We start from the raw sequence: 135,846 nt of genomic DNA on the forward strand, positions 1-135,846 counted from the left end.
TCGGACCCCACCCACCGAAATCTGAAATTCGGTATTAATTAAAAAATAGTAGTTAATAAATTTTGAAATTCCGGCCGAAATTTTGTAACAGGTTTTTTTTTTTTTTTTTTTAGTTACATTAAACCGAAATTACCGAAATTCTGAAATTTGGTAAAGGGCGAAATCCGAAATTTCGCAAAATTTCGGTTTCGGTCTCCACCGAAATCCAAAATTTCGGATTTTGGCCGAAATTTAAAACCATGCTCCCAGGAACAGATCCAGTGGAGATGGGATGGGGCCGGTAACTCAGAGAATTAGAGCACGTGGCTAAGAACCACAATGTAGGGGTTCGAATCCCTCATCACCCACAACTGGCTTAAAAGTGTTTCTAGACTAATATTTCTTTGGTAGCAACGTAAGCTGTATTGAATTTGAAGCACCGGCCTCAAGGGTGAGCCACAAAAGCCTCAAACCATTGAGCTACATTGCTACAGGTCCAACCCCTTCTAGACTTATATTTGGTATCAAGGCTCTGTTACTTTCGACATAAAATAGGGTTCCACTTCTGGCCAACACCACCATTTACCCTTGAAGTTCACATGCAACTTCCCAGATTCCCACACTGTTCATCTTGGCATTCATCACCTGAGCCACAACTGAACCTCCCAGATTTCATAAAAGGGGATTTTGTTTTAATCTTGGTGAGCAATCGGAGTATAGAATTGCTAGCAAGACTACCTACAAGACTCACAATCACAGCAGGGCCTGTTTGGCTGTATGTGACCGTACCTGAGTGGGGCCCACCAATTCGCACCATATTTTGAATCTTTTGATAGGGTGGGTACCACCAAGTCACCAACTCCACCCAAAATCATAATTGTGTGGGCCCCATCATTTTACTCATGTTTCGATGGAGTGGGGCACACCATTTTACTCCCACAGAAATAGAGAGATATTTAAACCCGCTTTTCTCCTTTCTCTGCCTCTTCTAGAATTCGAAGATCTTTTTAGGGCAAGAGTTCGAAATTAGGGCAAAAAAAATGGGAATCGAGGTTTTGGCTCTCTCCCTTCCCTCTCCAGCCTCGCAATGTGAGTCTCTCTTTTCTCCTTCCTCTTCCATCTCCAATCCATGCCCTAATTATTTTTTTCTCGATGTAATTGGATTTAATTTAGATATTTTTTTTCTAAATTTGATTTGCAAAATTACAGAATTTTAGACTTATGAGTTTTAGTAGTGTCAGATCAATCTATGTTGATTCACCGCCTCGATTATACTTTTGCTAGCAAATTCCACTACTTTTTTTTTGTTTCGGATCTTCCAAATCACTCCCCAATAATCTAAACTGTTTTCACACAGTGAGATTTCGCTGCAGGAGAAACACCAAGCGGAAATTTCTGGAACTGTAGATTGTTTTTCCCTTTTTTTTCTCGATGGAATGAACATTTAACTAATAAAGAGAAAAAAGATTAGTGTATCAAGATTGATAAGTGCTGGGAAGTAAGCCATAATTTCAAGGGCTGTAGAGTTAGAGATGTTTATGTCTTCAAGAAATATGAAGTGGGTTTTAGTTAGTTTGTTTTCTCTACAAGGCTAGTGAAATGAGCTGAAGAGTTGTGTAAGTGGACATTCCAAAGTGCTTGGACAGGATGTGGAATTATAAATGGGGTCAGTCTAGTCTTTTCCGGATCGGATTAATGGTTCAGCTGACCAAACTGCGACATCATGCTGGTGCTATAAACACAAATTTGAAATAGAAAAAAAATGAACTAATTAGAAAAAAATAATGCAAAATAGACAACCAACCAATACAATTGAAATTCACCCTTCCACTTGGGAGGACATCAGATAACCAAAATCATAAATGACTAAATTGGGTTGATAATGTAATTACGGGGAAGGGATGTTTTGATCCTTACCAACAAAAGAAGTTATAATGAACCCACTTAAGAAAATTATAATTGTGATAACTTTTGGTTGCAGTTATAAAGCATACAGTCAATCTGTCAAACATAATAAATAAAGGTACTTTATCGAAATGCAAATGATTGTGCTGAATAAAAATAAAATTGAATTGTCAGGTTAGTTGTTGAAGTGTAGCAAAAACTTCAATTGTTAGTACATGAGCTTTCATGGTTGCTCCGTAAAAATGATATGTCTAGCTGTGTTGTCAACTTTATCATCCATCATGCTCTCTCAAGATAGTTATCTTTCTCGTCATTATTATTTGAATTGGTGAAATAAGATTTTATTAGAAAGACAAAAGAAGAGTACCAAAGTCCCCAAATTGGTGAAATAAGATTTTATTAGAAACGCAAACGAAGAGTACAAAATTCCCCCAAAGCCGACAAAGAAGCAATAAAACAAGTTAAGTATGTTCTTGGGCTTTTGGATCTGTCCTTGTTCACTGTTTCTTAATGAAATATTTCCCATATATCAACTGGATAAATAAGTATTTCTGCTCATTGCTTGATTTTTGCAATCTATCTGTTATTAGCTTTCTCAAAAAAAAAAAAAAAAAAAAAAAAAACAATTTAAGCGTGTTATGCCCAACTTGTAACATGATACCTTGATGTTTGCCATGTGGCAAATGCCCTTTAGAATAGAAAAAAGGTAAACTGTTCTTATTTTTAAAAAGGGTAGACATCTTCTTTTATCTCGAGGAAAGGCACTGTAAGCACTTTTTTTTTTGAATGATAAGGCACTACAAACACTTCTGTAGTTAGTCTATGAACTTTCATGGTTTCTCCTTAAAAATGATATGTCTAGCCATGTTGGCAACTTTATCATCCTTCATCCTGTCTCAAGATAGTTATCCTTCTCCTCATTATTATTATTTGAATTGGTGAAAAAAATCTCATTAGAAAGACAAAAGAAGAGTATAAAAGTCCCCCAAAGCCGACAAGGATGCAATAAAACAAGTATGTTCGTAGACTTTTGGATCTGTCCTTGTTCATAGTTTCTTAATGAAATATTTCCCATATATCAACTAGATAAATAAGTATTTCTGCTCATTGCCTGATTTTTGTGATCTCTCTGTTATTAGCTTTCTCAAAAAGATAAAACAAGTTAAGCGTATTATGCCAGAACATCAACTTTTAGCATGATAACTTGATGCTTGCCATATACAAGCCTGGGAGGCTCGTCAACGTACGGAAAGCATTATAAATTAAAATATAATTATAAAAAACATTATAATTAAAATATATCTATTAAAACGTAGATTGGTAGACAAAATATACCAAAATTCATTTAAAAAGTAAACAGGAATCAATGTGAAAACTGGAAACAATATGTTTGGTCTATTTCTCCATGTGAAAAAAGAGGAAAAAAAAAATCAGGTATTTCGGCCGATATGTATCGACTTGTCCACTGGTGACAAGCCAACTGGTCCAATATTTTGAACCTTGTCGTTCTATGTGAATGAAGCTCTTTATTAACGCATCTTAATGGATGCAAGCAGCCAACTTATCATGTAGTCAGAAAACGATGTGGTCAGCTGGCTTTGTTATATAGCGTTGATACCATTGTTTTGTTTACAATCGGGCTTAAGTAATGTATTTTCTTGATCGCTATTTCTGATTTTTGTTAATGGCAGGGGAGCGGGTATCGTCGTCTAACCAAGCTAGTACAAGGGGTGTAACTGAGACAGGGAGCATAGAACTCAGAGCTTCAAACATTGCCTACCAAGCTTCATCATTCAGGTATTTGTTGCTCCTAGGAAATGCAGTGCCGATTGATACGTGAAGAAACCGTTTAAAAAAATGATATGTGAACAACAAGTGTGCAGAAAATGCAAATTAGAACTGCCATTAACACAAACAGAAATTCGTAATGTTGTAAAAACTCTATTTATTTGGGATCATTTCAAGGAGTTGATTTGCTTCTTTACAAGTTTGCTGGAAATGCATATTGGAAGTTGGAACTGTCATTAACACTACCAGAAATTTGTAATGTTGTAAAATTACAATTTATCTGGGATCCTCTCATGGAGTTGACTAGGCTTCTTTACAAGTCTTTAACTTCATGACATGTAGTTAATCTGATTGAACTACAAATATGCATTCGAAAATGATAGAAGTTTGAGCACTTGTTGGGAAATTTGGCAAAACTCTTCCTTGAAATAATAAACTATATTGTAAATGTTTATTATTCTACAAATCATTTGAATTGGCGTTTCTCATATAATTGAAAGTTGTTTTTTATTTATTTGCCCTGATGCTTTAAGTTGTTATGGATACACATCTGTTTGTTGACAAAAGATAATTGCCAAAAGGGAGATGAAGCCAATTACAAAAACACTAGGACATTGATAGAAATTGAGAATAAATGGAAGAAAATAGATATATCAATAAGCCATTCAAGAAAAAAAAAAGATAGATCAAGAAAGAAGCTGAATAGAATCACTCTAATCTACATTTGTGCTTCAACACTCCAAAACCATGAAAATTCCAGTAAAAGACTAACTGAATCCAGCAATAATCGCCGTAACTCTAAAACCCTAATTAAATTTCAGCATGTGTTGAAGATCAATCTGACTTAGAAACACATATTATAAAACCCCGAACACAAGTAAAACCTAATTTTCACACCCCAAAGTTATTGAAATTCTTGTATAAGATGACCTTAGTCGGCTTAATAACATAACTAGAATACTGATAAAACTAAAAAAAATCATATATACGTTCACTAAAAATTAAATTGGACCCACCAAAACTCGCTTAAAACATGACTTATGACTCCTAAACCCTCCAATGATAGCAGTAAACAAATATGATTACAGCTAGCCATTTCAAAAAAAAAAAAAAAAAAGAGAAAAAGAAAAGAAAAGAAAAAAAGATTACAACCAAAACCATGGTTCCAGCCTTTCAGGTTTAGGAAGGCATTTTATGCGGAATTCCTGGAGCACATTGTTCGGGTCTGGAATTTTTTGGAATCCCAATTGGAATGTTTTTATGGAGATTTTTGTTCCAGATTCCATTTTGTAAAGGGAGTTTATGGGAATTTGGTGTGGAATTTGACTCCTGAGCTCTATTCCTTTGGTATTAAATTCTTTTGTCAAGTTTATTAACAAACAGAGCGTTATTACCTCAATTAATTTCTATCCAACTTATGATGATGTGTTCTATACTTCTATGACATGTTTATGTTGATATTTTTTTACTCTTCATCAAATTCATCCACCTTGTTTTTTTAGAAAATACTTTACGGAATCCAACTTTTCTTGTCAAAGCATAATTGCTTGCAAATTCAAATTTTACCTGTGCCATATCCATCCATATTGCGTCATCAGACTATAGGCTATAGGTTGAATATGCTGATCAGGGGAAGTTAAATTCACTCCCTCTATTGCCATCGGCAAGGTGAAAGAAAAGATCCCTTATCTCTAAGCCTCACTGTGGGTATAATGAGTCGTGCAATGATGACTCAGTCTCATCAGCATCATCTTGAGGCAGGTTCAACCTTAATGCTCATTTGTTGCGATGAAGTCTTCATGCTTAAGTCCAGTCTTCCTATCTTGATAATGCACCAAGAGAGCTGTTCCCATCTCAATAGCTGGGTAGAGAACCCTCTTGTAGTGGGGGAATGCTATGCAAGGTGGAGAGACCCATCACTGGGAAGGCAGGCGAGTTCTGCTCCTGCATATCTGTGAGCATAGGGTATTTGAAATCCATCGCAGTCATTCTCAGTTGAAGAATTGAAAATCCTATGATGATTCTTGACCTCGAAGGCATGGATAAACCTCCCTTCCTCAAAATGGTAAGGGGGAAATAATGAAGTCATTCCGTAATTGTTTCCATGCTCCAGATGCTGTGTCTCTGTTGGCATTTCCCAAATATGACAGCTGCCATGGATTCCGAGCAGCATCATAGGAATTTTTCAATGAGGCCAGATAATTTCATTAGCAATCTGTTTTGCTGATTCATCTTTTCTGAAAAACTTTGAGGTAATATGCATAAATTGTTCTTAACATTGCCCATGGATTAGTGTTTTAAGATATATATTTTACTCATTAATTTTTTTTCGTAATAGTTTCCTGTAGGTCTTAGCATTTTTCACGATTCACCTGTTGATTTGCTATGATTTTCTTTATGATACCATGTTCATTGCCCCCCAGCTAATCTTGTGCAAATGCTCAGGAAGTAACTAGTGTCATGAGTAGTAAGCTTAGTGTTTAGCTATAGCAGTTGTATTTAATGGAATTGAAAGTGGCATAGAATAAATGAATGCTTTTCCAATGTGTGCATTGCTTTTTATTGGTCGCTTTATTTATAGGAATTCCTCATTTTGATTAATCTCTTAAAATTTACCATATTTGTTTGATAATGGGTCTGTTTTTATAGGTTTGCCAACCATGTGTCCATCATAACTTTGTGGCATCTTGTAATAATTTTCATGCCCTAAATGGCTATAGTTAATGTTGCTCCTTGGTTTCATGTTCATAGCTTTCTTTTCCCTTTTCTAGGGGAATAAGTGCCCTAGCTTTGTTTTTCATGTGTGACCTAATCTAGTTTCATCTTTAGTTTGTTATATGTGGAATTCCTCTACGTTACAGTTTTTCCTCATCGCTTTTCTTTGATCTTACTTTATCTTATAAGCAAATCCAATGTGTTTGCTTTTGCTTTGGCACTTGTTATTGCACATAGCTATAATGTTGTTACACTCATAGCATATGTAATAGATATGAAAGTCAATGCATGCTATTTGGATCTATATCTTATGGCAGTATTTTCACTCCATTAGGTTACTGGCACGGTCAACATGTACAACTCAAATGTTCCAACATTATTCTAGGATCCAAATGGAAGCTTCGGTTAGATCATGTCTCCCAAAGAGTAATATAGTTAACTCAGGATGGCTTGGTCCACCTTCATTAGACGGGAAGCGACCACTTGAAACACTTTCTTTCTCTTTGGGGGCATTGCCATTAATGACTTCTAAAACTCAAGAAGCATCTAGTAAACTTATTGTTGGCGATGAAAAGGTGGGTGTTTTGTTGCTTAACCTTGGAGGCCCAGAGACTCTTGAAGACGTGCAGCCTTTCTTATTTAATCTTTTTGCCGACCCGGTAAATATATCTTGCCTTTTGTGTTGATTATTGTTTAATTTAATGGATCTTTACATTTCCTGCATCCTATGAGATTTAGATCAACTTACTGGCATATTTTCCTTGCAGAAGATGATATTTGTTTGTCTTAATGCCTGTAAGGGTACTTCTTTCTATCACAAAATTACTTATCAAATCTAAGCACAAAAATTTGGTATATTGATTATTCTACTCTGGCGAATTTTACTAACTAGTATCTACGAAGCATTTTGAGATCTAATACTCAATATTAATTTTGTTTCTGGATGACCATAGGAAAGTTTAAATAAAGAAAAACTCATAGAATACATTCACAACATTATCTTTCATCCTAGAAGGCTTTTTCTTAATTTCTTTTCCTTCAATTATATATGCCGAGCTATTACACAAGGCAATAAATAAGTCTGTTCCTATATCTTTCAATGTAAATGAAATTATTTTTTCCATTTAAGTACATTTTGTTGTAATGCAGCATATTGAATCTAAGCGCTAAAATCTTGTATCTTGATGATCAAAGTCTTTATGAATTTACTACTGTCATGATAGATGTACTAATATTAATATTGATGATCATTTAGGTGGTTTTATTACTTATGGTGCCGCTTGCTAACATATAGAACTCTTTCCTGATTGCTTCTATATTTTTCATTAGAAATGGAACGATTTTGCCTGGTTACCATGGTGTTTTAATTATTGGAAAATAATATTACGAGCAGAACTATTGTGGAGGTTAATATGGATTAAGTTTTATGTAGAATATTTTTATATTTCCAACTTGTTATTCCTTTTCTATTATGTAGGTTATTAGTGTCTTGAAATAGTTGTTGACATATGTCTCAATTTTTTATCCAGTTCCCAAAGTTGATGAAAAAAAAGGAACAAGTTCTGACTTTGAAGCAAGGGAATGCTGGGAAAGTTAGAGAGATTCCCCATGACCTGTGAGCTGTGGCCATGTTGTTCTGTGTTGTGTAATGTCTCTAGGTAGTCCAAACCATTTACTGCTAATGGTCATGGCCCTCACCAGCCTTTGTGGCTTTGTCACATTGGAAGCTCCTTTTCCCTAAGCTTTGGATTGAGGGACACTCACAGTGGGAATTTGCTTTTTTTCTTTTGTCCTTTTACTTTTTTTTTTATAAGTTCATTGAAGAAGTTCTATCTGCTCAATGAGTGACCCCCCCCTTCCCTTTTTTTGTCCACTACTGCTTATGAATCTAGAGAAAGGGGTAAATTGATGGTTTAACGAACAGGATCAAGAATCATTATTATTTCCACACAAGAAAGGGGTAAATTGACTGTTTAACTCTCAGTGTATTTATGCTAGTAATGCTTGTTATGCCACATTATAGGTTTGTGTTATTGTGTACATATATATGTAGGCTAGTTAAGACTTAAGAATGTGTCCCTGAGGGTGAGTTCGGTCTGTGGATAGACACTGATCTTTCTTTTAACTCTTTTGGGTGTACTTTATTTGGTGTTTATTCATATTTTCTGGCTCGTCATTTGAACTTTTAACTCTTTTGGGCATTGATAAAATTTATTTGGTGACTATTCATTAGTTTTACATTGTCATTTACACTGGTAAATAAACTTTATTTGGTTTTTCATAATGGTTAAACAGTGACAGGGGAATAAACTTTATTTGGTGACTATTGATTAGTTTTACATCGTCATTTACACCGGTAATCGTCAGTGAAGCCCTGATTGTACAAAAATGACAGGATATTATCCGGTTGCCAAGATTGCTCTGCTTTCTTCAAAAGCCCTTGGCACAATTCATATCGGTTCTCAGAGCACCCAAGAGCAAAGCAGGTTATGCTTCCATTGGCGGTGGTTCACCTCTTCGACGAATAACTGACGCACAGGCATGATTTATATAAACTCGCATTTCCTTTTGGTAATTTAATTTATTGTGGATTTTTGTCCTTTGTTCAAGAACTGTATTTGTTGTTTGTTTTGAAGCATATCTTTTGCACTACTCAAATATTTCTTGATCTACTTAATATTTCCATATTTGCCACACCCAAATCCCAATCTATCATTAAAACCAAAGTTTATGTTGCCCTTTATTATTTCTGAGATTTGCAGTATAGTTTTTAGACAGAAATAATTGCAAAAATCTCTCACAGCAATAATGAATAAGCCAGTTGCATATCTGTCTTTTTTTGGCATTTCCATAAAGAATCGAAATTAGGTTGCAGCATTAGAGGATTTCATATGAGAATGTCTTCATTTGGCCTTTCCATAAACAGTTGACACTACTTTGCACCTTAAAAAGATTTCATATGAGGAGTAATCTATACAATTGGTCAACATAAGCCTGGCTATTGTGGTTGTCTGTTGAGTAGTCTATCTTAAAAATAAGTATCGAGTTTTTTGCAATCGTAAACTAGGGTTGAGAAATCTTGCTAACATGTTCTATATTTCCTATTCACACCCCCTCCTCTGATCGATAACATAAACCATATTTAAAAAAATCAAAAAACAATTAAAAGATTAATAGAGCTTGCCCAATGGCCAAGGCGAGGCTAGGAACTCCCTCTCTAGCAAGGGAATATCAAACATCTCACTGGGTTCTCTCACGATATGCGAGAAGGTTACATCAGACTCTACTTAAATCAAGGACATCATTAACAACAAGAGTGAACCGATTATCGAAAGAGCCTAAGATGTCATTTGTAGCCATAGTGACAGCATTTGAAGCATTCCTTTCCACCTTGGGTTGCCCCCTTAGGTCGCTATTAAAGATTCGAAGACTAGTTAAGAATGTGGTTTTAAATTTTCAAGAAGCGACCAAACTATTTCCATTATCATCCCCAATGAAACACATACTGAGACCAAAACCGTAAATGTATTAGCGGTATAATACTATATTGGTATGTGTTACATAATTGTATTCATATGTATTGCATGTGAAATGTGGTGCATACACTATGTATAAATATCTATATGAATTATAAATGAAATGTGGTATATGAATTATATATGAAATGTAGTATTCCCTGAATTATCAGACATGCTCTATAGCGTGTGTCACTAGTTTTAGATGTTGTTAAACCATTATGGATGGTTGTATTGCGTATGTGATGGTTTCTAAGTGTATATTTGTGCTTATTTAATTTTTTTTTTTTCAAGTTTCATATTAAAATTCTATTATTTACATATGCTTACATACATTTCTATGATTTTATAGGATTTCCAGTAAATTTTCTAACCGAAACTGAAACATTTCTGTTCTTGTGGTGACCGAAATCAAAACCAAAAATGAAATTTAAAACCTTGGTTTAGGAGTGCATATTCTTTTTCGAAAGACTTTGAAACTATCAGACTATTCTATGGTTCTATCTTTCACTTGGGACGATATTTGAGTGTGTTATGGAGGCTCATTATGAAGTCTAAATTAAGATAAAGTATCGGCTTGGGTATAGGAATAATGTAAGGAAATTAACCAACTTCTTGTTTGCTAGGGTAAGTGAAGAGTGGAAGGAATGATTTGGAAAGGTAAGATAGATTCCAAAGGGTGGAAGATGGTAACTAGGAAGGGAAAGAATTGTAGAAGAAGATGATTGAAAGTGGTAAACCCCACTAAGGGGGAGCATGGAAATGCCAATGTTGTGTACATGTGAACTTCCAATCAAGATGAGAATTTGTGTCAAGAATGGAAGATAGTAGCCATTAGTAGGCTTCTTGTTTGTCACAACAAAGAAATGAGAGGAAGGGGAATGGAGAGAAGAAGAGACCAATACCTTGTTGAAGATGCAAGGCACTTTCTTCCATATGTGAGAGTTGACAGAGAGGGACATTTTAGAAGCTTACCTTTCAAAAATGTGGTTTCAAAGGAAATAATAAGAGGGAGGGGATGTTAGGGTGATTACTTGTTAGTTCCATTTGATTGTTTTTGAAGGAAATCGTTGGAATAGAGACAAATACTTAAGCATGCCTAGTAGGGAGGATTAAGGAGCCAATATGGTAGCCCGAAGACATAGTTTTAAATTTCCACCAAAACCGACACAAAATGACCAAAATGTTTTCATTTTCATCCCCACCGCAACACATCGAAACCGAAACACATAGGGAAACCGGAACCGTAAATGTATTAGTGGTATGTTACACCAGTATGTTTGTTTTCTTTTTAAATTTTTTTTGTTTCCTTGGGCTTCTAGATTTTTCATAGTTTTTTGCGTTGATTGTTGAGGGCAACCAAAGAGTTAGAGACCCTCAAAATTGATCATTTTTCTAGCTTTTTTTAGCCGAGGGTAACTCTAATGCTCAATAGGGAATCCTTTAGGAAGCCCCACTTGTAGCAGCATATAAGACTTCTGTTAGATGACGACTCTAATGAAAATCAAGATATGTGATGCCTTGAATATGGATGAGATTTTATTCGTGAATATACGTGTGATGTTAAGATGTGGAATTTGACAACCACATATCCATTCCAAACTGAAAAGGAAGATGTGGGGTGTGGTCCTTAAGATTTTGGGAATCTTGGCTCAAGAGCTCTATGGAAAATGAAAAGAGAAGTTAGGGAAGGAGACCAAAGAACAAATGACCTAAGTGGACTTGCTGTCCAACTTTGGTCGTAAAACTAACTTTTGATGTTTGTTTGTTGGGAAACGCAAGGTTGGTGGGAGTTGGTGGTGAAGGGAGATTGTGTTGGCCTTTATGAGTCCAACTAGCGTTACGGATTCGACTTAAGCCAAAGTGCGTGCTCTCCTCACCAGCACTCAATTGTTCCACTGCTTCCTCAACGAGCTGGAAAGGGAGTTTGTGGGTGGAAGATGACTCATCTAATGAAATCTCTTGGATTCTAATTTGTATAGAATCCTAGACATGTGTAGAGGAAAAAACATTCTTAATATAAGTAAAGGTTAAAAGAATAGAGGAAAAGAAAGAAGAAATCAGAAGACGAGATAGAGTTGGATAAATAGATGAAGAAGGAAGAAAGAGAAAGAGAAAGAGAAAGAGAAGTAATTTGTTTTATTGGGAAAACTCAACCCACACAAGAATATGCAAAGAGGACCCATATAGAATTTGCAAAATTAAGCGACTTAGTCACATGGAAAAAGACGAAAATACAGAAATATTCCTCTACTCTAAACCAAACCCAACCCCCCCGCCCCCGCGCAGCAAAAATTAATAAACCCCTTTCTACCTTGTAGCTATACAAATAATGGGCCCCATCCCATCCAACCTTTATTCTTCTACGCCCATCTCAAGTTGGAACACAGATATCACACATACCTAGCTTACCAATAATGTTATGAAGACGAGCCCAAACTGTAGCGCTGTTATATATAAGCCAATTGAGTGACAGATCGAACAAATGGAGTGGAGATAGTCTGAGAGTATACTTTCTTACCGATAATCATAATCCAATATTTAATAAGCTTTTTTCTATTTTTAGGGCAATTTCAATCATCTTCAAGTGACTATTTTGCATCTGCCCAACTACAATCCGCTTGAAGCACTAGTGCCTCTATGAGCCAGGCACTTTGTTGAATTTTCCAATTAAATCTTATCTAAACTACATTAACTGAATCTCGGTACCTTTTTTATGCTGTAATCAAGGTTTTAAATTTCGGTTTCGGGGGTAATTCCGTTTCTCACTGAAACTGAAATTTTACCCGAAATCCTGAAATACGGTAAAGGCGCTCGAAATGTCGTTTTTTTGGGCAGAAATTTCGGTTGAAATTCTCTAAAGGAATAAAAAATTAATATTTTATCAAAATTTTTGCCGAAATTTCGATCAAATTTCGGCAATTTCGGTTTCGGTCCTCACTAAAATCCGAAATTAAAACCTTGGTTTTAATTAGTGTTTCCAGGCCCAAGATAAAGAGAGGTCAGATACCAATCTCCTCACAGTGAAATTAGTGTTCATAAAAGCATCAAATGGCTATCTTCTTTTACGTTCATCGATGCTTGTTATTGATCCTATATTGGCTTCTTTTGTTGCCTGTTTTAGGCTGAAGAGTTGAGGAAGTTCCTTAGTGCAAAGGATGTACCTGCTAAGGTGTACGTTGGAATGCGTTACTGGCATCCTTTCACTGAAGAAGCTATCGAACAGGTAATAAATTTCAATAACGATTTGTTGTGTATTGAATCCCTACCCCCCCCCCCCCCCCCCCCCCCCCCCCAACACACACACACACACTACCACCACCACCACGCGCGCGCGCACACACACACACACAAAAACTATGGGTGAATGTGGCTAATCTGTTAACCTTTTGAGTTCTGAATTTTTTTTTCTGGCTGCTCTGTGGCTCCTGATACCACTGTCTTGTCAGTAGCACATATACTTCTCCGTAAAAAACTGTCATGTAATGCTGTTTTCTCAGCCTTCATAAGCTCTCTGTGACATGGTATTCACAAACTAGACGTCAACTATCTAACATGGAGATCAAGAAATCTTTTCATATCGCTTTCTATTGTACTCCTTTGGATGCTTCTTTCAGGCTGCATTTGTTGTTTGCCACCTTTGATAATGAATTGCTTTTTTTGTTACAAAAGTGAATGTAACTTTGTCTCTTAAAACAGCTCCAGTGTGCTCGAAACCAAGGGGCCGTTTGGATACACGAATTTTAGAATCCTGGATTTCCTCAAAATCCTGGATAGAAGATGAGAGAAGAAAGGAGACCGTCTGTCGTTTTCTGATCTCACACCCTTCTTTCCGTCTAGCTAGTGAGCAGGAGATCGTCCGTTTCCTGGTTTTAGAAATCTCAAGATGTGGGAGAGATTTCTAAAACCTGAATTTCTTACTTAAAATCCAAGAAACAGTGCCCTGACAGCATCCAACATCTTGATCATGAACCATCTTTTACACGGTTTTCAAACTAAAACCTGGATTCTAAAATCCGCGTATCCAAACGGCCCCTAACAGAATTTTCTTTGATATTCTTTAGTACGGAAGGTTGAGGTAGAATTCTGCTGTTTGGATGGTTTTTTTTTTCCACCTTTTCTGGTTTTTCCCATTTTAATCCATTTGTTCTACGATAGTTGATGGATTTGTAAGGAAACATTGTTTTCTTGAGAATAAAAACTCTTGGAGTTGAGGGAGTAATATTTTTTTACACTTGTCACAATCATCATTTGTGTTATCTTTGCAGATTAAAAGGGATGGAATCACTAAGCTTGTTGTGCTTCCTCTTTACCCACAGTTTTCAATTTCTACTAGTGGTTCAAGCCTTCGTCTATTGGAGAGTATATTCAAGTGATGCATTTCTAAGAACATATTGCTATCACAGTCTGATGCTTCAACATAAAAAAACCAACTCCAATTTTATCTCACATTGCCTTATATTGGATTTTTAGGGAGGATGAGTATCTGGTTAACATGCAGCATACGGTTATACCTTCATGGTACCAGCGTGAAGGATACATCAAAGCCATGGCAAATTTAATTGAACAGGAGTTACAAAAATTTGAATGCCCTGAAAAGGTATGAACCTTTTCATTTGATTATGATCAGCCGTTTTCTTTTGCTTCTACTTAATTTTCTCCTAGTAGCATAAGTGAGCTTTGTTTAGAGTATGTATGTTAGTAGTATGTGTACATGCCATAATCAAATAATGTTGACCTAGATTTAGCACTGTTGCTGCCTTATAAAGATAGCAGAAGTGTATGTTCACAACAATGCCTGCATGTCAATCTTACTTATGGCGAAACCAATGTTTCAAAACTTCTCCAACCGTCGACTCGGTCTGAGTTGACTCCACTTTATCTTGGCTGAGTTCTTGTCCGAGTCCGCATTTTGCCCTCCCAAGTCAATCATAACTTATTTGCTTCCTTCTAGTTATGATGGCGTCAACCGAGTCCTCGGCCGGACCGGGCCGGGCCGAGTCAATTAGGATTTGCTTTGACTGCGTTTGGGACCACGTCCACATTTTGAAACACTGGTTGAAAGCCATGACCAGCAGTGTTGTTCGAAACTTCAAAATCAGTTCAGTTATCTGCAAGTAGTCATACACTGTTGATTGTAGTTTTCTCTGATCAGTGTACACTGTTGGATTGGAGAAATATTTTGATGACGTGATACAAATAGGAGACCTTCATCATAAAAATGCGCATCATTGCTATTGTTCTCAGAACTTTGTAAGTGGTGGTTGTATGTTGTGGTCATTTGTTGTCGGTTTTTTGTTTAAATCTGTAATTTTAAGTGGAACAAATTCTGTATTGCCTCAATGATGAGTCAACACTTCCATTGCACATCATTATTACTGCTCTTGAAACCCTGCGTTATTGTATGTTTTGTATTCATTTGTTGTGTATTCAGGTTTTTTTTAGTAAAGATGTAATTAAGTGGAACAAGAAGCCGTGTGTTTTATTTCAAAAAAAAAAGAAAAGTCCCTGTGTTTGCTCACCGGCTAGTCGCCACTTTCATTGCATGCCCTAGTGGTGACTGGTAGTACTGCATCCTATTCTGAAGTTATTTATTCATAAGCTGACCTGGGAAAATGGATCGTAGGTGATGATATTTTTTAGTGCTCATGGAGTACCGCTTGCATACGTGGAAGAAGCTGGTGATCCATACAAAGCTGAGATGGAGGAGTGTGTGGATTTGATTATGGAAGAACTGGAAAATCGGAACATAACTAATGCATATACTCTAGCTTATCAGGTATTCCATCTTGTTTTCTATTCTATTTTCATAGGTGGATTTGCTAACTTCTTGGACTGCTTTTTGAATCTAGTAAATCCAGCAAAAGTTTTATTATCTCACGCGAACAGGGTCCATGTAAATTTTTTATCTAGTTTCCAGATTCTTGAGATCTTTAACTCCTATTGTGTTTTTAATGAAAATTTCAAACCAGTACATGAATGAAGCTTAATATTCTATCTTGATAATATTGTTTCTATCGACATGAAAAGAAGCCCAAAACCCATGAAAATAAAGGCACCCTCGCAAACAAAAAAGGGAAAACGGCTAATGTTTCTTCCTTATGGGTTTAGTAGCCGCTCTTGCATCAACAACCCCTAGGTCCTAGGATCAGAAACTATCTCTGCTACAGTGATAAATTAAAAGACAGGAGTTTTAGAGAAGATTGATGATAAATTTAAAGAGAAAAGAGTTTTGGAGAAGATCAACCAAGCTGTAGCATAGAGGAAAGGGGAAGAGAACGTAGGAAAGAAGAAGAAGATGTTGTAGGGTTTGGTAAGCACTTCCCATGAAATCCATAGCTTGTATGTGTGCATAGGGGTTGAAAAACAAGTATTACAATAACACCATCATTAATGAAAATGATCCCTATCATAACCCACATCATAAGCCATATAACTGATCCCTAAAACATTAAAGAAACCATTAAAATCATATTCTAATCTCAACTACAGCAAAGCATGGGGAACTAGCTATATTCACAAGTACTTTGTACATATCAATGTTCAAATTATCGGATGAGAAACGGGCGAAGGTATAAGGGAGTTGAATTGGGCTAGTCAATTGATGCAGTCAATTTTTTTTTAATGTGCGAGTCAAAGGAGTTTTGATTGTCTTGGTAAGGCAAAACACAAAATTGGATAAGAACTCATCCAAGGTAAAACCGAGTTGATGGACTTTTAAAACAGTGGTATATATAACCATTCTTTCCAAGCTTCACACTCACCTTTAAGAACATGGACTACATTAATTTCCAAACCTTTGTGTTCCTCATCCTTTCATGTCTTGTAAGTCTTTGTATTTCTCCCACTAGTCATGATTTTACCTTCATCTCTATGTTTTTTTGTTTTATCCTCATTATACTCCTGTTCTTTCATTTGTATGCTTTGTTTTATTATCGTTTTCAGTTAACAAGTTTTGACTGTATTTATAGAGCCGAGTTGGACCTGTGGAATGGTTGAAGCCTTACACTGATGAGACAATTGTTGAGCTTGGGCAAAAGGGTGTAAAAAGTCTTCTTGCCGTCCCTATTAGGTTTGTATTGTTGTCACTCCATTTTGCCCCTGATCCTCTCATGTGTCTGTAATTGGTGTGGTATTTGTTTATTTGACCATGAATTTTGGGTTATCATTTCTTTTGCACTTCTAATATGCAGCTTTGTCAGCGAGCACATTGAAACTCTTGAAGAAATTGATGTAGAGTACAGAGAGTTGGCATTAAAATCTGGCATAGAGAAATGGGGACGTGTTCCAGCCCTGGGGTGTGAGCCGACCTTCATTTCAGATTTGGCAGATGCTGTAATCGAAAGTCTCCCTTATGTTGGAGCAATGGCAGTCTCAAATCTCGAGGCACAACAGGTATCTGTCATGAATTCTGATCTCAATCACATAGCTGAAATGGAATGCGATTTATGAATCATAAAAACTATTCTTCCACAAATCAAATTCTTGAAGATAGTGTTTTGTGACTTTTCTTAATTGAGTTCTACCCCTATCAATTTTTCTATTCATTGAAACTAAAAGATAAAAAAATAGCTATATTAGCATCCCTACCATTGAGGGCGAGCCTTGGTCAATGGTAAGGTTGCTCCATTGTGACCTGGTGATCACGGGTTCGAGTCACGGAAACAGCCTCTCTGCAACGCAGGGGTAAGGCTGCGTACATCTAGCCCTCCCCAGACCCCGCAATGCCAGGAGCCTCATGCGCTGGGCCGCCCTTTTTATTAACATCCCTACCATTCAAAAAAAGAAGCTATATTAGCATCTTTAATATTCTAACTCAGGTTATGGTTCTGGTTCTGGTTATCAGCATCCTTCAGAAGGAATCACGACTGTAAAGCAGGTGCAGTGACAAATACATTCATATAAGTATAGGTTGGACCAATGTTCCAAAATGTAATACTCGGTTGGCACGGTCGAGTACTCGGTTGATGCGATATCAACTCGGGAGAGTCGAGAGAACCCAAAAAATCTCCCTATATCAAAACTCGATCATGACTTGGGTCAAATTAGGGTTAACCGTCTCGATCATTGACATGAAAATTTTGAAAATGGGCTAAGAGGTAACCTTTCTTATCTTGAAAAAGACCCAATCAAATATCCCAGGCTTGGGATTTCATTTAGTACCAATTTCTTAAACATAGGACTAAACATCTACCATGCCTTTCAATTTCTGCAAACGCTGCCTCTGCCTTGTAATATTCCATGATTAGAGATTCTGGTTTTGTGGATGCAGTCTCTTGTCCCCCTCGGTAGTGTCGAAGAGCTATTGGCAGCATATGATTCGCAACGTAGAGGGCTTCCACCACCTGTAACTATGTGGGAATGGGGTTGGACCAAAAGTGCGGAAACCTGGAATGGTAGAGCTGCCATGCTGGCAGTTCTGGTCCTACTGGTCTTGGAAGTGACAACTGGCCAAGGGTTCTTGCACCAGTGGGGCATCTTGCCATTGTCCCATTGAATGAAAAGTTGCAAGTGCCACAAGGGATGAAGCTTACAGTAAGACTTTCTCATTCATATCGTTTTATGATTCCAATGCTACGCATTTTGTTTTCTTTATTGCTGCCTACATGTGCGAGTAGAATTCTAATATGCAGATGTGTTAGTTATGTCAAAGCAATCACATAAACACAATTGTGTATTTTTGTATGGTTACAGGCTTACAGCCAAGTAAACATTTGGGTGCTACATGACATTTTTCATTTAGGCCATGTTTGGCAGCCATGGATTTTTTTTTCATGGAATATTTTTTTTTCCATGGAATATTATTAGCTTACCAAGTGTTGAGAGAGGGTTAGGGAAAGTGGGAGTGGGAGAGAATTGAGAGGGCATTCGTAATTTAAAGAGATGATGCGAAGTGGCAGAATGTGAGGAAAAATAAAACTCTTTTCTCATCCTTTCGTCACTCAAAGGAAAAATGTGACCATGCATCATATAAATCACTCGAGCCAAATATGAAATAAAAATAATCTCCAATGTCTGGTGTAAATGTCTTAGCAAACATAATAATATAGTTCTAATGGTCTGAATCAAGATCTGTTTGTTGATCTTGTAAAGCATGGTTAGGTGATCCACATGGTCTGAATCACATTGCAAACGAACAAGCCCTCTTGAAACAATTATGATTTGTATAGGTTCCCACTCAAATTGTAGAAGAGCAGATGCCTTCAAAATATAGGGTTTCTCTCTATCCTTGCATCCTCCAAGGGAGGGATAAACATTGATATACGACACCTATATCACCCCTTGCCTAAACATGCTCTAATAGGATGGATATTGGTAGCCAATAGCAGAAGAGGGGCAGTAATGACAGATAGGACAACCCCAATGGCAAAAGACGGGCAGTAATTATAGATAGTCCAGTGCCTCTTCATTAGAATCAATACTATCTTGTGGGTGTGATGGACTACAAAAATCAAATATTTAAATTTTCTTAGCAAAAACCCTGAACTAAGCTTTAATAGATCAAGGGCCTAGGATGATCTAATCAAGATCTTCTCAAAAGCATTTAATTTTAACCTGACTTATTGGTTGTCGTTCGATTCAATGAATCTGATCGTTGATTTAGGCTGAAGTTGGGTTCGATAAGTATCTTTGAGGGAAAAGTGTAAAAGCGACTTTCTTTTGAGGAATGCTAGACTCACAGGAGCCCTTGCAAAAAACTAGGGAAAGGGCGCCTCATTGGTCAAAACCTTTGGGTTTTGACCCAAAGGTTTTGGCCAATGAGGGTGGGTTTTGACCAATGAGGGCGCCCTTTCCCTGATTTTTTTGCAATCGTCCATTTGTTAGGCCACTGTAACCCTTAAATGTCTGCATTGGATGATCCTTACCATCATCTATAGGAGGTTTCTATAATTTCCAGTCCTTCTATAGATTGGATGTCTAGGATCATCCAATGTGGACGAGTTAAGGGTTACAACCTATTTATGCTGTGGCCCACAGTTTGGATCATCCTACGAACTGGGCTCACATTACTTTTAAAAAAATACTGGAATTCACGTGCACGGCATATAAAAATAAAATGTCCTTATACAGTGGACATGCACATGTGTTTTGCAGAGAAAAATATAAAAAAATAAGTGCCAATAGAGTACAAGTGGGGCAAGTTTTTCAATAATCCAAAGCATTTATCAATTCGGCCTTGCTATGAATAGGCCACGAATCAAACTCCACCCACATAGGATAATTCTAATCCTCTGATTTTTCATCGTGAATATCGACCGTTGATTCTTTATTTTCCAGTCGCCCATTTGAACATTCTCTTATCAGAGGGTTAGAATTGTTCGATGGGAGTGGATTGTGACTAAAGTCGCACCATTCAAATGATCCTAGCCGTCCAAACCGAGTACACCATGAGCTAGCCACAGAATGGACTCAACCCGAGGTCATCAAAAGTTGACCACAGCTGCCAAAACAAACCAAATCCACGCACGCAACTCTTTGTTTTTTCTTTTTCTTTTTCAGTTTCCTTCCTTTGTGTGTCTGCTCACAAACCCATCATTTTTCAGCCTACATAAATTCATATACTTTCTGTTCAGCCAATTCTCCAGTTTCACCATGATACAATTTTATCCATTATTCCCCTTTAATATCTTTACAATCTTCAATGCAACCTAACTCCAAAGTTCAAACCCATCTCTCATCTCAAAAGGTAAGCTTCTTTCTGTCTTTTCTTTGATCTCCTTTTCCTTCCTTTTCTTGAATTGATGGGTGATGTTGGGTTCTGAAACAAAACCCATGTACTCAAAACCCATGAATAGAAAACCAACATTATCAATACTTTAATAAGCTCCACCACATAGCCTATGTGAAAAAAGGGTCTTCTTCTTTTAATGGGTTTTACTCTTCTTCTCTTAATCAAGTTTCATCCCTTTGTTTAATGGATGTGTGATCTGGGTACCTGAAACAGAACCCATTTACAAAAATCAAAATGATAGATACTTATATAAGCTCCAGCATAGCTTATAGAAACAAAGGGTCTTCATCTTTCAGTGAATTTTGTTTGTTAAATGCAAGGCTACATAGTTCTTGTTCATCTTGGGGTGAATTTTCCATCCATGGGGTTACTATGAACCCTAGGCTTTTATATGCGTTGAGACAGTCCACTCTGATACACTGGTCAGCTTCTAAAAGGATGATCTTGTCTGCAAATGGGTATTGTCGGTTTTTGGGTGTCGGCGAACCTGATCGGGCTTGCCTTGTTTTATGCCCTCAGAAAGAGAGGAGGGTTGCTTGTCTGCGTTGGGAGAGATGCAAATCAGATTTGGGTCATGAAGGGAATGTTCATGAGATGCTCAGTTTGTTGACTGATATTGGTGGTGATTGTATCAGAGAAAGAAATGGTAAGCTGTCAGGGGAGAGTTTGATAAATACTGACATTTGTAAACAAGGTGTTCGTAAAATAGAGAAGAAAGGTAGACTCAATGACCATTCAAGAAAAGAAAAGTATGTTGAATTGGATTCTTTGGGAATTACTTCGAAACGGGAGGATTGTGTCAGAGTGAGAAATAGTAAATTGGGAGGGGAGAGTTTGCGAACAGCTGACATTTGCAGACAAGGTATTTGTAAAATAGAGAAGAAAGGAAGACTCAATGACCATTCAAGTAAAGAAGAGGAGTGCGCTGAATTGGATTCTTTTCGAAGCAGTTCGAAGAGTGGAGTCGGGATTAAGTCTGTGGAGAGATATAGGGGGACTAGAAGGGACGATTCTTTGAGGGAAGACATTCTTGTGGGAAGAAAAAATGGGTCTAGCTCATCATACTATTCAGTTTCATCAGGGGGAGATATTGAGACCTCTGTGGATCTGATCTCAAAGGCCGATAGAAGGTTTCCTGGTAAAAAAGATGCATGGCTTATGGTGAATTCAGAAGATGATCTTCACATTAATCACAGAAAAGTTATTGGGGAATCCTCCAATGATTATAAGAATTATTCAAGACAGGGTAGAGTTGATGCTTTTGAGGGTAAATTTGAACAGTTTCAGAGATATGAAGATGATAAGCACTGCGGAGAAAGTTTGAAAAAGATAAATGCTACAGTGGACAGGGTTAATGAAGAATCCATGGGACGGAATAATAGATTAAAATCAGATATAATGGTGAGTGATAGCGAATGGGCTTCAATGAAAGAACCCGAGAATCTAACTGAACCATTAGAGTTCTCTGACAGTGATACCCAAAGGGCATCCACTTCTCAAATGCTGTCCAAAATGAGAATGAAGGACAGAGAGGAAAATTCAACTTCATCTGTGAATTTGTTTCATGGAACAAGAGAAAACTTTACTCAGAGAGACCAAAAAGTTGTTGGACTAACAGAATCAAGGCACGAGTCCCAAAATCTTATGAATATATCTGTGATTTGTGAGGATAATACTGAAAGGGCATCTAGTAACCAAAAACTAGTCAACACTCAACTGAAATACAGGAAAGAGAATACAACTTCAGATGTGAATTTGGTTGCAGAAGGAAGCAGACAATTTAGCAAAAGTGATCAACCAGTTATCGGACAAACCGAATCAAGAAAACAATCCCAACAAGTGTCGAAGATCAGCAATAGTGACATTGAAAGGACCACCAGTTCCCGGAAGCATTTAAGAACGACGCTGGATGATAGGCAACAAGATTCAACTTCGAATACGAATTTGGTTCAGGAGGCAAGTGCGCAACGAACCCAAACCGATCAACAACTTTTTAGGCAAACTGAATCAAGAAATGAGTCTCAAAAGCTTACCACTATATCAGAGATTCACTTGCGTGGTGCTGAAAGGGCCAGCAGTTCCCAAAAACTTTTCGAAACGAGAATCAATGACCAAGAAGAGAATTACCGAGAAGAGAATTTAACTTCAGTTGTGAATAAAGTTCAGGAAGCAAGAGAACATCATAACATAAAAGAGGAACGATTTGTTGGACGACTTGGGTCGAGTAAAGAGTCTGAAAGGCTTACCAAACGATTGGAATCCTACCAGAGTGATACTGAAAGGGCCTTCAGTTCGCAGGGGGTATTAAATATAAAAATGAAAGACCGTGAGGCAAAATCAATGCCAGTGCCGCATTCAGAAGCAAGAAAGCTCCAAATCTGTTCTTCAAATGAGGAGGAGAGAACTTTACGTGTGATGGTGACACCTTCACAATCTCAAACGGCAGCCCGTGGTTCAACTATTGAACTAGAACCAACTGCATATGAAACAAAAGAGGGTGTCTCTAACACTTTATACACACACCTCCATGATGTAAATGATAGAACTGGAAGAGATGAGATATGTGAGCAGCATTCTGAGCTCGTAGTCAATGATGATGCTTTAGGTTCTGCCAATCGTTTAGATACGTCCTCCACTGAATTTGTTGGAGAGTTTGTGGACAAAGTACGACAGGACATATCAACTTCGGAAGATTTGACTATGGAATCTAGACATACTTCTGAAATTCAGAAGGCTAGGACATCTTCTGAAACAAATTCCACTTCACAGCAAAGTATACTGGATGCCACAGTGGCATCCAAAGATGAGAAATACATACAACATAATTTGAGTCAATATATATCTGAGGAATTCCAGGTCAAGGAACATGGTTCAAGTCAATCTTCTCCAGGAACTGGGACAAAGGGACCCTCAGATAAAATGTGGGATGTCGTGGGCCCGTCTTCTCAAGAACCTTCTGGGAGAGGAGCAGCGGAGAGGGGCTCGTCCAATGTCAAATTGGCGGAGCCAACTAGTCCTTCAAATGATGGTAATGCCCTTGTCAGGAGATCTGGCAGGTCCTTGTGGAGTTACATTGGGGATATGTTTAGGAAGGGTTGGGGTGCAAAGAGTTCATCACATGAATCTTTAACCAGTGAGGATTGGTTTTCTGATCATGTGCCAGATGATTACGGTGATGAGAATGTCAAGAAGGGAAGACGAGGCATCCCAAAAGAACCATTGCTGATCAAAAAATCTGTCGATCTAACCCATCCAAAGACGACCCCAGCTCAGAGCCAAGAGGCTTCTGAAGGGACAAGTCTCCGGGACAAAATAACACAGCTTGAGGTTAGTACTTCAACCTCAATGGGCACCTTAGAAAGCGGTTCAAAATTCAGAAGTCCTTTGTCACACGGAGAAGAAAACGTCGGTTGGATTGAAGATGAAAAGAGAAGACAAGTCATTCCTTCTAGTGTAGTAATAGTAGGTTCGTCATTGCCATCAGTTGGTAGTTCAACATCGTTTGCTAATCGCTTAACCACAGTTATTGACAAAGGAGAAATATCAGAAAGCGGGAAAGTTCAAGTACCTGGAAGTGGCTTCACAGAACTGCATGAGGAACCTATAGATAAAACGACTAAAACCAGTGGAACTGAGAAGAAGGATGGCGAATTGACGCAGAGGAAACTTAAACGGAGTAACCAAGTCGTGAAAGAAAGATTTGATGAGTGGGAAGAAGCATTTAAACTTGAAAATGAGCAGAGAAAGATTGATGAAATGTTTATGAGGGAAGCACTGTTAGAAGCGAAGAAAGCTGCTGATACTTGGGAGGTTCCAGTTGGTGCTGTTCTAGTACAAGGAGGAAAAATTATTGCACGAGGCTGCAATCTGTTAGTAAAATCATTACGAGCTTGATCTTCATCAATTGCAGTTTCCTTTTGCTCCACTCAGATTGAACATTTTTATTTACTAGGGGTTATTTATCTGTTGCAGGGTGGAAGAATTAAGAGATTCTACTGCACATGCCGAAATGATTTGTATACGGGATGCTTCGAACCTTCTTCGGACATGGCGCCTTGCGGTATTTCTTTTCATTTCTTTTTTGTCACTTTCTTTCTTTTTTCCCTCATTTTTGCACAATTGCAGTATTATTGAGTCAGAATTATATGCATTTCTTGTTTTGTGAGGCTCCATTTCTTTCTTAGTGATAATTTGATGCACTTCATGCCTACTATTGGTGGTTAAAATAAAATTATATTTAGTCTGTGTGCATATTTGCCTATGTGCATATGAGAAACATGGGAAATCATGAAAGAACCGGCATCTTTTCGAAAATATTGGAAAAGGAGCATAAAAACGGAGCGTGACCTTAACTTTATTTTAAAATAGTTTGCTTTCAATTAGATCTAGAAATCTCGATTATATTCCAAAGTGTTATTTATTCTGTGCCAGTGTGTCCTATGGTCACAACAATGGAGAGCTAAGAAACACCATCAGCATGCTTCTTAAAGTCAGTCTCTATTAAATGGTCAAAAGTGTCTTGCAAGAAACGCATGATGATAATGCAAACGATACTGTTTTTTTTTTTTTTGGTAGGTAAGCTGGGATCGAACCATCAACCTCAAGGTTGAGAAACAAAGCCTCAACCATTGAGCTACAGGCCCAACCCCTACGTAAAGATACTGTTGAAAATGTAGAGACACAGTTGAAGGTTTTCCCAATATAATGTATCTAGTTGTCTCCGAATGACGACGAAATATGTAAAAGATAGGCAATGAGACAGCCTTGAGGCAATTCTCTACAATTAATACTGTTTAATCTTTTGTTGCAAAATTACTTTTTGCTAGTTTAACTGAGGAATAGAGGGATTATGAGTTGTTGTTTTAGTATTACATGCACTGTTTATTTATGTGGATTGAAACTATTAACTTTTAAATTGAACTTTTACTTTTAGGTGTGCATAGGCACATTTTTTTTTTCTCTTCTTTTCTTTTTTGGAGGGGCGGGGGGATGGTGCGGTACCATTTTACATCCCAACTTTTCACCTGCTACTCTCTTGTTATTCGGGTTCTTCCGGCACTTGTTTTTAATTTATTGTTTGTTTGGGGACTGAAGTGGTATCAAACCCGCATCTTTTGTTCTGCATTTTTGCTGTGCTCCGTAGTGGTAACTTTCCCATAATTGTGACCTAGAAATTTTGATCTTGTTGGGGTTCCACGCAAAAGGAAATAGTCCCACATCGGTAAAGTGAATAGATGGGGATGGGTTATAAGGGAATGGGCACCCTCTCTCTAATAGCTAGCTTTTAGAGGTGAGTTCTACCCGGTTAAATTCCCTACAGATCTGTACAGCATGATCTATGCCTTCTTCTTTTTTTGCTGGAACTTTTTCTTTGGCGAACCAGAAATGATCAGCCCAATATTGTTGTATAGTTATTACTTATCTTTCAAAAAACAATGTTGTTGTACAGCTCCTTTGGATCATACCTGTTTAATAACTGTACCTGGCAAATGATCGAGCTGTAATCAGACATATCCCTTACTGAAACCTACATTTCTTAGCTTGGGAATCATGCTGAGCATAAAGTTACAATGATATGAATTGCTGCGGTCTATATCTCTAAGACATGGAGACTAAGGAGTTCCATGTGAAATGGTTTCTGTTTATATGATTCTCTATCTTTTTCCTTCGTAACTTTCTTCTGTTGATATTTTCCAGGGAACAACACTTTATGTGACTCTGGAACCATGTCCAATGTGCGCCGGGGCAATTCTACAAGCTAGAATAGACGCTGTGGTATGGGGAGCTCCCAATAAGCTTCTTGGAGCTGATGGCAGCTGGGTTAGGTACGCAACACACATAATGAGTGCTTATTTTCAGAATCATTCTTTTTTCTTTTCTATTTCTTCATCTTTGTATGTCTAAAGGCAACTGCAAGTCAGCTCCCCTCAATAACTGGATGAGAAATTGGTTTCTATGTAATCACATTGCCTTCTCCGTGTGGCGTATGATGCAAGTAAACTATAAGAATTCACCAGAAGTATAAAACCTGATAAAATAATTCAAATTTCTTCGTAAAAAATGCTAGAGTAAGATAAAACAACAATAGATTTGATTACAACTTCTAAAGCTGTATAATTTCTCAAATTAGACTATTTGCTTGCGAATGACACTTTCCTTCTATCATAAGTTATTAGTCCCAACCCAAATATACCACTTGGTCACTTGAAAGCCTTCAAATTAGAAAGACTCCATGTTCTAACCTAAAAATACTATCCACATTTGTCATTTTCTTTTCATTGGGTTTACCAAAGCCTACTTAAACTTTTTTTTAACGCCTACTTAAACTTTACCCAAAAATTAATAAAAATCACTAAAAATGTTCGAAATTCGTAATGACCTAGCTTGCCAATTTTTTTTAATGTTGAATGGAGCTCTGTAGTGCCCATTAATTATAATAGCATGATGCTTCTGTTGCCTCGAATCATATTTGCTAAATAATCTTGTTCATGAACTTTGCTAGAATGAGAGCATTCTTTTTCGTCATTATAATTAATAAGGGAGTGTTTTGTTTTAATGGCAAATTAGTCTCTGTTCCCTAGATTCATTTTCTATCAACTGATCACTCTTTATCAGTAATCATCATTTGCTATTAAAAAAAGTTCAGGTTGAAATTTATAGATTTTAGACAAAAAAGATTCACATGACTTCTTGTTGTTTTGCAGTCTCTTTCCTAGTGGGGAGGAAGGAAGGAATGGTTCAGATCTGTCGGATCGGACGGCAGGCCCAATCCACCCATTCCATCCCAAGATAACAATCCGACGCGGGATCCTGGCAACTGAGTGTTCAGATGCAATGCAACAGTTCTTCCAGCTGAGGAGAAGGAAGAACAAAAAACAGGACCACCCATCACCTTCATGCCTCCCGGTTTCAACCAACCCAACAAAATTCTTCACTAAGATGCGCCATATTTTCACCATTATGTTCTGCTTGTAGCTGTTGGAATATGGGTCATATAAGCTGTAAAATTCTCTCTTTTCAACCAAGGGATATTTGGTCCCTTGAAATTTGTACCAATATATGTCAGGATGATTTCTTTAGATCAAGGGCTTGCAAAAAGTTGAATTTCTAGGCATTTATTGTTAAGTGGTTCTCTTAAGGAGTTGTTAGATCAAGAAATAAGATAAACATTTTCCTAAAAACAACCTACAACCTAGACTCAAATTAATCTCAGTTCTTGATCGAACAACTCCTTAAAAGAACCGTTTCTGAAGTTTCAATTTAGAAACACTATCAATACCCCAAATCTTTTGCTGTTCAAACAGATATTTGCTTCTCATATGCTATTGCATGCAAAGCATGCCTTCTTCCCCCCCCCCTCCCCCCCCCCCCGCGGAATTACATATTGCTTTACTATGCAGTAGAAAATTTCTAGCTTGCAATATTACAAACTGCAAGGTAGGGTGCAAAACAGCTCTTGCCACTACCGTGAGAAGACCCAACAAGTTTGTTTGGGTGTTGTTACCATGAGAGAGAGAGAGAGAGAGAGAGAGAGAGAGAGAGAGGGACGAGAGATTATGTTCCCTGATAAATCATTTGAGTTGTCTCAAAGCAAAAGGGCATACAAACAATAGCTTTTGAAATACAAGGAAAATGCCATGAAGAAAGACTTTGGGTTAAGTGAAAATGGAAAAAAAATGTTAATAGAGCACTGATTTTATTCAAAGTTCGGCCTTTTTTGAACAAATCCACTTGCTCTCATCTAGCAGAACCTGAAGCTTTGAATCTGCCGGTTTTCAGCACAATGGCAGGAGACACAGGGGTGGCAGTGGTAGTGCCGGTTGTAGAAGGAGAGAGAGAGATGGTTGGGGTAGCAATGTAGAGAGAGAGAGAGAGAGATGGTTGGGGTAGCAATGTAGAGAGAGAGAGAGAGAGAGAGAGAGAGAGAGAGAGAGAGAGAGCTAGGAACATAACAGAGACCATGACCTTGGATAGGATAGAATGGAAGAAAATGATCCATGTAGAAGAACCCAACTAGAACCAGGATTAGAACTGGGTAGATTTCTTTCACCTTCTTGATGAAATTTTTCTAAAGGATTCATTTAGCCGACCCCAACTAGTTTGGGACAAAGGCTTTGTTGAGTTGAGTTGAGTTGAGTATTTTATTTTGTAAAATAGAAAAATGAGATTTTACAAAGGGTGAGTGATATTCCCGCCCTCTCCCCCCTCCCCCACCCCCCCCCCCTCTTTAACAAAAATCGTTAAGTTTTATGCTTTTGGAGTCAACGGTTGCTTCTCTACCCCTTCATAAAAGTTAACGAAAACTGTTAAAGGGTGGGGGGGGGGGGGGGGGGGGAATATCCATCGGAGGGGCGGAAAATATCACTGCCCTTTACAAAGGAACGGAAAATATCACTGCCCTTTACAAAGGAACACTACTTTTGTGCAGAAAGGTATTTCAAATCAAAAGACGTCTGTGTTATGGAAAGGTGCTATTTTAAATGAAGGGTGTTTTTCATTTGAAAGGATGCCTCCATGTCTTTTCATCTCCTATAAAAGAAGGCTTGGGATCTCATTTTTAAAGATAGAAGTTTTTTTTTTTTCTCTATTTTTTCTTTGTTTTTCCAAGGCATAGCGGTTGCTTTGAACTTGGGGTGCAGACCTTGTTCTTAGTGTAGGCATTGTATTCTCGGGACTTATTTCCATAGTAGCCACCTGCATAAGTGGGGAAATTAAAGTCTTTAAGAGAAAGCTTTGTCTCGCCCTACCTACTTTCCTTTCCCTTCTAATCGTCTTTCTAATTTTCTCTGATTCTTACTTTGATTATTTATATCTCCACCATTTGTTTCTCCACGATACCAATTTGTCCCAACAGATGTCAGTGAACAGACAGGTTGTACACATTAGTGCAAAACAAAAACCATAAAAATCTGCCGTTTTCCATTCTGCTATATAGGCTGATAGATATATGCAACTGATATTGGCACTTCCAGGTTTTGATATTTGCACTAACTCACCTTGTCATTTCCTATTTAACCTGAGGTTATCACAATTTCCAAAAAGAAGTACAAGATGTGTGGTGTTTGCATAAATGCATGTGATCATGGTGTCACCTTTTGATATTAGATCCAAAATAATATTACTTGGAACATTGTTCGTTCCGGATACGGATACGAGCTATAATGCTTAATTCGGTATGCGGTAGGATGGGGTATGCCATACATATTTATTTAAAAAAGAATGTTCTAATTTCAAACTAGAATCTATAAAATTTAAAGATCTTAAAATATCACTAAATAAAGTACCAATATATGAGAAAAGGGTTGCGCTCGAGCGTAACGGAAATAAACAAAATAAAAGAGAATTAGAGGGGGGAATGGTTGATTCGAGGCAACCGGACCTCCTAGCGGCTCGATTCGAGAGGAGCCATGACTCTCCAAAATAAAGTCTCCTTTGCTGTAAATTATCTTCTCTTTTTTTCTTTTTTTTTGCTGTCCATTTTTGCCCCACAAATGGACACCCTAAGGTGATCCAATGGAGCTGATTTTTGGTGGACACCCTAGCCATGAAAGGGCCCATCAAATGAATGCTTTGGATCCCACCCAAAATGTGGCCCCACCCTATTTCTGTGCTCGAGAGCGCAGCAAATGCATGCTCATATATATCTTATATTCAATTTTAAAAGAAAGCAAACAGAACTCAATTCTGATATAAAAATGTAAAAAAATAGACTATTGATATTAGACTTCCCTGTTTTAATAATTGCACAAACTCAGATTATCTTTTATTTTTATTTTTAATTAGCTTTTACCATGCTTTTTTGGAATGGTTCTTACTACTGTTTAAATAGCAAAAGACGAGAAGAGTTTGTGCAAATATGAACACTTACTAGTGCCAATATCTGTAGACTTTACTTACTGTGGCTTTAGGAGCATGCAGAAGGGTATTTCAGGAAGAATGGTGTAATTTCTCATTGTTAGAGATTGTGACAGCATACCAATGATCTGTTCATACCTTTTACAATTGAACGCATCTACATGGTTGTTGTTAGAAACCAAGAATTACTATTCATAACTTCCAACTTCCAACAACCCCATCGATTTGACTCCCCTCCTAATATCCTCATTTAAACAATGGGAAATGATGATACAGTCGTCCCACTTTTTACATGGGACAGCCCCATCTCGGGTAAAAAAGTAGTCATAAACACACTAGAGGGGCTGCCCTGAGTAAAAAAGGGGCCAATATAACACTTCAACAAACAATTTGGGTATCATCTCGGTATCATCCCATGAGCAATTACCTCATGAAAATTACAAGCCAAAATGACCATTTTACCCTTACCTATATAAACTAGAATTATAATCCAAGTAACCTCCACCTACATGAACACCACAGCTCTCCCTTCACAACTCAATTACCTCTCTACTGTTCCCTCACCTTCACATCATGGGCGCATCGTGGGTGCAATGGGCCTCCACTATAGCCTTCCTCACCATTCTGACCGATATTGCAAATGCCCAGGCACCGGCATCGCCACCTTCTATACCACCTGCCGGAATTGCACCACCGCCGGTAAGTGCCACCCCCGCCGCCACCCCCGTATTATCACCACCTCCCACATTGACTCCATCTTCAAGCCCACCTCCTCAAATTCCACCCACACCCACACAAACTCCCCCGCCGGCGCCTTCCTCGCCACCACCGGCATTGCCCCCACCCCCAACTTCGCCCCCAACTCCTCCACCGGCAATACCGCCATCACCGGTGGTAGCCCCACCCGTACCTACACCCTCGATTGAAACTCCAGTGCCAGCTCCGGCTATGGTGCCTCCGGTTTCCGCACCGGTGTCTTCGCCATCTCCGGTGGAGGCACCTACACCGGCGCCATCTCCAGTGGAGGCACCAGCACCGGCCCGTCCGAAGTGCAAGAGAAAGAGAAAGAATCATCATCATCATCATCATTGTCATCATCCTGCTCCTGCACCGGCACCGGTTGTGGCTAGCCCACCGGTGCCCCCTTCCCCTCCAACCATAGACGATTTAACGGCTCCAGGGCCACAAACAGATAAGGTACCATTAGTCATTATCGTATGGGATTTGCTAGGGACCATCGCATAAGGCATTTTGCAGATGGTCTGTCACATGTCAGACCAGCCACCTCGTGAATGATGACAAAATCTGCTGGTCTGGCCTGCGACAGACCACCTGTGAAATGCCTTCTCCGATGGTCCTTATCAGAGATTCTATATGGTGTACGCCCGCGGAGTCTAGTATTTTTTCACAAAGTACTGTACGGCCCCACACCTTAGAATAATCGAACAGTCCATTTCATGGACCACAACGTAAATATGTTGTGATCGTACCCCTTTGATCAATAGAAGAACTGCATATTATGGAAAGCACTATAGATAGGAGGGCTAGGATCATCTTAAGGAAATAATATTTTGACCACAACCTATTTGCATTGTGGCCTATCAATGGACGGTTTGGATCATCCTATGGTGTGGGCTGTACAGTACATTCTGAAAAAAAATACTAAACCATACGAGCTTACATCATATAAAATTCCGTATTATCATTCTCCCTAGTTTCTATTGTACGTATGAGGCCGACTGTGATTGATGTAAGCCATTCGTATGGTAGATCTCAACTTAGATAGTTCAGTGCCCAACAATTATTATGATTGAGTGATCCTAATTATCCGATCAAGGTCTATAAAACAAAAAAAATAGAAAAATAAATATGCAATGGCTCTGATTAAATGACCGAAAGAGCCACTGAAGATATAGAAAAAATGATTGATTTTTAGGCTAATGCCTAATGCCAATTCAAAGTGGATCCCACCACATTAACAGCTCATATCGGTCAATGTAGGCCCCATTGGCATGTTACAAGTAGGAAGCATGGTATGTAGTGTATAAAATTACAATAATGAAGTGGTCCAGATCACGAGATCAATTGATTATGTAGTGTATCTTGTGTGAATAAAATGATATTTCCACCCCCTTTCCTAGCATTTCCACCCATTTTATTTGATTTTTCACGAAAATAAAATCATTTCCAGAAAAAAAAGAAAAAAGAAAAGACAGATGAAAGGGTAGAAATGCTGAAAAGTGGGTGGAAATATCATTTCCATTTGAATAATCCTATTCTTGTTCTGTGACTCTTTTCTTTCTTTCTTTAACTGCAGAATGGAGGGACATCAATTTACAAGAATAGAAGGCTATTTGGAACATGGGTGACAACTGGGTTAGCTGGTTTTGTCCTATTGGGAGTCATGGGCTAGAGTTTCTTGCCTCGTAGTGCAAAAGGTTTTTTCTTTTCTTTTTTTCTTTATTTCTTTATTTATAAGTATTGGATGGAGGAGCTTGTTTCAGTTCAATTTCATGAACTCAGCCAATTTGAAAACTGAGAAAATAAATAGAAAAACTAAAAGCATTTGGGTTTAAACTGCTCATTTGTAATTTTTGGTCTCTAATGTTTTTCCTTCGGGTGTACTTACTACTTACTCAGTCGCCCTCTTATTAATGAAATCTGCCAGCGTCCAAAAAACAAATGCTCATCTGTAGCATAGAAGCATGCAACTATGTAGCATCTAACTAGATCGACTGAATTAATGACCAAGGGGAAATGGGATATATGGTGTGTGTGTGTGAAGTCCAGTACTTTTCAAAAGTACAGTGGGGCCCACTCCATAGGATGATCCAAAGTTCGAAACAGTTCCTTTGTTGGGCTACAGGATGATCCAAACAAGTGAACGGTTTGGATCCATTTGTTGGGCCCATTCATTTGTTGGGCCACAACGTAATGTGCATTCTCTCTATGTACAGCCTATCTACATTGTGACCCAACAAGTGAACGGTTTGGATCATACTCAGAAATAGGTCCCACTGTACTTTTTGAAAAGTACCACATAGCTACAGAAGTGTAAATCAATTGGACATTGAGAAGAATGCAATGTAACATAGTAGCAGACTAGCAGTGCATGATTTCAGGATTCCAAACCTCATTTTGCATTCAGTCTGCCTACTAGATCTCCCTTTTAGAGACAAAAGATAAATTGGGATAAATAAACTGGGATAATTAGCCTCCTTTTACTACCAGTGATAAATAAGTTGGGATGGACCTTGCTTGAGGCAGGAAGCCATTGTTCAACAGAGCTACTACAATCTTTGTTAATGAAGGGTTCAGATGTTTAAATAAGGCTGCAAATTGGAAATATTATGGGTGATGAATTGGCAATCTAAATGGGTGGGCTTCTTATGAGTATAATAGATATCATCATAACAATATGGTCAAAAGCATTTGGAAATCAATGGTATAAATGGATCTATTAAATTGCAATCAAATAAGCATGTGGTTTACATACCATTCAGGTCTGAATTCTTCTCCGCGATTGCAAGTTTTTCATCAAATTGCTCTGTAATTTACATACCAGTCTCATCTTAATTCTTCTGAGATGGCACCTAGATTGTGGAATAAACGACCCACAAATGTGTAACAGGCATGTGAAAAGACTGGGTTTAAATTGGCCAAAGGAAAGAAGAACAACTAATAAGATGAATTAGGTTTACAAAATCTTCCATTTCAGCTCCAATGCATTGCAGATCCGGCCTATACAACAGGCAGCACTCAGTGAGTAGCCTGAAACTGCAAATAACAAGCACGACTAACTTTAGCACCCTACTATTGTAATGTAAATGAAGTAAAAGAGAAAGGAAAGGAAAGAAAGGGAACATGTGATTTCTGCCACACTGTAATCTACAGAATTGTTATACCGATACTGCTTATTAATTTTCTGAAACATATTTCGTATCCTACAATATCCATGCAAGGGTAGTTTCTCATTGCAATCACAAAAGATGCTTCGACCAACCCTGTTGCATGACTTCATGGTTGCTTTCACATCATTTTTTTTTTCATAATGGTAACTTGAATAAAAGCGAAACAAAATGCAAGGATAAGGCCGTTACAACGCGAGAAACCTACCCAATTGGTAAGCGATTACTAATCATTATAACACTTCAATCAATGCATTCCCTTGCCAACGCATCATTTCCTTATTTGCAGATCTTGGACAATGCTGGATTTGAGGATTGATCACTGAGCAACGGTCAATAAGCAATAATCTCTAGTATGATCAAAAGTAGACACAGCCTTTTGCCTATAAGATGGCATTGCTAGAGTCGCTTTCAATCATTAACTTTCTGGAAAGAGATTTCATGACGATCCACAACCCCATTAGTTCCACTTCGTTTGAATCCATTTCCTGGTTTGGACCTAAGAAAGCATCTGAGAGCCTCACCAAGGTGGTTCCTAACCACCCCAACCTTACACACAGTTACATGTTGCACGGGGTGTGATTCGGGCTGTCCAATCTGGAGGGGCCCACATTATATGTCCATGTCCAACTGCAAATCAAGAACATCCTCACTGTCCAAATGGAATTGCAAGATGAAATTGGATCTCTTCCGGCTCATAGGATTGTTAGGATCAACAACTTAATGTATTTTCGACCTAGGTCCAGCAAAAGCAGGTGCCAAGCTTTTACAAATGAATTGTATTTATCTTAAAAAAAGAAGAAGTAGGTAACAACCTCTAGTATCCAGATGGACAGACTGGATCAACGTACGTAAGCGACCATGCTTATAAAATGCATTCAGTACCACATGTTAATGTTGCAACACATATCTTTTACTACTTGCCCTAATCATCCTACAGCATGCAGCTGAGTTGCTCATTTAATATGTTAAATCTTTATGGCAATGGGCATAGCACAGCAGTTTGTAGACGTGGGTGTTGGAGGCTGGCATTCCATAGGCCAACTGTGCTCTAGGTGGTAATAGAGAGGCTAACTAATTCTGGAGATAAAGCTTTTATCTTCTAAATTGAATATGAACACTAAAGGTGTTCACAAAATTTTCTAAAGCAAACCCAAAAGTTATTTCTAGCAGAAAACTATATGAAAACTCTCCGATTTAAAGGAAAACTTTACCTGATATAAAATCATCGGTATACTCCTTATCAATTTTCCCATGAGCCATTGCACCAACCTAAACATAAGATTAAGCATCATAGTATAGCATCATTTAGCTAAAATATGCATACAGTAACTCCCAACAGAAAAGAAGAAGACAATTATAAAAAATTGAAAATACCACAAAAACAAAGGTAGCGTCATCACTAGCAGCTCCGACGTAGTCCCATAATTGAACTAATTTCTCTGAACAATGTGAGAGGCCTGTAATGGAAACGGCGCATTTAGGGGGGAAAAAGAAAAAAAGAAGCATCCCATGTTGCAAGCCTTGCACAAGACAAAGGCTCACCTATTTTACGGGAATTGACAGGTAAATGCCGAGTTACTGGGTTCTCAATCATGTGCAAAAGTTTTTCACGCTTACTAGTAGCACTTATACTCAGTTTCTGCAGCAACTGTGCTGCAGTAATCATCAGGGAAAAAATGCATATGTAAGATCCTAGGCACCAAATGACAAAATCATACTTCACACACAAATAAATGGTGAATTGACTTACACATAACCCCACAAAACCGCTTAAATGTTCTGGGCATACGAACATATGGCTTAACTTCAAAAATCAACCCTTTCTCTGTTTTCACATACAGGGCTCGCAGCTTCCCAGCCTTGTTAAGAGGGCTATCCAATATTGCAAGTAGAGCCTGAAGAAATCATAAGTTGCATATACTCATGGATACAAATCAAACATCAAAGGAAAGAAAGACAAATCTCACTTCATAGTAACTCAGTTGGCATTTTTCCTTCTAGAAAAATGGCTTGTGGGGTTATTATTCAGGACTCTAGGGATTTACATTTTAGCATCAAGTGTTTAGGTTTGAGAGCCTGTGTCTGGGAATTTACGGTTCTTACTTTAAGGGTTTAGGATTTCAAGGTTTAAGAGCAAAAAAATGAAGAAATTTCCTAACCTGGTGAACAATGTCAGGCCTGCAATCAGCAGGATTGCGTTTGTGTTTTCTCAGGAAGTTGGCATGATCATCCGAGTTCAAAATCTGATGAGTCAGAAGATAGAGAAAATAGAAACCACAATTGTATATCAAGAAGAACCAACACTCTAACAAAAGAAATAAAGCCAATTCAAATTGCATTTACCTAATACCTCAAACATAAAGATATTAAATATCATGAGGAAAGAAACAACTAATCCTTAACCATAATTCAAACTAGCTCACAGCAAAGGAGAATCTCCAAAATTTGCACATTGAGAACATTATAAACGTAGAATCTGCCTAAGCACAGGAAACTACGACTTCCAAAAACACAAACAATTCCAACCAAATCACATAATAGATAAACACCTAAATCCTAAACTCCGAGAATCGAAGAGAAGTCCAAGCCTTGAAATTGCATAAGCAGAGGAAACCCAACCACAAAAACTACGAACAAATCAAACCTTGTCTCACCAAAACAATGGCGCCCTAATTGGTCACTTTGGGTTTTCAACCCAACTGCAATTTGGGTGTAATTTGCGTATGATATTACAATTTACACACAAATTTCACCAAAATGCAACACACAAATTTCACCAAAATGCAGAAGGATTGTACAGCCAAACTTTCCTAAATTCTTGAGATAGAAAAAAACATAACTCTTAAATTAATGAAACCAGAGAACCAACATTAAGTACATAAAAACAGATACCCAAAAATCTTAATCCACGACAATTTAAATTGAACAGACAAATTAAAAAACCACTAATTTTCATGAAAGCCTAAAAAATACGAAAAAATACCTAAATCAAAGAAAGCCCAAGCTTTGGAATCGCATAAACAGAGAAAACCTAACCGAGTTAAAAAATTAAAAAAATCAAACTACATTTCAACATAGAACCGAATTTCGTTAGAGGAAAACACTAAGCCCTAAATTGCACAAAAAACAGAGGACACCCAAAGTCAAATTGCATCTGATGCCATTAAAAAAAAATGCATCTAAAAACCCAAAGTCTAAGAGAAAGAAAACCCAAATCTTCAAATTACATAAAACAGAGACAAAACCCTGATCCTCAAAAACCTAAACTCCAAAACTCTAAAGAGAAGAAGGTATGGAGTTATTACTTTTCCAACTTTGGCGACTTCCAAAGAAGCCCTCTCGAGAATGAAGATGACCCCAGCTTTGGAATTTACATCGGAGGGCAGAATCGGAATTCCAGACAACTCGTGTACGGACTCATTTGCTTTCCTTTCGTTTTCTTCCTCTCCTCCTACATTCTCGTTTACATTTTTTTCTACATCTTCTTCTTCTTCCACTTGTCTCTTCTTTCTCTTCAGCCCTTTTACTGCGTATGGGCGAACTATGTTGTTAATGGTTATTCGGTTATAACCGAACCGAAATAACCGAAATTGGGTAACCGAAATCAAATTTCGTTAACCGAAACCGAACCGAAAATTTAAAAAACCGAACCAAATAACCGTATAATGGGAGAAAAAGAGGGAAAAAAGCAAAATCTTTGTTTTATCGGAGGGCTAGGATGATCCAATCGAAATGATTTTTTGAGCACAACCTAATTAAGTTGTGATCAATCAAATGGACGGTTTCGATCATCCTTTGGAGTGCCCATATCACATCTTTTTTTGAAAAAAATAATGGTTTTTATCATTAATTCGGTTATTTCGGCTAACCGAATTTTTTTTGGAGATAACCGAAACTGAATAACCGAATTACCAAAAAAAAAAACCAAAACTGAAATCGAACCGAACCGACCGAACCAATTCGGTTCGGTTCGGTTATTCGGTTTTAACCGAATAATGAACACCCCACTTTGTTATGTACATAATAATTATTAAAAACGAATAAAATCTCAATTGTTTGTGGAAAAAAATATAAAATAAAGGTTGGGTAAACCCAAAACCGAACCGATCTGTTTCGGTTCGGTTCCAAAGATATATGGGTTCGGTTATGGTTCCAAATTATGGGAGCCGATTGCATATGGTTCGGTTGTGGATATACTCCGGAACCGAACCGAACCATATATGCCCTTAGTTTAGATCATCATATGGTGTAAGCCGTACAATACTTATTGGAAAAATACTGGACTATGGCTTACACCAGTCAAACTTACGCAGTGGGATACACGAACCTTATGGTACGCATCATGTTAGAGTTTGATCAGCCAATGCGATGGTATTCTACTGCTTAGGTGATGGTCCAAAGTTTGATCCGAACTGTCCACCTAGGACCCCAGATCTTTGAATGGGCATTGAATTAGAGATCTCTTGATTGTGCACTTGAGCTCGTGAGCCAAAAGATGTGATATATTCTAACAACCCGTTCAACACCAATAGTCAGATCTTGCAAATCAACCTTTGGATCATCTCGATTGGAGGTTGAAGACGATGGATTCCCCAATTCCTTCCTTTGATTGCCTAAAGAGTTGAAACCCTCTGCCATCCTTCTGTTTTCTAATTGTAATCTGATTATTGTAATCCTCAACAGGTGTAGAAAATCAATTTGATTTGTTTTTATTTCTATGACTATGACAATCTAGAATAAAAAGGTAGATGATCTAATGCCCTTGTACTACCCAATGTGGAAAACTAGTCTTACTGGTAATGGATGGGTGGCCTGTTACATCAATCTTTCGAATGTTAATTATAAGATGAAATAGATATGGGTAGGCAAAAGTAGAAGCGGAGACCCCATAACAACCCATAATTTAATACACATCATTATATTTTCTCCTCGTGCATGCATGTGGGCCCCCTTGATCTTTGGGGGCCCACAATCACTATGGCCAAATGGCCCTATTCTCGAACTATCTCCCATCACGCATGCACGTGGCTAATGGCAACAAGAAAAAAAGAGAAAAATTAAAAAGAAAAAGAGGAACAAAGAAGCAAAAGCAACCGAGCATGTATAATCTTCCCTAACAAAGTAAAAGGCAAAAGGGAACCTCTGTTTGTGAACTCAGCTATAAAAAATCAACTGCTTAATTAAAGGCATACTTTTCATCAGCTTTGATCAAAGGTCTATAATCATCGGATTAGAACAGGCCCATTGCAATGGGCTGGATTTGTGATCAATAACTTCATAGGATGTTATTAACCCTCCTACCAGTCTCTTTTCACATCAGAGGGATAGGATCATCCTTACGAAGATGATTTACGGTGTACAATCTATTTATGGTTTGGCCCATCAAATGAACAGTTTGGATCATCCTACGAAATGGGCCCTACTTGACATTGCGAAAAATACTGAACCGCATGCTCTCGGACCAGTTCTCACTCTCTCCACAGAGGAAGGCGAGAAAACCTTCCCACTTACGTGTCGCCCACCCACTAACGCGTCGCCCACTGTGTGGGCCACATCTCGAACGCTTTCTACCAGTCACAATCAAATCACACAATCCTCTCTCTCTCTGACATTTTCACACACATCTTTGCCTCTCAAACCACCTCAAAACTCTCAAATAACAACTCCAGAACCAAACCATACCAAACCAAACGCCCTCTCTCTGCAATGAAACCTAATCTCCTTCCTGTATCCCTCTCAACGCCATCAATGGCTTCAGAGGCCATATTAAGAGAAGAAGATCAAGCCATTCTATCAAGCTCGTCATCCTCTTCTTACGAAGACAACATAGCCAAGCCGCTGATGGCTCGTGCTTCAAGCTACTCACAGAGGCGTCGCCGCATCCCCAGCGAGGCTTCGCTTTTGTCCTTGCCTTCTCGCCAACAATCTTTTAGCCGCGACGTGGGCCACGCCGCAGCTGAAACCTTCTTGCTCACTCGCCTCAGCTTCAAGCTCTTACGATATCTAGGGTACTCTCTCTCTCTCTATCCTCCTTCATATTCCCTTTCTTTTGTTTTCCGAATTATATTATCCCTCTGGACACCCTAGTTACTAGATTCTGCGAGTAATTGGAAGAGAATCTTGAAAAAATTCTGCCCCAATCTGCAATCAATATTTCTAAATTTGTCACTGAAAATTATAAAATAACCGAAAACATTTTATTATTTTGGAAAATAAAGTCCCTGAATTCTACACCTTACCTAATTTTTTTTTGTTTATGAGAAAAAGTAGCCTTCAAACTACTTTTAAAATCATACATCGTTGTTACCACCCCCCCCCCCCCCCCCCCCCCCCCCAAAATAAAAATAAAAAAATAGCCTTAGGGTTTTCTCATATTGAAACGTTTGCACTTTTATAAAAAAAATGTGGCAAATTTTATTTTTTTTCTTTGGGTCTCTTGAAGGGTATTTTGGTCAAACAGTGAAAATCTACTGTGTTTACATAAGTAGCATATAGGGATTTAATCGTGATTCATGATGACTAATCAGTATATATTTCACAGATTACGGATTTATAGGCAAGAATCATTTTAAACTTAAAAAATATGCAAATTATTAAAAAAAATTATCGAAGTAAGTGCGAATTTTTTGACTAATTTTTCAAATAATCAGTACATATTTTACAGATTACTGATTTAGCAATGTAAGCAGACCTCTTCAGTATGTGGAGGGGTGTGTAATTTGGGGAAACAATTAGTCCGCTTCATGGAGTATATGGACGCAGAGGAATGCTAAAATTCTTATGGAGAATGTGGGATGCAAGTCAAAGGTAGAGGATAGAATAAAATGTTTAGTTATTCATTGGGATTTGGCAAGGAATTTGGGGCTGTCAAGAAATGAGGCTAGAATCGTTGGTGGAAAGGAGGCTGATCAAGGCAGGATATAAGAAATAACTCTGATTGATTCTGTCAAGCTGAACAATTTTGGCGGTTGGTAAGCAATGAGGCTCTGACGAAAATAAGACATATGTTAGGGGACCATATAATACTTAGACCCTCTGGATTAAAAGGCTCAAACAGAAATGTGACTTGAGTACAATTGGAAGGGCTAGGAGTCTTTTATACCAAGATAGGAGAAAACTTTGTGGTGGAAGACGACAATGTCATAACATGGGCATCAAAGAGGAACCCATGCCCTTGGAGATTGGCTATTCATTGACGAGATTGTGGACGTGGCTATGTATCTAACGTGATTTCTAATCGTACTTTGCATGAGTCGTAGAGGACAACATGGTGAAAGAAGGGAAAGATAGGTTTTGGGCAAGAATTTCCCCTAGCTGTAATTTCTATCATAGTTTCAAAACACCCCTGCGTCATTGTGGACTCCCTTGAGGCAACTCCCTTTTACCTTGGCCGCGTTCTGGTTCCATTCCGTGTTTTGCCTTTTAAGTCAATCAAAACTCCTTTGACTCTCCTAAGTTATGACCGTGTCAACCTCGTACTCAACCGCATCAACTGAGTATTTGACCACATCGTGCCGAGTCAACCGGGATTTGTTTTAGCCGCGTTTTGATCCGCATCCGCGTTTTAAAACAGTGATTTTCTATACATTTTAATAAAGTTGTATTGTGTAGAAATAAAAAATCAGAAATCCTTCATTTTCTCTTTTTTATTTGGAAACTGTCTGGCGTAAATTCATATTAATTTAAAACAAGTGTGTAGAATTATGTAGAAATATTTAGGAACATTAATTGTTGGTACTTCTATTTTAATATATCAAAGTAATTTTTATGTAATCTGTGACCTGGTGGTCACAGATTCGAGTCACGGAAACAGCCTCTCTGCGAAGCAGGAGTAAGGCTGCGTACATCTAGCCCTCCTCAGACCCCGCAATGGTGGGAGCCACGTGCACTGGGCCGCCCTTAGAGTAATTTTTATGTAATTTATATTAATTTTGATGTTTTTCTCCTCAAGACTATTTTCAATGGAAATTACAATTTTGGGTTGGTTTAACTGCTACGTGCTTCCTAAGTTATAGCTGAGAAGGACGCTCATATGGCATGTGCATATCTTCCGTTGGCTTTCATCCTTATGAGTACAATGGCCATTTAGGATTTTTGAGTCACAAAGCTTCCTCAATTGTGATTTTTTGTTGTTGCTAATATATTTTTCTCATGAATATGGTATTTAAAATAATTGTGATTTATGTTTAACTGTACTTTCTAATCATTTAATTTCATTCAGGGTAGGCTATAGGTGGATCACAAAGTTTCTTGCCCTTGGTTGTTATGCGGCATTACTTATGCCAGGTTTTCTACAGGGTGCGTGTTTACATGGGTATATATTCAGTTGCTTGCTATCTTGCTAATCAGGGATTATGCGTATTTATTTATTCAGACTTTAAATATATTGCAGCCATAGTAGTTCTTCTATTCTATCAGTGCTGAGTAGTATCCAGTTTTGTTTTTTCCGGGATCAATCTCGTAAGTGAAAATATTCTTCCCCAAATATGACTAATCCATTTAGATCCTGCAGTTGGATATTACTACTACTTCTCAAGTCAGGTCCGCAGAAGTGTAGTTTATGGGGAACAACCAAGAAACAGGTATTGGTCTAAATTGATGCGTGGGTTATCTTCTTTTCTAAACTTTCGGACTATATTTTAATTGATTCTCCGACTTAGAGTGTTGGTAAAATTGTGATATTGCAGATTGGATTTATATCTACCCTTTGATATTGATGAGCCAAAACCAGTCGTGGCGTTTGTAACAGGTGGAGCATGGATAATTGGGTGAGGCTATAAGCTACACACACACACACATATATATCTTTTTGTGCGTGTGCGTGTGCGTGTGTGTGAAATAACCCTTGATCTCAATGCCATTCATTGGATATCATACCGCTAGGGCAACTGCTGTGCATCCCTTATAGTAGAATGATTTAAAATGTTCAGCAGTTAACTTGAGAAATCTGAAAAACATTTTCTGTGAATATATCTTTCCCTTCTTCTGTCACATGAAGCTCTTTAGTTTTATCCATCTCTTTCAACACTTTCATGGTGCAGGTACAAAGCATGGGGAGCTCTTTTGGGGCAAGAGTTAGCAGAAAGAGACGTCATTGTAGCATGCATTGATTACAGGTCTTTAATTCAGGTTCTACAGTGTTGACGTGTGATCCCATGTATGCATGTGTATGTACTTTTATATATTCGTGCATGCAGAACCTATACATACACAGCCTCCTCATTGTTGACATCTATGTACAGAAACTTTCCTCAGGGGACTATCAGTGATATGGTAAAGGACGCTTCTCAAGGAATCTCATTTGTATGCAATAACATTTCTGATTATGGAGGCGATCCTAACAGGTACGCATTCTGGTTTATGATTGATATTAATGGATATCACCTAGAAGTTAGGTCAACTGGTATGTGTTTGTACACTTGGAAGTGTTCTGTTTTTTTTTTTCTTTCTTTCTTTCTTTCTTTTTTGAATGGCTCTGGTTTGTTGTTATTCATGTAGGATCTATTTGGTTGGACAATCAGCTGGTGCACATATTGCTGCTTGTGCTCTCTTGGATCAAGCAGTTAAGGAGTGTGGGGAAGGAGAGAATACAGATTGGAGTGTTTCTCAGATAAAATCTTATTTTGGTATATCTGGCGGGTAATGTTATATCTGTCTCAATCTTGCAATCCCAGTGAATCTTTCTTCCTAAAAAAAAAATACCTCAATGACTGTTTGTCTGCTGAAAGTACCTTAATTCCCATCTGTATGCATAAAATAGCAGGTATACTTTTTCTCGAGTGTATAATATTAGTATTTTATACTTTTTCTCAAGTTTATAATATTAGTATTTTCTACTTTGATCCTTTGCGTGTCATTATTGGTTTTCTGTTGTCAAGGTAACGTTTCACTTTGAGTTAAACATGCCATACTCTTTGCAATTTCATTGGTCTGGTTTTTGAGTCTGGATATGCAATTAATGTTAATTTATGGAAACAAGCATCATACCGATGGCAAGAATCCTATGTGGAATGTGTTAGCTCGATGCTTGAGGTGTTGTATTGGAGATGTTTATGAGCAACTGTCATCAATTGTTGTGTGCATTTTATGTGGAATGTGTTGGCCTCCATGCTTAAGGTGTTGTATTAGAGATGTTTATGAGCAACTGTCATCAATTGTTGTGTGCATTGTGAGATGCTTATTAGCCAACATTGTGGGGTGTCTCTATTGATGATTGAAAACTCCGTGAGTGGATCGTTGGCTCACTGAAGGCGGCTCTCTTTTTCCTTGTTTGAATTCTCATCCAAGCCTGAGTTTTACCCTACCAAGTCAATCAAAACTCCTTTGAATTGCCTGAGTTATTGAAAGATTGACTGAGTCAATCATTACACACACACACACACCCAAAAAAAAAATGTCAACTCTCTTCTATTTTTATAAGAGTTCAAGTTCTGAAATATTGGTGTGTACAAAGAGATTATCAAAAAATGTCATCATGATGCATAAATATGTAGATGGTTTGAGATGGATTTGAGAATAATGCTGCTATTGCTTATAACGTCATACGGTTTGTTCTTATAGAAGGTTCCTCCAACATCTGTCTAGGCAGTTAGGCTCATTCAAAATAGAGAAAGATTAGGCATCCATTATTAGTGAAGCCCTAGTCACCCTTGGCTGAATGAGTTCCCTGATACTGCTAGCTAGCAATTCTTTCTAAATCTTGGGTACTTGGTAATTTTCATATTTTGATGGTTTTTATGATTTAAAAGAGAGGAAACAACTCCTATGCCACTCAAAATATTGGGTATGATCTCTGGTGCCCTTCATGCTAGTCATACCCTTGGGGGTACTCATGATCTGCATGTCCCTCGCGATATGAAAAAGTAGCCCTTGGGCTCCAATGTCTCTCTCTCTCTCTCTCTCTCTCTCTCTCTCTCTCTCTCTCTCTCTCTCTCTCTCTCTCTCTCTCTCTCTCTCTCTCTCTCTCCCTTTATTCGAGGCATCATCTGGACCCAGTCGATCCCATTTTCTAGTAGGAATTCAATGAACAACGCAACAAGATTGCATATACGGGCAAGAAGTATTTTAAAATGTATTTTAGGCATATGCCTTGAGGTGAGGTGCACTCAAAATGACCCAATAGGTGTAGAAAGACGAACAACTCTAGAGGTGTACGCTTCATGCCATGAGGGGCACTGGTGTGTTGTGAGGCATAAGCCTTAGGTCAGTCAGAGGCGTACACCTCATAGTTAATATGCGGAAAACAAGAGGTGTTGTGAGGCATAAGCCTCAAGTTGGACACAGTTAATGTGAAGAAAACAATGTAAGTTACCTTTCAGTGTGTTGATTTTTTTATTTTTAGTTTAACCCTTATTTTGGGGGTCTTATAATACTCATTTCATCAATAAAAAAACACCCATGTGGTGATTTTGAAGAGATTTGAGGTTTTAAGGAGTGTTTTTTCTGTCCAAACAATTATGTTTTCTTCATTACTCTCCAGCCACTCAATGGTATCAATATCTATCACTTCAGATGGTATCAAGAGGAAGGTAATATTGTTGGATTTGTTGGTGATTAACCACTTAATCAAAAGGTGAAGAGAAATCCCTAATTTCTAGCTTTTTTCCTTTTTATCCCCATTCCTAGGTTCATTTTTCATTCGATTTGTGGTTTTTTAAAGTGCTTTGGATTTGTTGAGGTGTAAGATGGCCAAGAAAAGAGATTTTGGATGGAAGTATCAACTCAACTCGACAAAGCCTTGGTCCCAAACTAGTTGGGGTTGGCTAAATGAGTCCTTTAGAAAAATTTCATGAAGAAGGTGGAAGGAATCTATTCGGCTCTAATCCTGGCTCTAGTTGGGTTCTTTTACATGGATCATTTTCTTCCATTCTATCCTATCCAAGGTCATTTTCTCTGTTATGTTCCTAGCTATCAAGTCTTTCCTCACTGTTTCTACCCAAGTTGTTCTACATTGGATATGTCCAAACCATCTTAAGCGGTGCTCTTTCATCTTCTCTTCAATTGGTGCCACCCCCACCTTTTTACGAATGTCTTCGTTTTTAATTCTCTATCTAACCTTGTGTGGCCGCACATACATCTAAGCATTCGCATCTCCGCTACACTCATCTTATGCACATGCTGCTTCTTGGTGGCCCAACATTCTGAGCCGTACAGCATGGCTGGCCTCACAGCTGTCTTATAAAACTTTTCCTTCAACTTGGTAGGGATTTTACGGTCACACAGAACTCCTGAGGCAAGCTTCCACTTCAACCAACCTGCTCTTATTCTATGGTTAACATCCTCTTCAATCTCTCATTCCTTATGTAGAATTGAACCAAGATTGCGAAAGATATCCCTCTCAGGTTCCTCCTGTCCAGTCATATTTACTACATCTGCAAAAAAAGAAGAAGAAGAGAGTTGTTCCTTTGCAATGATTGTATATAATTCTTCTCTACCTTTCTTAATAAATAAATTTTGAAGATATGTCAATCCATACCCAATTCTAGTAAATCTGCTAAATTCTATCATCCAATTCTAGAAAATCTATCAACGCCTCAATCCTTATTCAGTTGCAGCAAATCTTCCAATTCCGACAACTCTATAGGATAGACCTTTTATTTCAACAAATGTGCCAACTCAGCATATATCAGATGTCATTTGGGCAGAGCATAGTGGATGGGCTATTTCACCCATTTTTCGTATTCTTTTTAGAAGCTAATGTGGGACCATCCATACGTCCTTGCTTGGAGCGTTGTGGGGCACCATCATATCCATAATGAGACCAGACTTGTCTAGGTTGGGACATCTACTAAAATTGGCAGGGCTTAGGTGGCCCTATGAAAATTTCTAGATTTTACATTTCTCATTTTTCTTGATATATATATATATATATATATATATATATATATATATATATATAGTAGAAGAGAAAATAAGAGAATTTTTTGTAGAATTACACATCACTCTTTTTGACTTTTTTTAACATAGGCACCCATTCAACACACATATTTTCAATCCTACCCCCTCCTTTATTCTTTTTAACAAAGGCACCCATTAAAGCCAAATAATTTCAATCCTACCCGGGTGATCTTAACCATCCGATTTAAGAGGAACAACATATTATGGAAACCTCTATAGATTGGTAGATTGGAGGGCTAGGATCAGCCTATGGAAATGATTTTTGGGGCACAACCTATTTATGTTGTGTTCCATCACATGGACGGTTTGGATCAACCCGTGATGTGGTCCGTACAGTTCTTTGTCGACCCGTGCATCGCACGGGGTTTTTTACTAGTGTATATATATATATATATATATATATATATATAGAGAGAGAGAGAGAGAGAGAGAGAGAGAGAGAGAAAACGGTTCCTACACATATGTGTAGATAAGTTATCTACACACTAGCTTAAAATACAGTGGGGGCCACATTATTTGGGTGATCCAAACCATTCATTTTTAAGGCCCTCACATAGATAGGGTGTCCACAAAAAATCAGATCCATAGGATCATCCTAACCATTCAAACTGTGGAGGCAAAAAGTGGACTAATTTGTGAAGGTTTAAAGACATCCCATTTTACCTCCACAAATCGTAGGGTTGGGATGATCCTATGGATCTGATTTTTTGTAGAGACCCTATCTATGTGAGGGCCTTTAAAATGGATGGCTTGGATCACCCAAACAATGTGGGCCCCCCACTGTATTTTAAGCTAGTGTGTAGAGAACTCTCTACACATATGTGTAGGAACCGTTTTCTCATATATATATATATATATATATATATATATATATATATATATATATATATATATATATATATTTGCATTATGAAAATATTTACGAGTGCTCTTTCAACAGGTATAACCTATCAAGCTTGGTTGATCACTTTCATCGACGTGGTCTGTACCGTTCCATCTTTCTCGGGTAATATTTTTTATTTTGTGGTTGGTTACTGGTATCTGTAATATCAATGTTCTTTAGGATTTATGCCATATGCCTGTCCATGTCTTTTGCATTATAGACTTTCTCATCTGATTGGTTTTGAAGTGTCATTCCAGCATAATGGAAGGGGAGCAATCCTTGCCGCGTTTTTCTCCTGAATTAATGATACAAGACCTAAGTACTAGACACGCAGTTTCTCTCCTCCCTCCTATTATACTTTTCCATGGAAATGGGGATTATTCCATACCAGCAGATAGCAGGTGTGTCTTTTTTTTTTTCGAAGGATCTTCCATTGGTATGATTTTTAGTACTTCACTTGCAACTATTCTTGTCACCTTCTTGGTGTGTTGGTTTTCATCGTTGAGTTGCTTGTCACACATCCAGGAATCTCCACCATGACATCTTTGAAGATAAAAATATCCAAGTATTTCATAGATATTTTATGATGTGAAGATATATTCTTTAGATAAACATGTTTCCACTGAAATAAGCATGATCCCATCATAAATGCAATTTAGAGAGGGTGATAACTTTTCACTCTGCAGTTGTAAAATCGATGGTTACCTCCCAATGTGCCAATGTAGTAGTCCGTATGTGCAATTGTGGTTAGTGTCATTAATTATGTTTCGAGAGTAGCTGTTTAGGAACTGGAAGCTACATTCTTTGAACAGGAGACTTCAGGGGTTTTAGTTAATTATAGGGTGAATCTCCCTGGACATGGCAGAATGGATGTCTGACGGTGCAGCACATCAAAGATTCGTAGATCATAAAAAGATAATGGAGTTTGATGATTCTTGGGATTAGTGCCATGTATATTTTACTTTAGCTTCTCAGATTTTTCTATAAAAGTTTAGCTTCTCAGATTGCTACATCAAATGTTCCAATGCTTAGTTGAGGTGCAGATTTTCCTTCTTTTGGGGAAATATAATCTCTCCGCATATGTGATTTCAATTTTACACTTTTGCAGTTGTTGTTTTATCTCTACTTTGTACATGATTATTAGTAAATGGAACTCTGCTATAATCCAAAATACTTAATATGAGATTCGAATCATATGAACCCTGTGTAGTCTGCATTTGACTTATTCCATAATAAAATGGTATCGTGTACATGGCAGACGGAACTGCTTGGAGTTTGTATTGTAACATGCTATCACCAAATACTAACACTTTTTTTGCATGCAGTAAGAATTTTTCTGATGCTCTTCAAAGAGTTGGAGCAAAAGTTAAACTAGTTTTATATGAAGGAAAAACTCACACAGATTTGTTTCTTCAGGTAAAGGGTTGTTCTTTCTATCAGTGATATGAATTTTGATTGCATTGTTCCTATTTCTCCTTTTCATTCAATGGAGATATATCATTTAAATAATTGGTTTCATAACGAATGGAATATTTCATGTAGATAAATCATCTTGAAAATGGTAATAGCCTAGCCTGAAACATTCAGAGGTTGAACCTTGCCATGGTATCTACCTAATAATCTTAGATATGTTCATTATGTTTAAGTTGGCTATCTAAAGAGGCATGAATGTTTACTGGTTATGTGATGAACTTCATCTTGGTTGCTAGATTTGGATTTCGTAATTCATAAGCATGTATGCATAATTTGCTTGTTTCTATGGGCAATTCCTTTGTTCCTGGTTTGTTAGTTCACTTGGTTTCTTACAAATCCTATTCCTTAGGTGTAGGTTTCTATAATATGCGTTTTTGGTTTGCTTGGTTCTCCGATTTGTTTCATTTAGAAACATTCCGACGAGAGTAGGAGTCATTCATATCTCTTAAATTTCTCTTCTTAATTGAAATTCAAGTATATACCTAGAGATCGGTTCAAATCTTCAACTCATGCTTCAAACTTTGTGGTTGAATCATTTCTTGTGTTGGGGACCTCAATTTTGCTTCAAATTTGCTCTGTATCACACGCCTGTCTGTGGACTCTGTGCACTGTGGCTGATGACCCTGTGTTTCTTTTACTGATTTGAACTCAACTTGCATAAGAAAGCATGCTAAAGCCACTTAAAATCTGAAATTGACCTCATCATCACAAGTTTGGCCTCCATCAGCCATGTTTCATAGATTTTTAAGCCAGTTAGATATCTTTCAATTCAATCTTTCTAGCTCTTATATTTCTCTTGGCTAGAACTTTGGAAATGGTTGCGCTGGACTATACTCAGGGGTGTCTTTTTTTATTTGCAGATGCTTCAGGTAAGATAACATAGTATTATAGCCATTTTAACCTTTACTATATTGATGCAAGTATGCATCTGGCTTGATTTCTCCTTTATGACAACCCTGAGACACACCACAACTCGAGGACGATAACCTTTGGCTCTTAAATTATGTAGAAACAAAAGCCAATGTTCTGCAAAGCAAATTATATCATGAAATAATGAGAGGGGCTCATCAAAGGGTCATAAGTCTTAAGTATTCTGATAGAGTCAATAAAAAATATAAGATGAATAAGGAAAATAAGATTGTTACTTTACAGGGAAAATACATCAATTGATATAACTCCTACTCATCACGTCTAAAAAGAACATTGATATATTCAGATTAATTATGCATGCTACCTGATGCTTGGAGCCATTTTGGACGTGTAGATAAGTTGAGTCTCTCCTGCTTAAGGTTCAAAATAAGATGCTCCTTCTGAAGGTTAAGAGTCTTGGCTGCTAAGATCCAAGCAAATCAAGATCAACCACATGGGGGTGCTCTTACGATCAAGCTGATTGACCACTGTCTGTGGGAGTTTAGGAATCCATTGGCATGGAAAGACATGTAGTGCCAAGTCATGGCCTTGCGTGTATGGAGCCATGTCACCTTGGACTCTGGCATTACACATAAGACTTTCCACTAACAAGTCTAGTTCCTTTGCTTAATAACCTGATTCAATGTCTAAGAATGTAGTGATAAGAACAAATGGGTTTGGATCATTGAGAATCCATAGAAATAACTACCTTGTTGGAAACCCTGTTAGCTCCCAGACCCTATTGCTTCTTCACCCCATGTGTAAAAACACACTAAAGGGGAATATTTTCAAGTCTTTGGAAAAGAGTAGTCACATCAGCTCCTTTGGAAATTTGTGGGGTTTGCTTGAGAAGGAGACCCAAGGGAGCAAGGTGTGAATCCTAGGAGGCAGCGCACTTGTGCTTTTTACTGGTAAATATATACTCAAATATTAAAAATATTTGTTTTTGTATCAAGTTTTAGTCAATTAATGACACTCCACAGATTTTTATGTACTAATGGGCTGTATAGCTCATTCAAACCAATCACTAGAAACAAGTCCCTTGCAATTCAATTGCTTCTCCCCTTTAACCATAAGATAAAAAAGTGAAGCGTTAACAATCATTAAATTTTATGCAATTCCATTTTTTTGTGCGAATGATGCGATTGACTTTGTAGAGCATCCAACCCAATCACAAGAAACAAGTCACTTGCAATTCAAGTCTATCTTCCTTTTAACCATAAATAGCAAAGCATTAACAATCATGAAATTCTATGGAAATCCATTTTTTGTGCGAATAATATGACCTAGTTAGATATGATTTTCTTTGAACCATGAATAGTTTTCGACTTGAATCTTAAGATTTTAGGGACAGTGAATTGGTTCCTGAAAAACCTCCAATCTGATCAAGTGTCTTGCTATAATGGAATCCTAAGATAATACGACTTTTTTTTTTTCGAATGGCAAGATAATACCACTTATATAAACATAAAAACAACATAATTACCTTTTACCACCTATGCAAGCATGAAAAGATTAAACTCATGATTTAACGGGATTAGTTTCTAACAAGTTTTTTGGACCCTTTCTTGTTATATATTTTATCAGAATTTGTTTCCAACACTGGTTTTGTTTGTGTCGAGGAATGAAGGATCCTTTGAGAGGTGGTATAGATGAGCTTCTTCAAGATATAGTTGCAGTCATTCATGCAGGTGATGAGGTTGCCCTTGCCAAAGATGCAATGGCCCCTCCTAGACGGCGCTTGGTTCCTGAGTTCATGTTGAAGTTGGCACACATCATAAGCCCCTTTTAACTATCTTGGCCTTCCAGGTTGCCCCCAAACTAATTTTTTCTCTTGTAGTTTTTCCTTTGGTTGGTAAGAATAATAAAAAAATCAATGAAAACAAAGCAAATTAACTACATCATATTGCCAAGCATGCCCATGAAGAGGAAAAGAAAGGGAAAATTTAGCAAGCTATCTAGCCCTTGTTCTTGGCTTCCCAATCTCAAAGTAATTCCTGAATCACCATGACTAGCCCCAACTACTGGTGAACAAGAATGGGGTTGTTCTTGCTGTTTTTTTGTATGTACAATCACTTTGTGAGTATAATATTGCAAATGCGAGTGAGATAGCTAAATATTTATGCTTATTCTCCTTCCTTTTCCCTCAAGTAGGGTGTTTCTTTTCTTCTGGCACCTTGGAAATTTCTTGGGATTGTGAATTTTTTTGCTCATGGATTGCAACACATGGGAAATGGGGCAAATTCTTGCCATTTAGAATGGATGTTGTTAAATTACATTAATGTGTGCACAACTTAACAAAACACCTGGAGTAGTATAGCATAAGCGTTTGGAATAGGCAGCAATGGACGTTTAAATATTATTCTTTATTTAGAAAAGGAAGTTCATCTTTGAATTTCAGCCTCTGCTTTTACAATTCTATTGAATAAAGAGGAGCAGATTTCTAGGATTTTTGTTGTTTTAACTTTTTAGTGATAAGATAGAAGCTTCATCCAGTTTACTATTGGAGAATGAAAAAACAATGTATTAAAAGTGGCTGTTTGATTGCAGGATAAATCTTATTCTAAATAGTTCTGCGAAAAAAAAGAAAAAGAAATACTATCTCTTATTCTAGATTTTTATCAAGGAGAATCTATCCTGCAATCAGAACACCAAACAAACCTCAAATGCTTTTGTGATGGTGTGATCAGAGTAACTATTTTCGACAAAATCGTTGAATTGGCTCTAGCCCATATTTTGAATGGGTTCCTACTGCTCATTGCCTAAGTTTCATTAGAATCTTTAACCGTTTCGTTACCCATTCTTAACAAATCGCCTGGATCTTATGCAATGTTCTTACATTTTCAATGTTTTCGATTCTTCTTTTTTCTTCTTTTGCAGTTTCTTCTTTTTCTTTTTCTCTCTTTTCTTCTGTCAATTCTTCTTTTTCCTTCTTCCTCTTAAAAGACCCTACATAGACAAAATGGTCTTTTCGACTGTACTTCACATCCAGACATGCTCAAATTTATCAATAGATGTGTGGCCTACAGCTTGCAAATATATCATCTTCCTTGTATTGGTCCCATATGACACCCCACATACATTGGTTATTTAGTGTATACAACATAAATACATTTATCCTAACCTTTAATAACTATACTTCTCAATAAACAGAAGGAAGAAAAGGAGGTGCAATTTGTAGTCATAGTTAAATAGATGATCCTTTTATTTCATTAAACCATACAGATCAAACGCTCATATAGTTAAAAAAAAAAGAGCGATAAAACACCATAACATAACTGCTTCATTGAGTGCTACATTGCACTGCCGATCTTCATCACTTGAGTTAGTTCTTTGATGCTGGTTTAGCAGGAGCTTTTGCCTGTAAGAAAGAAGAGCTGAATGTTAAAAATCTACGCGTAAAGTGGAGGTAGGGAGGAGTAAGCAAAATCCCCTTCTTGGGTATTCTGTAGGTGTACTCTAGTTATCTAGGCAACGAAAAGAGGGCCCAAGACTTTAACTAGATGAGGGACCAGTTGGTTCGCCAAACCCTGACCCAACATCACACGATGGTCAATGGAAGTGGACCCCTCTTGCTTCCACTCTTTCAAGTGGAATCCACTTCATATCACTCGCTAGATCATTGTATAAAAAAGAGATCGAATATGATATATGCACTCATGTTTTTCTTTTTCTTCCTACACTTGCATACACGGCCTTCTACTTATAGAATACCCTTTAACAGCTAACTAGAAAAGGGCAAAAAACAAAGAGAGAAGTGTCATTATTCAAACAAAAAAGTGCAGATGTTAATCCGAGATAGTAATACGTATGTATGTGTGTACGCATGGAGATTTTATATGGTGTGTGTGTGTGGCTGTGTATTACAATATTTTTCAAAAACCAATGTACAGCCCACTTCGCAGGATGATCCAAACCGTTCATTTGTTTGACCACAACGTAATTAGGTTGTGCCCTGAAAATCATTTCCCTAGGACGATTCTAACCCTCCGATCTATAGAGGTTTTCATAATGCGAAATCCCTCTATAGATCGGATGTTTAGAGCAATCCTATTTCAATAGTTGTGTCCCGAAAATCATTTCGATAGGATGACCCAAACCCTCCGATCTATAAAGGAATTGCACATTATGAAAATTTCTATAGATCGGAGGGTCGGGATCTTCCTATGGCATTGATTTTCGGGGCACAACCTAATTACGTTGTGGCCCAACAAATGAACGGTTTGGATAATCATATGAAGATGGTGGTACATTACTTTTTAAAAAATACTGGACTATAGGGCCACACACCATATAAATCTGTGTATGCATGTACTACGCATATATCGTACCTGTACCGTCTTCTTAGGCTGTTGAGGCTTCGGCTCGGCCTTCTTAACAGCGGGCTTCGTAGCTGTCATGGCAGGCTTCGTAGTTGTCATGGCCGGAGCTTTTCGTGGGCCATCACTGGCTTTGGTGGGCTCTTTCTTGGGCTGCTCAAATTGGGCCTGAGTGCCAACAGGTTTGTCAGCTTTCAATGATGCCATCCTTCTATAAGTTTAAGGTTGGAAGTTATTTGTGATGTTGGGCTCAATAAATTAGCTTGCAAACAACTGATATTTATAGTGGTTTGATGGAATTAGAAACACAAGTGGGTACGTGGGTGGGCATGGAATATGTTAAATTGCGTACACCTGAATACAAGAATTAGATACTTGCTTATTATTCCAATTATGAGAGAGTATTGTATGCCCCTTGATGCATATGTCATGAATGTATTTACAACTTTCAGCCTACTTTGCTCTCAAAATAGAAACTCTTCTCAAAATCTCAATCAAAAGAGTTAATTAGTATAAACCCAATGATTATACAGACCTTTGGGGGATAGTTGACAAACTAGGTGGAAATGTAAAAGTTACATATGTAGAAGAACGGTAAATTGAAGGGGCGCCCCATTGGATCCATGTCATCAAAGGACATTAATACATTCCATTGCTTCTATATTTTTTAGTGCTATTATAAGGGTAATGATATATTTGCCCCTTTTTCTTACTTGGGACAGCCCAGGTAAGAAAAGAGTGCGAATATATCCCTTTCCACTTTGATGATGTGGATACAATGGAGGCGCCTTTGCAAGAAAAAGATAGTAATCGGATACTTTGATTCAGTCAGGTCATGTTTGGCTGCAACCATGAAAAAATATTCCTTGGAATATTTGTAGGTGCCAGATGTGAGAGATGGGCGGAAAGGGAGTGACATGAGAGGATGGGAGTGATGGGAACATGAAAACCCAATGGCAAACACGGGAAAAAAAACCCTAATTGTGGCCGTATAAACCCGTATTTTTTAAAAGTACCATACACCCCACATAATAAGACGATCCAAACCGTCCATTTGTAGGGCCACAACTTAAATAGGTTCCGCCCCAAAAATCATTTCCATAGGATGATCTTAACCCTCCCATCTGGCCATCTATAGATGTCTCCATAGAAATGATTTTTGGGGCGCAACCTAGTTACTTTGTGGCCCAACAAATGGACCGTTTTGATCATCTTATGATGTGGGCCGGACCGTACTTTCTAAAAATACAGGTTTATACGCCCCCACGTCACATATAAATCTCAGTCACAACTTACAAGTTACAGCTTACAAGTTTCGACACAGAAATTAGTTCTCTCTTTTGAGTTTTTCCCCTTTGTTCTCTTTCCCCGCTGCCCTAGTCTCTCTCTCTCTCTCTCTCTCTGAAAATACTAACTTTGAGCCAGATCTTGGAGAATGGAACCCATGGATATAATTGGGAAATCCAAAGAGGACGTGACTCTACCCAAAGGTGAAATCTTTCCCTTCTCCATTATTTTCTTCTCTCATCTTTCGCAGTTTCAAGATCTAATGGATTTTCTGTTTTAGGGTTTTTTTTTAATATTTTGAGTTTCTGTCAGCTAATTCATTTGAATTGTTGGGTACGAATCTATGTGGAATGGAATAGCCCTAATTTCATACTTCTTTTGGTTTAAATGAAATTCATACTCTGGGGACTTTTTGATTTATTTATTTTTAACTTAGGGTTGAAAATTGCAGACCCTAGAAGGAATCCATGAATGTTTAGTAATATGTGAAGGTTGCTTTGAATTTTGAAGGGGCTTCTACTATCTATTCTATGCAATGCCAATTGCCCATTACTTGTTCGTTAATACTGTATTATCGAGTCTATTTTGAAGGGGTTTCTACTACTTTTTGTGAGACAAAAAGAGCTCATGTATGTAAGCCTGGAGATGTGCATATTAGCCTGAGTCTCATGTTCTTTTTAAACTAAAATGGATTATATGTTCTTTGAAGATTTTTGGTCTTTATCTCATTAAGCGTTCACCTAAAGACCCTATAACAGTTTAAAACAATACAGCAGACCCCATGTACTTGATTCCTGTTTTAACCACACCATCACAATTTCTTAAATAACCATCATCTTGAATGAATGGAAACTACAAACAGTCCATCTTCAAGTGGAATCTCAGTTTCCAATTCTCACTTTTTACTTTTCATAGACATTTATCTCCTTTTTGGAATTTTTTTATGAAACATTTATCTCCCATGTCTACAAATCTGTTGGAAGAATTCTATGTTGGAGAAAATTGTATAATGTACCCATGTCAATTTTCATATGCAAACACGTGTAAACATTCCATGCATGCGGGTATATGGAAGATTAAGGAAAATCCTCTTTTGTTCTTGTTACTGTGCGAGGTTACACGCAATTATGTTTAGACTTCAGACACGAGTGAAATTGGGATTATACTTCTATTATTGTTTTTTAGTAAATTGTGTTCATGCAAACTTGTTATCACTTTCCAGCTACTATGACTAAGATCATCAAAGAGATGCTGCCGCCAGATGTTCGTGTTGCAAGAGATGCTCAAGATCTTCTTGTCGAGTGTTGCGTAGGTGAGATGATAATGATGGCATTATTAATGGCTTGACTATCTTGTACTTTCATGCAGTTCTATTTTTTGCCTAAATGTGCTACAATTTTTACTGGCTGATATTTAACTTGGATTTTTTCATGTAACCCAAATTGGTATTAAATATTGTAAATATTTTATGAATTTTCTGGCTAATATAATTCAAACTGATTATTAGTTGTCAACTTTCAGATGTTTTAAGTACTATAATAATAGACCATTCTCTTTACATGTACATCCTACATAAGAGTTTTTTTTTTCTACTATTAATCAGAAACTTCTCTCTAAATGAAACATTCAAAAGTTTTTGAATTAGTTTATGGTGTATAATTTCTACTTTGTTATGATGTAATACCAATGGATATCTTCAGGCACTAGTTGAATCAAAATTTTCGTCTGCAGTATAAAAGACATCATCTTCAGTCACTAGCCTGAGAAAATTCACTTAATATCAACTATTTGTTGCTCGTAATTTTTGCAAGGAACTGAACAAAAACCTCTGGATGTACAACACCTTAAAATATCAACTCTCTGCCTTGTGCCTAGTGCCTAGAAAATGAAGTGGTCGCCTCAAGCCCACTTAGGTGTTAGTCCTAACTGATTTGTTCATTAGGCCTGCATGAAGTAACTGAAGTTTCCACATGACTGTTCTGCCTAAAGTTGCGTAATGACAGGCCTTTCATTGTGCTGTCTCCTCATTCAGTCAGTCTTTCTTAGAGGTGTTACCCTTCATATGCCTGTCAGAGATTGTATTTCTGGGGAAGTATGATGTGTGGCAAGCAATAACCTTGAAATGAGATGTTACCCATCATGTATTTCATGTATTTCACGGGTTGACAACTATGTATTAGCTCATGACAAAGATGGTTTATTACTAGTCAACTAAGATTTGGCTTCTGGATATCCTGCATCTTGTCCCATTTGTTCTACCTACTATGCAGGCTTTTCAGGACTATATTTGTCTTAGGAGATAAACAGAGGGGCAGTCCCATTGTTTCCACCTTATGTGCAACTCAACATTAGATAATCTTTTAAATGCATCCTACATTGTGATACCAATCTCCAGCATGCTACATTGTGATCCCGATTTATGGACTTTTACAATCAAAAGTCCAAGTTAATCACCCAGAAATGAGATGTCTTTTGGATTTCTTTTCTTTGTTATCTCAAATTGTTCTTCATCAATTTTAAAAACTATCTGCTAAAAAGATTCAAATCTACAAATGTTTTAATGGAAACGGAATCTTACGTTGATTTTCCCCTAAATGTTTGCTGAAAGATAATGCATGAACTCTGTTATTAGATTACTGTCATCAGATTTGGTGCTTGGTATGGGTATATTTTCATCTAGTATTATTCCCACTAATAAACAAAACATTGCTATATATTCTTGCAGAATTTATCAACTTAATTTCTTCAGAGTCCAATGAAGTATGTGGCAGGGAGGAAAGAAGAACAATTGCACCTGAGCATGTTCTCAAGGCTTTAGAGGTTTGACCGATCTCATTTTTTCCCCAAGTTAAAACTAGAGTTCCCTTTGAATTCACGCATATATCTGTGGGCATCACCACATATGATTGACCTGGTCCATAATCCTTATGAATGACCTTCAATGTCTTCACATTACATTTTACAAGTAGACTTTACATTATATGCATTTGTCTATTTTTCTTGTACATAAGTAACATATCTAGAAAATTAACACCCCCACTTAGGGAATCCAGATGATGTAGGAAACATAAAGAGAATTAACAAAGGATCTTCGAAAAAAAAATCTTTAAGTAGAAATCTCAGATTCAAGAGCTGGCTAAATGGTTTAAGTCAAAAGATATGCTTGCTGGAAATTGAATAACCGTAGAGAATAACAGTAGAGGAACAATAGGATTATGGTAAATGGGTTTAAGAACAAAGGTTATTGTTTTATTGAAGAAACAGTGAGCACAGATTATAGAAATTAAAATAAAGTCACTGATAAAATTTCGGTTGGTGAATGATAGAATTAGAGAAGGTAACCTCATATCAGACAATAAAGACACGAAGTATAGAACAGATTTCATGATAAACACAGAAGGAAACATAATTCATACTGGTGGTAAAGAGAATTATGAAGGAAGCAGGTTAAAAATAACTGAAGAAAAGCCAGAAAATAGTAGGAAATTAGGTTTTCAAAGAAATTGTAAAGAGACTTTCATCTTGGAGTACTAAATACCTTTCAAAAGGAAATCTTGGAGTGCTAAAAACCTATGCTTAGATTGGAACAGATGTTCTCTTCTAATCGATGGAGATTTTAGGGCAGAAACCCATAATTAAGGCGTCCGATTAGAATTAAATCTGTGAAATGATAATGCAGATTCAGGAAACTAAAATGAATAGCAGAATTTGACTATGAAGGAATCAATTAAATAGAGTTCGATACCAATCCCACACTGTTGTGCTTGTGGTAAGGGTCCACGAACCTTGTCTAAGGTCTCGTGTTCAATTCCCACGGGGATCCGTGCCTAACACCCTCCTCTCTTTCTTTCTATCTTTTTTTTTGAAAATGACCTAACACCCTCCTCTTAATTGAATAGAGTTTGTTAGATAGGCGAGAATAATTGAAAAAATGAAAACATAGGGTTAGGGTTTAAGAAAATAAAGAAAATTACAGACATGCAAGCCAAGGTTGAAGAGAATAAACAGTACTGAGGGAAGGAGGTGTAAGAGAATAGGGATGTACCTGATTATTAGAAAGAAGAAGAGGGATTAGAGTTACCAAAGGAGTCCACTGTTGATCTCTTGAAATCCACCTATAAAAGAAAACACCAAAAGAATCCACTATTGGTCTCTAGGAATCCATCTAGCAAAGAAAACGCCATGAATGCCACGGGGCAACAATTAGGGCTCCAAGCTGTCGAATTTTTTTATTCATCCGAATCATGTATCTTTTTACAAGCCAACGAAAGGATAAAAAACCCATTAGGAGTTGGACTCCTAACAGAAACTAACACTCGTAGTGGCCAAATTGAAACTACCTCCCTCTATTATGTTCATGCATGATTAGAAAATTACAGCTTACTCAATTTTCTAAAACGACCTCCCAATTATAATAAAAAAAATATGATATGTGGACTCCGCAAACAACTCCTTAAATAACTCCCTTTTGTAGGACCTTGCAAGTGACCAAAATTAAAGTGGCATGTGGCTTGGCTGCACTTTTTCAGTAACCGAGAAGACCGGGAGAGGAAAATCAGAACTGAAAGAGGAGAAGCCATTTTGATATGACCTTTAGTGGGACCAGGCCGAATAATGTCGTTACCTATTGGGTTAGTATCCTATTGGGGTAATGCAAGTTAGTTATCCACATAATGCAAGTTATCCATAGTGGTGATATCCTATCAGGATAATGCAAGTTAGGTATTAACGTAATATTCTATCAGTGTGTTGCAAGTTATCTGTTGGGGTAATATCCAATCAGGGTAAAGCAAGTTATCTATCAGGGTAATATGCTATTGGGGTAAAGAGTATTAGCTATTGAGGTAAAAAGAGTTACTTACCAGGGTAAAAAGAGTTACCTATTGGGGTACTGCAAGTTACCTATGCTACCAGTGTAAAGAGAGTTATCCATTGGGATAAAAAGAGTTACCTATCAGGATAATAACCTAGAGTTCTCCTTTGAAGACCCCCTAAATAACTCTCCATAGGACTCTTAATCATAGTAGGGCCTAAACATGGGCTCCACCTGAGCAGGCAACTGAGAGAGAAGAGGCCACCAGAGTTTGATTACTTTATAAATTAATAAAAAAACAAAATTGCTCTTTTCTCCTAACAGGTTTGTACGTTCTTCTTCCCCCGAAAACTTTTCAGCAACACCTCCTCCACCTCATGTAAAAACTATTGTTTCATAATCGAGGAGCAAGAGAGCCTTTTACTTTTAGAGTTTGATCCGGAGTCATCAGGGTCTAGGAGAGAAATGTCGTTCATGTGGGAGTCGTTGGCGTCCAGCCATCAGAGTCAGTGACCAATTGTCAAAGAGCAAAGGGACAAAAAAAGGGCTTGGAGAGAGAGAGAGGGAGCATGGTTTGATATATTAGCATTTATTTTTATTTTTTTTGAAATGGTAAGAGATTTCACAAAGACCGAGAAGGTCTTTACAAGATCAAAAGCAAAAAAAGAAATACAATAAAGGAACAGGAAAAGAACAAACATAGATACTGGGCAAATCAACGAGGGAGAAAGTCAAACTGTTCCACTCCCGATATATTTGTGCTTATATCGGTTGATAGTTTTGTGAGGTCTTTACAAGATCAAAAGCAAAAAAAGAAGTACAATAAAGGAACAGGAAAAGAACAAACATAGATACTGGGCAAATCAACGAGGGAGAAAGTCAAATTGTTCCACTCCCGATATATTTGCGCTTATATCGGTTGATATTTTTGAGATGCAAAAAACGAAAAAAAAAGTGTTGTAGATTTTAATATGCACTTCCATAGTTCTACTTACATGAGGGCCCACATATAGGCCCCACTTGTACTTTCATGTAGCCTCCACAAGTAGGTCCCATTCGTACTCTCATATGAACACCATAAGTAGGGCCCACTTGTACTTTCATGTGAGCTTACAAGTAGGTGCCACTTATACTCTCATGTAAGCCCACAAGTAAACCACACTAATACTTTCGTGAAACCCTCACAAGTATGCCTAATGTGTGCTTTCATGTGACTCTCATGAGTTTGGCTCACTTGTACCTTGTTGAAGGTCCACATTTAGGCTTCACATGTACTCGTGTGGGTATACAACTGGGGACCTCTTGTACTTCATGTGGCCCCAGGTTATGCCGAACTTGTCCTTTCATTTGCTCCCACAAGTTGGCCCCACTTGTACTTTTGTGAGAGCACACATGTAGCCCCGCTTGAACTCCCATTTAGTCTCATGGGTAGGCTTCTATAGCTATCTTGCAATACCCGATAGGATATTCAAAAAATAATATGCAGACTCCTTTAACTCTATTGTGGGACCCAGACTTGTTGGACTTTTACCGCAACCGAGAAGATCGGGAGAAAAATAACAGAACCAGGAGTGAAGACATTTTGGTATGATTGCCTTTAGTAGGACCCGGGCAGATTAATGTTGTTATCTTTCAGGATAATATCGTATCGGGGTAATGCTAGTGAGTCAAGATATATATTTGTGTATTATCCTATCAGATCATTATAGCTAGCTATCGTCGTATAATCCTGTTAAAGTATAAAAGATAAATAACGCCTTTCTCCAACAGCTTAAGCTTTTGGAGAAGTTGGTAAGTTAACATGGTATCAGAGCCAAAGGTCTCGAGTTCAAACCTCTCGGATAGCAAAAATCCACATGTGATGGTCGGCCCAAAGTGGGACCACATGTGCCACGTGTTTGCCAAGTGGCCACACGTGCGGGTGCGGGGGAGTGTTAAAGTATAAAAGATAAATAACGCCTTTCTCCAACAGCTTAAGCTTTTGGAGAAGTTGGTAAGTTAACAAATCCTATTGTTGTAATGTGAGTTAGTCATATTATCCTATTGGGGTAATGTAAGTTAGCTATCGGGTTAATATTTTATTGGGGTAAAGCAAGTTATCTATTGTGGCAATATGTTGTTGGTGTAAACAGAGTTATCTATTGGGGTAAAAAGAGTTACCTACCGGGGTATTGTGCTATCAGGGTAAAGCAAATATCTATCGGGGTAAAGAGAGTTATCTATTGTAAAGAGTTATCCTATTGGGGTAATATAAGTTAGCTATCAGGCCTTGACTTATGGGACTAAATGAGAATACATGTCGGATCTACATGTGTGCTGTCACAAAAGTACAAGCAGGGCCAACTTGTAGGGGCACATGAAAGTACAAGTGAGACCAACTTGTAGGCCTACCGCCTACACGAGAGTACAAGTGGAGCTTACATGTGGGCCCTCAACCCTCAACAAAGTACAAGTATGTCTAACTTATGGGGCTATATGAAACCACAAGTGGGGCATACTTGGGGGAATTGCATGAAAGTACTAGTGGGGCCTACTCGTGTGCTCACGTGAGAGTATGAGTGTGATCTACTTGTGAGCCCACATGAGAGCACAAGTGGGGCCGACTTATGGGAATCATATAGGAGTACATTTGAGGCCTACTTGTGGAGGCTGCATGAAGTACAAGTGGGGCCTATTTGTGGGCCACTACTTAAGTAGAAATGCATCTCATATATCTACTACACTTTTTTGTCGTTTTGTGCATGTCAAATATATTTCTCAATACGACCGATATATCACACCGTACTTCTACTCTTTTTCGATCTTTTTCTATCCTTTTTCTCTTAAAGGTTGGCGACGACTTGAACGACTGCCGGCGACTCCCGGAGCAAACAGCATTTCTCTCATTGGCCACAAGGACTCCGTTTCATGAGTGGATAAGGGGTTGAGAAGGTGGTGCTGTATTTTGCAAGAAGACATACGGATTTGTCAAGAGAAAAGTCTAGTTTCTATTTTTTAATAATTTCTAAAGCAACCGAACTCTCGTTTGCCTCTCCTCTCCTGGTCTTGTACTGAGGTGAAATCCACCTCTAGGATGCGTACCCCTTGAGTTAAATGACAATTATACTCTGTGGCTGTCAGAAAAAGAAACCAAGGCACCCCTAGTAGGCTTCATCACTTAGATTCCACAGGATGAATGCCCTTGCTAGCTCCTCTGCTAACCTTATTAGCAACAATAATCTTGTGATTTTGAATGCAAATCTGAAATTTCATAATTTTCAGTTGACAGCTTGGAAACTAGCCAGGTCGGTTTGCATATAAAGGCTGAAATACAAGGAAAAGAAAACTCTAATCAAAATACAATTTATTTCTCCCTGCTTTTTAGCTATTTCTTACGCTCTGCTCAGTCATACGATCTTATCATCTCCCACCTTCCCTAGCCCTCTCTCACCACTAGATAAACTAATATTCCATAGAAAAAAAAATTCATGGCAGCCAAACATGGCCTGAGTGTTGATTTTGTCTTGTTTACGTTTCCCCTAGGCATCCTTTTCGACAATGTGCAACCTTGATTGGAAGCAAACATGGGATATCATGTGATACTTAAAAGCAGTTTTTTTTATGAGAGCTTAAAAGCAGTTTTCTTAATATCAGATGTGTGCTGAATTTAAGATGAAATCAACACTAACTGTTAGAGGTTTATAGAGATTTTTTCTTGACAGCTGTGGTAAAACTGCAATGATTTCCATCAGGTTCTTGGGTTTGGTGAGTACATTGAGGAAGTTTATGCGGCATATGAACAACATAAGCTCGAGACTCTGGTGCGCATATTTATTATCTTGTTTCCGTTCCTCATCTCCATTATCTGTTCCATATAATACTTATGCACACTTTCCTTCTGAAATGCCTTTAGCAGGATTCCCCTAGAGGTGGAAAATGGACTGGTGGAGCCGAGATGACCGAGGAAGAAGCATTAGCTGAGCAACAGAGGATGTTCGCAGAAGCACGTGCAAGAATGAACAATGGGGCGACTATTATTCCAAAGCAATCAGACTCAGACCCAAGTTTAGATAGCTAATTTGACATTGACATCATGAATCCTCAGCATCCCTGGTTAGTTTCATGTATGCTCTGTTCACTTCTACTTCATACAAATTTTGGGATGCACGTCTATGAATTTGCACTCTACTTTGTATCTACTTATATATCATGTAAAACCTCTGTCATCTTATTCTAATCAATATATTTACAGAAAGCTGCCTCCAGTCTGATAGATTCAAACACACCACTGTGCACTTTTATGGACATTCACTTTCTTCTGATTTTGTAGCCACTCTTGAAGGAAATTGAAGCTTCAATGAAACCTGTAAAACATAGAAGCCCGGATGGGTTGCTGTGTCCTAAGGGGATTGACCAATCTGTGACGCTACTATCTTGTTTCTATAACTAAAAATGAAAGTGAAAGTGAAAGTGATGGTGTTCAAATTCAAAGTTTTGTACAGAAACTATAGGGAGAATTGATTAAATTATGATTTCGACTGTGTTGTATCGCAATTTTAGTTTTTATTAACAGGTTGATTCTGTCAATGTTAATTTATTTCTTGACAAAAATAATTCTACTTTACATTGTTTTTTTTGGAACAAATAGCATCAACATTTCATTCATAAAAGATATTCAATGGGCGATGCATGGAGATTAAAATATAGGGAGGCATGCTCTTATTGTTCAAATGGATGGGCCCAACCTTTGATTAATCTTGCCAATCCTCTTGGATAGGGAACTTGGATCTCCATTGGTCCAAAAATCAAGCTCATCAGAAGATTTTAAAAGCTGGCAAATATATTCGCCACAAAATAAAGGCATAGCCCGAATTCAATGGCCAAAGATGGATAGCTAGGAACTTAGGATTGTCCAGTCAGCATTATGGGCAAGGGAGATCTAATATGGGGCACAATGGACAGTCCAGATTAACCAAAATGGGCCCACCTCTGGATTGATCTTTTGTTTCTGTGAGAAGAATGAGAAAAACTAAAAAATACGTTAGGCAAACACAACCCGTGATGCCTGATTCTCTGAATCCCATCAAAATAGTATGGGATAGTCAAATTTTAACCCTTTTTGGAAGCTGCAGGCGATTCTGGTTCTCTCCTTACTCCGGTATTGCCCCTTTGTTTGTTCTGTGAGAATTAGAATAATTTTTCTCACCCCCCAAGTCACGCAAGCAAAAAGTGAAGTGCTTTTGGAGAGACATCAGCCATGCTTTGTTTTTTATAATTAATCAACCATCACTTACACTGAAAGTACAGTGTAAGTAATTGAACCAGATCACCCATAATTTACAAAAATCTCTTTATAGAGTAAGAAATTTGCTGGAAGAAAATCTCGTCTTCCTCCATTTCATGGAAAACACACGGAATCTTTTGTCAGAGTCATAACAAGAAACAAAATACCCTGAACTCAATATAAAATCTACATGCTATCTGAGTCTGTTTCCCTATATTCATCACTTTAAAGTTTGATTAGTGCAATGCAACACAAAACCCACACTAATCTTTTACAAGTCCTTTCAACAAAACTAGCCATATCAACCTGTGTTCCTCATTCCTGCAGCTATCCCATTAATGGTGATGAGCAACGCATCTCGAAGCTTATGGTTATCATCGTCCCGCCTCAACCTCCTCAATATCTCCACCTGTAACATGTTAATCGGGTTAAGGTACGGTAGCCTACTCTCAATCAATCGCTTCAAACTTCGATTGTTCTCAGACAATTTTTCATGCCCACTAACCACTAACACATACTTCTCAGCCGTCGCCAATTCCTTCCTTAGTTCTTCACCAAGCCCTCTCCTTGCCTCTGAAACAAGGACTTCGTCGTATAGCTTTGCTATGTGAATGTCAGCCTTCCCAAGCACCATCTCTATAAGGTCTATGGTGGACTGAAAGAAAGGCCACTCCTTGTACATTGCTTGCAAATCTTCTTTATATCCCTTCTCACACGCACCCATAAGGCCAGCGCCCACACCAAGCCATGCAGGGACCACAAAGCGTGTTTGGGTCCATGCGAACACCCATGGTATGGCGCGGAGGTGTCCAATGCCTGTTGAGCTCTTCCTTCTCGCGGGTCGGCTTCCTATGTTGAGAAAACCGAGTTCGGCCTGTGGGGTGGCCTCCTGAAAGTAGGCGAGGAATTCTGGGTTGTCATACACAGTGCTCCTGTAGTTGTTGCAACTGATTTTGGAGATCTCCTCCATGACATTACGCCATTTCTCTTCTCTGGGTGGGATTGGGGGGCGTAATGTTGCGAGAAGAACAGCTGTTGTGTAGATCTCTAGCTGCCTCACTGCCGTCTGGGGCAGCCCAAACTTGGCCTGCACCATCTCACCTTGCTCAGTTGACCGGAGTGTTCCCTGACCATAACAATCACCGACGACTCTGTAAGTAATCGAAGATTGGTACCATGATGGAGAAATCAATACTATGGGAAAAGCTTCAAAATTGGAGTTATGTAGACTTCAATATATCTTATGTACCCATGGGGTACCAGGGCAAAATTGGAGTTATGTACACGACAATGAAGTTTTATTAACCGAAAAATATAAGAACATTCCATATCTTGAGAACGGAATAGATATGACGTTTTTTTTTAATGGCTGAATAGATATGACTTACCATTACAGAACCAGGAGGTTGGGACTGTATGGCAAGATAAGTGGGACCGCCACCACGACCGATACTCCCTCCACGTCCATGAAACAGTGTAACTTTAATGCCATACTCATTGCAGGCAGCTACAACATCCTCTTGAGCTTTGTACAGTTCCCATGCTGCCGTAAATCGTCCAGCATCTTTACCAGAATCAGAGTAACCAACCATAACCTGTCCATAGTGATTTTGTAAGTCAAGTTTTTTTTTTTTTTTTTGAAGTATGGTAATCCTCATGAAGAGTCGAGGAGGAAGGAATCATTGTACTTTACAATCACAATACCTCTTGGTGCCCATTATGGTTTTCTATAACGTGTTCTCGATACCAATCAATTGATAACAACTTCCTGATCACTGAACCAGCTGCTCGCAAGTCTTTCACCGTTTCAAATAAAGGCACCACTCGCAACCTGTTCCAAGGGAAATGTGACCTATCTTATTGAAACGAGTGTGTGTGGGTCGATGGTGGAATAGGGGTCTGTCTGGTTCATGGTTTTAAATTTCGTCCAGAATCCGAAATTTCGGACTGAAACTTAGGATTTCGGACTGAAGATTTTGGTTGGGACTGAAACCGAAATTTCATGAAATCCAAAATTTTCCCACATTTCGGACTGAAACTTCGGGAATTTAGGGAATTTCAGCCGAAATTTGGTAAATAATAAAATATTGCTTGTTCTTTTTTGTACCAGATTTCGGCCGAAATTTCGGGCAAAATTTGGACAAGGCCAAAATTTAAACAGAAACCGAAATTTAAATCCGTGGTCTGGGTTGTGTATTATCTTACGTTCCACCAGGACATGGTCGCCCTAGCTCCCCACTGACAGAAAGCTGTGCATCTTTCTGTAACAGCTCAACAGCGAGAACATCACTGGCCTGCCAATCAGTGAGTCAATATTACCATTAACATGATAAGGATTTCAATTAAAGAAAAGCATCAAATATTTGTTTTTAATCATGTAATTGTAAATAATCTGCAACTTTGAAACCATACAAGTCAGTTCTGAAACATACATTGGACGCCATGGAAATCACATAAGCCCCAAGGGAATCACTCCCTAGTTCAGCGGCGACACGGTAGGTGTCGAGGACCTCCTTCACATCGGCAGCAACCTTAAAAGCCCCAAATGAGAGAGAATATTAGCTTTTGATGAATGTGAATAATAAAAGGCTACAAGTTCTATTTCTAATCAGTCTGCAGGAAGCACCTTGTGAGAAATAAAACATAGGGCCAAAACTCAAGTAATTTCAATTTTAGATTAGTTTCTATCAATGAAGATACAATATAAATATTAACCATTCCTTGCACTTGAACCTTATATGGAGATCATATATCCATATCTAATCTCAAAGTTCATGTTATGGGCACTCACCAAATAGTAACTCTACAGTGTTGGGATACATATGATATATGAATTAAATAAATGTCTCAGATTTTTCACAGTTGTGCTCGTAGGGAACCTAGTTGATGCACTATTCACATCAACCGGTTTGGATTCAATTGATTTGTTTCTTTTACAATTTTTTCTGATTCGGTTGAGAGTTGTACGAAAGAATTTAAGTGCAATTTGGATTTAGTGTGAAATTTTTTTTTTTTTTTAAATGGATTTAGTGTGAGAAATTTATGACAAGGATTTATGAAAAATCATCAGCTACTGGTTCCACGGTGTTAATCTCAATGCCTTACATCATTGAGTCTTGATAGTAACTTTGATTGAGAATGAGTATTAAACATTCACATCAGGTACTCTTCAACTTCGGTCAAAATTCCACAAAACATGAATCCATATTTACCAATATTTCCACTAATAACGAATGTCACTTCTCTGTTAACAACCATCCTGGAAATGATTTTATTCGACCCTCAAAGCAATTGTAAGCATCACAACCCATAAAATGTCATAAAAATTGGCTCACCTCTATAGTTGGAGGAACTAGTGGCCGCTTGCCTTTGAGCTCTCTGGTTAGAAATTCCAGTTTTTTGTCTTCGTCCCATTCACTATAGATACCCATGTCTAAGTATGTCGTAATTGCATCCAGTGCTTCGGCATGCCTGCCAGATTCCTGATGGAAGTAACAAATTATGCCTATACTTTCTTTCGTTTGAAAATGACAAATTATTCCTATACTATACATAAAATATCATAAAAGTTGCGGTTTTGGACCCAATTTCACACAAACCTGACGCAAATCAAGCTTCATTAATACCATCCCAAAGGTGGCAACCCTTCGGATCAGATCGGCAAGCCGCCCGTCAGCAAGGATACCGGACCCACATGATTGCTGCAACACCCATGAATATGCATTAAATAGGCATTATACAAGCCGTACCTATGTAAATAAGGACAAGTAAAGATAACATTTATACCAGAGACTCGTAGCATAGAAGTAGTGGTTCCAGAAGTTGATCTGTTGTTTCGTAGTAATCCGAAGGATCATAGTCACAAGACAGATCGTCGAGGAGAAGTTCCAGACGTCTTCGTGTTTTCAGAAGCTAAAAAATCATTAGGCATAGACATGTTGTTAAGTACAAGGTTTAAAATTTCGGTTTCGGTTTCAGCCATAGCCAAAACCGAAATTTGGGCACAAAAAAAAAGCAAATTTCATTATTGTGCCGAAATTTCGGGAATTTTTTTTTTTTAATAACTTTTTCCTAAATTTTGGATTCTGGCCGAAATTTCGGATTTAGGTGGGTTTCGGTGTCGGTCCCAACCAAAATCCGAAATTTCAGTATTTCGGCCGAAATTTCAAACCATGGTTAAGTATTAATCATAAATAAAACAAATCTGGAAGTTCAAATATGTTCTTTAAGTAAATGAAAGCTTAAAGCATATGATCATCACAGGCTTAGTCGTCCCTTCTTCAAAGTACATTTGGAATCTTGGGACTAGCTTTAAAACCTAACCCACTAAATGCTCATATAAATGTCTTCGACGCTGATTAAAAAATAGAAATAGTAAATTACCTTTTCTCTTACGTCCCCAAGAACAACTCTATAAGGAGCAATTCCAGGGCGTTGAGGCAGGCTTGGTTCTAGAAGCTTTTGGAAGCTGGATCTTCCTATTTGAGATTCTGCAAATAGTTTTCTTTGAGCAATGAGTTGACTAGAGGTAAAAGAACTAGACCTAGTAGTATTTGGGGCTGTTGAGGATCCTATCGACTGGAGATTGAAAGAATTGCTGCCTATAGCTGTGTTTCCATTTCCACATCTTTTATGGGAATTTTGAGCAAAACCTTGGAGTGAAGAGGAACTTTCAACATCCTACAATAAAAAATTATGTTAGAATGTTGAGACAGTTAAACCTAAACATAATAAAAAGACTAAAGAGCACTGCAAAATACATAAAATCATCACCTCTCCGTAAGTTTGTTTTACCTGACGATTCAGTGCATTGTAATCAGTACCGGGAAATTGTAGAATGGGATATTGAGATTCTCCATCATTGCATTCTACACAAGAAAGAAAGCTCAAAAAAAGTATTAGCAATGGGCCTTCTTTGATAGCTACTACTTGAAAGCTACGTCTAGAATTGAATAACCAATGAATTAGTGAAAATATTAAGGTAATGGCTAACTTAAATCATATTCATGTTTAATACTCTTTGTAGCAAGGAAACTCTTGGCTGATGCCGAGTGATTTGAGCTTTTACATGACTCAAAATTGTCAGTTTTAGGGTGTCGAATGATGATGTTACTGGATAAACATGGATATTATTAGGTGTTGCTACTATTCGGTGGAAATTTTGGTGGCAATTTCGGTTTCGGTAGAAATTTTGGTGAAAATCTTATAATATCAGCCGGAATTTTAAATTTTGGTTTCGGTTTTAAATCAGTCCTATATCTGAAATTTCGGTATTTTGGCCGAAATTTAAACCATGCATAGTGTGGAGCAACTTTTTTTTTTAATTAGTGTAGAGCAACTAATATTGAATAATATGCATTCCATTCACTGAACAAGGGCATATTCTTACTCTTTACAAAAAGTAGTCAGCATCCTCAACTATATCAAACAAAATGCAGAAAATTCACACTGTTGTATTGTGTAACAATGAAGAAGAATCATTATGATTGTGGAAAAAATGGAGAACCTTTTTTCTTATCTAGGGCCTGCAATACCTTTAAGTGTGACTACACCTAACTGTCACACCTTATCTCTAATATCTTGCAATAAAATCTCAAATATTCATGCTATAGTGAAGTTACATTCACTGGAAATAACTTTTTATATGTTCTTTTGTTTTTTTTTAAATGTAATAAACAGATGGAGTTACACTGTTACACAATGAAAGTCAAGACAGAAAACAGCAATAAAGCTGCACCATGGAAAAAACAGCAGAAAAAGGTGTTGAGTATTGATTTTTTTTAGGTGTTGATCTTATGAATGGGGCCAATATGATTCACATTAAAAAAAAAAAGATTTTATTTCGAAATGGCCAAGAAAGCATGTTGCAAGGGTTAATTTACAAATGACTTCCACTCAACCAAAGGCAATCACTCCCTAACTCCCTACCTCCCTACCTCTCAAGCATAGCTATGTGAAATCCCTCCCTACAGCTAATTTATAATCAAGGAAGACACCGCATCTTCAAATCGTTTTCCTTATTTATTAAAAAAACCCGAAATGTTCCATATAAGTATGTGCTAGATAATAGATATCATAGAATATTATCTAATTTTACTGTACGCATTACTCTTTCTAAAGGATTCATTTAGCCGACCCCAACTAGTTTGGGGCAACGGCTTTGTTGTTGAGTTGTTGACTATACGCATTATTCTGTGGAATAATAATGTATCATGTCTTATATAATATTCATTAATATATTATATAGTGGCATATAAAATTAGCCATGCAAAAAAGTGGCATCTAAAATTATCCTATTTGTTACCACCTTGATTCTTATTACAGGAGCCTAGCAACAAAGCTTTGATTGGAGGGTAGGTAGGACAGCGCATGGACAGTGTTCATTAGTTCAAGAGGTGTTGCTCTACAGCCTCTACTGGCAGGGATTTTGAATGGAAAAAAATTGTCCTTTTACTATAGGTGTTGAAAGAAGAATTCAATAACATAAATTTGAAAAGCACCAGAACCCTTGTCACAAGCATACATACCTGTGCATGCGGGCAAATCTGCACCAAGAGGAAGTTGTGTTGGCAAGGCTGAAGTTTGTTGGCTGTAATGCTTTGGTTGATTCCTGTTTGGTTGTGGGTCCCAACTATGATTATGCCGATCTCCAGGTGCAGTTTCTACAGAGGAATAAGTATAACCCTTAAATTTGAAAGTCATAATCCACAAAATAAATTGTATTGGGCAACAGGATATTCCAAAAATATATTATGTAAGCTTTTAATCAAAAGAATGCCCCTCTCAAGGCTGTCCAACACAAGAAAGTTTGGTCTTTGGCTATTCTACATTTCAGTATTGGAAAGCATGTAACCAATGTAACCAGGTACTGTAGCTGACTGTGGTCTAGTTTCACATAGGCAGTCTAGACTCTATAGTTGGTGTGTTTATTTACCTTTTTGAAGATACCAACACATTGATTTTATGCAAAATGCATTTGGATGGGAGTTCTATAAAACCCAAAGATAAATGGGAGCCTGACTGACTGTCTTTGAGTTCCAACAACAACAACACTAACAACAAAATAAAACACTAACTGGAGACCCTCACTAAGGGGGGCATTTTTAGGCAATTGTTGTAAGCGGGGAAATCTCCTTCCCACCTGTAATTTCTTATTTCCTTTCTCTTTAATAAAGTTCATGTGCCATTTCCACAAAAACCTATTCATTTTATATTTTTCCATTCTCCATTCTTTGAAACTTCAAATTTTTCAATATGCTTACAGTTTTCATTTCATTTGGCATATAGTGTACTTTTTAATACTTTTGCTAAAACAAAATAAATTTCCAATAGGGAAAGAGTGACCTTATTGCATATACTAGATACAATACTTGAACAACCAAAGTACTAAACCTTAAAGATTCAGTAGCAACAACAGAGAAATATGAATAATTGTTCATAAACAGATTTTGACAATAATGAGCTAGGTTACTTATTAATTCAATAAATTTACTGTTCCCTAATTTTAATTTGACCCGTATATAACCTAAAATAGGAAAAATAAAATACAAAACCATATGAATCCAGCAGGAAAATTCCCATCAGAATTTCAAAGAAATTTGGATTTGCCAAACCTTTCTGTAGAATTTCATGTGCTAGTCTTTCCAACTTGTCACTGCATCTATTCATTGAAAGTTCAAATCTGAGATTATCAGCTTCTCGAGTATAAAGATCAATTGCCATCCACCGGGATAAAAGAGAAACATCCCTAGTGACCTGCGACAATAAGCATGGGTTATGACATTATAAACCCAGAAATTTCAGATACAACAATTGTAAGTAAATGTTAAGCACATCTCTTAGCTAGTTAGGGTTCACCAAGTCAAAGTGCCTTTTCGGTTCAAAACATGTAATAGCTACAGGGGACTTTTTGTTTACAAATCCTGAGAAAAGGAAAAGATATGCATGTGCAGATCATAATGAAATTTAGCAGTAAAAGAGAAGTGTCCATATATTTGCAGGCCAACCGAAACTATCTTGACTCTGCCTCTGGACATATGAAACCAATTCAATATTATAGATTTGAAGCTTACAAGTTACAAAAGATACGGAATGAGGAATGATGAGTGGCCAACATGCTAAAGAAGAACACCTTCACTTCTGGAACAATTTCACTTTCAGCACATCCAGTATTCGTGAGCAAATATAATTGTAGAATGAATAAAGCCCCTCTATTTTTATTTTGGAGAGGGCAGGGAGAGGCCATACTATGTAAACACTTGTTCTTTTATTTCAACGATAGTACTCAACACAATATATCATACCATCACTACCATTTTGACATTGGGACATTGCGAATCCAACCATGTGAGTGAAGCCATCTATTACTTCGAGCAAGCTCCCAATAAATGGTTACAAATTCAGTGCCATGGTGGAATCAGAAAGGTTCACCACATCATTTGCCAGTGGATTCACTAGAGTGGCATTGTTCTTCGTTAATTTATGTAAATGATAAGGTGATTGCTTGTACTGATATGGTCCCTAATCCCTATAAATGATCTTAAAAAGGCACTTAAGGCAAGACTTAGCAGTAAAGATCTTGACAATTTGAAGTACTTAGCTCTGAAGATGCCAAGTCATTAGAGGGCATCTCTCTTCACAATGAAACTACACCCTTGATTTTCTAGAAAAAAAAATAACGCAATTGGAATGAAAACCTTGACTTCTCCATCATCATATGGCTGCAACTTTTAAAGACTGAAATTTGTCGAAGATTTCATCTTTCGGTTCATCCATGATCTCAAGAAGCCCTATATAGATGTTAGTTTTTCCTTAATGAGATAAAAAAAGGTAGGTCTTGTATTTTATCCTTGTATTATAGTCAATTTTTCAGCACTAGTGACAGATATAATTTGTCAGTCTTTGATGAGCGGTTGTAAATACATAGCTACGTTAACTTTATTCAATTAATGAAGAATACTCATTTTGAAAACCTCCAGACTTTAACTTAAAAAAAATAGAAAACCTCCTGACTTTATGTCATAAACAATGCATGAAAGATGAAAACAAGTCCAGCAGAATTTTGAAAACTGTCGTATTTCACACATTCGTAAAGTGGGTAAGTCTTAAGCCAATTGCTTGAAAATTTTAGGGGTTTCTTGTGATGTCATGGAAGGTTTTGCCTCAGTTGTAGTTTGTTTATGGGCCATGGCTTGGGGCTTTCTGTCAGATTATATGTTTCTCATTTTTTTTTATATATTTTCTTTTTATCTGCTAAAAAAAAAGGATGGTGGCAGTCCAAGCATGACTGCGTCCCAAAGAGCGCTTGTTACCATGGAAAGTTTTCGTCTTTGTAAAGAATGATAAGAAATTGCGTATCAGTAAATATATGACCCTTACTTTTGATGTTACATTAGGATTTCCATCTCTATCACCTCCCATCCAGGAGCCAAACTTTATTGGTGTGGCAGTCAATGGAAGTGGCTGTCCAGTATGCTGAAGAAGCAAACACACAAACAAAAATTATGGGTGTGTGAACTACATACGTACAAACTTGTGTACGATAACTATCTAAATACAACCATGGGAAAAAGGACAACCTTTTTTAGGGCAGTGCTGACACGGCGTAAGTAATGTGGCACAGCTTTCCAGAGGGACTGCTCCACAATGTGCAAACCTGGGAAAATGATAGTTTCAGTATTATAGAGAATCTAAAAATAAAATGTCAAGTTATCTGAACAAATAGTTTACCAGCCCTGGCTTCATCTACTGGAGTAGGTTTATGGCGCCTCAACTCATCTGTCTGCCATAATGAAGTTATCTCCCTCACCTGCCAAAATGAAAATGAACTGTGGATATCTGCGGAACAATATAAACAAGGTTCGTAAAGTTAGTTGATGAGACCTACCAGATCTTCAACCAGCATCTCTCTATCTTCATGGCTGAGATCGGGTCGATCATTAAACTCAAGAAGATGCTGTACGAAAAAAGGGTTAGTGTTACATTTAGAAATAATTCATTGGTTTAGTAGTTCAGCCAATTTGTGTTTGTATGATTGTCTAGGCAGATATATGTTTTCTATGTGCAATTTGAAATCTCTTGTTTTCAGTGCTATATAGCGATGACAATATTGTGTGACTTCAATAAAAGAACTTAACAATTGGAAAACTAATAGCAAATTCTGAAAAAATCCAGCCATTCTTGTATGCCACTCCATTGCTAATTTTCTTTTATGCTTAGCTTCATTTAATACATAAACCATATTAGACACTGATATTTGCAGTTTTGCACTCCCTTGTTTTGACACACCCCTCCTATTTCTGACCAACTTCTCTCATTGGCTCTGACAATTCCCACCAAGCTGTCAGCAGCCAACAAGCGAAGTGTAAAATAGAGGAGTGTATCTCTCAAAACAAGGGGGTTCAGTGTCAGCTCCCATCATATACCCCATCTTATAGAGTACACCATATATCCCATTTATTGAGTTCAAACATTATCCAGGAATTATGATTTAGACAGAACCCCTTTCAGCTGCCCAAGTGCCAGAGTTTTTGTGTGTTAGTTAGATCCCTTGGCTCATAAGAGCACTTACGCACCCATGATTGCATGTGTGTGTGTGCGCGCGCGTGCGTAAAATACAAAGTAAAAATGGAAATTCTGAAAAAAAAGGTTACGAAGCCTATCTAGTTGGGTGTTTTTTGGCAGAGTGCCAGGATGAAATGTAGAAACATCTTACAGTGATTCTGATGTGCTTATATTGTAGGGTGCGTCTGTTTATTTGAGTAGGATGCGCAGTTAGAACAATTTCGACTTCCTGCAGCAAGGGCCCACAGCAATACAGGAAACATCAAGAATAGTATATCCCTTACTTGCAAATGTAAAATCAATGAACTCAACTCAACAAAGCCTTTATCCCAAACTAGTTGGGGTCGGCTTAGTAACTCAATGAAGCTTAGTAAAATAGCAACCTGCTTACAAACAGTGTTATAAAGCTCCTCTTGAGGAACTCCACTTTGTATCAACTTATCAAATATGTCATCACAAGATTTCGATAAATGGGCTATGTTGCGCGTCTTATGAACCCTGCATGAAAAAAAAAAAAAAACACTTGAAGGTGTTCCATAATGAAAAGGACATAAAGCACGCTCTCTCAAGTACATCCACAGTGAACTAACAAGCGATTTTAGAGTCAAAGACACTGACAACATATAAGAAACTCTTAATCATATCATTATTTCGTCCATGTTGTGAGGGGAATGCTAGATGGTGCAAAGCTCTCAGTGAAATGATGGAGCAGGAAGTTTGATATCTAGCTTGAAATATAGTTTGATTTTGGACTTTAGAGAGAAAAACCAGTGATTCTTACTATTTCATGCACAATATTCAACATCGGGAAGAATAAATGTTAACTGAATACTGATAAAGGTATCCAAAATGCAGTGCTCAAGTACGAGGATGCTCAAAATTTTATTTTCCGATAGATTTTTTTTAAGAATCTGATAGAAATATCATTGTCCAATTACACTCGGATACCCTAGTGTTTAGAAGGATTTGAGTAAGTACAAGAGGAGCACATTTATGTTCTGATCAGAAGCATCTCTGAGAAACAAATTTTGCATATTTTAAAGAATACCTTAATTGGAAAACAAATTATAATGATTGGGTCATGTTAAGTTTTGGGTAGTGTTTAAAAACTGGGACCCAGAACAGAACTCGGTCAAGGTAAAACTGAGTCGACTCAAGTGAGTCAATGATTGACAAGGTCAATTTTTCATTAACTTGGGCTGAGTAAAATGAGTTTTTTGACTCTCTAGGAACAAACTCGGACTCTGAGTCACACAAGAACAATGCCAAGGTAAAAAGCTAGTTGATTCGGTCAATTTGATGATTCATACAAGGAGTTTTTAAATAGCGGTTTGGGTAGCGAAAATTTGTTCAAACAATCGAAATAAGTGGATAAGCAAAAGTATTGTGGTTTAAAAAAACTAATCCATTCCAAAGTGCATGTAGGACACAACAATCAAATAAATCAAATCAGTTTTCGCAAACAATTAGGCATCCAAGTGATAGAGGTACATTACTAGTTAAATGATTATCTCTCCTCCACAATTGGTGTGCAGTCGGATTGTTCGCAACCCTTCTTCAAGATACAAACACCACTCTTGTTCTGCATATTTGACATTGTGCATGAACTCCCTTGGAACTGACAAACATTATCAATTCTGACTGTGTCCATGATGAGAACAAGGAGAAAGAGAGGAGTTCTCGTGTTTCCGGTTTCCCATAAACCTAGAATGCTCTCTTACATAATCCTCTTGGAGCACCTCAACATTCAGCCATACTAATGGCTGAACAGCTCTCTTCATTAAAAATTACAAGGTGTTTCAAGACTATGCATAGAACCGGACGGAAATGTTAAAAAAAAAATGGAAAGACAATAAAGAGCTAATGTATAGATTTTGATTCAAATAAAAGAAAAAAGAAAAGGACCAAAAAGTTTACCTCAAATCTCTATCCTCATTTCTCTTGATGTTTCAATAATTAGTATTTTAGCTAGTCCTTTTTTGAAGTCACTGAATTTGCTAAGTTTCTTTATGATTACAGAAAAAACGTTTGCAATTACTCCATCAGAAAGAAATTGCCTCACGTTTTTATTCCTCGTATGTGTGTCTAGATCCAAGGTTTTAAATTTCGGTTTTGGTTTTAGTTTCAATCGGCACAGAAACGGAAACATTTCGGTTTTGGTGGAAATTTCGGTGGAAATTTTGTAAATTCATGGAAATATATGCAAATGATGAAATTTAAGATGAAACTTTGGAAAATGCTAGAATAAGCACAAATACATACTTAGAAACCACCACATAAGCAAGGAAGCCATCCATAATGGCTTAATCACATCGAACAGCTGGTGACATGCGTTGTCGCACATGTCTATTCCAGTAAAGTCAATAAAGAAGTTCAATGTAATTAAGTATAAGAAAGTATAATACTAATCTCTCCTACCAAATATCATTATCTCCATTAATGAAATGAAATGAATGCAAATCATAACATCTTTCCATTCTTTTGTCTTTCCTATTATTTCGGTCAAATTTTGCTCAAATTTCAGGTATTTCACTTGAAATTTTAGGAAAATAATGACATGGAAGTAATTCATGTAGATTTCGTTTCGGTGGGGATGGAAATGGAAATATTTTGGTCCTTTGGGGGTAATTTCGGGGAAATTTGAAAACATGTCTGGATCTACCATCATATGTGATGTAGATAGCGGAAACTGGTTTAATCCACAAAGGTATATCTATTAATAGATTCCTGAGTCATTTTACTTTTCCTGCTTTCTCTAAAGCAATGAACTTAGAAAATTCAAAGGGTCTAAGGATAAAATGGATCAAAACAATCAATTGTAACATAAAGATGTTTCAAGCCCCCAAAGCAGAGGGAGTTAAATCATAGTGAAAAGAAAATTTTAGTCACAGGAAGCAGTCCTTAAAACCAATCCGTGAATAGTCACATAAAAGAAATCACAACCTACAATCATCATTTTTGTCCTTCACATACTCAAAATTCTATGAATAATACTCTCTCAAAATTAAGTAGAGTAAATTAAATCATATGGAAAAATTTAACATTCTTGTATGCATTCACAAACAATTTTATCAAACAGAATAAATCAAAGCCTATCATCAAACCCCAATAAAAGTATATTAATACCTAAATTGGGTCTCTGCAATACCCATGAGGTTGAGGTAATGACTGAAGGCACGTGCCAATGTCAAGGCTTCTTCAAGAGTCATCGTTGAAATCTCTGATGCCAGCTGTTTCTCCAACAACTCTGCCATGTCTACGGCTCCCGCCATTCGCATATTACAAGCACTCTAATATCCAAAATAATAATCAATTGCATAAATTGAAAGAAAAACAAGGCAAATAAAATTATGACTGTCAAGATCCCAAAATTGTTGGAAGTTGAATTCAAACCAACCATACTTTCCTATTTCAACTGGATTAAAACCAAAGCATATTCAAAGAGCTGCCAAAGTGGATTAAATGTTTAAATAGTAAAATGAGTACAAATTTCATAGAATACAATCTGTTTAGGGCAGTGATATTCCTCCTCCCGCCCCCTTGACAGATATCGTTAGGATATCCAAAGGGGTGGAGGAGCCACCGTCAACTCCAAAAGGCTTAAAAGTTAACGATTTCGGTTAAAGGGGGGGGGGGGAGGAATCACTGCCCTCTATTTATTGAACGATTTAGAACCCAAAAAAAAATGTACCACGACATATAAAATACAACCAAGACTACAGTGTTTGGTTGCCACCTGCCTGGCATCCTCGAGGATTTCCAAAGCAAAAAAAAAACATGCACTTTTCTTCAACTCTACGGTGCTTGGTTGTCAATTTAGCATCAAAATCCCTGAAGAATACCAGACAAGTTTTAGAGGTAATAATTGCATTTCTGGTGAGGTGGCATCAATGTCCCCTCCTTATACTTTCCAAGTTGCTCGGAAAATTTTGCTTTTCTCTCTCTTCCTCGTCTCTCTTCTATTTCTATAATGATAATGACACCCCCTCCCACTGCTCTACAAGGTTAGCAAATAGCAACCAAACACTACTTATCACTATTCTACAAGGTAAATTCTAGGTAAATCAAATGTTTGTCTCCTCCATCTTAACTACTTATACCACTAATCTACAAGGTAACTACCTGTATCCTTCCAAACAGAGCCAAAGAAAAGGAAAACACTCAACAGATGAGGTATATGTACAGAAGATAACGAAACAAAGAGATTAATGAATCCAAAAAGGGAGGAAAGAAAAGCAAATACCAGGGCGAGAATTCGCTTTCTCTCGATTTTTTCCATGAGTTTATGGCCAACCTCTCTCTGAAGAACGTCATTGAGGAGACTACCAAGCAATCTACAGTCATCTTCAAAAGACTGGAACGAGATTTCCTCTGCGATATCGTCTGTTGTATCAGTCATTGTTACAGAGTTAAGAGACAGAAACAGAGGGGAAAAAAATCAAAGAGAGAGAGAGAGAGGAAGAATGTCTCTCTGTTTTTGGAGGAAACGTTAATATAAGGACAGAGATAAAGAAAGAGTGTTTTTAGAGGAAGCGTTAATATAGGACAAAAATAGGGGGTGTCTTGAGAAAACATTAATTTGTTTCCACCAGGTGGGGATTTGTTTTATTTATTTTTTTCCAAGTTTTACCGTGTCAAGGACCATGGAACTATTGACACGTGGCGTTTGAGCGTAACTTCTGTGCCTTTCAGTTTCACCCCCTGATGCGCGTGAGGCAGAAGATTCCCGAGTTTATTGGCCACAAAAAACCACAAGTTTTAGTAAACCCCTTTTATTTTGGATAAAAAGAGGTTAAATAAAACATTTTAAATGTAATTTTTTAATATAATGGGAAAACTTGGGTAGCACTCTAGGTTATTTAAAACCTTATAAATATGAAAACTGAATGGCACCCTAACAAAAACCAATCACAAGGGCGCCACCATTGGATCCATATCAGCAAACTACAATTATTATGGGAAATAATATCACCGCTACCATTTTTTTTTTTTGAAAAGGGCAATAGAATATATATATATATATATATATGTGTGTGTGTGTGTGTGTGTAAAAACAGAACCGAGGTGGTCCTGAAGGAACAAAGATAATACAAAGATAGCATAGTTTGATGATTGCCCTCCTCACTTTATTAAAAAAGTACGGTATGGCCCGCACCATAGGATGATCCAAACCGTCCATTAGATGGGTCACAGCCTAAATAGGTTGTGCCCCAAAAATCATTTCCATAGGTTGATCCTAAGCTCCTAACCCTCCGATCTATTGAGGGTTATGATCAACCGTCTAATATTCAGTCCCTCTATAGATTGGAGGGTTAGGAACTTAGGATCAACCAATGAAAATGATTTTTGGGGCACAATCTGTTTAGGCCGTGGCCCATCTAATGGACGGTTTGGATCATACTATGGTGCTGGTCTTATGTACATTTTAATAATGTGAGGATGCAATCATCAAAATACGGTAGTGGTGATATCATTTCCCTTTATTATTCCTTCTCTTATGTTCTTTAGTGCGATTATAAAAGCACTGAGATGACCTGGATTCAATGGGGTCCCCTCGGGGCTTATTTTTATGAGGGCGCCCTTCAGTTTATCATTCCTCTTTAATTTAATACATGCAAATAAAAACGAAAAATAAAGATAGATCTAGACACAATGGGTGTCAAATGTACATAATTAGATTCGTTGATATGATAAGCAACCAAGAGTTCAACCCATTACAATTGGTCCCACCATTGATGAATGGTCTTATAAACTACATCAATAATGCATCTTTAGGGGGGCTACTAAAAAATGCTAATTGCTAAACCATTGTTATACATTGATTTTATAGATGGGGCCTCTATGTCGCATGCATGAGACCAGAACTATGTTTAGCTATTGGGAACAACACACATGTACTATGTGGACACATGGTCGGAGTGTTGGGACCCACAAAAACATTAGTCATAACATTTTTCTATTTATGTTTGGCATTGGGTGTGCCCACTTTCTTGATACGTTAAGAAAAAAAAATATTTTTACTTCTTTCGACATAGTATGGGAGTAAAATGTGTTTTACGGCCTATGTTTCACTTAGAAAGAAATGGAGCCTATGTAAAGCGTATTTAAGAATATGCATAAGTACACTTACGTCATTTATAAGGAAAGCCTCGGCGAATTAAAGGCTTGGAATATAGCCTGATAGGAGTGGGCGATGTTTTTGCTATGGAAAATATGTGTATGCAGCATATAACAATTCTATTTATTTATAAAATCTTGGTGTGTATATTATAAAGATCATAAGCCATACCGGTTACTAATTTCATTAATTCTTAATTGAGTTGCATTTGTACGATCGAGATCGAGTTTGAGAAACGGGTGATGCAGTCCTACGTGCTTGATTCATCTAAAATAGCGGAAAGTGGATGCCCGCAAACCAATTGCGAGAGACACTGCAAACAATAGTCCATCTCCATGTATCATTCCCATCTTTAAATATATCATTCTTAATTAACTAATGAACTTACGCGAATTCGAAGCATCAAACCAACGGTGTCCATCCCCCATTACTTGAGATGCACATGGGCGGATCCTTCTCCTCAAATTCAAATCAAAATCTACCAATAAGGTAAATTTTTGGTAGAAGAATAGTGAAAAAGGTCTAGTCCTCTCTCTCTCTTCCCTATCTCTCTCTTCACTCTATCGTCCTTTCTCTCCGAGAGCACTAAGATGAGATCGAACCTCCAAGTGGTAATTCTAGGCAAATCAAATGCCTGTCTTTTCCCCTTTGACTTCTTTCCACTGCGGCCATTAGTAATCATCATATGGACATTAATATACGACAATAACTTGGAAGACATGTTTTGATCTTACGCATCCACAATTCCTCGATTTATTGTTCATACATGATGTTGTCACCTCATTGAATCTCTACTTTTACTAGTTTCCCTTTCTATTAAAGATCTCATCGTGGCCAACTCGCCACATTCCACTTACGCCATGTGAACAATTGTACAACAAGAGAAAGGGAGGATATTATTTTCAGCTGGGCCCACTGGCCTCGTTGAACGTCATCATCTGCACGTTGGATGATCATAGCTGTTGATCTGATGGGCCATTACTATGCAATAGGATTGGTCTATGTCTCGTCTTGAATGAAATCTCCTATATATAAGGTCATCGATCTGATTGGTGGAAACTGGCACAGTAGTAGACTGTGCTCATGGTACCCAACCAAATCAACGGACCAGATCTGTCATATCTGTACACATGTCACCGGCCATTGTTAGGATATGCTTGATAGCTTCTGCACCCAAATATTCCACGTGTTTCTTTATGTTAGCTGGGTTGTTCACCATGGGATAGCAACTATCAACTTGGGGTTATTTTATTCTTGGATAGGATATTCTTTATCTCTATTTAATTCTTAATATAATATTATCAAAACAAAATTAGTGAACAAGGGAGAAGATAAACTTATCCAAGCAACTAGCCAATCTTCGGACACCACAAAAATATGGTGATAGCCACTGGTATTCTCACTGCCATGTTTTGATAATGAGCGGAACTCACCTTGTCTTTTATTATCTAACCTACTACAACGCCCAAAAAGCTCTCAGCAGCCAATTAAAAAAAAGAAAGAAAAAAAAAAAGGTGAGTTCGGCCCATTATCAAAATATGGTAGTGCGAATATCAGTAGCCTCATAAATATAGAACCAAAAGTCACGTAGGTGGACCCAATTTCCATTATTTTGGATTCTCGTGGTCCTTGTCAATTATCCCATGCCCACCGACACTCTCTCCCACAAAGTGTTAGAAACGTCCAGCTGGGGTTTCACCTTCTGCTATGGGATTCACCCCTTCCTTAGGCAGTCAACCAACCGCCCAACATTCACTATGCTCACGGGCAAAATTTGATCCAAACTACAATTAATGGCACGATAAAACAACTAGACATTATCACAGAGCAGAAACATATAAGGAGGAGTTCTGCACATAAGGTCCTCTATAGATCGGAGGGATGGGATCATCCTATGGAAATGATTTTTGAGTCACTACCTATTTACATTGTGGCCCATCACATGGACGGTTTCGATCATCCTATAGTGTGGTCATCACAGTACTTTTTGAAAAATACGAGACAATAAGGGCTTATACCATATAAAAACTCACGGGCATGATATGATCTCCCGTTGGGAGAAAACAAAGGGAAACTAGTAAAATTCAGTAATTAACATGTTATCAACAAATGACATGAAGTGTAAAATGAACCGTCATCCGTAGCTCTTAAATATATACAGCAATCATACTCACATCGCATTGGCTACGATGAAGGATTCAAAAGTGCATAAACCATTGTCTAGAAAATTACATTAATTTATAAAGTGACATCTTTAGCTTCCCAAAATAATCTTCTCTGTATTGTTATTTGAACCCCCATGATTGATCTATTAAAATGTACTCTTTGCATTGCCCCTTCCAATGAGTTTCGAGGACACAAATCCTCCTTTGACACCTATAACAATGATAAATGGCTCGTCTAACTTTGACCTTATCTTGGATTCTCAAGACTTCTGTTGCTTCATCCCGGCAGGGTTTTGAGACGTAGATTTTCTAGATACCTAAACACAGCTCACCATGAAGGAATGGAGTTTTCACATCGTGTTATCGTTCTCTAGATCAAACATTACTATTGCATCCAATAATAGAATCTCCAACCACAATTAGGCCATGTTCGTTTGAGATCGTGGCTAATTGCCACCCCAATCCGATTACTGCACCGAAAATTACATTAATTTTGGGTCCAATAATCAGACTGGGAGTGGCAATAGGCTGTCATAATCCCAAACAAACAGGGCATTAGTGGTCTTGACTCTTGATTGGTGCTGAGGATTGTGGTGTGTATTAAACCTCTCACCGAGTACCGGTATTGTATTTACATAAGATGTCTCCAACTCAATCACAGGTATACCTGTTTAACACTATTTTATTAAGATTCATAGCTTTTGTCTATTCTCATCATCGAGCTCTAATCTGATCTATCTAATATAATCTAATCTAACTACTATATATAAAGGCAGAATCATGGGTTAAGTTCTTCCACCCTTTGCCAAAAATTCCATCTATATCCCAGCTGTATAATGCCTATTCTCTTTAATAATAAGTTATGATATTAACTACTTTCTTTAGGATAAAATCGTAATCTACATACAAAAAGTACCGACACGGGTACCTGTCTATGACAATTACGAAAAAAATACACCAAGAAAAGGTAAAGACATGTGACAATGACGAAACAACTACTTTATATTACTCATGCAAGACACTTGCAAAATATTGAAGGATTCAGGGCACCTCAAAAATATTGAGGTATTCCGGACACCTCAAGATGAACAACAATTATGGAAACCTCTATCGATTGGAGGGCTAGGATAATATTAAATAATATTAATAATTACTGAAGAGGAACAATAATTATGGAAACCTCTATTGATTGGAGGGCTAGGATAATATTAAATAATATTAATAATTATTTAATATTATCCCGAAATTTCAGCCAAATTTACAAAAAAATCGGTCAAAATTCTATACGAGAAAAATAGTCGTTCATTAATTTAGTCGGATTTCAGGCGAAATCCATAAAAATCAATTTAAAAGATACTTTAACTCGGTCAAAATTTCAGTAATTTTGGCCGAAATTCAAGGATAATATTAAATAAGGGATAAAATCCATATTTTTTTGGGATATTCCTTAAATTTTAGAACGGGATTTCCGGGGAAATGAATTTTTGATCGAAAATTTGAAAATTCGATTAAATTTCGGAACAAAATTTCGAGGCAAAACAAAATTTCGTTAGAAATTTCATACCATTTCGGGTTGACCGGATTTGGATTTCGGTCGAAATTTCAAACCATGCTTAAGAACAAGATTCTAAATTTCAAATTAAGTTTCGATCATCTTGGAAATGTGGACGTTTCGGTTTCAGATGAAAATTTCGGTAAAAGATAAAGTAATATTGTTTTCCCTATTATATGAATAGATCCTAGGTAGTTGTTCCTTTTAATCAACTCCAATATTAGATTGCCACTTCATTTTGCATTATTTGAAATGATATTTGGGTCTCACGTGCAACACACGTGCATTTTTCCTAGTAAAATACAATAGCCATATTGATAACAACCCTGTGAGCAGTTGGATCTAAAAGCTCGTAGTTCTTAGCCGTCCATTTTACAACAAACATATTCAACGGTTAAGATCTCTAGGGAGAAGATTTTTCAGTTACAACCTATCTACAATGGGCGAACAGCAAATGAATGGTTTAGATCATCCAAATAAGTGGGCTCCACTGTACTTTTTTCTCTGCATGCACTCCCACCATGGAACTTCTAATCAAATAGACGGTTCTAATCAACCAAAGGTGGGGTCCACTCTGCCTAGTGGGTACTCCTCCCGTATCCATTGAATTGGCGTATTCGCATATTCGCACAAGCGTATCTCACGTGGAAGTTTCAAAACTTTCCCACTCCTCCCACTTCTCTGCATTACAGTTAACCGCTCTCTCTCTCTCTCTCTCTCTCTCTCTCTCTCTCTCTCTTCTAGGGTTTTGATTTAGGCTGGTGCTTTATCTTTTATTCTAGGGTTTTCATGTCGTTCTTATGGAAGCAAAAAGGATCCTGGTGCAGATATTCCTATTGTTGATTTTGTGCATTTCATTGAAGCTCTGTAATTCGGATACTGTGAGATTTGTTTCAGATAAAGAGCCTTCAAAGCGGACTTCAAATAGGCTTTCAAGGCCTCTTATTGGAAACGATGGGAGGATTTACACTTGTTTTGAAAAAAATCTCATTTCATTTCAAAGCAACGGCACAATTGCATGGGTCCTTTTTCTCAATTATTCATGCCAGCCTGATATACCTCCAGTCTCTGATGAAATTGGGAAGGTAATTTCTGGTTTATTTTGTAGATATTAGCATTTGGAAACTGCCTCTTGTATTTATTATAACATAAACATTGATCTTTTGTAGTTTTTGTTGTGAATTATAATCGGGAAAAATGATAAGTTGGTTAACCTAGCTGTTCTTTAATCTTGGTTAATTGAGACTTGAAAGTCTTCTTTACTACAAAGTAATAATCTATTTCGATATGGTTTATGTGCTAATTAAAGATGGCATTTGGGTGTTCACGAGTCATGAAATATGGCGTCAGCGGTAATGTGAATTGCACTTTGATCACCACAAACGTTGTCATAGAATTCTTACTGCTGTAATACATGTCACGTTTGATATACTTCATCCATAGTAGTAGATCCCATTGGTGGTTAGAATGGGCTGTTGTGTCATGGTTTCCACTCTTAAGAGATTATTGCCTACATTAACAATATAACCAGTGGTAAAACATCGGGCGTTGGGGCATCTTACCAAATCAATAGTGTAGGAAATGATGCGGCTTAAGAAATAACATTAGCTATTCACATGATTAGAATGAGATCCCATAGTGTTAATCTCATCGATGAGTAGGTGACATTGCATGTCATATATGATTGTGTTTGTGCCTCCCAGGTATGTCTAGGATGACCTACTCAATCCTTGAGAGAAGTTTGGCCATCAGTCACCTATGATGCATCCCTTCAGACGACACCATGCCATGTGATTCATAGCTTGCTTGTCTAAGGCCTTATCTACCAATGGGTGTTGGTACTAATACATATTCCTATTGCTTTATGAGTGCAATCTTGTATGTAGATTCTTGTGGTTTGGGCTATCCTTCACCATTTTATGGGAATAAGACCTACTTTGGTGGGAAACATTGTGGCTATGAAAGGGACAGCCATGGACATCTCTATTCGTAAAGAGGCCAAAATGAAACCTACATGTGTACATGTTTGGAACAGATTCTCGACATTTAGACCATGAGTGGGGGATTTTCTTAGTGGATCTCTTGCTAGGGTTGATGAGCTTCTCTAAGAGAACTGTCCGAGGCAACGCAGTCACAGCACGTGCCATCATATTTTTAATTGCTCATTTAGAAAATATTCTAAAGATTAGTTTATTTTTTTTCTGTTCTTTTATTTGTCTGTTTGAGATACTTCTACTCAGTAAGCATGTAGGTGATGACTGAATGTTTGCTTATGTAGAACTAGTGTTTTGTATAACCATTTCATTTTATGTCAATCTAGGGTTGGTAGGTGGAAATGGATGATCCACCAGAGAAAATTTAAACTGTAATCTCAAAAGGTTTCACTATTCAAACCCCACCTAAGCATGAAAACCAAATGAGAATTTGCAAAATTAAAGACAGCTTTGTTAATAAAAAATTAGAATAACAACTACTAGTAACTAACAAACGCAAATTAATTTTTTTAGTGAATCCTATGGAAATTAAGAGACGAAAATGGCTCCGAGTTATGAGCTAATACAGAAACGAAAATCAATATCCAAGTTCAATACTTTATCATTTCTCATGGCTCTCTTAGGTTTCTCTTATAGATACACTGAATCTCTTTTCTTATTCCTCTCGTACCGTTGCTTACTTTGGTAGGGTTTTTGTCAATGTGCAGTTTGGTAAAGGCTCTTTGCTTTAACCATCTGCTTTGGTCGTGGATCCACATTACTACCATTATTCTCATTATGAGCATACAAATACGAACTGCTTTCTTGTTCATGAGGTTATTAGTCCTTATGATGATAGTTTGCTGATCACAATCTCATTTCTATTTTTGCTTCAGAGAATTTAAAATTTAGAGCAAGTTCAATTTGTGTTGTTATTTTCTGCAAATGAATTTTACTCCAACTCTTGGCAGATATATTTGGTTGCAGAAGACAGAGTTCTGAAAATCAAACCTTCAAATATTGGGACTTCTGAATCTGCTGTTGAAGTTTTCTTTGGTCCAGAAGCATCTATGAAAGCATCAGGTGGAATTATTGGCCTTTCAATAAATATTTGGACTTCGTCTATATTCATCAATGTTAAAAAACGTGGACTTTTTGCATACATGCTTCACGGTCAATTGCTATGGAGTGCTGGGCCTGTGCTCTATCGGTTTGGTTATCGTCAAGGTTGTAAAGAAAACGTGACAGATTGTTATTTTAGTTCAGCACCTGTCATTGATCATTGTGAAGGGAGTGTTTATGTAAGGTCTCATTATACTCATATTTCTTTTTGTGTTTCTCTTTTCTTAATTTAAGCTGGTAATTGCTTTTTTTTTGAGTTTTAATGATGAAGCATATTTCTTTTTATTGTTAGAATCGCTTACTTGGCTTATCCTGGGAAAGGTATTTTGAATTTCGATACTGTTTTCAAAAAGTTTTAAATGGGTTAGGAATGCAGCACCAATGAGGACACCAATTAACAAGGATGGGAAACTTAAGCCTCAGCACGAGACTTGACACCAAGCTAACAAAAACTCCAATGGAATATCTCCTAAGCATTTGATATTGATAGTCTTACCTTTGCTGTGTTATATGTACTCAATCTGATCTCCTTATGTTTTTGGCATGGAAAACTAGTATCAAGCTATTGGCAGGTGATCAAGCATGCATTGTGTTATCTAGAAGGCAGAGATGATTATATGTTATTATTATTTTTTTTTGGAATTTGAGGTGCATGACGGGTGTGCATTCATTTTTTCCATAAAAAAAGGATGTCTAGTATTGTGCACGAGAGCTCTAGGTCATTGGTCCAACCCATTAACTATCACTTAGTTTTCTGATTGTCCAACTTTCAGTGTGCTCACCAAATCTGTAAGTTCAACACGAAGTTAAATCACATCCAATCCAGATATCTTTTTGTGCATTTTATAGAGTGGAGAGGCGAGATCTTGCTCATGTACACTTTAACTAAGTATAGATCTAGGAGCTAGTTTGTTGTCTATGCATGTACCTGAGGTGCGAATGATACGAGAAGTGGTCCTTTAATGACAAGCTGGAGATGTCTATGGAGATCCCCTTTTCAGTTTCAACTCAAATTCCTTGTCAGTTTCAACTCTTATTCTTGAAAAAAAAGGGATGGTGCCAACATGGAGTCATGAATGGGGACAAATGTTAAGAATCGTTGCCATGTTAGATAAGTCAGTAGTTAGAAAGTCTCAATAACTACAATTAATAGAGGGGATCCCCATCCTCTAGGTTTTTTTGAAGGTGAGCTTTGACGGCTTGAGCATTGAAAACTCAGGTTCTTCAGGCATTGGGGTCTTCTGAGGAGTTATGACAAAGAGATCATGTGGGCTTTTTTGGGCTCAACTGGCAAAAAAGAGTGAAACGCTCCAATGTGGGGAAAGTTTGGTGCCATTGAGGAGATCCGAGATTTGATTGTGAGGCATTGCATTGAGGTTGGACACTTGGGGCGTTCATCTAACTGTGATGCGGATTCAATAGCATTATTCTATTTCCTTATGCTTTGTTCAGTTTCCTTTTGTACGCTTTTTTTTTTGTATTGAGATCTTCTTGGTCTCTTTTTGTCTTTTAATGTGTTTTCCATTAAAACAGACAAATAATAGGAAAGAAGTCAAAAATTAGCATATTAGAAAGTTATCTTAACTGGAATTTTGTAGTAAGGGGTATTAGGTTGGTAATTTTGCAAGCTGAGTTGGAGACGTTTTAGGGAAATTCTATAATTCAGCAAGCTTAGTTGGAGACGTTTTAGGGAATTTTTATGTAAAAAATGAGTAGGTCTTATCTTTTCCATGTCTCTTGTTTCACTCCTTCCGATCATCTTTCTTCAAGTTGGATCACTGTGCAGTCTGTGCTTGTGTGATTATTGTGTGTCCGCTGCGCTGAACTCAACAAATCTGAAATTTTTTGCTTAGCCAGTCAATAATTTCTCTCTTTTGGAGTGTATTCTCCAATTGAGATTGTGATCTACAAGTTTCATATTAGTTATCTGGGTTTGAAAATCTATGAAGGAAATCCTGCGGCACTGATCTGCACTGTGGATCGAATTCTAATTTTCACACTCCTAAGCTACCAGCCTACCACAGATCTGTTCTTAGTTTGGGAGTGAAAAAGTAATTGACGATCTAATAGTTATAATAGTTGATTTGGACTTTATGGTTATTAATTTGAGAATTAAAATTTTTTAAATGTAGCCAAGTTTTGTGATTCTAAGTCTGGTCGACTGAGACATGCCTTAAGGATTAAATAATCTAAGATTATATGCTGCCAAGTACCCATTGCATACTTATGGATCCGCGCCTTTATTTTTGCACCTGCAGATCTCAAATACTGAAGGCCAGCTCTACTCGTTGTCTGTTCAGAGCCCTCACTTCAACTGGATCAAGGATTTTAGTTCGTTGGACAAACTGTTCATGTTCACACCTGGAAACAATGGCCACTTGTATCTTGCTTTCCCAAGAAAGGCAGTCGTGATGGCACTAGATGTTTCTACTGGAAATGTTCTGTGGCAAAGTAATGTTGGCCCATTAAGTCCAGCGGAATGCTCACCTGTTGTTGATTCCAATGGTAAATACTTGTTGAAAAAGTGTATTTAGAAACATTCTAGAGAGAGTTGATGTGCACATAGTACTTAAATTCTAGAGAGAATTGGTGTGCATGTGCATGGATATTAAATAGGGCCTGAAGACCCAGAACTGAACAATATTTATATGGTGGGGTCGGGGCCTGACAGTTTTATTACACACACCCACACCCACACGTGTATATATTAATGCATGTTGACCCACTTGCAGAAGAACAGACGTGAGATGCCTGTATGATTTTTCTGAGATATGTATACCCATTTCCTTGCACCCATATTTACATGTTTTTCTGAACCCCATGAGCTGTATTATATACATGTTTTTGTATCTAGAAATATAGTACTGATGATCTTGGAATTGCAAGCAACAAATTTGCCGTATTGCCATTGCACATAACCTCTTAACCTTCTGTTATTTCAACTGGAAATACAGGATGGGTATCTATTGGCTCATTGGATGGATTCCTGTATTCCTTCTCACCAACTGGAGTTGTCAAGAAATTCCTGAAAGCAACTGCACTTGATTTGGTTCAAGTTAGTCCTCTTCTTGATTGCTCTGGATATGCAGTTTATGTTTCTCAGACGAGAATGGAGGCAAAGACCAGCCACACAATTGGTGAATTTACATACATATCAGCAACAAAACCAACAAATGTAGTCTTCATTATGTTAGTTCCGGCTACCGGAGCTCTCTACTGGAATGGAAAGTATTCTGGTACAACCTTGCTCATGCCATTTAGTTTGTAACATATAAATATAATTTTTGACTCCAAGCCTCCGAAACTCATGAAATGGTTACTGTCTTTAAAAACAAGTCATTCTTTTTACTTATACACTAATTCTTGTAAGTGGCTGCCTGTATCAGATGGTCAATTTTCATCCTTGTTGTTTGAGAGCGATCTACGCCAATTTACAGTGGACGAGAGCATTCTTCTTGCTTTTATCACTTCAGCAAGTGAGATTCTGTAGATAAGGCATTCATATTTCTTGGCAAGTACTTAACATGAAGAACATATGACTGCATGATGCGTGCTACTTTCTGGTCCTTTGTATTTTCTATTTTAATCAATCAGTGCTTAGACAGAGCGTCCCATTTAATCTATGGATATTAAAACCATCTATTATTTTAACATCCATATAGTAAAATAATAGGTGCAAATTATTCGACGCTCAGACATTGTCATATTTCTACCAACCATTTTACTTCTCACTCTTTCTAGATATTCCTAGATACTACCTATGATATCTGGATTGTAGATCCTGTCTGGAAATGAGAAGGAATACTCCTACCTGCATCAAAACTCACTTGTGAAAATGATTATTTGTATTGCTATTAGAATCACAAGGAATTACCAGTCTTCCACTTGGATATGGGCGATGAATTCATGCCTAACCATCTGTCATTCCCATGGAATTTTATTTTTCCGACTTCGTGCACTTAGATGCAAAAATCGCATGGTTATAACCAGCGTATGGTAATATGGCTTACCTTGACAGGATTGGAGATTTTGTCACATTAAAATTTGCTTCTCGCATTGATTTCTGTTCACTTTAAGTTTTCATCCCATAACACCTTAATCATTTAAGTTTGGTAATCAGCACCCTGTTTATCCCATGGATTAATCTTACGAGCTTATTTTTTTCCTTTTTCTTTTGATGCAGAGATGGGCAAACCCCTGCCATGTCATACCACACGTAATAACTCATAGTTGCCAGTAAATTAATTCAACCACTGCCTTCTTGTTGATAAAACTTGAATAGATGCATTATTACCTTGGTTTTCTTTTATACCAGGTCAGAAACTTGCTTCGAGCTGCTCCCAAGCAAACACTAAGTATCTCAGCATCTATACAGGTAAAATGCTATCTCATCTAAACATAATATAAACAATATCTGATGGTTTGATGCATTATTGTCACCTCGCTCTCTGTCTCTTTCCGCAGGCAACGAAAGGACAATACTACTGTTCCTGTTACTACAGTTTGTGGTTTTAATGGTACTCTCAGGACTTGTGCGATTCTGTTGTATATTTTGGAGAAAGAAGAAGCTTCAACATAAAGACCTTGGAAAATTCCTAGAGAAAAGGGTGAGTGACCAAGCTCAGAAAGCAAAACAACAATAGCATATAATCACAACTCTGACTATCTTTCACACCTTATTTACACCTTATTTCAGCGCTCACTTCACGAAAAACGAAAAGAATTCGACAGAATGATAACGGAACTTGAGCAAAAGGTGACAGAGGAGGCCGTGGCCAATGAAGTGCTGGAGAAATTGGGAGATATGGTGAAAGAGAGGGAAGGGATAGAGAGAAAACTGTCAACTACCTACAGTTTGGGTAGGGACGGAGCCGGGTCAGAGTCTAGGTCCCTCCTTCCATTGTACAATGGGAAGACAAAGAGCTACTCCTTTCAAAGTAGGAAGAACGAGAGCATGACAATCTTCCACACACTCAGTGATACTTCTTCAGGAGAAAGAAGTATCAGTAGTGACAGTAACAGCAGTAGTAACAGTAGTAGCAGAAACAGTAGCCAAAGAGAGGTGGCTTGGCATTCCTTTGGAGACAAGGAGTCGGCGGTGAAAGCGAAGGCGCCTATGGAAGTTGGGCCTTCTAGTAGTGAAAGGTTGCATGGAGATGGGCCTTGGGAGAGTCCTATGGAAGTTGGGCCTTCTAGTAGTGCAAGGATGCCTGTAGATGAGTCCTGGGAGAGTCCGCCGGGGGCTACTTCAGGATCAAAGGGATATTCAAATCCTCTGTTTGTCGAGCAACCTTTCAATGATGGTGAACAGATAGGAATGGAAATGCAAGGAGAGGAGGAAGAAAGAAATGGGATGGGAACCGTGCAGCAGGGGAGGAGGAGGGCATGGTTGAAGAGGAGGAGGACCTTGTCCTCTAAGTAACTATAATGACTGACCAATATAGCGTTAAGGGCAGTTCAATCATTTAGAGCATTTGAATTATCCTTGTTCACCTTAACTAACTGGGCTTCTGATGCTAATCACAATGGAAATCTCATTTTTAATGTAAATAACTGCTAATTCAAATTTGAACAGTTTTGAGGATGCCTAGTGAAAGAGAGGTGGGCTTTTATTACTGGTCTACGTCATGATGATCTGAACCATTGATTGGTGTGCTTCTATGTGGATGATCATAGCCCAAACATCATGGAAATTGTTTGTTCTTAGCCATCCAATCAATGGCCTACAAATGGACAATTAAACAAACATTGAGCTTAAAGTGATCAACATCCAATTGCTGCTCACTAGATCAAGAGTACGACATTCTTCATTACACAGGGATGTCTGTGTGTAATCTCATGTTTAACCGACAAAAAGAAGAAGGAAAAACTTCACTATTATAAAAGCATGCCCTTGTGGGTAGAAAGCAGTTTCCATCTGCCATGACTCCCTCATGCTTAAAAGAATATCACAACACTTTCATGTCGAGAGCTTTACATTGTTATAAATAGTAGGATTTCATGTGGGTTCTTTCATCGGTTAGAATTCTAGCATTTCTTATGTTGCTCTTCTTTGGTGGGAATAGTAATGCTGTAGGTGAAAATTGCAGGAAATCAAAGGCATAATACGAGTGATCTAACACTATCAACAATCAGATTTCCTCCAATTTCTCATTATCTTGGTATCAACGGTGGTGGCTGTAAGTGAGAATCGTAGGAAATCAAACCATAATAACATTTTCCTGGGGTTTGGTTTGGTTTGGTTTGGTTTTCTCCGATATCTCACCTTCAACCTTCCCAATTCATCTTTGCTTTTATTTATGGTGGAAAGGCCAATTATTGGGGGCTGTAGGAGGAGTTTGTATTTTAACCCTTCGAATTTGAGAATAAATTAGATAATATTTTCACCCCACCCGAAGGAAGCATTCGCCCCCCTTTTTAACGTGATTTGACGTCAAAAAGCGTTACTGGAGGGGGGGTGAAAATATCGTCGCCCTAGCAATTCTCTATTTGCATTACTAGGTTTTGATTTTGATAATGGGTGATTTCCTAGGGACCATTGGAGAAGGAATTTCACACTTGGGCTGTTGCATGTGAGAGCAGCCACCTCAGAAGAATAAAATGAATAAGACAGAATCTGAGCCTATGTGGCTGCTCTCACATGCAACAGCCATGCGTGAAATGCCTTTTGCAGTGGTCCCAAGCAAATCCCTTGATAATGACATAAACTCACCTCGTCTTTTATAATCTAACCAGCTGTCAAAAGCTATTACAATTCCCACAAAGCTCTTAGTGGCCAATTTAAAAGGAAAAGACAATCTGAATTCGTGTTATTATAAAAAATTGTTGTGCAAATATCAGTAAACCAATTAAATCACATAAAAATCTCCCACATAAATCACTCTTTCTAAAAAAGATCTACAGCCTTCGTCGCGACGACAAAGATAGGCGCACGAAAAGTATCAATGTTTTTGGTGATAGCCCAACCCACGTGCTCTTCCTCTCTCTCGCATCCAGTCCTCGTTTCTTCACAAAACCCTAGAATTTCCCATTTAGCATTTTCCCGAAGGCTACGGTGGGTTTCTGTAATTCCGAAGGAAATCAGCATACCAAAACCCTAAAAATTCCTCTCACGAATTTCGACTAACCAACCAGACAGGTAATCTAGCATTTCGGATCTTGATTCTCTCTGATCTGATTCACGCCTCATATGTTTCGATCTGCCCTTTTCTACGTGATAATTTTGTTCATGATAGTTGAGTTGTTCTTCTTTAGACTTTAAGCTCGGTTCTTAGGGTTTAACTTTTTTTTTTTTTTTCCTCTTTTCATTTCTTCTCGTTAATTTCAAACATTTCCATATGATTCACGATAGTTGGTTTACTTTAGTTATTTATCTCATACGTTATGGCAAGCAACGACTGAATTGAATTTTTGTGGGATGTGTTGTTCAATACTATGATCTGATGAATATTGATATTGATAAGAATTTTGTTGTGAAATTTAGTCTTTTCAAAGAAATTACAGTTTAAGTGCATCTTTATAATAGCTAGTGGTGACTAAAAGTTTTGTAATATGATTAGGTCTGTCAACATTGGATTTATGAGGACATATATGGGTAGGGAGAGTTTTTGTTGTATATATTAGTAGTTGATTTTTATAGGGTGTCCTTGATAGGTACTAGCTAGTGGTTTCTAGGAAGGCTTTCATAATCAGGAAATCTAACATCAGAGAGTAATTTAGGATTTATTGTGAGGAAATATGGTATGCATGTGGTTTGGGATGGTTCTAGATGTCCACATTGACATTTTCTGGATAATTTGTAATATCAGTGGGGACGTTTGCTAATTTTCTGTTATGGTCTAATTAGAATATAAGAGACTGAATATCATTAATAGCTAGTGGTGATTAAAAGTTTTGTAATATGATTAAGTCTGTTAATATTTGAATTAGTATGAGGACATATATGAGTAGGGAGAGTTTTTGGTGTATGTGTAAGTAGTTGATTTAATAGGGCGTCCTTAATAAGTACTAGCTAGTGGTCTCTAGGGAGACTTTCATAGCAAGGAAATCTAACATTAGAGACAATAATGGTCTCTGGGGAGGTTTTCATAAGATAATAAGGAAATCTAACATTAGGGACAATAGTTTAGGTTTTATTGTGAGGAAATATGGTATGAATTAGTTTGGGATAATTTGCAATATCAGAGACATTGGTGTATTCTGGCTAATTTGCAATATCAGAGGGGACCTTTGCTTCATGATTTTTTCTAATTTTCTGTTATGGTCTAACTAGAATATAACAGATCTGACTTTCTGTTCATTCCATAGGGTTGGTGGTTGTGTTACTTATGAGAAACTTTCAGCATAATACAACCAGGAACTTGGTTATATGGTTACTGGTTACAGTGTAATATGGGTTGAGTTATCTTTATTTATTTGTATTTTGATTTTCTCTTTCTTTATTACATATTTGATGTGCTTTGACTGGTTGTGGTGTTAATGTTTATGCCAGTGTTTGAATTTATATATGTTTCAATAGAAAGAATAGCAGCTGGGTGTTTTTGTTTCTCCTTTTTTTCTTGGTAGTTCTAGTTTTAGTTACTTGAAATGTCAAATATTGGAACATATTGGAGATGTAATAAACAGTTAAATGGCCTTAAAAATGATCTAATCAGTATTGGAACAACTACTACTAATACTACTACTACTACTTCTACCTCAAGCTGATAAAAAGTAAAATTACATGAATGATTTTTTGTTCTTTATAGCTGTATTATGAGAATCTTATCCTATATGGATAAATCAAATGCTAGTAAACACTCGGGTAAATGAAATGTAAGAGATATATGTAATGTATCTCTTTTTTTGGTAGGTAAGCTGGGATCGAACCTCCGACTTCTTCTTCTTCTTCTTCTTTTTGAGTGGTAAAAAATTTCATTAATAAAGACTGAGATGGTCAAACACAATGAAACGAAAAAAAAACAAAGACAAAGGAAAAAGCTCAAGATACAAGAGAGAAAATAAAGCCCCAGACAACAAAACAAAGAATCAAGGTGGGAGGAAATCATAGTGCTCCAAAGACTCCAATGTTACCCCACGCCTGGCTAAATTATCCACTACCCCATTGGCGGACCTTCTGACATGAATATAGCATGCCAACGAAGACCCAACAATATCTTGAATTTCCCCAATATCTCGAACCTCCTGCCTCTTGGTTGAGGGACAAAGCCTTTTATCAATGATTTAGAGGCTCAACCCCTAATATATCTCTTATAGAATGGCCTTCCAGTAATAGAAAGTTACCATGTACATCAAATTCATGTATTCTAAAATTTTTGGGTTCATGGTCGATGGAATTATAGAGTGGATGTTAAAATGGTTATGCTTTCATTTAGTTGGATACTTTGTCTGTGATCGAAGATATTTGTCGATGGAAAAAAAGGGGTGTTTTTCCATGATGGAATAATGTGATCCCATGATGGTCAGAGGGCCAGTTCAAGTGCTCAATGTGACAAACCCAAAGAAAAGGCCAACTGAAACTCAAAGCATTGGATGATATCCATTGAACTTCTGCTGGAGCGAACCCTTTTCAGTAAAAGGTCTACATCCTCATTCGATAAAACTGGATGAAAGAACATTAAAGAGGAGTTCAACCAAAGGAGACAAAATAATTATGAGCAAATGAAGTTCAAGAATTATCACGGGGCATTGAAGAGTGGGAGGGGCATTGAAGAGTGGAATGATAGAATAAGCTCATTTCGACCACCAAATGGACTAGGATGGGATCAAGTGCTGCAGGCTGTTACTGGAAATGATGAGCAGTGCGAGGATTATTTGACGCCAGATTGGTTTATCTCATACTATTGTGGTGATATATTTTATACCCAAGCAATTTTAGCAATACGGTTTTGTGTCCAATGCAAACCAATTAAAAAACGGCACAATTTTGTTTGAAATCACTTGAAAATGCAGAGGAATTGAATGTTATATTTGTTGGGACATCCGAGAATTGCATTATATTCCATCAAATCTTGCTTTTGTAAATGACACATGTCATGTGAAATCCCCATCACAAGGTATAGAAGATGGTGATAATGAAACTTCTTTGGAGGAAACTGCAGTATCACTTGGTGCTGAAGATGAAGGAGATGCAGAGGGGAAACACCAATTAGATGTAGGCAAGCACAAAACTCTTAGACACCGACTTTCAAAAGTAGGATAACGAAGGACTCTACGACATTTGAACTTGGAAATTGCTTCAATACTTTGATTGATCTTATGCTACCTTGGGCCAAGGTTCAGTTGGAAAATGGAGTTGCAAGGGAGAAGGCTCGACTAGGCAGGGATGCTGCCCGTCAACCAATGCAAAGTTCTTTCACCGTCACATTAAATTGCCTTAATGAGATGGATGGCATCCCAATCGATAGCAAGATGCATGTGGATGTTGTGGAATTGCTCGAGAATCTTGGTGCAAGGGAATCGTTTATCCTACTAGATCCAGTGCCATGTAGAAAATTGCTTGATCGAATATTATCCTGTTTGCATCCATCTCGTTATGGTGCTGACGCAGGACAGGTACGGAAATATCATTAATCATGCAGCTCAACTAGAACTAATCTTCCAAAGGTTGAATTAATAGTTAGGTGATAATAGGTGCGGATTATAGGAGTTTATGAAATGTTGCTAGGTGAATGTATGAATTATTGGTGGGTACGTCAGTTGGCCTCTTGGGATGTAAAGGAGATATTGACACTGTTCGGGTATGGAAAGATCATTAATCATGCATCTCTGATATTATGGTGACGTAGGGCAACCAACTAGAAGTCTGGAACTAATCTTCCAAGGGTTGAATAACTAGTTAGGTGAAATTAGGTATGAATTATTGGCTTTTGCAAGGTTAATAATTACTGTAAGTGATGAAAAGGGTACTTTTGGGATGCAAAGGAGATATTATCAAGTTTTAGGTTAGTTTAGGGGTATGGGTAGGTTAACTTATGAGTTAGTGGTAATGGATCTGGCTAAAAATAGACTTATGCAGGGGCTGCTGTGACAAGTAAAGGGAGTACACTGAGTTATAATCGAAATACGTAAGGTGTAAAGGTCTTGTACAGTAATAGGGATGAGGCTGATGGGTTGTATATGTGTAAAACAGGTCTGAACATGTGTATTACAAGCAGGACAAGCCACAGAGATGAACTGTAGTGGCACTGTAACACTGTAGGTTGTCTAATAAGGCGAGTTATAGTTACTAGGGCAAAAGGGTTTAATTCTGGGTGAGGTTTAGCTATGTAGTTAATTTTTTTTCGTAGGTAAGCTGGGATTGAACCTGCTACCTCAAGGTTAAGATAGAAAGCCTCAACCGTTGTGCTACAGGTCCAACCCCTTAGCTGTGTAGTTAATCAAAGGAACACATTTCTTGGGTGTTCTTGAATCTGTGATGGTTCATTGTTTTAAGGAAATGAAGTTTCAGGGTTGCTAAAAGCTACAAGTGAAGGCTTATGGCGGCGAGAGGGCCTGGTGGTGGGGACTGGTGTTACAGGCTTTAGATATGTGAGTTCTCATTGCATAGTTTAAAGGGCACATGTTTTAAAGGGGTTTCTTGACAGGCAGTGTGCTGGGAAAGGTGATCTTGACCAGTTTTTTAAACTGGTATAAGTTCTGGGTGGTGCAGGGCTTGCTATGGCTATTAACAATCTAAAGATACGGAGTTGGGTTTGTTGGAAGAGGGTAAAGGTGAGGTTAAGGCAAGGTGTTGCAGGTTTCAAATAAAAAAAAGGGAGGGAATGAGGAGAAGTGGAGAAGAAAGGAGAAAATCCAAAGCCGGATTCTTTTGAGCAGATGTGCTGACCGTGGGTTGTTTGCTTTTTTGCAGAAAAGATAATATGAGAGAGAAAAAACATAAGACTCACGAGGGTGGCTTTCCTAGGTTAGGTAATCACCATAGCTTTGGCGCACAGAGCTTTATTCTGTATTAATCATCCATTCATCAATTGTAAAATAAAGAGAGCCAAATGCCTCTATTTATAGACTACATCAAGCCTCAAGAAAACCTAAATGGGGTAGGAAAAGGAGTCTAATACTAAAAGGAAACTAAGTCCTTTCCTTAGCTGCTGAAATAATAAAAGAAACTTGTCCTTTAAATAACTTATACTCCTAACCAGACTCAATAGATAAAACTATTAGAATTTCTCTTAGAAATCCAAAGAAAATACAGCCCATGTGCGCTTAAGTGACTGGAGTGTAAAAAACACACGGGCCAATTTTGATAATGGCACCCAAGGCAATTTGACCCCCCATTTGATAATGGCACCCAAGGCAAGTTGACGCCTAAATTGATATTGGCACCCAAATTCGTAGGGGCAGGGATGGTCTCCCTTCTAAATGCCCCTCTTTAAAACAGCTGTCCCTTTCATTGTCCTGCTTTCACTGCACAAGTAACTATGAATACTCAGCTTGAGGTGATGTAGTCAGAAGTGTGCCCTCGAGGTAATCCTTGTACCGTGTTAGTTTAGGCAAAAAGAAATTTTGTCTCTCCGCTTCCTTGTTCTATAGACATCCGCTTGTGCGTTTGTGATTAAATAGTAGAAACTCGCAATGGGTCCAGACAAGATTATCAGCAACTTTGTTGAGCATTTTTTGAAAGAAGTTTTTTGTGACCTGCACGTCTTCTCGTTTCACAGATTCTCATTCTTTTACCAGGAGCATGGTTAGTTCCTTGAATTGAAACTCAATCAAATCACAAAATTGCATTTTCTTCCATTAACACTCTCTCCATGCCAATTCTCAGCCGCTTCTGTAATTGCCTTGTAAGCTCTTTGACTTTATTTTCCAATCTAGTGTTGGCAATTTGTAGAGCTTCCTTTGGCATTATCTGAAGCCTATCTGGCTATAACGAATGGTTAACCACTTCCATTCGTATTGGATAACATTTGTTGCCCTTCTCCTTTTGATCCTTATATAGTGTCCACTGGATATGGGCAAGTAATAGTGATTCTTATCTGCAGAGATCTACATCCTCTATTGAAGAAATTCTAGATCAAGTAGTAATTTACACTTTTCTTCCCATCATACTCTTTGGGAGGGCTTGTTGGCCTTTTGATCTTTATATAGTGTTCGCTGGATATGGGCAAGTACTAGCGATTCTTATCTGCAGAGATCTACATACTCTACGGAAGAAATTCTATCTTAAGTAGGAATTTACACATTTCCTTCCATCAATCTTTGGCAGGCTGACTACCTTGTGGCTTTCGCTTGCAGTTCTGTTTCTAGAATTTAGCTTTCAGTTATAAACGAAATCCTATACTATAATTTTATTTACTCAATAATGCTGTGCTGTGCATGTTCATATTAAATTTTTATCTTAATATTGAATAAGTAAATCATTAATTAACAAAAGTGCCTCTACGAAACTGGGTTAGTATTTGTGATGGTTCAATGTTAAGCATCTGTCCATATTTTACTTTCTCTGCATGATTGGATGGTATGCTACATGGATATTTCAGTTAGGTGGATGTGCTTGTATTGAGTATTTATCACATTGTAATATGATAACTACACATCTTTTGAATACTAACCAAACTTTTGTCAAGAAAAAGAGGAAAGGGACAGACTGCTGGCTGAGGAGGCCAGGAACAGAAAAGACAAACTAAATATACAAGAGAAGGATATGGTTTCCATTGGTCACTGAGTCCCTGGAAACATATTCCTTTGTGACCTGATCAGCTATTGAGTTGGTTTCTCTCCATACATGGCCGTAAGAGACATCTAACATCGAGATAATACCTATAGCTTCCTAAAAAATTTTGGAATCTTCATGGAAAGGGAGATCCAATGGAGACCTACTTGATTACATTGCTTGAGTTGCTCTCCACCTACTAAGAGAGTAAGAGTTGAAACTACGGTCTTTAGTCAACTTGAAACCTTGAAGTAGTGCGAGGGAGTCTACCTCACTAGAGTCTTTGATGCCAATGTGTCCAGAGAATGCCACCATAACATGGTGGTGATATGGGCTCTAGCACACCATCAATTCCTTCAGGACTCGGGTTGCCGAAAATGAACTGTCGAATTTGAGCTTAACCTCCCACACACCTCAGTCCTATACATCCTCTAATTACACTCACGTGGACATCTCATTTGAATGTGAGTTTATATTTTTGGAATCTAACCCACTCTTACCCTAACTTTTCTGAATTATTTTGTTGAAAAAATGTACCCATGTGTTGTTTTCCAGTGGTAGACAAAAAAGCTTATATTCCTAGTCACGGCATTTGTTCGTAACGATGTCCAACTATCCCGAATTTTGCTTTGCTGAACCATATAGGCCGTATCTGTGGTGCACCTTGTACCTCATTCATGATACATGTACCTTGGTTGGCTAATCATTCAGATTAATGAAAGAATCTCTGATTCTCTATAACATGCTCATTTTTTCCATTTTACGGTGAACTGAGTTTGTGATAGATTGATTTACTAGAAACTTGTTCTAATCTTTTTCTTGTCAATTGGCTAGTAATACATTTTTGATGTCTCAAATTTGGCTCATGATTCTTATGAATACTTTACAACGGCGCTAAATTTAATCTGCAGTAAACACCTGTCTACATTATTTCAAAAAGGTTGATTTAAATGGATTATACTGAGGTTATTCATATGTCACTGTCGAATTCCTTGCTTTTTTGTTTTTTCTTGACCGATTAACATTAACACTTGTTTTATGCAGCTGGAGCTTGTACTGGGACTTGCTGTAACAAAACTTTTTTGTTCATCTAAAATGGGGTCCAAAGATTTCATTGATCTCGATTCATTTAGCGATTCTGACAACGGAATCACAAGCGATGGGCTGCATGATTCAAACTCTGAGCCAAATGAAACCGGTGTTCAACCCAGTACATCACTGGTTGAAGATGACATCTCCAATGTGGAGAACTTAGGGCAAACTGAGTCTGGCAGTGGACGTGAAGATGGTCAACATGTGCAAACAATGGATCGTGAAGAGGATTTTGTTAACGATCAACCCATTGTGCAAGAGAGTGTTGAGTTTTCGGCATCTGTTACAATCGCGGGGAAGATGAATGGGGATGAATCTCGGCACAATAGTGAAAATGGCTACCTGGTTACCATAGCTGATAGTACTGTCAGCAGTCATAAGATAGATGAAATCTGTATCCTACTATGCCTTACTATTTTTTTTTTCTTTGGACAAGTCCTATATTGTTTCCTTTAGATGTATTGAAGAAAAGTGTCATGACTCCTTTCATACACAAAGTACACATGTATGTGGTAAATAATTGTGATATCCTGACCGTTTGCCTGGCAGGCCCTATTGTGAAGGAGCCATTGCCCAAAAGTTACCTGATTAGACAATCCTAACCACCTTATTCATGGACTTCTGTTTGTTGAATGTGACCTGTTTTCGAAATTTTATCCGTCCATTTGTAGGCCTCAAATGTTTTCCAATCAGACAGGATGTCTGGTTGGTTTATTTCTGTGCCAAGTGCTTTGGGTCTCATTCACATGTGCCATGTTTACTAGGGTAGGTTCACTGATACAGAGGAAAAAAGGCCTCAGTTTTAACACAGGATCTTTAAGATTTGATGCATACATATTCATGCATATATAGGTATGTGTTGATATATTCATTAACTACTTTCAGAGACCACACGATTATCAGTACTAATTTGAAGCTGATTATGAATCAACGACCTTAGCCTTGTATTTAATGTTGATAATGAAGGCAATGCCCCTTTAGTTAGGAAGAATTAGCACACCTATATTTGTTGGGAACTTGGGATCAGTTGCTACCTGACTTATGACTAGTATTGTATAGTTGTGTTTTATGTTATCCTGTTTCCCATAATTTGGCATGCTAGATACATCAGGTGTTAAGAGGGCTCGAATGACATATGTTGAACAACAACCATCTGTGCATGTCATTTATAATTCCTTAACAAGGTTGGGATGACAATTTTTTGTATTTCTTCAATAAAGTTAAATAAATATACTTTAGTGGCTAAATAGAATGTATAGTCATCCAAATAAAGTTATTCTGGTTTCCCAGTGTTTTATTTTTTTCCCCTGAAACTGGTTTGGTAATCCTTTTTCCTTCTTTTATCAGCACCCTTCTGTAATCTTGTTTATTTTTTTCGTTTATCGATTACTGTCAAGTTGGTAACCTTATAGTGCATCTCCGGATCTTTTCAGAGGTAGCAAAAGGAGGCTTGAGGAACTTTTGCAGCAGTGGTCTGAGTGGCATGCTCATCATGATTCTTCATCCAATGTAATTTTTGTTGAGCCTAATTTTCTACTATTTTCACTGTTCAATTGGATATACTGTGGCCTTTTGAAGCATTCTTTCTATTTCTGTGTCAAATGTTTATCATATTTTTCTCGGTTTTAGCGGGGCTATTAATTATTTTCATTGTTCTTATCAATTTGGCATGCTCTTTAAATATGTAACATGGAAGATATCACACTTGCTTTACTTTTAACTTATTAGGCCTGAGTTCCACACAACTGATTTGACTTAGTTTAAAATGAATCATCGGTCTTTTCAACCCTACAGGAGCTTTTCATGAACCAGGTGGCATGTAATTGGGCAAATTATTTTTGTCGTTTACTTGATTTGTGCTTTAACCGATACTCATCTGGTGCTCAGTTTTAATTCTAGGGAACTTTCAGATGATTATGAAAGGTTTGTCTCCAATTGCTAGTTGTCCACTTCTATAGAGATGTATCTGGGCAGTAACTAGTATCAGTGAAATTGCAAACCTCATGTAGCTGTTTCTGGTAATTTATCGAGTAACTGTAGTTATGCCAATGCAACCTGAATAATGTTATCATCATAGTTAAAATTATGAGTTTTTTTCTTTCCTTATTTTTTGTTGTATTTTTAATTATGAATTAATTGATTTACTCATTTTGAGATTATCTTAGGATTCTTCAAAGGATCCCTTGGAAAATGGTGAGAAGACTTACTTTCCTGCCCTGCATGTTGGCTCAGAAATGTCCTCCACAGTGGTATGCTTTCTTTTGTGTGCTGTTCATGCTTGCTGTAGCTGCATGTGCATGTTAAACGCAAGTTTTGTAATGCCATATGTTTTTGGGATTGCAATGCATGGATTCGCTGTTGTTATGGTTTTTGTTATTGCTAGTTTGGGCGTTTATCAGTGAGATTAGATTACATTCATTGTAGTTGAGTTGTTTCTATTACTGTTCTCTATATGGCTAAACACAACAAATGGCGTTGGATTTTGTTAATCATTTTATTCTAAACACTTTGCATTGCCATCATGATATCATGATGAGAGACGATTTTCTTTTTTGGGAGATAGCACTAATATATGCATATATATTATATCTATCTATCTATCTATATGTTTATATATGTGTGTGTCTATATATATATATATATGTGTGTGTGTGTGTGTGTGTGGAAATGACATTTCAACCTCCTATTGCAGCCTTCCACCCCCTTTTTTTTGTCTTTTATGCGTGCTAGTTTTGCTTTTCTTCAAATAACTAAATTGCACTTTACCTTTTAAAAAAAGAAAAGAAAAACCTAAATTGCACTTTACCTTTCCACATGATTTCTTGACGAAAGAACTAAGAGACACAAAGAGGAACGAAGAAGAAGAAGAAAAGGAAAGGAAGAATGCACTAAGATGTTAATCCAAGAGGCTTGCAATCATCGAGGTTCCCATGCCGAAAACTTTACATAGAAGAACAGTGCGGTCTGAAGAGCTGGGAGATGAGTCCATGATGGAAGAATGGGGTTCAATCTTTGCTGGATGCGAGATGGAAGGAGGATTTGAGCTCTTTGGATTCTGCCTCGACGAGTGTATTTTTGTGATGATATATTTGGCATTATCTTTTTCTTTTCCGATTCTCTATGTTTCTGTAGTTTAGTTTTGGCTTCGAGTTCTTTGGGTTCGGCGACTCTAACTTTATTTTTCAGATTTTTGCATTTGTTTTTTTATCTTTCTTTCCATTACTTTATGTTTTTTTTTCTTTGATTTTTTCTTTCTTTCATGCATCTTTTGATTATCCTCGTGCATTTCCCTTGTTCTTATTTTCTTTGGTCTTTGCTTATTTTATTGAACATGAGATTATTTTGTGTTCAGTCGACAGATCGAAAAATGCAATTTATCTGATATCACTATCGTATGAGTGGCTGTACGTTCAAAGGATCCAAAGAGTGGGTCATAATAAAATATTCAATTTCTGGCCTTAAAACGAATGGTTAGAAACATAAATGCTCAATACTCCCCCCTTCGATGGATTAATGTCCCTTGATATGAATCCACCCTGTCTTTGTAGGCATAGGATAGATAGACACCGTTGCATGTGCATTCAGATGGAGAAGGGGCTTGAAAGATCGAAAACAGGAAGAAAATAATGGAAAATAGAAGGAAGATGGGGCGATTGAATGCCATGGGTTTTGTACGGAAGAGAAGATTAGGTGTTTTGCGAGGAAAGGCGATTAAATGCCATGGGTTTTGTACGGAAGAGAAGATTAGGTGTTTTGGGAGGAAACAAAGGAAAGAAAAACTGTATATTATGATAAGAAATGGATGATGCAGAGGAGAGAGAAAATATACATGATTGGAGGAAAGTAAGGTAACAATTACTGTTTTAGAGCTTTTTGATTTTCTTCCACCCTAATTGCATATGGAGGGGTTGTAATTGTCTTTCTTGGCTTGTATGTGTGTCTTAGTACTGAAAGGGGGACCTTCTCAGTCTTCTTTTAATGTTTCTCTCTCTTTTATTTCTACATATTTTTTAGGAACTGATTTCTGAATGATGCCACTGGTTAAGTGGGTTGCTGGAGGCAAAGACGAGATGTGTTTGAAGGAAGGTGGAATGGGTGCCTGGGATTGGCAGAACCAAGAAAGGCATTTTAGGTCTATTGCGAAAGAACATTACAAGTTATAAAAGACAATAGGGCGGGGCTGGAAGTGTGGAGCTATCATTTCCCTTATATACATAATTGCAGGTCTAGATACTCCTCTAGAAATTCTATCGGCTAACTCATTAACCCTCTAAAAGTATATTGAATGAAATACTTACATTCTCTTGAGCGGTATTTTTTTTTCTGAAATGAGGCATGATGGTCAAGCAGGTGTGCTCTCAACCTTACGGTCTTGGACGCAACTTGTCTTCAAAGTCTCAATGACCTTGGGCACATCAAGGAGTGGAGGAAATAATTACATTCTTCCTTAAAGTAGTTAATTTCATCCATTACATGTCATATCTTCCTTGGTCTCTAATCCTATGATATCTATATATGTATATGGAAACAAAGATACAACACAATATTTTGACCAACAAAAGTATCAATGAAGTGTTGTGTACAAGTATTGGTATCATATTATGCTGCAGCTGGACATGATATGTTGGGTATCATTGCCTGAATAGTGAGTAGATGCACAATTGATTGTGTTAGATATGCTGTTTGAAAACTTTTTGGGTCAATCGTCGACTTGCCGTGGTCAAATCTCTTTTAACTTGGCCGAGTTCCCATCTGAGTATGAGTTTTCCCTACCAAGCCAATCAAAACTCATTTTACTTGCTCGAGTTAACAAAATATTGACCATGGCTGTCATTGAATCGCCTTGTTCCCTTTGTGGTGGCTGGATTCTCGTCCAAATCCGAGTTTTTAAACCATAGTTTCAAAACTCCCCTGCGTATCGTCAACTCCCCCTAGTCGACCCTTATTTACCTTGGCCGCGTTCTTGTCCGAGTGATGCAGGCGAGGGACCCTTATTTACCTTGGCCGCATTCTTGTCCGAGTGATGCAGGCGAGGGAGAGAAGAATAAGAGGAGAGAAGTAGAGAAAGAGAAGAGAGGAATAAGAAGGAGAAGAGTAGAAGAAGAAGAATGAGAATAGATAGAGGAGAAAGAAGAGGAGGAGGAAGAAGAAGAAATCGGAAGGGGATAAATATCTGTATCACTTCAATTCATCAAACTTTTAATTTCTAATACACGAGGCCTATATATAGGCAATGGAAATAAAATTCCATGGAAAATAAAATCCTAAAAACTAAAATACGGAAATAAAAATCCTAGAAACTAAATAACATGAAAATAAAAATCCTAGAAACTAAATAACATGGAAATTAATCCCTAAAAGTCCTAATGGGAAACTATGCCTCTTATTGGGCCTACAATCAGCATCATTCTCCCCTTCTTGAAAAGAACTCGCCTTCGAGTTTTAGTCCCTTGGATCAAATACGTAGACGACCCACTCAAGTAGTAGGAGTCATAATCCGTCAGAGGCATCCTGATGCCCAATGCTCGTAATAATCGTGAGAGTAGTTTGAAATGCCAGCAGAGCGATAGGGAAGAAATCGCCCATGTAGAATCATAAGAACACAAACCGCTCCAGAGAAGTAAACTGGCTGGGAAGATTGCAACGTATTCCTCCTGGATCTGTGTGATAGCTATGGGCAATACCAATCCATAACCAGCCTCCATAAGGTCATCATCCGCTGACATCTCATCAAGCTCAGTAGAATCAGCAATAAAGTCATCCCCTGTAACCGTATCTAGCTCAGATTTTATTCGAGAGGTATTCTGCTTATTTGGTTTTCATATCTCATTCATTCGAAATTAATGAAGATTGGACGAGAGTTCAGACTCCATATTTTCTCTATTTCTTTCTCCTTTCTGTCTTTGGAGTTCCTCACATTCAAGGGATTTTTATTTAACATTCTTGTCTAAGTTCAAGTCCCTAATTGTGTGCGCTATTAATTAAGGGGTATGTCATATTCTACTAAAACTTGCTTTGTGTCTATGTGGATAACAATTACTATTTTACAAAGTAAGTGCATGATGAAGGTTTGTGTACATTTGATTTTTAGTTGATTTGTATTTGTGAATTTATTGTTAGCAAAGGATTGCGATATGCTTATATGTTTCGACATAAAGACATGTTTATAGTGTTAATGGTATGTTATGGCAAGTTTGTCTTTTATAGCTTTGCTTAGCAAGTGTACTTTTTGCACCTTTTTTTATATGAAGTCATTTTGGATGGACAACCAAGCAAGGCCTGAGCAAAGCAAAGAATTCCTTCCATCGGAAAACGACTCTGTACCTCTTTATGATCGTGGATTTACATTGGGTCCAACTTCGCTTGATGGTTCGGCTAACCTTGAGAGGTGTGTGCTTTTCAGTTCTTCTAATAAATGCATAGATTCTCTATTAAATATGGTGATTGGACAAGACATCTATTTAATGATCACTTTCTCTTTTAATGAATTCAATTTGCCATTTCAAAAAAAAAATTGATCTCTTTCTTGCCAGCGATTTTTCTTCTATGATGTCGGTATACTTCGGTATGGGTGAAGTAACCTTATTCCCTAATGTTTGGGGGGGTCTGCTAATCAAATACAAGCCAAAAATGTGTACTCAAGCTGTATTTGTCATCATGTTTATTGTATCATCCTTATGCTGTTGCTTTTCCCTTTGGTGGAGACCACCACAGATACTATTTGTTGTTGATTAATCTTGTTAACTGCAATTGCAACCGATCCAGATATTTAATGCACAAAACATTTTCTCTTACACGCTCTCCATTGAATTCTATCTGTGTGTTAACTGCATTCTTCATTTCTCCAACATGGGCTGTCATACTTTAAATGTTGCCATAACTACCATTCTGCATTGCTATTGGATTATCTTTCTTACTTAATTACATTGCTATTGTTTTGTCCCAAGTGTTGATTGCTTCATGTTCTCATACGCACTACTGCTTTGCTTGATAATGATGTGTTCTTACTTGGATCTGTGGGTGCATGGATGTCCAATTCCCCTGCTTTTTTACACCATGGCTAATAACAGACGGTTGAATCAATACTTGGGATTCCATAAACGGTTGAATCCCAAGTGTTGATTGCTTCATGTTCTCATGTGCACTACTGCTTTGCTTGATAATGATGTGTTCTTACTTGGATCTGTGGGTGCATGGATGTCCAATTTCCCTGCTTTTTTACACCATGGCTAATAACAAACAGTTGAATCGTTCCCTTCACCCTCTCTGCCCCCCCCCCCCCCCCCCCCCCCCTCTTTCCTCCCTCTCTACTTAGCGGATGAATGAATCTTTCAAGCATCCTCATCCAAGTCAAGACGTTCCACTTCATTATCATTTTCAATGAAACCATGAATTTTATCAGTTAACCCTTTGACTATTCTAGTTGGTCTGAATTATTTGATAAATTTGCCTTGATTCATAGATTAATATAGTAATTTTTTTGGGATTGATTGCGACTTACCGAAGTAAGAAAATCTTCATCACAAGTGAAAGTGGGAGAGGGTTTTCTAGAGATGATTCATACATGCTAAGATTTGGAGAATATATACTAGATAGATATAAGAAAATGATGTAAAATTAGGTACTTTCAGAATGCAAGATGGAAAATGGTTGCAAGTTATGTGGCTCTTAGAAGCAAGGTCAATACCGTTGTCCCTTGTTTTGACCCTTCTCTTTAGGGAGCTTTTTGGGGGTGAGACCGAGAGAAACAAAGAAGATGGACAAGATTTGTTGTATTCCGTTGTGTAGATGTTTTGTTGGTAGAAGCCTCATATGTTGACAATTAGATTTTTCGTTGAAGAAATTTCATCTATTAAAGTGTTGAGTTGATAAGTAATGGCATATTGCAACTAGTTGTCCCGTTTTTTTACCCTTTTCTTTAGTGAGTTGTTTGGGTGTGGGGCCGATAGAAAGAAAGGTGATGGACAAGATTTATTATATTCCATTGCTTATATGTTATCTCTTTGATTTTTTTTTGGTAGAAGCCCCATACGTTTTTTTTTTTTTTAAAAAAAAAGCCTTTTCCTCCTGCGATAGAAGTAATGTCACCGACCTCCTCTCTTCCCTTATTTTTATTGATCGTCGTCATCATCATAAATTACGATTTACAAGATAGCTCCACTCTATGGCTACAAATTGAATATCAGTCTCTATCCTTTTTCTCTCACTATATGCATACTTATATTACTATACCAGGACTCATCACATCCTTCTCTTCCTATTTTCCCTACTTTTCTACATCCCACCTTCCCCCAACAACCTCCCCACTATCATCTCACAACAGCAACAACAACATAAGAAAGTATAAACTTTTTGCAACACATTCGGCTTGGCCGACTTTCTTTCATACTTTGAGGGAAATCTTTTTCTTGATGTGATTTAGCTTCAAGCCCATGCTTTCTGGGGTGGCAGGAGATATGGAGATATGCATGATGGGCTGAGGGGGCTTCTAGGGATACCACTCAGCTGGCATGGCCGATAAAGCCCGTACCCATCAGGAAGTACTCCACTGGTATCAGCATTGCGTGGGGCTGCTTCTTTGTCACCACTGAACCTCAACCAACACATTATATCTTCTGTCCAGCTTTGTAGTCATGTGAAGGGCCTTGGAATGGAAGGATGAGTTCTCACCAACAAATAATGTCTGACATCGTAGCTTTTTCAATCCTTGGGTAATGTCATATCTCTTGAAAAAACCGCAAAAAATTTGTACTCGGCCTCTTATCCAGCAAACTTCTGTGCGCTTGGAACTTGTGCACTTCTTACTGAAGTACCACTGAAGCACGCATTTCTTCAGCATGCCACACATTCCGTAATAGTACGGCGACTTTGACATCACCTTATTATACAACCACTCTGTCCAAGAGGTTGCTTGGCATAAAGGGAAGACAATCATCAAACCAAGAACACATTCCCCATATTTCATAGCAAAAAGAGTTAGGATCTAAGCACCCGCTGTCACCCTTAAGCACATCACTGTTCCAAGTTCAAAGTAGTCAAGAACATCTGCAACCTGATCTGCTAAGTTTTCAACAGAAGGCACAGGGATATCTGAACTCTGAAGAAATTGCTGCAACTCTAAAGTGCAAGAACTCTCGTGTCCTGGTGGACTTATGTGATAAATGCAAAAATTGTGAACCACCAAAGAAGCAGCTTCTCGCAAAAGAATAATTCTTGGAAACATCACATGATTTAGAGTGAAATCAGGGTAAGTAACAAGTGCTGGTTTGTCTTGATCACCAAAAACAACAAGAGACATAGAACCACGGCCAGTATGTATTAGATGTTCCTTTTCGCCTAGAAAAATCGTCTCCATGTCAATGGAAACGGAATCACTCGACTTAACAATTAAATTTTTCATTGAAGAAACGTCATCTATTAATGGGTTGAGTTGCTAAATAGTAAGTAATGCTATATTGCAGCTAAACATTACTATGGTTACTGTTTAATGCTGATAACTAACCCTATTTTAGTAATCATTGATCAAGACTTGCTAGATTAACAGGTCTAGAAACTATGTCTTCTTTAATCCCTTTTGATTTTAAATTAATTGCAGACCATGAGGTAGAGGCTGCAATGCATTGGTTTTCCAGTAAATTTTAATAGGGCCTCTTTTCATTGGGAGATGATATTTTCACCCCCTTTGCAGTACACATTCGCCCCCCTTATAACGTGATTTGACGTCGGGCGAATGCATACTGCAGGAGGGGGGGCATCATCTCCCTTTTTCATTTCATCTCATTTTTTTGATTCATGGAATTTTATCATCAGGCATGGAACCCCCTTCATTTGATAATCTATCTCATTTTCATTGGCTTCCCTACAAACATGGCTAGATAAGAGGGGAATTGAATTACCAAGGATGCTGGAAAATATTTTCTTGCATGCAAAATGGCACCTGGGCGCTGTAGGAATTTTAATAAGTTTAAGTTGAAATCTTGAGGATAATGCCTCCCTGTCCTTGGTGTTAACTTTGGATAGTTTTGTTGCTCCTTTCCAAGCAAAATTCTAGTAAGTTTGAGCCTTTCCAAGCAAAATTCTAATAAGTTTGAGTTGGAATCTTGGAGATAATGCATCCTTTGTGATATCTTTTGATAGTTGTGTTTCTCTACTGGCTCATTTTTGCATATTTGTTATTATTTGTTTAGAATTAATTTCTCTTGTGTATGGTGCTGAAGGCTTGAAGTTGTTGAATACCCCATAAGCTAGTCAGCAAAGACTTTAACGATAATCATCACTCTTTGCTTGATACCGTTTCATGTTTGTTTTATTCTTTTTGTCTTAACTCTATTCTGTATTTTCTTTGTTTAGTAATTTGTTTTCTTACATCTGACAAGTTGTTGGCACACCTTTCTCATTGTTCTAATAGAGGGATGGAAACACTTGAAGCTTCTCGTTGTTTCAATTGTGGTTCGTATAACCATGCATTGAAGGAATGCCCAAAACCTCGTGATAATGTCGCTGTCAATAATGCTCGCAAACAACACAACTCCAAGCGGAACCCTGCGACTGGTCCTCGTTGCCCAACTCGATACTACCAAATTTCTCCTGGTGGGAAGTATGAGGGTTTACGAGCCGGTGTCCTTGGGGCTGAGACAAGACAATGCTTGGGCATTGGGGTAATTTTGCTTTTTCTTCATTCCAATAAGAAATTATTTATTATTTCTTCTTCGGGAAATGATATCTGCACTCCCTTTATTTTGATGATGGCACTCATCACTTTATCAAACCCTTTTTTTGGCTGTTCATAGCTTTTTAGGAATTGTAACAACTTTTATTAGGTATTTAGAAAAGTGTGTTAGGGCAGATGAGTGCCTTTATTAAAACAAGTGCGGCTATAATTTTCCTTCTTATTTTTCTGTAGTATGAAAGGTTTCAGGTGTCATAAGAATGGTATCTAGTTCATATATGCCCTCTTGTGCGATTGCATCACCGATAAAGACACAAAATTTGATGAATTTCATGTATGCATCCATGCACTTTCTCATGCACACATACTCATGCAAGCTGTTCACATTCTAGAAGTTTTGAATTCGCTAGACATCTTTTTTACATTTAAAAAAGGGAAATGCTATCAGCACAACCATATTTTGATATTTGCACAAACCCAGCTCTCTTTTCTTCTTTAATTGGCTTCTGAGAGCATTTTGGGAAACTTAATAACCTTTTGACAGCTTTTTAAATAGTAGAATACAAGATGGTTTGTGAAATTATTAAAATATGGTTGTGCTGATATCATTTCCCTTAAAAAAGATTTGTGGGTAAATCATTCTGTCAAATGGAAAGTTCCTAAACATTTTACCGGAATTACTATTGGTATTTCCTACTTTTTTTCCATGCAAGGGTTGTATCTAAGTGCAATCATAAATAATTGCATACACTATAAATGATGCTTCAGAGCTCCATTACATAATTTTGGATAAATAGCCTAATACATTGATTACAGTCCATCCAGCATCCAACTCTGCAATATGTTTTAGACTTTGACCATTGGGATTTTAAAGGATCAATGACCAACGAAGGTCAAATCCTACTATAATAGAGCATACAAAATCGTAAACTGTACTTGTATTTTCTTCTTTTAATGCATTTTTCTGATTGATGAAAATAAGAAAATAAATTAAAATAAATAAAAAGCTCAAAGAGTGACACTGCAAAGAGTATAGCATGTATAAGAAAATAGAACACATATTGGAAGCTTTTTAGTTGAGCTTCAAATGGTTCTTAGCTCTTTTATGTAGAGGATATTCGTGGCTTGAAGAAACAGAGATGTGTTGGACAATTGGGTAAAAACATGATTTCAAATAAGTGGACAGTGTGAGCATACACACGTTCGAGAATGTTTTGGCTTGTATATTCAATCTTGAGTTGTTGTGCCCTTGCTTTATTGTAAATACACCTTTATTTGACTCATAGCTATAGTAAACATATCTATTTCTGCCATTCAAAAAAAAAAAAAACCATATCTATTTCTACTTCGGAAAACATGGTATGTTGGAACCCAAAATATTATGGGGAAATGAGGTTGCCAAGATAATGTACTTCCATTCTTGCTGTTCATGTGAATAGTTCACATAAAATAAGAGAGAGTCCATGGCCAAAGTGCTGGTGGAAGGAGATTCGGTCAACGTGATTAGATGGCTGAGGGGTTCCCATGCTTACCTGTGGAAATTTGCTCATTTATTTGACGAGATTCAAGATCAGGTGGACGACTTCTATTTCTTTCCAGCACTTCAGGAGGTCTGCTAATGGAGTCGCTGATAGGCTATATGGAGAGGGGGTTCCCAAGGAGTGATTGGAGCTGTTTGATTCTCTCCCCCCTCCCTCCCTCTCTGAGATCTATTTCCTTCGGCATTTCTCTTTCCCTGTTGGAAAGTTCCTCTTTATTTTGTTTTTTCTTCGATCGGCTCTGTTTCTCCTCTTGTACTGGCCATCTCAGTCTGTTCTTTCTTCTCATTTTTAATGAAATCTGTCGCCGCTCCCCCCAAAAAAAAACAAATGGAATGGCTAATTCTCTAGACTAGCGAGGGTATTGGGATGCCCTGTCTCAGCTGTAAGATTAGCTCTGCCCAGTGTTATTTCCTTTTCCTTTTGGTTTCTATTTCTGTACCAATGAAAAGAAAATAAATCCAGTCTATGTTGATGTGTAGCAAAATCCTCATTTGAGCATTAGCTGCCACTTGTCATTGGCTTGAATATGATTCATATTCCCATGGTCCCTGTCATCTCTATTGTGGTATCTTGTTTTGGTTCCCGGTAGTTTCTAAGCTGGCCATGTTGGGAGCAAGTTCTTAATGTGTCACATATCTAAACTATATAACTGTACTGACCTGCTGGCTAGCCAGAATTGTTGGTCAGATGCACCTTCTCATTATGCTTTTACAGTCTTCATATATAACAACTGCTCATTGAAAACAATTCCTTGCCGACCTCTTTCGCCTATTATGATTCACGTATCCCATAATGCCCTTTATTATGCATGTTATCTTAACATTAATTTGTTGATCACGCAGCTCTTATGAATATGTACTAGTCTGGTTAAATCCAGTCAAGTCAATGAACTGGTGGTAGGTTCTGATTGAAACTGCAGTGGAATGGGTTCTAGTTGGTTTTTTATGTAAATCATGAGAAATGACTAAAGGGAATTACATAATTTTCATGATGGTATTTATTAGAGCTCCATTTGGGGAAAAGTGATCTATGCAATGTGGCTACTCTATAAAAAACTTTTTGGGGAGTAATTCTTTAATGGTTGCTTCTCGTTGCAATTTTCTAAGTCCCCTTACATTTTCATACAGGAGCTAGACCCGCCTCCTTGGCTGAATCGAATGCGTGAAATTGGATACCCCCCCGGATATCTCGGTAGGTAGCTCTTAAGCTTTTATATTTTGCAACAAGAGTCTTTATAATAAGCTAAAAGTACTTATTCTTTTAAAAGCTTCAATGCTCACTTTCTATTAGTCACTGAATTTTAGATAAATAATGGTTATGCAGGCTTGATCTAGTTGGATGAAGTGAGTGGCTATAGCCTATTGAAACCAGTTGCAACCACCAACTTAGTGAATTTTCAAAATAATAATTTCTTTCTACGCATCAAGGCATACTTCATTATCTATGAATAAAGTTCTAAAGTGTTACAAACAGTAGTTGTATGCATCAAGACATACTTCATCATATATGAATAAAAGTTCTTTTAAGTGTTACAAACAATAGTTCACAAACTTGCAAATGATGGTGCTCTATTTGAAGAACTAGACTTTTCATTGTGATCTCGGAATGATACTAAATAGTGCAATAAACTAATGACACTAAAATTAAGAATTATAAGCTACCCCGGCCACAAAATCTAAACAACTGGGGAAAGTACTACGACCAAGAGTTACTAATCTTAAATTGGGGTTATTCATATTGAAAAGAAATGTTAAGTAGCTTACTTTCTTTTTATTTGTGATCTATTGGTTATGTGATGTCCATTGTCTAGCAAAACATTGTCGCATTTCTGTTTCTATGACTAAGTTCTATTAGACTATGCTGCATACAAGGAAATAATTGGCAAATCAATGTAATACAAAAGTGCCAATGTGAAAAAATACTGCAAAGTCTTTGGTATAAATTTATATGTTTATTGTTTACTTATCAAATATTAAGTAACAGCTAATCATTTTCATCAAAGTAATGGTCATGGTATGTCGTTGCATTCTTATCTATTTTAAACTTTATAGTGCTACCCATGGTTTTAAGAAACGTTTCGGCTGAAATATTTCGGTTTCGGCACAAACTGAAACGAAATTCACATGAAATCGTTTCTTTACAAGATTTCGCCGAAATTTTACCGAAATTCCAAAATTTCATCGAAATGTGCTGAAATTTTGGTCGAAATTTCATTTTTTGACTTTTTTAACAAAATTTCCACCGAAATTTTAAAAATGTACACCAAAATGTTTTAATTTCCACCGAAATTTATGAAATTTCAACCGAAATCGCCGAAATTGACACCGAAATTTTAGACATTTCGGTCGAAATTAAAAAGTTAACGAAATCATAATCATATTTTTACATGATTTCGGCCGAAATTTCGACCTGAAACTGAAACATTCCAGTTTCGGTGGCGGCCGAAATCGTCACCGAAACCGAAATTTAAATCCTTGGTGCTACCTAGTTGTATACCACCACGTTTCCCACATGTTTCACATAAGTCTCTTTATACGTTTTCCATGCATTTTTTGAGATGCTTCCCTCAATTTTTGCCATTCATTTTTTTTTTTTTGGAAACGCCTTTCTTACCGGCATTTCGGCAACTATGGTCTATACTGATTTCAATGCAGAAATTATGAAGCATCTTGGGTGTAATATACTCCGACTGCAATGAGTGGATTTGATGGTTCAAAAAAATGTATTGAAGCTAGGCCATGAATTAAAAAAGTCTGTCTATATGTTCTGTCAGAAGAATTTTTACCTGTCTTCACTAAATCACTTTATAGTGTAGACACCTGTATATTTCTTATCTTTAAACCTGCATTGTAAAATGGCTGCTGGTACTGATCAATGGGAATTTGGGTGAAACATATTTCTCATTATTCTCTTGTGAGACTTAATGCTCCTAAACAATCCATGTGATTAGAAGATTACACAGGTCATTCCGTGCCTTTTTTTAATATTTCAAAACTTCTAAAACAAGACATAATAGTTCAAAATTTCTAGGTTGAGGTCTAATTTCTAAATTCTAGGGTGTGTATATGTTAGGTCCCTAATTAGTATGCCAATAGGTCCAAAGCTGATGGAACGGATTAGGCTAGGCCCTTTAAACTTGTCCCTTACTAGGCTAGGTCCCACCCACTCTCATGCCTAGGTACGTCCCCACTTAGGATCGTAACATTCCACCACGCCTTTTTTCTAGCTAGCTCTTTCCACAGGTCACCCCTTCAGTGTCGGCCAACTTTGTTGTAACTTTACTATGGTGGCTTTCAACTCTGGCTTTTAGCCAGGTAGCCCTTTCCTCGCTCCTTCCGTGACTCGAGCATGTAACATGGTGACTGCTCTGATACCAAATGTTAGGTACCTAACCAATACGTCAAAAGCCCCAGAGCTGATGGAACGCGTTAGACTAGGCCCTTTAAACTTGTACTATACAAGGCTGGGTCCCACTTAGTCTCATGCCTAGGCAGGCCCCTCCTTCGGACCGTAACATTCTTTTTCTTAGGTATGTAAACTGGGATTGAACCTCTGACCTCGAGGTTGTAGAACAAAGCCCGACCTAGTGGAAAGATTTAATTTAATTTAAACCTGTCCTAAACCTTTACCTCTTAGGACCAATAACATTCCACCACGCTTCCGCATCAACTGTCCACAGCTGCCCACTTTGTGGTGGCTTTCACTCCAGCCTCTTTCCACAGGTTGCCCCTTCCACGGCAGCCCACTTTGTGGTAACTTTACTCTAGCAGTTTTACTCGGCTTTTTTCCAACGTAGCCATTTCCACGTAGTCCTCTCCACAGTTTGCCCCTTCCATCACTCGAACACGTGACATGGTGGCTGCTTTTATACCAAATGTGAGGTACCTAACCAATGCGCCAAAATCTTCAGAGCTGATGGAACGCATTAGGCTAGGATCTTTAAACCGGTCCTATAGCAGGCTGGGTCCCATCTAGTCCCATAACTAGGCAGGCCCTCACTAGGACCGTAATAATACTTTCTAATTTCTACTTCTATACAGTTATCAGTAACTAGATTCAAGATGCTTGTTATTTACTCGTAATGATTTTTGGCAGATTCAGAAGCGCAAGATGAGCCTTCAGGAATTACAATATTTGCTGATGAGGAAACTAAGGCAGAACATGAGGATGGGGAAATCATGGAAGCAGGTGAACCAGAAGCACAGAAGAAGATGACTGTTGAATTTCCCGGGATAAATGGACCGATCCCTGAGAATGCAGACCAAAGACGTTGGACAGCTTCCTCTGGTCCATCTGGTTTGGATTCGTATAAGAATCGTCAGCATCCCAGGCCAAATCGATCATCAGAAGCCGGTAAGGGGCACTACCGTGACCAAAGAAGATCCAGGGATTACAGAGATGAGGGTCCCCCCAGCTATGACCATTCAGCCACTCCTCCCATTTCCAACTACATTCATAGGTATGGCGGTTATGATTCCAACTATTCGAGCGAGTCTCATAGTTCAAGAGGTAATATTCAGATACCAAGTTTTGCGAGGTCTCTATCTGATAGAGGTTTGAGGAGCCCTTTGGCCTACGATGGTTTGCCTAGTCCTAGTCCCCATACCCCTCTACCATACTCCTCTTCGAGCTTGACTAGGCATTCACCTCATAATTACAGCCCAGCCAGCTTGGAGCATTGGGCCTATGATAGTCCACATAATTCAATCTCTGATTTCTCATCACAAAGGACGGACAGGTATGAGCACCACCGCCATCATCATAGGAAGTGAAGTGTGAGACTGAAAACAGTTGCATTCAATCATGGCATCCACTACAGAAAGCTCAAGGTAATTTGCACATGTGAGATCTTGCCTTCATTTAACTTGCAAGGATGAATTAACCAAATAGAAATTTGATAATTCAGGGCCTCCAGTTATTAAAAGATGTATAGATGGTTCTGTGAACTATAACTGAAATCCCACATTTTCACCTTTGTTATACTGTTATTTTGGGTTAAGTATACTCAACCTTAATCTTGACCATGTATAGGCCTCGAGGCTTTTTGTTGTGTACCATCTCTTGCTTAGCATTTGCTGCTAAGTAATAAATGATCTACTCACACTGTCAGGTGAGCTTCCTTTTCTTCAAATGAGAAGCTCTCTATGCATACATGTCTGCTGAATTTGCATTTTAGTTCTGTTTTCAAGTTTGTTTGAAATTTAGGGTATGTTTGGCAACCCTGATTTTTTTTTCCATGGAATATCAGCTTTACTCAACTGTGAGGAAGGGGCGGGAGAGGGGGGAGACCTAAGAGGGCATTAGATAGGAGAGGATGAGGAAAGGCTGCAAAACAAGGGGGAAAAATAAATAAATCAAAATATGATTTATTTTTACGCCTCTTTTAGCATGTTCTCATCCTTTATTCACTCGTGCCCTCTCAAGTCTCTCCATGCCTCCTCTCCCCCACATTATAAACTAATATTTCATGGAAAAAAAATCATGGTTTCTTGGCCTTAGTATACAAGCGCACTATCCATTCATTTCTAACCTGTTTTAGGCTTCTTTTCAGCGTTTGAAACTGTGACTTCTCCTCATTGTTGTTCGGTTGTCACCCGTAGTTTGTGACCAAATAGCTTCCATGTTTTGCTATTTGTTCTTTCCATTTCCGATTTACCCAACCAAAAAAATTTCTTCTTTCCATTTCTTTGATATTTGTGCAAGTTGAATCTCTATGGGTGAAAAGCACCTTATTTCAGGTAGTCCTTCTGCCTCTCGCTGGCAGAAATGAGAAGAGGGTACTCTGTGCACCTTTGGGTGGTCCCCAACTGAACACACATGTTTCTCATTCCACAAATAAAGTGCTCCCAGGATCACTTTTGGTGGTCCATCAAAATGGGCATGCTTAATTTAAACAGGAGAAAACTTAAAAGACTGGTTCTTAGTAGACACTCTCTGGGCCTACTTGTGCCATGCCCAAATGATCAAACCACATGGGCTGTCACGAAATGCTCTACAGGATCAACGGCCTTGATTAGACGTTCATGTGAGGGACCCCTGGGATTGATCTTCACCGTCGATCTTGCAACGGACCTTTGAATTGATCTTCCTGCCTGATTTAAAAAGGGAAATGTTATCAGCACTACTGTCTTTTGATGAGGGCATTCCTCACTTTATTAAAAGTAAGGTATGGCCCGTACCATAGGATGATCCAAACCGTCCATTAGATGGGCCACAGCCTAAATAGGTTGGGCCCCAAGAATAATTTCCATAGGTTGATCCTAACCCTCCGATCTATAGAGGGTTAGGATCAACCCTCTAACATTCAGATCGGAGGGTTAAGATGAACCTATGGAAATGATTTTTGGGGCACAACCTATTTAGGCTGAGGCCCATCTAATGAACGGTTTGGATCACCCTATGGTGCAGGCCATACTGTACTTTTAATAAAGTGAGGAGTGCCCTCATCAAAATACAGTAGTGCTGATAACATTTCCCTTTAAAAATCCTTGAATAAGCCTTTCCTGAAATTGGATGTCTTGCTTGGATAATTTTATCTTGAAAAAACCTCTACAATTAGCGATGCCTTGTAGAGTGTATCCTACTCAATTGGGGTAGTTCTCAACCTAATCTCCTCCGCAAGCCTATTCAAGGATAAAATAAAGCAGGGCAACCCATTCGTCAAAACTAGCAAATTAGGAACCGTCAATGAAGGTTAAGTGGTTCAGTTCCACACCTAGTTTTGACTTTCGAGTTACAAATTGTCATGCATTTTTGACTTTTGAGTTATGAAAACTCTTTCAACTTACTTATATCCACCTTTTATATTTATAATTTACTTTCTCAATTATTAGCTCTAACTAAAAACACCGTCCCAGCACTAAACAATAGTACCCACAGACTTAAAAAACCAAATTCTCTCTTGGTAATACTCAGAACTAGTGTTTCAAAACATGAATGTAGGACAAAATGCAGCCAAAGCAAATCCTAATCGACTCTGCACGGTGTGATTTAATACTCGGTTGATGCGATAATAACTCAAGAAGTTAGAAGAGAATTGATTAACTTTGTCCCGTAAAATGTGAACTCGGGCTAGAACATGAATAGGGTAAAATAATGTCGACTTGAGCGAGTCAAAAATGACCCAGGGGAGTCTTGAAGTTATGCTCAGAACTTATCCTAGTAACCATGAAATTGGGAGTACTATAAATCAAACACTTTCTCTTCATATGTGGTACTTAATAGATAAGGGTATCAACGGATCCACTTTGGATCAGATCCACCTATGTCTTAGTCACAATCCATTCAAATCCCTTTATCTGTCAGATTGGACTTGGAATGTTCTTCGGATCCTACTTCCCGTGTGTCCATCACATCACGATCCATTTCAAATCAGACCATCCATCCGAGTGTCCTAGTAGGTCATACTTACAGTGCCAAAATTCTCACAAGAGGGTGAGGGTGAAGGCGGATGGTGAGCAGCGGTGGTAAAACTACCGGGTTAGGGACTTGATTGAGTGAAGGAAGAGAAGAAGGTGACTCAAAACTTGAGTGAGTGAATGAAAATAATACTAAAAATAGTAATCGTTTTTTAAAAAATTCAAATGTCTTAATTTTTTATATAAAATAGCTATGACATAATACTTAAAGTTACAAAACAAATAGAGGGTATTCTCTTAAACTAATTTAATAAAATCAGATTTAGAAGTATGCCATTGGTTTTTATTAGCTGTCTTACTCCAATCAAAAATAAATTTTGATCCTATCCTATGATAGCCATCCAAAATGTGTCCATGGATCTAGTAATGTGCCTAGGTCCTTTCCATATATTTAAGTTCGGACTGGGTCCATCCACACCCTATGAGTGGGTGGTGCACAATAACATGCCTAACCCATGACCCACTCAAAAGGCCATAGTAATCACTAGACAAAAGAAAGATAGAAATGAAGCTATGATATTCGTGTAAATAAGGTTGGTACGGTTGGTGTGTCGGTAACTGTTTCCAATGCAGTCAGCAGCTCAGTCAAGCTTCCCTTTCTCTCATAGCCCCACCACTCCTTCCAACATCATAGAAAATCCCACACAAAACTACTACTATAAAACCCTCACCACCCCCTCAAATTTCAAACACCCACCTCTCTCTATGTCTCTTTATCTTTTTCCTCAAATAGTTAGTTGGGTCAGCTCACCATCCTTTTGTCAGTATTCCTCTCCAATCTATTAGAACACAGCTCTGACAAAAAGTACTAAAAGCATGGAATAGACGAGCCCCACTTCTAAAAGAGAAAACCAATCTCCAATCCCCTCTTTAATCACTACTCTCACCTACCCTTCTCCCCTCAAATGAAAACAATCATGGCCAAAACCCCTCATGACTCTTCCTTCTCATCTTCCAAAAGAATTTTCCAATGGAAGAAGAAAAGAGAAGAGGATGAAGAACCCTTAGCTTTCAACACTTATGGCGATGAAAAAGAAGAAGAAGCAGAGAGAGAGACAGATGTTTTCCCTAAAAAGAAACCACATGGTGTGGCAGTATCAAAACTGAGGTCTGTATTTGCAGTATTTTCTACTAAGAATCGGTGTTCGGGTCTTGGGAACAAAGTGACCGGAACGCTGTTCGGGTACCGGAGGGGTCACGTGCATTTTGCGTTTCAAGACGAACCCAAGTCGCCGCCGGCGGTTTTGATCGAGCTAGCCACGCCGACGGCGGGTTTGGTGAGAGAGATGGCTTCGGGGTTAGTGAGGATTGCGTTGGAGTGTGAGAAAAAGGGGGTGAAAGGGGAGAAAAGAGGGGTGAAATTATTAGAGGAGGTTTTGTGGAGGACTTATTGCAATGGGAAAAAATGTGGGTTTGCTGTGAGGAGGGAGTGTGGGCCCGAGGAATGGAAGATTTTGAAGGCTGTGGAGCCCATCTCGATGGGGGCTGGTGTTTTGCCTGGGAATGGAGATGGGTCGGATGGCGAGCTCATGTATATGCGGGCCCGGTTTGAGAGGGTTGTGGGGTCTAGAGACTCTGAGGCTTTCTATATGATGAACCCTGATGGGTCTGGTGCACCTGAACTTAGTATCTATTTGCTTAGGGTTTGAGCATTTGAGGCCTTTTTTTATGTTTTCTGTATTGTGTATACACTGGAGATTCGGTATATGCACCATTCACCATTCAGAGGTTTAGATTATGATTAGACATGGTAGTGGTGAGTGGGAGAGATTTACATTGATGTTTAGTGTATGCACTTATTGGGGTGAATTTTTATTTTTTTTCTGGTTACTAGTACTGGTAGTATGGATGGGATAAGTGTATGAGGATAAGAGGTTGGGGGTGTATCTATCAATATGTATAGGGTTTTTATTTCTTTTACTTTTTAGGGGGAAATGGAGCATTGGAAACGTCATTGTCTTTCTTTTCTTGCCTGATCCTCATCAGAATGTTTCTTTTGCTTTCTAACAAGGGTTATATGGCAAAAGGGATTTGCTAGTACAATAGTAGAAGGCATTTCGCGGATGGTCTGTTGCATGAGAAAGTAGCCAGATAGGCTCACTTTTCAACAGATTTTGTCTTTATTCATGACGTGGCTGCTCTCATGCAATAGAGCGTCCGTTAAATGCCTTCTGTGGTGATCCCTAGCAAATCCCAGGGGCATCAATGGATCCACTTCGGATTCCTTTTCGGTAGGTCACTTCGGGCTTAGAATTATGGAGGAACGAAACTCCTAAATAGATATAAATGAACAAAAATGTAAGGGTTTTTTTTTAATACATTAATACCCTTCTTCGGATCTAGGACATTCCAATTGTATTTTGGGGCTATGCCTTTGATCATTTTGTTTTCTTAGTTTTGAATTTGCCAGGGAACCATTTGGCGGAACCACTGTTGCATGAGAGTAAGCCCCATATGCTCAGATTTTGTCTTATTCATTTAATTCACCTGAGGTGGCTGCACTCTCGTGAAACATGTTAGAGCAATTAGGGTTTAAGCAAGGATGCTTAAAGCATTACACCCAAGATATCTAGTTTGGAATACCAAGTTTATTGCCTCCAACCCCTATATATAGAGATACACTAGGGTTATAAGAGGTTAATGGGCTCCAAACCAAATGGGCCCACTACACCTGATCCATTACCTATTGGGCTTATATTAGAACATACATGGGTTATATTATATACCCAACAAAACAACCGTTCAGAGAAGTGCCTTCTGCAATGGTCCCTAGCAAATCCCTCTTAGTTCATATCTATTCATTTTTGGGAAGTAATAGTTCATATCTATTCATTTTTGGGAAGTAAGCAATTATATGCTGTGCTTGAAGCCCAGTAATTTTTCCCCTCGCTTAAAAAAAATGATCCAAACTGTTCATTTGATGATCACAACAACGTAAATAGGTTGTGCCCCGTAAGTCATCTCCATAGGATGATCCTAACATTCTAATATGTAGAAGAACTACACTTTATAGAAACCTCTACAGACCGGAGAGCTAGGATCATTCGGACATCATCTCATCTCATCTCTCAACAGTGTGAAGAGTTTTTGAACGAGAACACTGAAATGGGGAAATTTGAAAGGGCAAAGTCCTCATTTAGTAGAAGGGTATTTTGTTCTATTTGTGAAGTCTCTAACTTCTCCTTTTCCTTCAATATTTTTTTCATTTCTTGTTTGGTTATGGGTTGATTTTCCCTTTTGTTTATTCCTGTGTGTTGAAAGCAGAAGGGATTACAGAAGTTGTTGGTTACAGCTGCGACAATCAAATCTGATTGGATTCCTTTCACCAACACCGAGGTTTCGATCCACAAAATAATTTTCAAAAGACAAATTCAAAGATTTCAAAGCCTTGTTTTGGAATGTTGTGTTTTAATTCATTTATAAATTGGGAACTCCTATCCGTATTACCATATTTTGATAATCGCACTACTCAGCTTTGTTTTACAGTATTCTAACTGTTACACGGTTAGACATGATTTTTAATTAGCTTTTCACAGCTGTTCAGTACTAATTATCCATCAACATTCAATCATGTGCAAAATAAAGTCAGTAGTGCCATTATTAAAATATGGTAGTGCACATAACACTCCCACGGTGAGTGCCTTTAATAAGATGAAAGCTAAAGTATCAATAACGAGGTGATCATATGCTAGTCGAGTGCTTTTTTCTATTCCCGCGGCGCAGGTTAGCAAGAGCCAGTATTTGTTGACTTGGTGGGACCATAAGAGCAGATAAAGAGGAGTGGGGTCCACCGTCATGCTTTTGTTGGGTTGTTATCTAAGTATCTAACTCAATTTGTAGTTCAGAGTCAAACAAAAGAGAAGAGACACAGTCAGATGAAGAGTGGGTCCCACATGAGGACTTTATGTACAAAACGAACTTGATCGGATGATCCTAGCCCTTTGTTAGGTGGGTTCTTTTACAATGGATGGGCATATGATCCAAACCAGCCACACATCAAGATCGGATGATCCAATTTGTGGCTGTGAATATAGACCGTTGTTTCTTTGGACCCACCAAAGAAAAAAGAAAAAAGAAAGCATCGAATGTGGGCCCACCTATATATTTTTTCTAGATCAGCGAAATTGGGACCCACAATTAGATTAGGCAAATTTACATTTTTTTTGAAACTTTAAGTTTGTTATTATCTTTTGCATTGATCCTATGGAGATTTTTTTGGTCTTGAGGGTGCATTAGAAGTGCAGGTGTGGCCGACACTTAGCCGGAAGAGAGAAGAAAAAGGGAAAATCAGCAGCCTTTTTTTGTTCATCCAAAGGTGTATTAGAAGTGTTGTAAGGAGCATACTAGTGGAAAAATGCATAAAACCCAACGTTGAAATGATTAAGGCGATATAAAATTCATGACCAGTTGCACCTTATCGAGAAAGGTACTGACTCTTTCTCGCTTTTTTTATAAGAAAATGAGAGATAATGATCACTCTTCCTTGGAAACAATGACTGATACTAAATTGAAGGTCGCCCTTGCAAAAACCTAACTGCAAAGGTGCCTTATTGGATCCACGTCACTCAAACTACATGTAAGTAGGGCTTTTGGAGTAATTGGTTGTTTTCACATGGGATCAGAGCTCTGGGTTCAAAACCCAACAACTCCTTGATATTAAAAATCCGCGTGGGTAACCCAAAAAAGAGAGGGACTCCACATGAAGGGGAGGTGATTAAATAACACAACTCTAAACAGCTTAAGCTTTTGGAGTAATTGGTTCTTTCACACAGCCCAGAACCAATGAAAATAGTTGACTTAGATTGCCAATCACCTCATTGTATTGTCTAGTAGCATTTCCATTTCTTGTTTATTCACTTTCAAGCTTAAGTAACACAAAACAGCATATTAGATTTTATAAGCAATAAAGAATAAAAATAATAAGTAAACTATAGTAAGAAGTAGGAGAGTGAGATAAAACTAATATGCTTATGGGGGTACTTGAAAAGCACATATATTCGGTGAAGTAAATGATATAGCCGTAAGCGAAGAATGATTCGGTGTTCTAAACAATAGGATAGTTGTCTACGAATCTACAAAGACCAAGTAAAAACCAGCACTTTTCTCTAATTTCCGAAGGAAGAGAAGGGGAAAAAAGAAAGTAGAGCTTGATTTGTTATTTTCAAACAATATGATAATTGATCATGCAAACACCCCTCACAATAGGTTCCTCCTAAACCCTTTTCTAACTAAGAAGACTCAAATACCTAGGTCTACTTGAATTCATTGGGCTCAAACCTCTAAACTACATAATTTGGAAACATAAGAAGCTCTTATTATCCCCTCAAATACTAAATTGACTTAACAATCCAAATAGACAAGTCTGGGTTTCCTGCCTTAATTGGATTAGTTTGACCGAGTCATTCTTATGTCAACAACAAAAGAGAGGTGGGCTATGCCAGTAAATTAATGTGATTGAAATGGATGAATAATCCTTAAATGGTCTTAGCTAGTTCACAGATATGACATGTACAATTTATTATGCAATATCAAATTCAGCAATGACTAGTTCAAATGGAGAGTATAGACAAGTCTAACATCAGCATAAAAGAATACTACATAGAGCATCTAAGCATGATAGAATGACTCTGAGTATATTGATAGCAATCGATCATAGTATAATAAATATGAAGATCTATAGTTTAACAAGGGAAATGATTTATATTCACGCTCTTTTTCTTCATTGGGCCAACCCATTAACATAAAAGAGTAGTCATAAGTACACTAAAGGGGTGTGGCCTGGGGAAGGAAGGGGGGCAAATATATCACTGAGCGAAGCAGCAGCTCTCAAAAGGAGTGCTTCGCATGGGGTTCTTATGTGTGCATGGGGTTCTTATGTGTGTGTGTGTGTGTGTGAGAGAGAGAGAGAGAGAGAGAGAGAGAGAGAGAGAGAGAGAGAGAGAGAGAGAGAGAGAGAGAGAGAGAGAGAGGCGGGTTGGGTTCTCAAGAGGTAAGGATAATTTTGAATTTTATTTAAAAAGAGAAGGATGTAAGCCTATTAAAGGTATAATATTTTCATATGCATGCAAAGTCTTTTCTTCTATATTTATTTAAAGAAACTTCTTTTAAAAGGTAAGATGTTTATAAAAAAGAAAGAAAGTATGGGGGCAACAAAGCAAAAATGAGGGTTGAATGCTTTTAGTTCAATATGCTTTATTTTTGTTTTTAGTTCAATATGCTTTTTTTGTTTTGTTTTCTGTGGTCAAAAGTAGGCAGACTTCAGAACTAAAGGGATATGATAACATGGTTGAAGTTATCAAACACCTTAGAAAAGGTTTGATTGCATCAGTTTCCTTTCCCAATCTAAGCATGAGCAAAAGAATGTTGTCTTATGTTTGTAATGGAGTTCACTTCATATGTTTCTTCAATTCCTTTTTTCCTTACCATATTGTATTCCTTCCCGAACCTCTTTCTGTTTGGAATTAGCCATTTGGTGGGCCCACTGTGGATGGTTCAATCAAATTAGCTTGCTTCTTTGAATGTGAACCACTTACTGGCAGGTCAATGATCCTATGCGAAGAGAGGCTGCCGTGTGGTGTGTGTTCTTTTGGTGCGAGAAAATTGTTTAGTCATTTTCTTATCTCTTGTTTTCTTTGTAATTTTCTCTTTGATTAGTGAAGAAAAAGACTTCTCTGCTATCTCATAGATGTAGCCAATTTTTTTCAAACCACATAAAACATTGTCTTTTATTCATTTTCCTATATTTTCAAGAAATATTGTGTGTTAACAGTTGGGATCAAAGCATGGTTGTAAGGTCACTACAAGAAAAAACAGCTTTTAGCGCCGAACAATTACTTGTCGCTATTGAACCTCAACACATTAAACAAAATTGACCCTTCACTTTTGCACACTAGTGCTTTATGTTCCACTTGATAGAGAAAGCTAGGATGAGTCCCACCACAATTGAAGAAAAAAAGAAAAGAAACCAAACATAAGAAAAAGATTTTGAGAAGAAAAATCATCTAGCTATGACATGCATTCTTATAGCACTTGATGATTGAAATTTGTTCAATGTGTCTGATCAAACCACTGGTAAAGATTTGTGAGATAAAAAACAATGCCTCTACAAATAGAAATCCATGTCGATTAGTATTTATCTCCGAAGGCAGCAACAGAACTTAAGGATGAAGTCAAGGTGGCAAACGGGCTGTGCTGAGCAGGCACGGCACGGAAAAATAGGCCCGGAAGGGCCCGCGGGCCGGGCCAGGCACGGCACGGCACGGAAGGGTTCACGGCCGTGCCGTGCCGGGCCGGACCGATTTTCTCCAAGGCGAGCATGGCACGGCCCATGGCCTGCGGCCCATGGCCTGCGGCCCGCCGTGCAGTGCTGTGCTGTGCCGGACCGGCCCGTTCAATCACCTTTTGGGGGTATTCTTGGGTTTTTTTTAAAAAAAAACACATTTTTTAAAGGGGCATCCGGGCTCGCGGGCCATGCCGGGCCGTGTCGTGCCTTAGCAAATGGGCCGGGCCGCCCAACCAAGCCCGGCACGGCACGCTTCACTGTAGCTATCCGTGCCGTGCCTCGCCGGGCCGGCACGGCTCGTTTGCCACCTTGAGGATGAAGGAATGGTCCTCATTACAGGAACATCTTAATGAGTTAAATGCTCTAATTAATAATTATTAGAATGACAATGATTGAAGTTTGGATTAAAGATGAAGAAAAAGGTTAGCCTACTTTTTAAAATTTTGGATTATTCATGTGAGTATGGTTATGAATCTTAGTATTGCCAAAGATTTCAACATTGGATTAGTTGTTTCCACACCCTGGTTTGTGATGTTACTATTGCTAACATAGTGACAAAGTGTGTTAGGACTTGGAACAGACATTTGGGCCACATGAATAAGCAAGGACTAAAGGTACTTGTTTTTTCAAGATTGCTTATTTGGAAACCTCCATAGATATAGTTTTTCTCTTCTAATATTAGGATTAGGGATGTGCCACATTTTAATGCTTAGCTCCAATTGAATCCATTATTTTCCTTTAATGATGACTTCTCTTAAAATGTGTGGGTGTATTAGCTCGGAAGGAAGAGTAATACATTTTTCATGTTTCAAGAAGTTTAAGGCTTTGATTAACATTTAAAAAGGAAAAAGAGTGTTTATGAATTGATAATGGGTCTGGGTATATCTTGAATGAGTTCAAGGAGTTTTATAGTGAAAGCGATATTTATAGACTTATATTCAATTCTTGGTACACCGCAATAGAATGGTGTGGCATAACATATGAATTATCTTCGATGAAGATTCATTGTAGGTAGAAAGGAAATGTGGGGGCAAATTCAAAGACAAAGTAGATGTTTGATATTGAAAACATGTAAAGATTAAGAATCTTCTGGATATCCAAAAAGTAAATAATTGGTTGCAAATGGGTATATAAGCTGACGAAAGGTACTAATTATGCCATAGTTATACAACTTTTGTTGAAAACAAGCAAGAATTCTGCGTTATGCTCAAATTTTTGAAGAGGGAATAAATTTATACCAATTTGAAGAAAATGGTTTGAAAATTTCTAGATCTACATTTCTAAAATGAAATGTATACAACTTGAAGCGAAAATTGTATAAAGAATAGAATATATCCATCTCAATTCAACCCCACATGCACGACCTAAACATTCAATTACAAAATTTCAGGCCAACATCAATGGAAAATGCAAGATATGAACAAAATTCACTAAAACTTTCCTCAAGGATGAAAGTGGAAAGTGGATTGTAGAAGATGAGTTTCCCCAGCCTTCTTTCAAACTCAACAGCAATCGAAATGTTGATTCTAGAAATCAACTCAAAAATTCCTCTTTTGGGGATTTGTCTTAGAAGATTAATCTCGCTTGCAGCTTGAGTTTAACCCTTTAAATAGGGCCTAAAATTTAAGTCCACTTGGTTTTTGGTTGATGTGGGACTAAATCCCAAGGTGAAAATCACAATAAATAAGTTTTCAGCTGAGAGGAATTCAAATCGAACTAGAAATTTTGTGAGAATCTCTATAGAACATTACAACAACTCGATGGAGATGGTCGAATCTAGACTATGTTGTTTGTTGTATGGTGGCTGAAATTTCTAGTATCTAGCTGAGCTATTTTTGAAATTCACTTTTTGAGAAATGGTTAGAAAAGGTTTTAAGATGGTTTTAACCAAACTTTTGCAAGAATTTTGGAAGAAATTTGAAGACATCCTCATCACAAATGGATAAAAAATATAAGGTATTTCAAAAGCAAATTTGGTCCTTCAGTAAATTCCTGTACAAAGCAATCATAATTCAAGCTTCAAGATAGAATCTCATCATAGGTTTTCTACTTTAGAAATTGATAACATAGGGTCAAAGTTACGAGAAAAAATGAGGCGTCTACAAAAACATAGAACACACCAGATCTCTCTATCCACAAAGTTTAGACACATCAACTGGCTAATTGTTAACTGCATCTTCCTACATTTTAATTTCTTGTACACTATTCTGTTTTTCATTATCGTATGAGCAATATCGTATTCATTGTTTGTGGTTCATATTATCGAGTTTGGATAACAGTAATCTGAATTTACCAACTCAACAATACAAATCACCTGAAATTTTAGAGATCATTTTCACATTCCTACTCAATCCAAATTACATCTCATGGACTAGATCATCAATGTTTCCTTACTGCTAACAAGCTATGACAGTTGTTCTACTAATGGAGTTTGTTGGGGAAGGTTGAAAGATTAATAGGCACTCATGATGCTTTATAATCCACATATTGCTTTTGTATCTTACAAGGAACAAACAAAATTCAAGAGAAATGATAGATTCAAATGCATGTTGTGCAAATATAATGACTTGATCCACATAATATGGGAGTGACAATGCTGAAATCAGACAATGAATAGTTAAGACAACTAGACAAGAGTGATTTGAAAAAGAATAATTAGTAACACAGCTTTTCTAGCCCTGCTTGGCTACCATGGTTAAAGTAAAAAGCCTGGACTGCAACAAACAAATCCCTCTCCCCAATCTCATGCAGAGGATGTAAGCAAAGAAGATAACCATCATCAACCATCTTTCCTCTCTTCCTTCCTTCCTCATCGTGCTCATCTCTCAGCACTTCAAAGGATCAGGTCTTGGTCGAGCAAACCCTGGCTGAAAGATGTAATTGATGAGATGTGGCCCCAATACAAACACAAACCGGAAACAAGGATATGCAAGCTGCATCAGTAGCAGAAAACTCTCATATAGAAAAGAAACAAGTAAAAACAGTAGAGAGACAATTGAACGTACTCCATATGCTAATGAAGGTACAAGTTCTAATTGTGCTTTGTAGAAGTTTATTATGATGGTGTATTATTTTACTGGAAAAGCATGAAATATCCACTGGTTTAATGTGGGAAGACATGTAAATGGAGCCATGGATACACATATAGACTTATTGTGTACTCGCTCATCCCCCCATTTCAATTTGATCTATGGTGTTTTTTCCTAGTTGAAACCCATTCTCAACTTGCTCTGTTTTAAAAATGGGTAAATCTAAATGAAACATGGGGCACATGAATATTGTGCAAACACCCTTGTTTTACAGCCTATCTCAAAAAAAAAAGAAAAAAGCCCTGTTTTACTTCTCATTTTACTATGATTCAAGACCATGAAAAAATTGAGTCCCTTGATAGTAATACATATGCTTATTGCGAATACACCCCAATATTAACACAAACAAGAAACATGGATATGCAAGCTGCATCAATAGTAGAAAACTCACTTATAGAAAAGAAACAAGTAAATAAACAGAGAGAATGAACATATACGAAAAGCTAATTAAGTTATAAGTTCTAATTTTGTGTTTTGCACTATAGAAGTTTATTAATGTGGCTTGATTTACTGAAAGGCATGCAACAGAAGTTTATTATGATGGTTTGGTTTACTGAAAGGCATGCAACATCCACTGTTTTAAGATACTAATTATGCCTTCATCCATCCCCATCATTTAAGTGTAATCCTATGGATTTTTTTCCGCGAAAGACCATTCAAATTGCTCTGATTTAGAATGGGTAATTCTAAATGAGCCATACATGGATTGGATATTATGCAAACACCCCACATTTTACTATGATTCAAGACCTTGAGAAACTTGAGACCCATGATAGTATAGTACATGAGCAGACCCATGATAGTAGAAGAGTTTACTGTGAACACATCTCATTATAGTATGAGAAAGATTTCATTGAGGTAAAAGAACATCCAACCTGGACCTTTTTAAATGTAGGTAATTTTTAACTTGAGCAAAAGGCTGTTTTAGCAAAAGAAAATCAGACAGATATTATATGCACTTATCTTCTTACTACCAAGCATAAATAAGTTTTCTCCCCTGGGCAAATGTTACAAGGTCCCAGTTCTCTTATTTTAAAATAAGTCGAGGGAAAGAGTGAATTATTCTAAACATGGTAAAATTTGTACCTGAAGAAGCATGGAAGGAGCTGGATCAAGACCAATATGAGTTCTGGTTTTTCTACTGTTAAGAGTTGTGACAGTTGGGCTGTTAATTGTCGTTGTGTCCCAAAAGCTACGCTTCTTAGCTGTCGGTGCTGGTGACAAGAACCTGTGACTTGGGCTCTTCAATTCTCCTTCCACTGCCGATTTCTCTCCCTTTGTCCGCGTCCTTTGAGCCGGTTCCTTTGGTCGTAAACTTGCCCGTGTGACAACTCTCTTCACCCTTTCTCCCTCCCCTCCTACTG

At 37.7% G+C, this 135,846-nt stretch overlaps 10 protein-coding genes, 1 long non-coding RNA gene and 2 pseudogenes across 20 annotated transcripts in view; 8 read left to right on the forward strand and 5 right to left on the reverse strand.

Moving 5' to 3' along the window:
* Positions 1-924: 924 nt before the first annotated feature.
* On the forward strand, positions 925-18,626 carry LOC143892735 (ferrochelatase-2, chloroplastic-like). 2 transcript variants are annotated; one of them, XM_077397585.1, is made up of 11 exons: positions 925-1,068; positions 3,576-3,681; positions 6,722-7,046; positions 8,783-8,926; positions 13,027-13,128; positions 14,171-14,274; positions 14,376-14,502; positions 15,529-15,681; positions 16,874-16,974; positions 17,096-17,297; positions 18,175-18,626. In XM_077397585.1, the coding sequence occupies exons 1-11, from the start codon at positions 1,020-1,022 to the stop codon at positions 18,397-18,399; spliced, it is 1,638 nt and encodes a 545-aa protein (XP_077253700.1). In that variant the 5' UTR covers positions 925-1,019; the 3' UTR covers positions 18,400-18,626. The 2 variants fall into 2 exon arrangements, with proteins under 2 accessions (XP_077253700.1, XP_077253701.1); XM_077397586.1 differs by lacking the exon at positions 18,175-18,626 and adding an exon at positions 17,749-17,984.
* Positions 18,627-20,367: 1,741 nt separating this feature from the next.
* Positions 20,368-27,748, forward strand: LOC143892736 (tRNA(adenine(34)) deaminase, chloroplastic-like). The gene is made up of 4 exons (XM_077397588.1): positions 20,368-24,503; positions 24,607-24,694; positions 26,332-26,459; positions 27,339-27,748. The coding sequence occupies exons 1-4, from the start codon at positions 20,869-20,871 to the stop codon at positions 27,607-27,609; spliced, it is 4,122 nt and encodes a 1,373-aa protein (XP_077253703.1). The 5' UTR covers positions 20,368-20,868; the 3' UTR covers positions 27,610-27,748.
* Positions 27,749-31,006: 3,258 nt separating this feature from the next.
* On the forward strand, positions 31,007-33,066 carry AGP19 (arabinogalactan protein 19). The gene is made up of 2 exons (XM_077355581.1): positions 31,007-31,686; positions 32,807-33,066. The coding sequence occupies exons 1-2, from the start codon at positions 31,063-31,065 to the stop codon at positions 32,900-32,902; spliced, it is 720 nt and encodes a 239-aa protein (XP_077211696.1). The 5' UTR covers positions 31,007-31,062; the 3' UTR covers positions 32,903-33,066.
* Positions 33,067-33,932: 866 nt separating this feature from the next.
* On the reverse strand, positions 33,933-39,038 carry LOC143892116 (uncharacterized). Its single transcript, XM_077396581.1, has 7 exons — positions 38,927-39,038; positions 37,706-37,926; positions 36,560-36,643; positions 36,151-36,295; positions 35,943-36,053; positions 35,612-35,857; positions 33,933-34,266 (listed from the first exon to the last, which is right to left on the reverse strand). Exons 1-6 carry the CDS (start codon positions 39,036-39,038, stop codon positions 35,706-35,708), a joined length of 825 nt encoding a protein of 274 aa, XP_077252696.1. The 3' UTR covers positions 33,933-34,266; positions 35,612-35,705.
* A 983-nt stretch (positions 39,039-40,021) lies between these two features.
* On the forward strand, positions 40,022-52,461 carry LOC143892737 (isoprenylcysteine alpha-carbonyl methylesterase ICME-like). 3 transcript variants are annotated; one of them, XM_077397590.1, is made up of 11 exons: positions 40,022-40,408; positions 42,622-42,698; positions 42,913-42,982; positions 43,088-43,168; positions 43,442-43,516; positions 43,643-43,744; positions 43,899-44,039; positions 48,238-48,303; positions 48,438-48,581; positions 49,506-49,596; positions 49,723-51,786. In XM_077397590.1, exons 1-11 carry the CDS (start codon positions 40,107-40,109, stop codon positions 49,756-49,758), a joined length of 1,185 nt encoding a protein of 394 aa, XP_077253705.1. In that variant the 5' UTR covers positions 40,022-40,106; the 3' UTR covers positions 49,759-51,786. The 3 variants fall into 3 exon arrangements, with proteins under 3 accessions (XP_077253705.1, XP_077253706.1, XP_077253704.1); XM_077397589.1 differs by lacking the exon at positions 49,723-51,786 and adding an exon at positions 52,193-52,461 and having other exon boundaries at positions 40,027-40,408; XM_077397591.1 differs by lacking the exons at positions 48,238-48,303; positions 48,438-48,581; positions 49,723-51,786 and adding an exon at positions 52,193-52,461 and having other exon boundaries at positions 40,023-40,408.
* Positions 52,462-53,746: 1,285 nt separating this feature from the next.
* Positions 53,747-55,277, reverse strand: LOC143892740 (uncharacterized). Its single transcript, XR_013255598.1, has 2 exons — positions 54,894-55,277; positions 53,747-53,923 (listed from the first exon to the last, which is right to left on the reverse strand). It is a non-coding gene; the product is annotated as an uncharacterized LOC143892740 (long non-coding RNA).
* A 921-nt stretch (positions 55,278-56,198) lies between these two features.
* LOC143892738 (protein Dr1 homolog) lies at positions 56,199-65,547 on the forward strand. 5 transcript variants are annotated; one of them, XM_077397594.1, is made up of 6 exons: positions 56,199-56,371; positions 57,391-57,480; positions 58,894-58,988; positions 64,713-64,781; positions 64,874-65,084; positions 65,213-65,547. In XM_077397594.1, exons 1-5 carry the CDS (start codon positions 56,317-56,319, stop codon positions 65,036-65,038), a joined length of 474 nt encoding a protein of 157 aa, XP_077253709.1. In that variant the 5' UTR covers positions 56,199-56,316; the 3' UTR covers positions 65,039-65,084; positions 65,213-65,547. The 5 variants fall into 5 exon arrangements, with proteins under 5 accessions (XP_077253709.1, XP_077253708.1, XP_077253710.1 ...); XM_077397593.1 differs by having other exon boundaries at positions 65,291-65,547; XM_077397595.1 differs by having other exon boundaries at positions 64,874-65,073.
* A 749-nt stretch (positions 65,548-66,296) lies between these two features.
* Positions 66,297-81,300, reverse strand: PPC4 (phosphoenolpyruvate carboxylase 4). The gene is made up of 20 exons (XM_077397597.1): positions 81,051-81,300; positions 79,934-80,097; positions 77,191-77,305; positions 76,959-77,036; positions 76,131-76,199; positions 75,974-76,052; positions 75,823-75,899; positions 75,623-75,718; positions 73,858-73,999; positions 72,772-72,906; positions 71,039-71,112; positions 70,628-70,924; positions 70,031-70,156; positions 69,844-69,945; positions 69,580-69,726; positions 68,677-68,775; positions 68,450-68,538; positions 67,949-68,075; positions 67,633-67,839; positions 66,297-67,370 (listed from the first exon to the last, which is right to left on the reverse strand). Exons 1-20 carry the CDS (start codon positions 81,204-81,206, stop codon positions 66,546-66,548), a joined length of 3,204 nt encoding a protein of 1,067 aa, XP_077253712.1. The 5' UTR covers positions 81,207-81,300; the 3' UTR covers positions 66,297-66,545.
* Positions 81,301-87,351: 6,051 nt separating this feature from the next.
* Positions 87,352-95,696, forward strand: GEX3 (gamete-expressed 3). The gene is made up of 9 exons (XM_077354725.1): positions 87,352-87,727; positions 89,587-89,916; positions 91,996-92,242; positions 92,692-92,973; positions 93,124-93,213; positions 93,921-93,953; positions 94,053-94,112; positions 94,202-94,344; positions 94,434-95,696. Exons 1-9 carry the CDS (start codon positions 87,443-87,445, stop codon positions 95,157-95,159), a joined length of 2,196 nt encoding a protein of 731 aa, XP_077210840.1. The 5' UTR covers positions 87,352-87,442; the 3' UTR covers positions 95,160-95,696.
* Positions 95,697-96,620: 924 nt separating this feature from the next.
* On the forward strand, positions 96,621-121,857 carry LOC143892742 (uncharacterized). 2 transcript variants are annotated; one of them, XM_077397598.1, is made up of 9 exons: positions 96,621-96,875; positions 104,436-104,877; positions 105,586-105,667; positions 105,917-105,992; positions 106,649-106,732; positions 110,735-110,871; positions 114,892-115,141; positions 117,821-117,884; positions 120,789-121,857. In XM_077397598.1, the coding sequence occupies exons 2-9, from the start codon at positions 104,487-104,489 to the stop codon at positions 121,463-121,465; spliced, it is 1,761 nt and encodes a 586-aa protein (XP_077253713.1). In that variant the 5' UTR covers positions 96,621-96,875; positions 104,436-104,486; the 3' UTR covers positions 121,466-121,857. The 2 variants fall into 2 exon arrangements, with proteins under 2 accessions (XP_077253713.1, XP_077253714.1); XM_077397599.1 differs by lacking the exons at positions 96,621-96,875; positions 104,436-104,877; positions 105,586-105,667 and adding an exon at positions 104,907-105,248.
* On the reverse strand, positions 112,636-113,711 carry LOC143892743 (protein NDL1 pseudogene; annotated as a pseudogene).
* A 2,959-nt stretch (positions 121,858-124,816) lies between the features above and the next one.
* LOC143892744 (protein MIZU-KUSSEI 1 pseudogene) lies at positions 124,817-126,075 on the forward strand (annotated as a pseudogene).
* A 7,881-nt stretch (positions 126,076-133,956) lies between these two features.
* Positions 133,957-135,846, reverse strand: part of LOC143846295 (kinesin-like protein KIN-8A) — a 5,961-nt gene continuing 4,071 nt past the window's right edge. Inside the window, exons 6-7 of one of the 2 annotated variants that reach the window (XM_077354729.1) lie at positions 135,569-135,846; positions 133,957-134,326 (exon numbers count right to left, since the gene is read on the reverse strand). The exon at positions 135,569-135,846 is cut by the window's right edge and continues 448 nt beyond it. In XM_077354729.1, coding sequence (XP_077210844.1) covers positions 134,219-134,326; positions 135,569-135,846 — 386 coding nt within the window. In that variant the 3' untranslated portion in view covers positions 133,957-134,218. The remainder of the gene's footprint in view (positions 134,327-135,568) is intronic. The other variant, XM_077354728.1, reaches the window with a different exon arrangement.

Source organism: Tasmannia lanceolata, unplaced genomic scaffold (assembly GCF_043159265.1).
Source record: "Tasmannia lanceolata isolate RefF3 unplaced genomic scaffold, GAP_Taslan_0.1 ptg000015l, whole genome shotgun sequence".
Lineage (NCBI taxonomy): Eukaryota > Viridiplantae > Streptophyta > Magnoliopsida > Canellales > Winteraceae > Tasmannia > Tasmannia lanceolata.

Bases quoted from the DNA above. Each gene is read 5' to 3' on its own strand.
- LOC143892735 (XM_077397585.1), top strand. From the start codon at position 1,020: ATGGGAATCGAGGTTTTGGCTCTCTCCCTTCCCTCTCCAGCCTCGCAA. The intron at 14,275-14,375 runs GTGATGCATTTC...TTGGATTTTTAG, and splicing joins CTATTGGAGAGTATATTCAA to GGAGGATGAGTATCTGGTTA. The intron at 17,298-18,174 runs GTATCTGTCATG...TTGTGGATGCAG, and splicing joins CAAATCTCGAGGCACAACAG to TCTCTTGTCCCCCTCGGTAG.
- LOC143892736 (XM_077397588.1), top strand. From the start codon at position 20,869: ATGATAGATACTTATATAAGCTCCAGCATAGCTTATAGAAACAAAGGG. The intron at 24,504-24,606 runs GTTAGTAAAATC...TATCTGTTGCAG, and splicing joins ATTGCACGAGGCTGCAATCT to GGTGGAAGAATTAAGAGATT. The intron at 24,695-26,331 runs GTATTTCTTTTC...GATATTTTCCAG, and splicing joins TTCGGACATGGCGCCTTGCG to GGAACAACACTTTATGTGAC.
- AGP19 (XM_077355581.1), top strand. From the start codon at position 31,063: ATGGGCGCATCGTGGGTGCAATGGGCCTCCACTATAGCCTTCCTCACC. The intron at 31,687-32,806 runs GTACCATTAGTC...CTTTAACTGCAG, and splicing joins CAGGGCCACAAACAGATAAG to AATGGAGGGACATCAATTTA.
- LOC143892116 (XM_077396581.1), bottom strand. From the start codon at position 39,038: ATGGCAGAGGGTTTCAACTCTTTAGGCAATCAAAGGAAGGAATTGGGG. The intron at 36,644-37,705 runs GTAATAACTCCA...CTGACTCATCAG, and splicing joins AAGTCGCCAAAGTTGGAAAA to ATTTTGAACTCGGATGATCA. The intron at 35,858-35,942 runs GTGAGCCTTTGT...TTTCCATTACAG, and splicing joins TGTCAATTCCCGTAAAATAG to GCCTCTCACATTGTTCAGAG.
- LOC143892737 (XM_077397589.1), top strand. From the start codon at position 40,107: ATGAAACCTAATCTCCTTCCTGTATCCCTCTCAACGCCATCAATGGCT. The intron at 42,699-42,912 runs GTGCGTGTTTAC...TAGATCCTGCAG, and splicing joins TATGCCAGGTTTTCTACAGG to TTGGATATTACTACTACTTC. The intron at 43,745-43,898 runs GTACGCATTCTG...TTATTCATGTAG, and splicing joins TATGGAGGCGATCCTAACAG to GATCTATTTGGTTGGACAAT.
- LOC143892738 (XM_077397594.1), top strand. From the start codon at position 56,317: ATGGAACCCATGGATATAATTGGGAAATCCAAAGAGGACGTGACTCTA. The intron at 56,372-57,390 runs GTGAAATCTTTC...ATCACTTTCCAG, and splicing joins GGACGTGACTCTACCCAAAG to CTACTATGACTAAGATCATC. The intron at 58,989-64,712 runs GTTTGACCGATC...GATTTCCATCAG, and splicing joins ATGTTCTCAAGGCTTTAGAG to GTTCTTGGGTTTGGTGAGTA.
- PPC4 (XM_077397597.1), bottom strand. From the start codon at position 81,206: ATGACTGATACAACAGACGATATCGCAGAGGAAATCTCGTTCCAGTCT. The intron at 69,946-70,030 runs GTATAAATGTTA...TGGGTGTTGCAG, and splicing joins TTCTATGCTACGAGTCTCTG to CAATCATGTGGGTCCGGTAT. The intron at 68,539-68,676 runs GTATGTTTCAGA...ACTGATTGGCAG, and splicing joins TGATTTCCATGGCGTCCAAT to GCCAGTGATGTTCTCGCTGT.
- GEX3 (XM_077354725.1), top strand. From the start codon at position 87,443: ATGGAAGCAAAAAGGATCCTGGTGCAGATATTCCTATTGTTGATTTTG. The intron at 87,728-89,586 runs GTAATTTCTGGT...AACTCTTGGCAG, and splicing joins TCTCTGATGAAATTGGGAAG to ATATATTTGGTTGCAGAAGA. The intron at 94,113-94,201 runs GTAAAATGCTAT...CTCTTTCCGCAG, and splicing joins GTATCTCAGCATCTATACAG to GCAACGAAAGGACAATACTA.
- LOC143892742 (XM_077397598.1), top strand. From the start codon at position 104,487: ATGGGGTCCAAAGATTTCATTGATCTCGATTCATTTAGCGATTCTGAC. The intron at 105,668-105,916 runs GTTGGGATGACA...GGATCTTTTCAG, and splicing joins ATTTATAATTCCTTAACAAG to AGGTAGCAAAAGGAGGCTTG. The intron at 105,993-106,648 runs GTAATTTTTGTT...AGATTATCTTAG, and splicing joins ATCATGATTCTTCATCCAAT to GATTCTTCAAAGGATCCCTT.